Source organism: Papilio machaon, chromosome 25, assembly GCF_912999745.1.
Source record: "Papilio machaon chromosome 25, ilPapMach1.1, whole genome shotgun sequence".
In the NCBI taxonomy this organism is placed as follows: domain Eukaryota; kingdom Metazoa; phylum Arthropoda; class Insecta; order Lepidoptera; family Papilionidae; genus Papilio; species Papilio machaon.
In genome coordinates, this window is record NC_060010.1 from 472,976 (window position 1) to 617,154 (window position 144,179).

At 33.7% G+C, this 144,179-nt stretch overlaps 3 protein-coding genes and 8 non-coding genes across 12 annotated transcripts; 5 read left to right on the plus strand and 6 right to left on the minus strand.

The window, feature by feature from the left end:
* Positions 1-244: 244 nt before the first annotated feature.
* On the minus strand, positions 245-29,598 carry LOC106709631 (facilitated trehalose transporter Tret1). Its single transcript, XM_014501513.2, has 5 exons — positions 29,548-29,598; positions 16,087-17,050; positions 10,725-10,890; positions 8,534-8,721; positions 245-1,309 (listed from the first exon to the last, which is right to left on the minus strand). Exons 2-5 carry the CDS (start codon positions 17,026-17,028, stop codon positions 245-247), a joined length of 2,361 nt encoding a protein of 786 aa, XP_014356999.2. The 5' UTR covers positions 17,029-17,050; positions 29,548-29,598.
* Positions 9,935-10,006, minus strand: Trnag-ucc. Its single transcript has one exon. It is a non-coding gene; the product is annotated as a tRNA-Gly (tRNA).
* Positions 29,599-30,168: 570 nt separating the features above from the next.
* Trnag-ucc lies at positions 30,169-30,240 on the minus strand. The gene has a single exon. It is a non-coding gene; the product is annotated as a tRNA-Gly (tRNA).
* Positions 30,241-32,887: 2,647 nt separating this feature from the next.
* Trnag-ucc lies at positions 32,888-32,959 on the plus strand. The gene has a single exon. It is a non-coding gene; the product is annotated as a tRNA-Gly (tRNA).
* A 744-nt stretch (positions 32,960-33,703) lies between these two features.
* Positions 33,704-33,775, minus strand: Trnag-ucc. The gene has a single exon. It is a non-coding gene; the product is annotated as a tRNA-Gly (tRNA).
* A 1,385-nt stretch (positions 33,776-35,160) lies between these two features.
* Trnag-ucc lies at positions 35,161-35,232 on the plus strand. Its single transcript has one exon. It is a non-coding gene; the product is annotated as a tRNA-Gly (tRNA).
* Positions 35,233-36,478: 1,246 nt separating this feature from the next.
* On the plus strand, positions 36,479-36,550 carry Trnag-ucc. Its single transcript has one exon. It is a non-coding gene; the product is annotated as a tRNA-Gly (tRNA).
* Positions 36,551-40,115: 3,565 nt separating this feature from the next.
* On the minus strand, positions 40,116-102,221 carry LOC106709816 (facilitated trehalose transporter Tret1). Of its 2 annotated transcripts, none has more exons than XM_045684212.1 (5): positions 102,204-102,221; positions 60,974-61,180; positions 57,815-57,977; positions 45,809-45,996; positions 40,116-41,374 (listed from the first exon to the last, which is right to left on the minus strand). In XM_045684212.1, the coding sequence occupies exons 2-5, from the start codon at positions 61,076-61,078 to the stop codon at positions 40,343-40,345; spliced, it is 1,488 nt and encodes a 495-aa protein (XP_045540168.1). In that variant the 5' UTR covers positions 61,079-61,180; positions 102,204-102,221; the 3' UTR covers positions 40,116-40,342. The 2 variants fall into 2 exon arrangements, with proteins under 2 accessions (XP_045540168.1, XP_045540169.1); XM_045684213.1 differs by lacking the exon at positions 102,204-102,221 and adding an exon at positions 72,822-72,846.
* Trnag-ucc lies at positions 77,117-77,188 on the plus strand. Its single transcript has one exon. It is a non-coding gene; the product is annotated as a tRNA-Gly (tRNA).
* A 12,086-nt stretch (positions 102,222-114,307) lies between the features above and the next one.
* On the plus strand, positions 114,308-114,379 carry Trnag-ucc. The gene has a single exon. It is a non-coding gene; the product is annotated as a tRNA-Gly (tRNA).
* An 18,461-nt stretch (positions 114,380-132,840) lies between these two features.
* LOC123722407 lies at positions 132,841-138,373 on the minus strand. The gene is made up of 8 exons (XM_045684106.1): positions 138,277-138,373; positions 137,806-137,901; positions 137,181-137,266; positions 136,868-136,988; positions 135,763-135,906; positions 135,132-135,325; positions 134,739-134,840; positions 132,841-133,182 (listed from the first exon to the last, which is right to left on the minus strand). Exons 1-8 carry the CDS (start codon positions 138,371-138,373, stop codon positions 132,841-132,843), a joined length of 1,182 nt encoding a protein of 393 aa, XP_045540062.1.
* Positions 138,374-144,179: the final 5,806 nt, after the last annotated feature.

The following is a 144,179-nucleotide window of genomic DNA, read 5'->3' on the forward strand; positions in this document are numbered from 1 at the left end:
TAAGATCCCATTTCTAATAAGAAAAGGGTGGGAAGGGAAAGTGGCATTACTATTTGAATATTTAAATCTAGAACTGAATTACAGAAAGTAAAAATAAAGTTAAACTATTTTCTTTGCAAAGATTAATTATTACTGATATTGAATAAAAAAGTATACTAATTTCTACTTAATACATGAGGAGAGAATAACGAATAACAATAAAACATTTGAGACCCAAAACATGTTTCAGAGCACATTAACCAATTTACCTTTTAGGGGACAAACTTTGTACATAATTTGGATCCATCTCATCCAGATCTTTGCCTTTAGTCTCCGGAACACAACACACAACAAAACAAAGACCTCCCACACTTATAGAGGCGTACAACCAAAAAGCACCGTGTAAACCTAACGCTTGCTGGAAATCAACAAAAGTTTTAACACCAACAAATGCGCAGAGGTAACTAAAAGCAGTCGCCATAGCACTACCAAATGCTCTATACTCCAATGGAAATAATTCCCCAATCAATAACCATGATATAGGGCTCATGCCTAAAGAAAACGCAATCGTAAACACTAACACACAAAGCAAGGGAATCCAATCATTTTGACCAACAGTCTGATGAAACATCACATTCTGAATTCTCTGATTCCTATGGACTTCTTCGTAATAAGCATAGCTACCGAAACCAGCCAACGCCATAGACATTAAAACAGAACTAACGATCAATAAAGGCAATCTTCCAACAGTATCAATCAACAATCCAGACAGACAAGAAGCTAAAAGTTGCACAAAAGACACCGCGATAGCAGCACCGTGAGGGTTCATACCACCAAACGTCTTCCTAAATATTGGAACAGCGTAAAAAGAAAATGCATGAGCACCAGAAAATCTTTGAAATGTCATCAAGCCACAAGTCACTAGAATCGGTCCTAATAATCTATTCATAGTTCTAACATCAAGGGAGTTAATGAATTGGCTGCTAGACATTTGATTTTGTCGTTGACTGAAATTCTTAGATGCTAGAACATTAGTTCTTATTGTGGCTAATTCTTGGGCTACATCTGAATTTGGGCCTCGTAACCATAGCAAACTTTTATATGCTTCTTCGTCTTTACCTGTTAGTACGAGATAACTTGGTGTTTCTGGTATGTAGAGGATGGTGCAGAAGAGAAGTAGAGGTGCAGCAGATATGCAGAGCGCGAGCTGTTGCCAGTCTAGGTAGGCGCCAATGGTGAAACTGAAGAGAACTCCGAGATGACCAACTATTTTGAGCACGGCGCTCAAACAGCCTCGGATATCCGGTACTGATATTTCACTGATGTAGACCTGGAATTTAAAAAAAACTAGATGTTAATTGAAATAAGATTATTCGGTTTAGCTAGAGCGTAGCCACCCGATGATTAAGGGAAGGGCTAGCCGATGATCAAAGAGGGAAGTCTAGTATTGTTTTTTTTAAAAAAAGAATGGTTGAATGTCTATGTAGACACTTTATTACTTCGAAGTAGTTTGCATTATCTAACTACTTTAGATTTTTAGATACTAATCTAGGGGGCAACTGAATCCCTCCTCCGTCTCGGCCACTATTCCTTCTAGGCGACGCCCATGCCTTTTTGATACACTATTAAATCTTTAAAAATGTACGAGAAAATATTTGTAAGAAAAATAATTTTTTAAAAGATATGGGATGACAATGTGTTTGTAAACAAGTGTTTTGAAAATCGAAACCCACAGTCACACAGTTGCGAAAATATCGAAGTTACAGCAATCAAAGTTATTTACTTTATAAATTTCTTTTCATTAATTTTTTTATGATTCATTTGTTTCAAAATGTTAATGGCTTCAAGTTACCAAAAGTTTGTAAGAATAATTAAACGCTTAAAGCATTACAGCAACTGTTTTATTCATCGCTTATTACCGAAGTAATAAATAATAATTTAATAGCTAATATTAAACTTTTACTTCTAGACACTTTCTAAATTAGTGTCGTGACACATTGCTTGCAATATTTTATGTTATTTTTTACTTGGAATTTTTTTTTTACTTTACTCACTTATTGCTTACTAGCTGTCGCCCGCGACTCCGTCTGCGCGGAGTTTAAAAAAAACGTAATTAGTAGCCTATGTGTTCATCCAGACTATGTTCTACATATGTGCCAAATTTCATCAAGATTTGTTCAGCCGTTCCGGAGATATCTTAAAACATCCATCCATCCATCTATCCACCTATATATTCACATTTATAATATTAGTAAGATGCGAACATATTTTTGAAGTAATTGCATTCTAAAACCACATTCAGAACGGTAACAGAAAATTGCATGGACACACAGCTCTAAGTAAAGTTTATTAAAATTTTCTGTCTTTCATTTGGTTCATTGTGTATTTCTGTCAGCTGTAACTATTAAATTAACTACTTTCTTATTATATATATCCACGCAAAAAAATTTTAGTAACACTATTTTTTCAAAGTAATAATTATTTCATATAATTTCCCTTTCCTCGTAATGTGGCGCTACACGAAAACTTCATGGGCAGAATAAACTTAGCTAAAGTCGGGAGCTTTTCCCAAGTTGTGCAAAGTTAGGGACTTTATCAATTACTGTCGAGGTGAACATCAGCGCCGCGCGCGGACACTCCCGACAACTTGGGAATGACCACTTGATGGAAGAGATTAAAACTTATACCAACACTACGATGGTAGAACTACTAAGTAGATATAATCAAGAAATGTCCTAAGATAGACGTATTGATTTTGTCTTTAGGAATGTCCAGTGTTTTTTAGTGGGAGCGGTCACCTAAAATAACTAAAATAGCTACAATTGTAGAGAAATGGCCTATTATGGATTCGATCCAGATACGGTCAGTTGGTTCCAAAGCTTCCTCACTGGCCGTAGTCAGTGCGTCGAAATAGTGCAGGAAGAGGGTCGGACGCAGCGTTCTGCTTATAGTACCCTTGAAAGAGGTGCACCTCAGGGAACAATCCTCTCTCCTCTTCTTTTTACTTTATATACAACAGATATAGTTAAGTGCATACGAAACTGTAAATATCACCTATACGCTGACGATCTACAAATTTATATTTCATTTAAAGCCACCGAATGGGCCTCCACCATACGATCACTTAACGAAGACCTTGAGAGAATACAGAACTGGTCCCAAAACAACTGCCTCGTCCTCAATCCCGCTAAGACTAAATATATCGTTTTTGGATCTAAGTATCAGTTAAATAGTGTACCTACAGACTGTCAGGTTAAGTTAGGGTCCGAGAGCATCGAGCGTGTTTACGAAGCCAGAAGCTTAGGATTGTACCTTGATCCAAACCTGCGCTATGAAAAGTATATTTCCGGAGTCATTAGGAGCTGCTTCTATAGGTTAAAAGTGCTGTACAAAGTTCGGAAATACCTCAATGAACAACTTCGCATACAACTGGTTGAATCGCTGGTACTGTCTAAACTGAATTATGCTGATACAGTGTACGGCCCTTGTTTATACGCTAAGACCGGAAAGTTAATTCAGAGGGTACAAAATGCATGCGCCCGGTTTTGTTTTTCTATACCGCCTAGAAGTCACGTTACGCCCTTTTTAAATGAGCACAATATTCTAAAAATCGAATATCGCAGAAAACTACACTTGGCGTGTCTACTTTTTCAGGTTATAAAGTCGCAGGCCCCTAAATATCTGTTCTCTAAACTAAAGTGGTCAAAAGGTAGATGCGCTGAGCGAAAGCAGCGGTTCCTGCAGCTCAGCACGCAGCGACACAAATCTACGGCGTTCCGAGGTAGTTTCCGCTACGCTGCTACCCGGTGCTGGAATAACATTCCGCCGCCAGTCAAGAGCGCGCAAACAAAATTAACTTTTAAAAATAAATTTAAATGCTTTCTCATGGAGATACAAAAAAGTAAATAACAATAACTTATTAATTAAAATGCGGATAACTAAATTACGAGTACTTATTGTAGAACCTCCATCGAATCTCTTTTTTTATTTTTTTTTTTTGGTTCCAATTTTTATTATGATAAATGGAAATACATTTTTTTTTTATTTACGTTACTATATTATTATTTTTTTTTTTTTTTTTTTATTATTATTATTTTATTTAGCAGTATTAGCAGATGTACATACTATCATGATTATAGGTTGGTCTCGGAATTTATCCTAAAAACATTAGACTGCTCTTTAAATTGTAAAGGAATATTTATACTTCACTTATTTTATCACCTGCTGTAACTGACGTGCTGCGGAGTTCAAGGCTTTTGCAGAATATCAGTGTTTCTGCCCCATGGCAAAGAAACATACAGCTGAGCAAAGGCCCTATCTGTTCTGCATTGCAACGCTTAGTTATAATTTGTTTATTATTATTTTTAGTTTTTTTTTTTTTTTATGTACATTACTTTTCGTGTCCTTAGTTTTAATTATATTAGTGATCTTTAGGTTTTATTTTCTTTTAATGTTTTAATTGTATTATAAGTGTTGTAATGTCTTTGAACGGATTAAATGTCTTATTATTATTATTCCACATATTTATTTCTTGTTTAATTTTATATATTTTTCTTAATAAAATCTTAAACAATATTAAAAAAAATATAAAAAATCTGGATACGTCGGCAGCGGAGCCTTGGGCCCAAGCTACCGGCGGTTAGGCCTCCAGAGACAGAAACCTCCTCACGATGCGTGCCGTGCTCAGGAGTACCGCCTTCTGTGCCTGGCCCTTCACCCACTTACCGAGCGAGAGCCTCTCTAGGTGGTGATCGAGGCTCTTCGCGATTAATCCATTCACGGACAGCACTATCGGTACGATAATTGTTGACTCCATATGCCACATGGCTGTAATCTCGTGCGCGAGATCCAAATATTTTGACATCTTGTCTGTCTCTGCCTTCACGAGATTACAGTCATGGGGAATACTTACATCAACAATTATCGTATGTCTCGCAGATCGATCTATTATCACGATATCAGGCTTATTGGCTACAATAGTCCTGTCTGTGATAATAGATCGATCCCAGTAGAGCGTGATATGACCATCATCGAGAACTGGCTCCGGTGTGTATTTGTAGTACGGCACCTCTGAAGCGATTAGACCATACTTAAGAGCAAGTTGTTGATGGATTATTCTGGCTACTAGGTTGTGTCTGTGCAAGTACTCGGAGTTAGCAAGGCGAGAACAACCGGAAGTGACATGTCTGAGGGACTCGCCGGGGCAGTGGCACAAACGACAGACATCTAGCGTGCCGTCCCTCATAATGTACTTCCGGTAGTTGTTCGTCTTGATAACTTCGTCCATAATTGCACAGACAAAGCCCTCGGTCTCCCCAAAGAGGTCACCGAAACGTAGCCAGTTCACAGAGGCAGGCAGGTCTACATCAGGCCCATGCAGAGCCCGATAAAACCTGCCGTGTAACTCCTTGCTCTTCCATATATCTAAACGCTCGGAGGTGCTCAACACTGGGTGTTTACGCCAGTTCTCGTTATTAAGAGAGAGCGGGGTGAGCCCCTTATCTACTGACACCACATCTCGATGTATCCCCTCATCGATTTTCAGGAAATACTCCCGTAGATTGTATACCTCACGGTTATGCATGTCCTTAACATTGAGGAGGCCTCGGCCACCACATTTCCGTGGGATATACAATCTCATAACCGACGATCGTGGGTGATGCATCCGATGTGTGGTCAGCATGCAACGGACCTTTCGATCCAAGATATCCAGCTCTGTTTGAGTCCACCTTAGTATACCAAAGGAGTAAGTTAACGAGGGCATAACCCAGCTGTTAAAAGCGCGAAACTTGTTACCACCTGATAGAAGACTATTTAGGACTTTTCTCAGGCGGCCAATGAATCGTGCTTTTATCAGATGTTTTACATCCTCATCAACAATACCCAACGACTGTGATATACCAAGGTACTTGTAGGTCTCACCTTCGGAGAGGGATCTGAAGGACATACTTTCGGTGAGTTGTAGCCCATCAGAGCTTGCAACTCTCCCCCGCTGTACATACATGACCGCACACTTTTCGACACCAAACTCCATCCCGATGGAACTACTGAACTTTTCAGTTATTTTGAGCAGTTCCACTAGGTCGGTCTTTTTCGATGCGAAAAGCTTGAGGTCATCCATGTATAGAAGATGAGATATGACTTCACCCCCTCTACGAAGCTGAAAGCCCAGCCTTGATTCGTTTAGCAATGTGCTTAAAGGATTCAAGGCCAGGCAGAACCACAGCGGACTCAAGCTGTCACCCTGGAAAATCCCCCGCTCAATCTTTATAAGTCCGTTCGAAATAGGCGCTGCACTCCCAGGTAAAGAGAGTCTAGTAACCCACTGCCGCATACATGAACTGAGGAAAGTACATAGAGTTACATCAACTTTGTATAGCTCTAGTACTCTCCTCAACCACGAGTGCGGCACCGAGTCATAGGCCTTTTTATAATCGACCCAGGCAGTGCAGAGGTTTTTCCTATTTCGACGGACCTGTTGGTTGATGGTCATATCTATGAGGAGTAGTTCCTTCGTACCACGGGACCCAGGCCTACATCCATTTTGAGTTTTGGCCAAAAGATCTTTGAGATGCTTTGTTAATTTTGAGCTCAAAATGGATGTAAGCAACTTATATAATGTTGGTAAACAAGTAATGGGTCTATAGTTCTTAGCTTCCGTGGTACAACCGGACTTGAACAAAAGGTGGGTGACCCCTGTGGTCATAAAGGCTGGGAGACTACCCAGGTCGATGGCAGCCTGGAATTGAGCTGCCAGACAGAAATGTGAACTGTTGAACCATTTGATCCAGAAATTGGGCAATCCATCCGGCCCAGGACTTTTCCAGTTATGAGCCGAACGGATTGCACAACTCACGTCACAAGGTTCTATTGTAATAGGATCCATAACTGGTATCTGTTCACATCCCTGTCCGACAGCTTCAACCCAGTCTGATTCTGTATGATTGACAGACACCGACCAGATTCCACGCCAAAAATTGTTTAAATCGTCTGGATTTGGGAGTTGCCTGTCATTCACACCTTCACTAGGTTGCTCCCAGCCTCTATAAACACCCTTTTGATCACTTTGGAAGCGACGATTAAGAATAAATCTGTCCGCTCGTTTTTTGTACCTACGTATGCGGTTCGCCCAAGCGCAGATCTTCTGCTTATAAAAGTCTATGCGTTCCGTGACCCTAAGTATGTAATTATTGGGACTAATATTAGTCCCGGAAAATGCCTGGGTCACAAAACGCATAACTTTCGGCCGAGTATTCCCAGCACGGAAGTTTAGTAGTTTGGCTATTAAAGTTCGCGAGGTGTTAATGCGACGTTCAATTCTGGCTTGCCAGGCTGGTTTGCTATAGGTGTGTGGTACGGTTTGGGTATTTTTGATATTAAGTTTGACACCTACCATACGACACACTGCGACAGCCCCGCAATACAGAATAGAGTGTGTTTCTGCTAAGCTACTACTAGCATCAAAATACGGCGCTAGTAGTGCGTTCATTTGATTTACAATAGCCAAACTACCCGTATGAATAGGCAAACGCGGTAACCGCGATCTACTTAATGTAGGGACATCTTTAAATTCCTTAATGGCCTCCTCCAAAGTTCTCCTCATATGCTCATTATCCTGGCTACTTACGTTCTCAGCTATAGTATCACTTGCGCCTACGTTTAACGGTGCTATTGGCGTCGGTGGCCGACTGTCTACACAGTCAACGTTTAGCGGCGCCGTAGGTGCAGACTCCGTGTCCCTAAGGCTGGAACGTATTTCAGTGCGTAGACGGTCAAGAACGGAGTCATCCAGCCGACGCGACCGCAGTATGACCCGCACTTGATCCGATAAGCGCTGAGCCGTGACGGCGGTATTTGGTTGAAGGACCTGAAACAGAGACAACATCCTACCACGATACGCTGTGAGGTTTGTTTCCACCTCTGTTGCCTGGTAATACGCGCGCATGACACTCTCGTTTAGTTCTGAAGTCCATCTCATGCGGCGCACTACACCACCGGTAGCGGGGGCCGGGTGCGGGATGCGTCCCGCAGGCCCCAAGCGTGCCGACGGTGGCCGACCACGGCCCCGCACAGGTCTTCGTGGCGGGGTGGACGGCGCTGGCTCCTCCTCACTAGCGGTCGGGGACTCATCTTCTTCCGACGTTGATGGTGTTAGGCTCAGCGAGGTGAGCGCAGCAGGTCTTAGGCGTGCGCATCTCCGACGCGGCTCAATTTTGTCCTCTGAATTATGGTTCCTTATTATTATTATTATTATTCCACATATTTATTTCTTCTTTAATTTTATATATTTTTCTTAATAAAATATTAAAAATTCAGTGACATTTTTCGGTGACGGCCGCTGTCATTTTTTTATTATTATTATTATTATTATTATTATTATTAGAAAAATACATCCATTCTCCTGCCAAATCTCAGCCAATCCTTTCCTTATTAGAAAAGAGTATAGCGGGACCGAAAATATCTCCAGGAAACGCGTGTCTTCTCTGTGGTTTTCTAATGTAGAGCGGTCTATTCGGACCACTGTTATTTAATAAACTAAGGGATAATAACATACCTGAGACAACATAGTGAGTATAGAGCAACAGAAGCCGCCGAGGAAGGCAGTGACGCACATCATCCGAACAGATGTCGCTACCACCGTCAATAACCAGGAAATGCTGCAGGGTGCTGCCGCCAGTGACAGAACGCGGCGTCTACCGTGACGCATCGCGGCGCCCCCGGCCATACCACCGAACAACGCACCTGGTAACAGTTCAGTCACTTAGGAACTAGTTTTGTAGCTTATTGTCATAAACAGAAGTTTAAAAAGCAAGTAAAAATATGTTGGTGAAGTCAAGACAAATGATTTTTTGGTACAAAAAATATATTAGAGTCTCAAAACTTGTTGTTTTCAGTTTTTAGTTTTGTCTCATAGATTCTCTTTAATAATTTACAGTAAAAAGAGGTCTACCACTGTTAAAATATATTTTTTTACCATGAGTTTCCATTGTACAGTGCACTCGTAGAAAATGTATTATATTTGTTTTTTGAAGGGTATTAAAACCATGAGAATGTGTATACATATGCTGGAGCCGTGGAAACGAACGGTAAAGAGCCAGAGCTATTGTTATTTAGTGTCATTAAAACCACCGGGGTCAGTTAAGTTTGTCGCACTATAGTAAACACGCTGTATTGTATAGTGTGGCATTGACCTAATAAATTAGGTCTTGTTAACCCTGGATGTTGTCCTAGATATCTGGCAATAATCCATGAAATATTGTAGAATAACAATAGATTTAAGTCAAGAAGCGGCTAGAAGCAATTCGAGAGGTTTATTGGCACAGCACCAGGGTTATCATTGTAGATAATAAAAGAACACTAGCGTAGTTGTTAATGATCTTAATAACTTGACTACTGCACTAAATTTAGTATGAGAAATCATTTAGGTACTTTAAGGCTCTTCGTAGACATGTAAATCTCTGAGTGCAGAGCAATAAAATGTTATAGAGGTCCGTACATTCGTGTTTCGGCGCCAGTCGCTCGCTACATGTTAGTCACTGTTGTGACAAATGTCACAGCAATTTTCATGATGGCGAAGCAAACCTGTACAGTTGACATTTTGTAAATTCATGTCAGCTGGAGTAGGTATACCTGTATTGGCCTCAATGTTGTGTGTACGGACCTACGCAACGATACTGGCGACTCAAGATTCAAACAATAGTATCGAAGATTTACGTAGCCTTGTGTATGATAGGCCTAATTAATCATTAAGCGACTGAGTTCGACTGTGTGTCTTCTGTTTCTGATTGTATGTACTATGTTTAAATATTTCTTTGACTTATAAAATGTTTACGTGGTTAAGCAAAGTCGTTTCTACTGAAATAATGAGTAACATTAAGTTTTCAAATAGAAAAGGAAAATCTTTAATACCGTACGATTTAAAAAAAAACATTCAATTGTTTTTAATAAAAAAGCGTGCGTTGGCCGGGAATCGAACCCGGATCAACTGCTTGGAAGGCAACTATGCTGACCATTACACCACCAACGCCCGTGTAAATAACTTTGAATTATAAACTTTTATAACCAACCACAATAACTCAATTTTAATATAAAATATAAAAAATTATCCATTCAATAATGAATTTTACATCGTTTTAATTGAATTCATTTTTGAGCGATCATTTTACGTTTATCTTCATCCAATGTTACCGGATATAAAAGGTCATAGTTCACTCTACAGTGCAGTACATCAACATAACAGATTTTTAGTAAATTGAATTGAAGTACAATAGGTTTTAATGTTTTTTATAAATGCACTATTATGAAAATATTTACAATCATTTTGTAACTTAATCGTACGTACGTTAAACATTGTACTCTATCAGCCGTAGTTCTTACGGAGTCTTTCACACAATCTATCCATATTTTCTTCCTCTATCTTTGTAGTCATTCAAATTCAATCTCATTATACTTTCTTGATAATGTAATGTTTTTCTACTTTTATATGTGCATAAAACACTAACCTTTGACTTCTTTGCTCCGTCGCCGGCGCTACTTTCAGACTTAATTTAACATACTCACTATATATAGTATTAGGTAATATATTTAAAAAGCCTTAATTTTTCTAAAAGATACGAGCGAATCCTGTCACATGACAGATGAAGGGATGCGCTGGAACAGAACATTTTCTTATGTGTGCCCTTTACTTATAGAAAAAGGATAGGAAGTGAACAAAACTAGAATTTGATCTTATTAACACAACTTACCAAGAAACGATAGTGAGGCAAGCCATGATGCTTGTTGGTCTGTAAGCTGGAAGTCTCTTCGTGTGGCGTTGGCGGGGCCCTGCAGGGATGCGATGGCGGGCGAGCTGTAGCCCTTGCCGAGCCCCGCAGAGAAAGGGGCCAGGGATACCGCTAGGGCTGCCAACACCTGGTGAAAAATATATTTAAGTATAAGTACTAGGGATGTCAACAGTTATAATAAATAATTAGCTATGTTAAGGTTGTAAAAGTATTTCTTTTCCCTCTTTTATTTTACTGAAAAGCTTTTTCTTTTAATTTTAATTCTAGTAGTCATCTTCCTGCGCTTTTCCCAACGTATAGTTGGCACAGTATACTTTTCCATACATCTCTATCAGCTGTCATATCTGAATTCAATTCCTTCATACGCATAGCCCTTTCACACAATCCATCCATACTTTTTTCGCACTTCTTTTATTTAATTACTTTTTATTTATTCACTTTATTTCTAGTCCTTAACGCTTTACTTCTAGTTAATTATCGTCTTTGTAGTTACAGTGGAGTTCGTACAATACACACTTTAGTTTTAAAACTTTTCTTAAATTGAATTGTTCACGTTATCTTTTAATGGATTAGTTAATTGTTTTGCTTCAGTTCTCGCTATCTCTTATTCACATATACGGGCTTATTTATAACATTTCAGGTACTTACTACCATACTCATAGTTCTAAAATGATCTAAGGGTAGATTTATATGTGAAATCTACTTCTCGACATTCAAAATTACAGTTCTTCTCACATTTGATTCTTTCCTTATCTCTTTTGTTTTTAAATTCCGCTTGGACTTTATTGAATAATTCTAGGACTTGTCTATGAATAAAAGTTTCTAATGACTAGAGGAATATCTACTTACCCCTGTGAGTTAACAGCGTGTAAATCTCATTTATTTAATGGAGGGAAATACGTAACATTTTATTATTGTAACATTGTCATAGAAAATCAATACGTGAACCCTTTGTGATACGGAACGTATAACTCATAAGTGCGAAAATATTATCGATAGGTATTGTACTCTTCGTATGAAACCTGTATTATCGATAACTGGAGCATCACTAGATGTTTGAACAGTTGGCATTGACGTAGAATTTCACTGCCTCAATACATATTGTCATTGAAAACCAAACATTATACTCAAAGTCAGTAGGCTGAAATGGAAATGAGCCGGCCACTGTAGGGTTAGCGTCGCCAGATGGGGAACGAAAGCCTTAGAATGTAGGCCACGGAAGGGGACCAGGAGTGTGGGTCGTTCTTCGTCCAAGTGGGCCGACGATCTGGTGCGCGAGGCGGGAAGTCGTTGCATGTAGAAACCAGAGGACCGTGTACTATGGAAACCGTAAGGATATCTAGTCCGATGAGAAAGACGCTGCTGTTCTAGTAAGGTCTATTATAAAATAAATAAAAGCTACAAATGCATAGAAAATGGCAAATAAACAAAATTAATATTACAGCCAGCTCCAATACGAAAAGGAGTGACTTTTTTACCGTCAAGGTTACGGGAGTATCCTCGATGCGAGTTGCACAGAACCGATCATTGTGGCGATCTTTGGGGGAAGCCTATGCCCAGCAGTGGGCGTAACGAGGCTGAATGGATAAAATATGTATTGATACAAGTGTTACTAGATTCGAAACAATACGTTTAACAATCTTTTACTACAAATTATGTGATACTAGCTGTCACCTGCGACTCCGTCCGCACGGTATTAAAAAAACATAATAAGTAGCCTATGTGTTCTTCCAGATTATGTTCTACAACCGTGCCAAATGTCATCAAGATCTGTTGAGGCGTTCTGGAGATACCTACAAAGAAACATCCATCCATCCATCCATCTAAGCATTTATAATATTAGCAAGATTTGAATATCCATTTCTATGGAATGGAATATAAATATTTTAACTAAAATCTCTCGTAATCCCTGCGGCCTAATTTTGATTAAGGTTGACCTTATTTCGCTGACATCTTAATACAGTTCAGATAATATAGGTTATGTAGTTTATGTAGCTTATATTTTTACGGCCGAAATCAATATTAGATCCTTGAAAACGATCCGAAAAATATTTTAATAACTTTATATAGAACGGAGGAAACAAAATTATTCAATCTTAGATTAAAATAGTTAATAAAAATACTGCAGATAGAAAAAAATGGTTCGAAATCTCATTGTTTTCGTAAATCAAAATACAAGTGAAAACGGTTTCTATTTTTACGAGTATTTTGCTCAAACACTCAAGAAGTCTGAATAAATACAAGACCTCTTTGTTCTTCTAATGGAAGTATCAAATCGATGACCGTTTAAATATTTGTATACGTAATTGAGCACTCGAGAGAAACACTTGAATAAATTGATATTTATCCAAGTGTCTATTCGTATACTTAATATAGACATATATAAAATTCTCGAATCGCGGTGTTTGTGGTTAAACTCCTCCGAAACAGCTTGACCGATTCTCGTGAAATTTTGTGAGCATATTCAGTAGGTCTGAGAATCGGCCAACATCTATTTTTCATACCCCTATTAAGTTTTTTTAACTGCGCGCGGACGGAGTCGCGGGCGACAGCTAGTCTTATATATAAAATTTCCATGTCACAATGTTAGTTACCGTACTCCCCCAAAACGGCTTTACCGATTGTTATGAAATTTTATATTCATATTCAGTAGGTCTGAGAATCGGCTACTATCTATTTTACATACCACTATTAAGTTTTTTTTTTACTGCGCGCGGACGGAGTCGCGAGCGACAGCTAGTACACGTATAGAATTGCTATCATATTTTTCAAGGGAACAAACTGCTTTTATAGGATACTATGACAATATTGAACGAAGTATAGTACGGCAAATTTATCTGGTCCGGTGGACAAAAGTGGAACTAAATTACAATACCTCATTGTCAAAAAAATGCCCTAAAACCCTTGTCGTACTATAGCCTTGTCATGTCTTGTGTGCTATTCTATAACTAAGTAGCTCTTAAACATTTTTGACAGATGTAATCGTGGGGTGTCAAGGAGTTAAGTTTATGGGACCTTAGGAAATTAAGATATCAAAACGCGAACGCCACGTCAACAGAGAAATCGGGATTTAAAATAATAAGATTTATCAAGTTGAACATGCGCTGCTTACTACTTGTATAACTTAATACTAACTTGACAAGGCTTCAGTGAACGACCTGTATACAAGTACACAAGTAATGTTGTAACAACTTAACGTATTTACTTAACTTGAAATAAAATCGGAAGAGACAAAAATGTCTACAGATCGTATAAAGTTTATTGGCAATCTTTTCAAGAAAATAAATCACGTCTTAAAATTAAGAAGTATTTAGTAAAAAAAAAAAACATTTTAATACTTTTTTTTTCATATTACAAAGTGGTAAACGAGGAAGCGACGACATGAATTCGCCGTTTCCGACGGCAATGGCGAAGCGACCGCTGCCCATAGATATGCGCCATTGCAGATGCGTTACCCACCCCCAATTGACGAAGGAGGAGACGCACAAAAACAAATTTTCAACCTTCCTATGCATCTCCTCCTCCATCAAATCCAAGTCCCTTTCCCATACTTTCCTTATAAGAAAAAGAAGGAAGGAGAAAGAGGATTTAGATTAGGCCTTCGGCACCACACTCATCAGTCTGCACGCGGAATTACTTCCACTTGACGCCTGTCTTCTGTGTGGTCGTTGTATTTCACCGGGCTAGCCGGCCAATTCGTGCAACTGATGTTTCTAAAATGCTTTAAAAATAACATCTGAGAGTTCCAAAATATATTCTAAACAGAAATAAAAAAATAATTTATTATTTTGTCGTCTTTTATAAATTCAAAAACTATACCAACAAGTTGGAAAATTCTTCCGTTTATAAAAAAGAAAAACATATCTGTGTGTAAATATCAAATACGAATAAGGTTTCTTGATTTTTTTTTTAAATAAATAACACGTATTCAATCGTGGCATATATTAGTAATTAATAACCTGCCAGTAAGAGAGGATATTAATCAAAACGTTCTTGTTTCAGACATTTCGCTGAGTGATTCAGTCAAATTGTAACGCATTATTCAAACCTTTTTTGTTATGATAAATACAGAGTTTGTACAAAAAGAAAATTATGTTAAAATACTAATCACCTATACTAAGTAATCTGTTTCAAGCGTTAGTGGCTCAGGGATTAAGCACTTGACTTGCAATCAGCAGGTACTGGGTTCAAATCGCGCTATGTACCAATTTGTTTTTCTTTTTATGATTTATATATGTATATCTATCTGACGTTCTTACATTGAAAGAAAACATCGTAATACAAACCACACATATCTGGGGTGGGTAGGATGGATAGAGCCCATCCTTTCCTTATAAGAGAAGGGGTGGAAAGACAGAAATTAGACCTCCGGCACCACACTTATCAGACGAAACGCGGAATTACTTCCACTTCACGTCTGTCTTCTGTGTGGTCTTGGTATTTCACCGGGCGAGTCGGCCAATTCGTGCACCTGATGTTGTTGTTGATGGCGTCTACCACAAGGTATACTACATGCCTATATAGGTTTTATATTTAACAGAACTAATCGCTTCTTTGGCTATAATTTAGTTTCACTTATGTCTTATCGGGTCAGATAAGTGTGTCGGACTATATGATGCTAATAGCGGTATAACAAGATAATGTAAGACATTAGCAACGAATTAGGTAATCACTTGTTCTATACACTTCACAGTTTAAGGTAGGGTTTTCACTGTCGACATACTTGTCTTAAAACATGTTAAATGATATTTGGGAATTACAAAATTATAAGATAAAAATTAATGGCATAAAATTTCGTACACAAGTTATTGATAATTTTCCCTTTATCTCCTACAATTCCCTTCGTATTCTTGGCCACAATTTCCCATTCAAAGCAATTGTATAACAACTATAAGTATGCTTGATAAAGGTAAATAAGAAACTTGATAAAGTTGTATGAAAAATTATAACAACTAAGCGAGAACAATAACACGAGATCCAAAATGAAAACGAAACATGCCTGAGATATTTGTGTAGGTGAAATAAACTGGGTCAAGACATGATAACCTCGATCAGGGTCATACTGATGATTTGAGAACATAAATCTCAGTGTTGAGCTAACGCACTAGTAAATATTCCTAACCAATGATTTAATATACAATATTAAAACTGTATTTTGTATTTGAGATGGAAAGTGACTTAATGCTAAAATTGTTTATTTGTGGCATTTCATATTGCTTAATAAAACATGAACTACTGTATTTTAGGCAATCGAATAATTTTCGTCCTCGTTTCATAGATATGAGGAGCCAATGTCATTATTGTCTGTTGTGAGGTAGCTTACCTGTGGCAGATGCCTAGATTTTCTCGACGTCTGGGTCGCGCCTCCTGTTAAGCATTTCCCATTCGGCTCTGGTGCTGTTATCTGCTTTTGTTCAGGTCTTATTATAGGTATGTTATGCTTCTCGAAGTAACCATTCTGTATCATTTGATCCAAAGACACCTCCAACTCTCTAACAGCCACGACCTTGCGACCACAAACCGGATCATCAACCACCATTTTCCGGTTACAACCGGACACTTCAGAGAATTTCACGTTCTTTTTTGGTTCATCTTTCTTTGTTTTGGTTCTAGTTCCTTCTGGAAGATCAGTCGTCCAGTACCGCGCATTTTTTTCAGTTAAACGAAGTGGTTTGCATATTGCCACGTTCTTTGGAGTTCGTCTCATCGGATCATCGTTCTTGTTCAAATGAATAACCGGTTTAGGTCTATCTGTGTAATCCGGTTTCCTTTCGTGGATTTGCGGTTTTGTTCTTGCTTCTGCTCTGTAAGGTTCATAAGTTTCACGCTGTCGTCTTCGTTCGTCGATTCGAAAGTCATAATAATCTTTCTTATATCTACGAGCCCTGTCTTCGTAATAAGTATAGTTTCGAGGTAGAGTGCTATATTTGGATTCGTATGTTGTTGGCAGGTTTAAATATTCAGGTCTGATCGGTCTGAATAAAGATAGACGACCTTGAGCTTCGTCGAAATCTGAGTAGATATCTTCGTAGACGTAGCCGTTCTTGCGTTGCGGTCTATCGTAGCGTTCGAATCTTTCTCTATATCGGTTTGTGGTGTTTAGTTCGCGTCGGTTGGTATCGTAGCGTCGCGTTGCGTAGCGATTCTCGTAAACTGTGGTTTCGGTTCGTTCCGTTTTTCGCTCGGCTTCGTACCGTAGTCTATCATATTCGTGTTCGTAGTCCGAATGTCTGTCGTAAAGAAGCCGTTCCCTCGAGCCCGCCATTCTCCTTTTAGTAGTTTTCTGCCTGAAAGAAAAGATTTTATTTTAATGTAGGTAGTCGGGGAATCCTTGAAAGTCGGTATAACTGTGTAGGCGAAGTTATTACGGCCGCAATATCATTATGTTGAGTCGCTTCATGTACTTTCACTGAATATAATTTAAAATTTTCATTGTATTACTCGTATTTCGCGACACACTTTGAATATTTGAGTAAATTCAACTTAAATACTTAGAAATATTTATCGTTCACGATTTCTTTTTTTAATTCTAATACGAAATGCGTTGTGGAATACTCTGCCCTCAGCGGTATTTCCAAACAGTTACGACTTAGGGCCTTCAAGAAAAGAGCATACAATTTCCTTAAAGGCCAGCATCGCATCTGCGGTTCTGCTGCTCGTTTGTCCCCTTATGCTATAAAAAGTATCTTAAAACAGCCCAAATAATTTCAATAGCTATCGAAAAAAATATCTAACCATGTTAAGAACGCAATCAAATATTCAATTTTAATAAATACTAGCTTTTACCCGCAACTCCGTTCGCGCGGAATAAAAAATAGAAAACGGGGTAAAAATGATCCTATGTCCGTTTCCTGGTTCTAAGCTACCTGCCCACCAATTTTCAGTCAAATAGATTCAGCCGTTCTTGAGTTATAAATAGTGTAACTAACACGACTTTCTGACTATATATATAGATTTATTTTTTTTTTTTTTTCAGATGAAAAACCCTTTTCCTTCTACGGTAAATTTTAATTTGTATATTAGATTCGACGATTTGCATTCATTAAATTAAATATTAACTATACAACTAATTAAATGTAATCAACTATCTTAAATATAATATAAAAGCTAAAATATATCATTAAAAGGAGTCCCTTTAGGCAAGGTTCCGAAGATTTATTTGTATATTGATTTCGACAGTTAGAAGATTAATGTTTCCTACATTTAGACTTTTACTAAGATATTATCTAACTCTAAACTCTATCTAAGATCTTTATAAGATATCTCATGCATTCGCATACGTAATCCAATTAATGTGTAGCAAGCTACATGCATGCGAGATGAGATCTGTTCCTCTGAATATTAAACTCGTACATTTCACATGAAATGGATTGGATTAAATTTGTATCATGTTCAAGAAATTGTTTCTATTAAGTAAGAACGCAAGAAGCTGTTTCTAGAAATTAAAGAATTTTAGGTATAGAAACATTATCTATATATATAAAAGAAAGTCGTGTTAGTTACACTATTTATAACTCGAGAACGGCTGAATCGATTTGACTGAAAATTGGTGGGCAGGTAGCTTAGAACCAGGAAACGGACATAGGATAATTTTTACCCCGTTTTCTATTTTTTATTCCGCGCGGACGGAGTCGCGGGTAAAAGCTAGTTTAAATTAAAGAAACAAAGCTGGTTAGAATATAATGCAAAAATTTATGTAATATTTTATTTAATTAATAAACATTATTTCTAAAGAAGTTTCTGGATAAAACATCAAAATAGCATTTTTATATACGATTTTTTTTAATAAAAAAATAGACTTCAAATTAAACTTAACAAAGATTGATTCGTTATCAAGTAGCTAAAAATATCTGAATCAATACGAAGTAAAAATATTTGAGATTCCTTTCAATATTTTCTGTAAGGGAGGATTACGAAGGGGGTTCGATCTAAAAATATTGTAACAGAGAACAAAACTATGTTACGACAGAATTTCCACAAAGTTAACGAGTCGCTAGTGATGGGAAAAAGTATGTTTTATAATTTATCGATATTTTCTTAGTAACATGTCTTGAATCTTTAAATTAATATTTTGTTACAAGTGTTATTTGCAATATTAATGGGGGCACTGCCGCACCCTTAAATACTTATCGAATAATGACATAAGTTACTAAAGACGATATATTTATACTTAAGATAATCGATTTAGAAGCAAACGTGGTGAAAACCCCATCTACGTGAATGATTCTCACAAGATTATCGATTGCTACATCACTAGCAGTAGCGCAGTGCAGCCAGCCTTTAGCCGTCTGTCGATAAATCTCCGCCGTAGTTACGGCTGAACCGTCACATTAGTCACTGGCTAGTCTGGGAGTCGTTGACAGGCAACGAAGCCCTGTAATTGATGTTCCTGTGAGCATACTTCAGTCAGGTGGTCTAACAAATTGATTTTGCGGATAAGTAGACAATTTAATTTAAGACTATTGTATCGAAGTGTGGATACTAATAGCAGGTATATAATTTAAGTCCCTTTGTACACAAGACAACGTTTGTCTTCGAAACTACTATTGTATCTTAAAGTCTCGAGTATCGAGTTGCGCGCGCTTCGTACAGGCAATGTTGAATCGTTGATGCGAGACGTCTATTCAGTCAGTACAACAATAGAGACTTTTAACTATATAGATGTACTCTTCTATCTTGAAAACTATAGTTAACAATCCTGACAAAAAGGTTGCAACTAGTTTTAGCGAACGAAATGTCGGCGACACGTGATGTATACGAACCTCTATGGCATTGTGTTAAGTTTCGAAGATTTATTTTATCTTGTGTACGAATGTAATTTTAACAATGCTAGCTGTCACAATTTATGTTTATATTATATTACTAGTTGTAGCCCGCAGCTTCGTACTCGCGGAATTAAAAAAAAAACTTAATTAGTAACGTATGTGTTCTTCCAGACTGTGTTCTACATTTACAGAGTTACATTGTAACAAACATCCATCCATCCATACATCTAAACATTTGCATTTAAAATATTAGAAAGATAGACTGAACTGACTGTACAACATATTTTGAGGGTGTGTTCGTATCATAAAACTAGTCCCATTCTGTCGTGCCATAGAGTAAACTATACAGTACACAGACGTGTCATAGAGTAAGCTATACAGAGTAGACTATACAGCACAGAGTAATGTAACGTTCAATTTAATAAGGCAGGGGCTATGTTTGGCGCACTGCGGCGTCGGATGGCAGCCAACAGTAATGTCAAATTCTTTTTTTATTAACTCATGTTTGTGTATTTTTAGGATTTTTCGTGAAGCTTGCATTTATTAAAAACGTATGAAACGTAAAGAAAACAGAAGAGATTTATGAAATATTAAATGCTGAAAATGCTAAAACTAGCTGACGCCTCAGATTTAGTCCGCGCGGAATTAAAAAAAAAAATAATATGTAACCTATGTGTTCTTCCAGACTATGTTCTACATTTTTGCCAAATTTCATCAAGATCCGTGGAGTCATTGCGGAGATAAATTCAAACAAACATTCAATCATCTAAACTTTCGCATTTATAATATTAGTAGGATATAGTAAGATGTTCATACTAAATTATTTTTATGCTTTCCTGTTTTGGAAAGTCAAAGTATTGTTCTGTCAAAGAATAATTTTACAAAATTGAGTACATAGAGTATATGGACAATTATAAATTTAAAAACAAAATGTTTTGAGGTTAAGTAAATTCGCTGAATAAATAGAATAGATTTAAAATAAAATCAGAAGATATTCAATGTAATATTTTAATTTTTTTACGCTTATGTAAACATTTTTGGAGCTGCAAAGATTGTCCTTGACCGAGTTTCCCGCAATCGGCCATCTTGCAAAAATGCCGCATTTTTATAACCGATTTGTAAACAAACTTTGTAAAGAATAATGTAACTATTCGATGTTCAAGTTAATTAAACACTAGTTGTCGCCCGCGACTCTGTCTGCGCGGAATTAAAGATAAACGTAATAAGTAACCTATGTGTTCTTCCAGACTATATTCTACATCTGTATCATCAAGATCCGTTGAACCGTTCCGAAGATACCTTCAAACAAACATCCATCCATCTCAACATTAATGATGGTACTATTGCTTAGGAACTTTTTATTATACATACAGTTGCAATGAAATTAAAATATGTAGGAATTATATCTACCATTGCTAACTTTGCGCCATTTCCATACCAGTGCGTTCCAGTTTATTCCAGTTTGTAATAAAAAAAAAAATTGTCACAAATAAAACTTTGTAACTGGGTTTATTCCGTTTTATTTTATTATGTAATAGGAATTGTTAATACGAGAAGTGAAAAATTTATACAGTTTTAAACAATCAAAGTTAATGTGCCGGAGATGTTACAACTATTTTTTGTAAAAAAAATTGACTATTAATATAGTTGAATTTTCATCAGTAGGCGACTAATTTAAACAATTTAAAAACAAAATGTCTACGATTTACGAATTATCTATATTCGTTAATAAATAATATTCATTATGACGTTAAAAAGTAAACCCCAAAGAAAAATTCTTTAAATAAAAATAAAATAAAATATTATTTATTTAATTAAAAAACCATTTTTCCCACAAAATTGGTGGGGCTCTGTCTCCAGAACTAGTTGGACTGTGTTTCTAGAGGCAGCGCCTTCTCTTATCTATTACTTAAAGTTATTAAGATAGTTGCTATATTATATACTAGCTTTTAACCGCGACTCCGTCCGCGCGGAATAAAAAATAGAAACCGGAGTAAAAATTATCCTATGTCCGTTTCCTGGTTCTAAGCTACCTGCCCACCAATTTTCAGTCAAATCGATTCAGCCGTTCTTGAGTTATAAATAGTGTAACTAACACGACTTTCTTTTATATATATATAGATAAAGATAGATGCGAACGTTTAGATGGATGGATGTTAGACGGTATCTCCGAAACGGTACAACGGATCTTGATGAAATTTAGCATACACGTAGAACTTAATCTGGAAGAACACATAGGCTACTTATTAAGCTTTTTAATTACACACGGACGGTGTCGCAACGACATCTAGTTTCAAATAAATACAAATACAATGCACAGATGTGTCTACACATTTCACTTTGTCTGTTTACATTTTACCTTAAAACGAACTTGATAAATGATGTCCATTTCAACCTGTGTTTGCCTAATGCAGGTTCCTATTTTATGTGACGTGTGAATTTGTTGTTTACGTTGAACTAGTTGTTGCCTCGACTTTGTCTGAACAGTTATTTGTGTAAAAATATCTAATAATTATACCTAATGTTTGCTTTAAACGTATTTCAATGTTCAACCAGGGTGAAATAAACATATTTTTTTCATAACATAAAAAAAAATACTTTTTCTACACTAAATAGTGTAGATTTGTACTTCGTATGTTCGTATAGAATAAACTCAAAAACTACTGGACCGGACTTACTGGACTTGTTAGAAATTCTTTCACCGTTAGTATGCTACATTGGGCTTCGAAAATGAACTTCCACCCCTGTTAAGCCGTAACAGATAGCTAGCTTAGCTTATTAAATAGAACATACTGATTTATTGGAACGAAGTTCCTTATCGCGCGTTGTGAAAGTGGGCTAGACGGAAAAATTCTTACGAAAATTTGTCACGACACTTTTTGCTATATCACCATGGCAACGACGTGACAATATATAACGAAAATTCATAGAAATAAAATGTACTTCTTGTGAAGACTTAAGTTTTTTATTCATAGAATAAACATTGGTTCCTTCACTATAATCGAAAGGAACTTCGTTCCATCCGGGTGTCCCTTGACACCTCTCAAGTTTTTTTATTTCTTTTCATACTTAACATGAATACATTGCTAACAAAATCTAAATAATGTATCCAGTAAGGTAATATTATTTTGTATAACTTTTCTTTATTTGCTTGCTAACGCGACTGTACCTATTAGTAAAATTATCGAAGCATTGACAAAATATCTCCGCGACTGTCCACTCTACTTCACTAATACTACGTTAATATGTAAAGCAAACAAACAGACAATATTTGATTATTAACGTTGTTCAAATGTATAATAATTGCATAAAATATGCTAACTTTAAATATAGTTAAGTATTATAATAAGTACATTTATATTTAGAAAGTAAATAAAAGAAATAACCTCAAAATTTGCGCAATTTCTTTTAAAAATTGATTATATTGTTATAATTTCGTAACTGTCGCCCGCGACTCTGTCCGCGCGGAATTAAAAATAAACATAAATTAACATAAGTAAGTAGCCTATGTGTTCTTCCAGATTATGATCTACATCTGTGCGAAATTTCATCGAGATCTCTTGAACCTTTCTGGAGATATATTCAAACAAACATTCGCATTTATAATCTTATTAAGATGGACGAATTAAGACCAATTATTGGTTTCATTAAAGTCGTAATATTATTACACATAAATGTTAATTTTCTCAAGTCCTATTAAAAAAAACAACTTAATTATTGGCCTATGTGTTCTTCTAGACTATGTTCTACATCTATGCCAAATTTCATCAAGATCCGTTGAGCTGTTCTGTAGATACCTAGTAACAAACATCCATCCATCCAAACATTCGCATTTATAATATTAATAACATTTCACTAAGGTTATATAATTGCATATTCTTGATGAGTCTTTAATTTCATTATCAACTCAATGGAAAGATCGTTAATAAACTGAAAATGGAGCTGCAAAAAATCGTATTCAATCAGGCCGTAGTTAAAGCCCTTAGCACATAGCCGCGAAAGCAGAGCTTGAGCGAAGCGAAGCACTAGGCTTGTAGCATTCTAGTAGCCGAACTTAGTGTTGCTATTGTACACTACAGAGCTGATTAATATAACACTGACTGAATCCAAGTAAGGCCGATATGATACTAAATGAAAATTTAACGCAGAGTTTTCTTCAAACTATACCTTTTTTCACTAAGTCTCATCTCCGCGCAACTACTATAATTTTTATTTTAGTCTCTCTTGCATTTTTGTAGATAGTACATAATTGCATATAACCATTTGTTATCATATTTTTTGTATTATTAATGCATGAAATATTTTTGTTCCGTTCCTTATGATGACATTAAAGAAGTTTTAAGTTAAATTAGTTAGTAAGTTAATAGAAGCAGCAATGCTGTTAATCGCTTTAGTAAAAAAAATTGCCTTAGAATCACTTTCGCTCAGCGAGCCTGTCAGTAAGGTACTTTTACAGGAACGCATCAAATCCCTGTTGCATAATATTCGTCTCGCTTTAACTCGATTCGCTTTTTCGACTGTGTGTTACAGACTTAACCCTGGTATAGTGCTGCAGCACAACCGTCATTTGATTATCCGGTGCCGGATATAACTGGATCGATCCGGATATTACTCGATTAGCAGCGTGCTAATGTTGTTAGGTTAGTTTAACGCCTGTCACTATAACGCGTAGGTGTACTGTTTTTAGACATATAAATCAAGTAAACAAATTCAATTTATAAATATACATAATATGTAGCACTTATATTTGTGACAATCTTTTTTCGTATCGTCATTGTCAATTATGTCAAAATTAGTGAGACTTCTGGTGAAGTGATAGTTTAGGATACGTTGCACAAAACAACACAACTAACGCCTGTAACTCAGAGAGGTAGGCAGAGATCACGGACCTCCATTTGGCGTAGTCAAACGAACCTCCGCAATCCACTTTCCGCCATTTTCGGAGACGGAACGTGACGGGCGAGCCGCATCGCCGTCTTTACCTCCCGTGAATTCACACATATCTTTGAAATTTCTTTTCGCCGACGCGTGCTGGTTGCATCACGATGTTTTTCCTTCACCGTAAGAACATCGAATATATGTACATATGTAAATCGAAAAACATTGCATGTCGGGATTCGAACCCAGGACCTGCAGATTGCAAGTCAAGTGCTTAACAAATTTTTACGATTGTCACAAATGTTGGTGCTAGACTTTATTCATTTGTCACATATATGTTACTTGTAAGTCAATAAAATAAAAGAAAAGCGTTGTAAAAATTTACGACAGTACAGTGCTGAATAAAAACGATATATGTTTTTTATACAGAATTTTTCCAGTAGTTCAGCAGATCATGTAAAATATATCTACGAATATATTATTTGAACTTTAAATACATGTTTGTACTCGTATTATATGTCCGTTCCATCATGACCAAAAAAAGCGACTTGAGTAATTGAGTTGTAAGTCGTGAGTTTTGTGAGTATAAGAAATTAACTGTCGATAGTTTCGTTTTCACGCCAAAACAACTGAACTGATTTAAACGAAATTTGGTACAAAAATAGTCTAGAACTCGAGAAATGACATAGGGTACTTTAACGCGAAAAAAGGGTAGTAAGGGATTGAAATTGGGGGTGGAAATTAGTATGGAAGTTAAGTCATTTTTACATTTAGAAGCTTGAAACTTATTTTTTAGGCTGTTGATAGGGAATGGGGGATGAAATTTTTTATGAAAGTTTAATGTGATTTTTTTGTAATATTTTATAAGTTTAAGTAAAATAAATAGCCTAAATAATTAAAAATGCTACCCGAAGACGGCATTTCCATGGACAAAGTCGCGGGCATAGCTAGTTTTAAATAATTACTATACTTTTTCTGACCACTATATGACCCAGTTAGCTAAATGCTACGTCAAATAATAATAACACAAAACTCATTCAAATAAAAGTCAGCTTATTGCGACTGCGAATGTGGAGCGGAGCGCATTGCACGTTACAATCCAGCAACAGAGTTGCCGGAAGTTGCTACGAGTTGCTGACAATTGCCAGAAGTTGCCAGAAGTGGCAAACAGCTGCCAGCATTTGCCTGCAGTTGGCGACAATTGCCAGTAGTCAGTCAAAATGAAAAACAAAAACTCAACTTTTTGAAGTCCCGTTTTACTGATAGTCTAAAGAGGTTATAAAAAGTACTAATTATAAAAAGCAAGACTCAAACTTTTAATATTTCAGACCATAGAAAAAGGCTTGAGCTAAAATCTTCGATAAAAAAAATATTACAGAAGTAATCTCTGGTGGTTCGAAGTTCAAAAAAACAGTGCAAAACTGCCATTTCTTTCGTTCTCTTATAAAAACATAAGTGTAACATAGAATTGTGGTACAAAAAATTGAGAAAATAATAAGCAATGGAAGCCCACATTAAGAAAAAAGTGTTCAATAAAAAATATTAGAAACAAAACGGTATACCTTCATGTCATCCCCTTATGTTATAATGCTGATACGAAAATACGAAGCGTGTAAAAATTACATGGAATAATGTATTGCGTGATATATAAAGCTAGCAAAATTTACATCACATCGGAATAATAAATGTGTTCCAGATCATTCGATTTGCATTGAGAAATACAAGTAAAAAAACAAGGTAAAAGCTAAGTTTATTTTGTACAACTTAACTTAACTTTTTTTTTTGTAAATTAATTAAACTTTTTTTGTACGAGAAGGGGTCAAATTAGCGCCGGCAATACCAGTGGAACTGTAGATGAAAGAAACCCGGATTAAAAAGTATCTGGCCACTAATAAAAAATTCTCTGACCGAAAAAAACTCTATTAAAAAAAAGGCTTCACCAAAAACATCAAGTATCTGACCCTTGTGTTATGTTCTTTAGGTCGAGTAACATCAAATTTAATATCATCCGGCCGGGTGAACGCATTGAACCGGTTATAAAGCTATTACTATGTAATTGCCGGATAAAGACTTTAATGATAATTACCGTGTTTGTCGTAAACATAAAGAGATACATGTATATTGAGGAAATAAAATGAAATTGCTCTTTTAGTGCGTAAAATTGTTTTGAATTCAGTAACTTCTGACTTTATATCGATTGCTAGATGTTTTGGATACTTTTTAAGCTTATAGTCTGACATAATACAATAATGTACTTCTTAATAAGTTCATATTTTCATTTCTTTCTTTCTTTCTTTCTTTCTTTCTTTCTTTCTTTCTTTCTTTCTTTCTTTCTTCCTTTCTTTCTTTCTTTCTTTCTTTCTTTCTTTCTTTCTTTCTTTCTTTCTTTCTTTCAATTTTAATGATAAATGATTAGTCACTAATCTTTACGTAATGCGCTACAATTTAATTATTTTTTATTTGACAGTTAAAAATGTTAAAAAGTATGTAACTAAAAAAGTTTCTAATCAAAGAAGCAAATGTCATATTTAAAATCGGAACTTGATAATAAATTTGATGTCGGATAAAACGTAGCAGGCGAGGTACTGTCATTTCATTATCCGGTATACGGTTGTAACCGGATTTAACCGGATTAAATCGGATCTAGCACGACGTATGTCTAATCGGTTAAAAATCATTGGAAAATTTAATAATAATTTATTGCTCAATGGTAATACAATAATCGGTATATCTATATCTATCTATATATATAAAAGAAAGTCGTGTTATTTACACCATTTATAACTCAAGATCGGCTGAATCGATTTGACTGAAAATTGGTGGGCAGGTAGCTTAGAACCAGGAAAAGGACATAGGATAATTTTTACCCCGTTTTCTATTTTTTATTCCGCGCAGACGGAGTAGCGGGAAAAAGCTAGTATATATATAAAAGAAACTCGTGTTAGTTACACTATTTATAACTCAAGAACGGCTGAATCGATTTGACTGAAAATTGGTGGGCAGGAAGCTTAGAACCAGGAAACGGACATAGGATAATTTTTACCCAGTTTTCTATTTTTTATTCCGCTCGGACGGAGTCGTGGGTAAAAGCTAGTACGCAATAAAAAATATGACAAATTCTTGTAAAGGTTAATATAATTTTTTTTTAAATAATTTATCACACATTTTAAGCTTCTTTTGAAAACGATTTTCTTTTCAAATTGTATTGAATAGACGCTCTAAGGACACATTTCACGCCTCTTTCCGTCGGACAAATTTCGGGAATTCCTTTTTTCAACGTTCTTCTTCCCACTATATCAAATTCCTTCACAGTGAAAATGTTTGGTTAAAATTAATTTTATATTATAAATATAACATATTCAAAAATAAAATACACAGAAATTTAAACCGATTTTTAATACCGAAAAAAAAATTAAAAAATATTGTGATCCGTTTCTTTATATAAAAAAAAAATTAGAGATATGAATAAAGTTTTCGTTCAGACTTCGGCAGTCGAAACACACGTATATTTCTATTTTTATTAAGTTCTTATTAACATCTATAAAAATAATTAAATTGGAGTTTCTATGTAATATAGAAAAAAAAAAAACATATTTCGCGTACATGTTGTTTTTACGTTCCTTAAAAAGAAAATACATTATATAAAATTTTTATCTATCTGTCTATCAGCTAATTCGCGCTTTTATGCGCTACTAACATTTTTTTTAATTTTAGCCGCTAATCTTACTTCTATTATAAACGCGAAAGTTTAGATGGATGGATGGTTGTTGAAATTTGACATAGATGTAGAACATACTCCGGAAGAACACATAGGCTACAATTTTTTTTTTTAATTCCACACAGACTAATGAAGCACACTTTGCCATCAATAAAGAAAATATTTCATAATAGAGTCAGTGTATTCTTCAATGTAAATATAAAAATGTAGATGTGACCCATTTGCCTATATCTGGCGCTACGGGACTCATTTGTACTGTTTGTAAAGATTTTCAATTCTTGTTATTTATATGCATTTATAGGAAGATTGCTGTAGCTCGCGATTCCGTCCCCGAAAAAAAACTTAATTAGAAGCCTATGTGTTCTTCCAGACTATGTTCTACATCTGTACTAAATTTCAGCCATATCTGCTAAGTCGTTTTGAAGATAAATTCAAACGAACATCCATTCATCATTAGTAACATATGAAGGTTTAAGATAGTAATAAGATTGAATGTGGTTACAAAGGTGGAGAAAGACAGAAACAAGTATGTATGAATTGGGTGAAAGAGGATATACCTAAGAAGTGAATTCAAGTATAAGAGCTGATAGAGATGTATAGAGAAGTACATAATGTGCCAACACTTAGTAGGGAAAAGGGCATATGCTGTGATAAAAGTCGTAAAAAATACGGCTCGCCCGTGAAACTATTGTGACGTCACAGAAGTGACGTATACTTCTGTTTTATTAAAACTTAATACATTATTGGATAATCCTTCGATAAAATGCTGATGTTAAATATAGACTTATAGGCACTTCAAATATTATGAATTTTTAATCCTCTTTCTGTTCATTTGCAATTATATGCGTTGCAAAAATGTACGAAGAACGAATAATATAGACAAATAAAATTTGTCGCATTTTAATAATGTAAAAAATAATAATACGATTTTATTTATTTCTAATTCCAAATTTAACTGATATAGTAATTAATATTATTTATCTAAATCTACAATATTAGTTTATCTATATTACAGAATAAAAAAATTGTTTGTTTGTTCACGATAAACTCGAAAACAGTTGAAATAATCTTAGTAATACACTAACTATTAGAAAGGTCTGTTATCAGCGAATAACTTAGGCTATTTATTTTACTAATATTATTAATGTAGAAGTTTAAATGAATGGATGTATGTTAAAAGGTATCTTTAGTACAGCTCAACGGATCTCACTGAAACTTGGCATACATGTAGAAATTCTGAAAGAACACATAGGCTATTAATTAAATCTTTTTTTTTTGTCTCACGGATGAAGTCGCGGGCTATAACTAGTTTGTATACACGAGGGAAGCTGTGACGGGTTGCTAGAATTATGCGGACGGAATGCGTCAGTTATATGATGTTAATACAACTAAATCTGACAAAATCAATAATCTTTTAACTTACTTCAATCCACAAAGACATCACAAATTGAGTATGTAACAGTTAATAAATTACCATCGCTACCTGAAATAGTATCACTGAAAATAAAATCATGAAAATTAAAATTATATACTTGTTATAAAAACTGAAAAGCATTAAGTGTGTTCGCAAACAGCTTAGAAGCTAAGCAAATAAAATTGAAAAAACAAAGGGGTAAAAAAAATGGTGGTTTTAATACTTTTTTTCTATCGGCGACAGTAGCGCCCTCGCGTCCGTTCAGCGACGCGGTGCCGCGACTACTGCGTGAAAAGCACACCCCAGCTACCCCCTGTTATACTTATGTTTACATCTTAAATGGGGGTGTGCACAGAGTAATAAGGTTACAGAGAGTTTAGGCTTTACGACCCTGTGCTTTTATTAGAGCAAACAGTTTGCTAATTTATTTTATGTGCTTTAAGGTACTAATAATTTCTCTTTTTATATATTACATTATGTTTTATATTCGTACTACAGTAATATGTGATATAAATTACGAACACGTAACAAACATTATGAAAGACATATTATCTACTAAATTCTCGGTAACGATCACATAAGAAATATGTTTAAAATAATTATAAAAAATGGTAACAACAACAAAAAGTGTGCGTTGGCCGGGAATCGAACCCGGATCAACTGCTTGGAAGGCAACTATGCTGACCATTACACCACCAACGCCGTTGAAGTTAGATAAATAAACAATAAATCATATCATTTTAATTCCGTTTTTATCATAAGACGTAATTTGTTTAAACAAGTGAATTCATTAAATAATTCAAATAACTCAATGTACGTAATTGCCATATAATTATAAATAACTTAATCTTTACTGATCTAAGAATTCACTCTGCAGATACATTGTTAGTTCCGAGAACAGAGATGAACAAATCGATAACTGAACTGGAGGAAGTCTTACTACTCGTAATATAATAAATTATAAGCTGGATGTTTATTATCATGTACCTCCAGAACAGCTATATGAATCTCGACGAAATTACATACAGATATAGAATATGGTCTAGAAGAACACATAGGATACAATTTTTTTTAATTCCGGGCGCATGGTGTCGCTGCCGGATTTAAGTACCTATCCACCCGTTCGTGTTTGTTGTTTGGTGTTTGCTATTTGCCATTGTTTGCTTAGCGGGCTTGCCAGCTGGACTTGTGACACACCACGAGCACAGAGAAGACAAGCTTGAAGTGGAAGCCAGATGATAGTGTTGTTAGTGCTCTTCATTTTCGTAACCTTTTCTTGCAACGAACGGATGGGATGGGTAGTTGGATTTGACAGAAGATCTTTCTGTGCATCCCCTCCTCTGTCAATGAAAGGTAGGCAATGCATCTGCAGATTTCTATTGGCAACAGTCACTTTGCTACGACGACGTTATACGTGCTCGTTTGCCACCTATAGTTATAAAAAAACTTATCTACACAATCTAATCTAATCTAATCTAGTCGTGATACAAAACTATTACCTACTATAACCTACACATGACCACTATTTTAGGACTCTATAAACCGTCTTCTACGAGCTATCATCATCATCATTATCATATCCCTGACCTTGTCCCAGTTACGTAGGGTCGGTGCACCAGGTTTCCGCCCTATAAATGAATCTGTCTGCCTTCATCTCCATTGTCACCCCCTTCTTGATCATGTCACCTTTCACTCAATCGATCTATCTCTTCCTAGGCCTACCTCTATCGGTGTACACTCTTACTTAACTTTCTCTTTGCCACATGCGATTCTTCCCTTCTCATAACATGACCATACCACGTTAACCTTTTACTTCTATATCTGATCTGTTGTCTACCCGTGATCGGCAAATGTTTAGGCAATCTTTGTTCTCCGTATTTTAACTGCGGAAGACAATTTATAAAACGAATTCAAATGTCTATCTATCTATCTTATTTATATAAAAGAAAGTCGTGTTAGTTACACCATTTATAACTCAAGAACGGCTGAATCGATTTGACTGAAAATTGGTGGGCAGGTAGCTTAGAACCAGGAAAAGGACATAGGATAATTTTTACCCCGTTTTCTATTTTTTATTCCGCGCGGACGGAGTCGCGGGTAAAAGCTAGTATATATATAAGAAAGTCGTGTTAGTTACACTATTTATAACTCAAGAACGGCTGAATCGATTTGGCTGAAAATTGGTGGGCAGGTAGCTTAGAACCAGGAAAAGGACATAGGATAATTTTTACCCCGTTTTCTATTTTTTATTCCGCGCGGACGGAGTCGCGGGTAAAAGCTAGTATCGTTTATAATAATTGAATTGTAGTCTCTATGTGTACAATACACTGTGCAGTCAGTTTGGGCAACATAAGTACGGCACTGTTTCGGGTCGGATGTTATTATTACTCTGTGCACGATTCATTGCGATATAAATATACAAAATTGTCTCATAACAACATTTCGATGGTCCCATACGAAAATAATGTAACCTCGAAATGATGACGAAAACTTGAATAAGTTAAAGAACATTTGAAATAGCTTAGCACAAATGTTTGTGACAATGTTCATAGACAAAATTTGTATTAAAGTTTGTACAAATATTGGGCGTAAAGTACAACAAAAATCTCACATTAATTTTGACATAATTGACAATAACGATACGAAGGTGATTGTCACAAATCTTCTTGTTAGGCCAACTGAACTTCGTGATTAATTATTCCGTTTTTTTAAGCAAAAATCATCGATGATTTTTTTTTATATTATTCTATTCATGAATTCAAAGACAGTCTAAGTTTGTAGAGTTCAGGGTTTACTTTCTATAGCATAGTAAATCCACATAATACTTGACTTGTAGCCGCGCTTCTTTTGTCTTTTCAACAATTGTTCTTGACAATCCCTTCCTTATCATTCAATGCAGGTTTGTGAAACAATTGCTGAATTAAAAAAACTACATTCCAAGTTTTAAGTTTACACTAAAACCAGTTACACACCTTCAGTTTTAACATATTTAATTAAACAGTCTAACTGTTCAATTAAAAGTGAAGGTGTGTAGCAGATTTAAGAGACTTGTACAAAATAGTGTTTCAACAGTGGCACGATTGGGTCGTTTCGCCTAGTGAAATACCACGATCACAAAGAAGACAGGCATGAATTTTAGTCCTCTTTCCTTTACACCCTACTTTTATAAGGAAAGGATAGGAATGGGAAGTGGATTTGACGGAGGAGTGGACGCATAAGAAATGGAAATATCCCTATTCTGTGCGTCCCCTCTCCCGTCGATAAAAGGCAACTTAGGTAAGTTTTTATCTAGAATTTTTACATAAAACAATTTTCTCTACTAAAATTTATTTCAATATCAATAATAGAGGCGTTGGTGGTGTAATGGTCAGCATAGTTGCCTTCCAAGCAGTTGATCCGGGTTCGATTCCCGGCCAACGCAATATACTTTTTACTACCTGATAATTTTTAAAGATGAAAATGGTAAAGATACGATGTATCTATGAAGCTCTGAGGTTGGTTTGTTTGTCGAAAAAAAATAAAGTCACTCCTCATTCTAACAGCATACTTCGCTATATAGGCGGATTTTAATGACTGCTTGTTTGTTTGAAACTTTCTAATATATAAAATTCTCGTGTCATAGTTTTCGTCACCGTACTCCTCCGAAACGGCTTGACCGATTCTCATGAAATTTTGTGAGCATATTCAGTAGGTCTGAGAATCGGCCAACATCTATTTTTCATTTTTTTTTTTAACTGCGCACGGACGTAGTCGCGGGCGACAGCTAGTATGATATAAAAATACCTTTAAAAACTGTCTTACAATAATTTGAACGTTATAGTATTCTTAAACTAAACAATATAACCTTAATACTTAACCTGTCCTTGTGCGAAAACGGCATAATTCAGGTTAAAGCCCTGATTCAGGCAAAGGTAAGGGAAGCCGACAAATGACAATATAATGCGTTTAAATTTAATTTAAACCTTTTATACACTAGATTGGTAACACTAAAATAGAGCATACAGCGAAATAACAAGACATAGATAAAAACTCTTAGTGTGTTACTAACCTTATTCACTTGGTTTTTTTTTTATTAAAACACAGAACGAACATTGATAGACTTAAAAGTGCAATTTTTTACCTATTTGTATCATAATATTTTATTCTTATATGTACAAAAAAATCATGCGTTGGCCGGGAATCGAACCCGGATCAACTGCTTGGAAGGCAACTATGCTGACCATTACACCACCAACGCACACGAAAGAGGTTTTCAAAAGGAAAAAATGAACATTAAATAAAAGAAAATGAACATAATCTGAACCAGACGTGACTTAATAACATCACGTAATGCTACATAACTCAACTTTGGTTTCTAAAACCAAATATGTATAAAATATATCATCATTCCTGTCATTATCTTAGACAAAATAGAGACAACATTATCTTTGAAAACTAGGGTTTCGGTCCCAGAAACCAACGATTAATCTTACTAATATAAATGCAAATTTAAACGGATGGATGTTTTTAGAAGTTAATTCGAAAGAAACAGAGAGATTTATAATATTGTGTTTGGAATATCGCATAGGCTACTTTATAATTTCTTAATTCCTCGCAGACGAAGTCGCGGGCAGTATAAGTTTCATTTAATTATTAGACTATAGCAGGGGTGTCAAACTCAATTTTGCAGAGGGTCGCATTTTAAATTTTTAATTCGTAGGTGAAAATATGAAAAAAAAAACTTAATTATTATAACATTATATTTATTAACTTAGAATCAAAAAGGTCTAAAAAACATGATTTTTTTCTGTGACACGTTGCGATCGCGGGCCGTATCTTTGACATGATTGGACTATAGCATATCTTACTAATATTATAAACTAGCTTTTACCCGCGACTCCGTCCGCGCGGAATAAAAAAAGCACACAAGATAAAAAAGTTCCTATGTCCGTCTCCTAGTTCTAAGCTACCTCCCCATCAATTTTCAGCTAAATCAGTTCGACCGGTCTTGAGTTATAAATAGTGTAACTAACACGACTTTCTTTTATATATATACCTATAGATGTGAATGTATAGATGGATGGATCTTTGTTACAAAATATCTCCAGAACCGCTGCATGGATCTCGATGAAATTCGGTATAGATTTAGAACACAGTCTGGAAGAACACATAGGCTACTAATTACAGTTTTTTTTTTAATTCCGTTGCTGGCGTCAGCTAGTGTAGAAATAGTTCATGCACTGCATATTAATATACATACAAACAGAAATCATCACCTACATTGCTTTATTCCGCTCCATGTGGAGGCTTACCATGCTTTTGTCCTCAAGGTTAATCTTTCAATCGGTATTAATCTCTCTATTCGATTAAAAACGTAACCTTTCGAGTTATATTGTAAATTGTATTACGTTTTTTACCTTACGAAGTTTGTTCAGGTGCTTTGTACAATGCTATTTGATAATGTTGTTAAGGTGAAAGGCGATGACGTCACATCTGACGGTGAATCTCCACTGTCACACCTGTGTTACAACTATATTACCATCTCTATCATTCTCTTTGATAGTGATATACAAGTATCACGTTATTTGAAAACCAAATATGTAGATAGTTTTGTGTGGTAATTCTTCAGTAGACTGAATATCGGCGTTGGTGGTGTAATGGTCAGCATAGTTGCCTTCCAAGCAGTTGATCCGGGTTCGATTCCCGGCCAACGCATGATTTTTTTTTATTTTAGAAAAACTTCAATTGGAATCTAGAATAAACAAATCTTACTAGTCTTACCATCTTACTAATGTTATAAATGCGAATGTTTAGATGGATAGAGGGACGTTTGTTCGAAGGTATCTCCGAAACGGCTCAACGGATCTTGATGAAATTTGGCACATATGTAGAACATATTCTGGAAGAACACATAGGCTACTATTTAAGTTTTTATTTTAATTCCGCGCGGACGGAGTCGCGGGCGACAGCTAGTCCATAATAAAGACATTAGTGCTTGTTTTTGCTTATGCCTGGATGTCTCCCGCGACTTCGTATTATTACAATAAAAAAATCCCAATTTCATCCAGATCAGTTTAGTCGTTGTAGAATCACGGTGTAATATATCCATACATACAAACTTTCTCATTTATAACATAAGTAAAAAGTAAAATTATATACATTAAATATATGAAATATTTGAGATACATTCACATTTCATTATATTTACTATATATTTATTTAAATTTATCCTTTCAAGTTGTATTCAAACAAAATCTTGGTCGTGATCTATACAAATAGTAAAAGGAATTCCTATGAATTAAATTCAAGATCGTGATCAAACTTTTCTGCGTAAGCGGTACTTATAAATGTATATTATTCATAATTTAATATTCCACGACTAAACATCTGTTTATTTGTCTAAAGCCTAAAGCTCTTAGTACACAAGACGTAAATCATCGAAACTAATATTGTATAGTTGCGTCGCGAGAATTACGTTGCGCGCTCCGTACAAACAACGTTGAATCGTCGACGCGCGTCGTCTATTCGGTCAGTATAAAACCGAATACATGTCAACTGTATTGATTTGCTGCGCCATCTTTAAAATTGTAGATATTTCTCATGACGATCTTGATATATACGTTGCGAGTGAATCTTTAGCGATGACATATAGTAATGTCAGCGACGCGCGCTGTGTACGAAGTCGCGATACTGTCGCTTAGCGATTGTAATCATTGCGCAACTGCGATTTGGAAGTTTTCTTGTGTACGAAGGTCCTTACACTAGTCTATTACTTTGACTGACATCTAATCTTTAGATTTACATTGGCAAAAACTTGTATAAACATCCTCTCATTTTCTATGATGAAATACAGATAAATAAATGTTTTAGTACTTTATGTTATGTTTTAATTATTCTATTGTGTAATTTTAATGCAAAATGCAATAATTTCTATGATGTATCTTTGGTGTATTAAATACCGGCGTTGGTGGTGTAATGGTCAGCATAGTTGCCTTCCAAGCAGTTGATCCGGGTTCGATTCCCGGCCAACGCACACTTTTTTTTACTGCATACAAACGAATTGTAATTTATTCAAACATTACATGGGCGAATCATACTACTTTTTTTTGCCAGATTGCTTTTTTTTTTAACCTGCGATGTTAAATGCGTGATAAATTTTGAAGGAGAGAGGTCATACAACACGTATACTTACAGAATATCGTCTTTCTCTTCTTATCCTTTTATAAGGTGGGGATGGGAAGGGGACGTGAATTTTGACGACCGAAGGGACGCATAGGAAGGGGATATATCCTCTTTCTGTGCGTCCTATGTCGGTTAAAGGTAGGCAACTCATCTGCAATTACGAATGTCTATGGGCAGAAGTTGCTTTGCTATTTAGGCGTGTTCAAGTGGCCGCTGCCGTTTGCCACCTTATGATATAAAGAAAAATAAATTAATGTCTCCCGACGGTTTATTATTATAAAAAAATTAACAACTTTCTTTTACCTTTAATAGAGTTAAGCAGTTAAAATCAATATGCATTGGAAATAAATCTCACTCCAAACGAAACGGTAATTGGACAGAAAAAGCAAAAAACCCTCCTTTTACCCCCTCTATTTGCCTTCCTCCCTGTAATGGTTGCATCCCGAGGTAAATATTGTACGTTACATTTTATATTCCATCTCATTCGCACTTATTGCGAATACATCTATTTGTCGCTTCACAGTACCAATCTATTGATTGGTACGCACATGAGAGTTATTATCTGAAGATATATTTAGAGATATGTTTTATAACAAATAGGATTTAGGAGAGCATTAAATTAAAGTATTAAAGTTCTTCGTAACAAAATACTGATTACTATTCTAGTGTACGAAAATTGGGGTTGAAAGTATAAAAATATCGGAATGTTAAAAAAAAATATTCTCTAAGTAGTTTTTCCTGACTCTACGAGTAAACGATTGTGATTTGTAGCTTCGCAGGGTATGTGTTACAATGTTATTAATTTCGTTTTTTAATTTGGCGCACAATTCTGAACGTATACGTCTATTCAAATATCTTGGCAGCTCTAGGTAATATGGGCAGTGTGCAGTGCCTTCCCCACGTATTACCCCCTACACCAAATATTCTGCGCAGCGACTCTTACAATGTTTCGAGTCGCCAAGACATGACATTGTCTATTGATATGATATTTGTGTAGACTAACATATCACTGTGTGTTGAACAGATTTTTCAGTACATTCTTTTTCTTGAGGTGCCTTTCCGACTAGCGAAGGTTAGCGGCCAGTTCTTCATATACATTAATATAGGTATATTATGTTGCTGTTATGATTAAAATGAAATCGTTGTTTTTTGGAAACTTATTCACCATTAACATATTTTTAATTCTTATTTATTAAAAGAAAATTAGATGCCATATTTTTGTGAAGATATTTGGTAGTGGAAAGTCACAGTTAAATGAACAATGTCCAGATTTATCTTCAAATATATCATCTCGTGTGCAGCACGTGTTGTAGGTGCCTCGGGCGATGCACACTGCTCGTTAGTAGAGCGGAACAACTTGCGATGTCATTTTACTCCTGCTAAGCTTTAAAGCTTCAATGGATGTAAAGATTTTTATTCACAAATTGTATTTATATATTACGATTGTTTATGGTTTTGTATTAATGAAATTTTTTTATTCATGTTTTAAGAATCCACAGTTAAAAGATTTTTCAAAAATATTAAAACGCCAAAAAAAAATATTCTATGACACAAAAAAATGTTTGCTATTATAAATAGCAAGGCGCTTCAATTGAAACAAATGTTTTTAAAATCTCTTAAACTCTCATAACACATTGAACAGGAATAAAATCAGGCTGATTGCTTAAAATATTCTACTTTGGATGATATGTAAAAATATTCGGACTCTTAATGCTTGCCGTTTTTTAGGGACAAAAATTCATTTTCTGCACATATTTTCCCAAATGTTTACGACTTTTTTTGTTCCTTTATCGAGGTACATTACTCAATCATACAAAGACCATATTGCGCGTGCGCATGGTCTGTGGAACATTGACAATGGAGTGAACAAAGAGTAAGTCGCTTCCTGGTTCTATTGTGTGACATATATGAACATCACTAATTGTGTGAACTTGGTCATGGATGAGTTTTTATACAAATTAATCTTTGCTTTGATCAGATAGTTATTATCTATCTCTTTTATGGAGAGGTTTCAAAACTTAGAATGTCATTATTGCTTTGATAATATTTTCTCTACTATTCTTCTCTAGAATTAAAAGATATATGTGAAGTCAAACAACTCGCGCTAGGCCAGCATGGTTGACTATGCCCTAGTCACCTTTAACTTAGTGTAGGCTCCGAGCCCCTCAGTGGGGACTTATAGTGCGCTGAAGATGATTTTCTTTTAATGTCTATATTAGACCTAGTATAATAATGAATGACTTGTCCCATTTTGAATAGGTATTGTATACGTATTCTTACCTAGACTGACTGTGGTATAGTTTTCTGATATCTTGGCAGCTGTTAACGTCGTGCGAGCAGCTGCGGAAGGCAAGCACTGCGCAGCGCTACTTTGAGCCGCTAAGATATTTGAAAAGAACTATACTGTCGGTTTATTGATTTCTTAAGTAATTATTTCTTATATATTTCATAGGAATTGGTTTAAAAAATACATGTTACGTTCAAAAAAATTTTTTATTAAGACTTAAAATCACCATTTTTTAAGTACAGCAATAAAATACATATATCAGTTGTTGTTAGATTAACTTATGGCAACATTCATGTTATTACTACATAAATACATAATATTATTTACACTAATATATATACAATTATATATATTTATCAGCCTGCACTTTTTCCTCCACAGTGTCAGCAAAGATTACCCTTCCGTACATCTCTATCAGCCGTCATAGCTGAATTCACTCTTCAGGTTCCTTTACTGTGGGTTTCTAAGACCAAAGTCATCGTTTAAAATATCTTATCTCTGTTTTATCAAAAGATATTTTGACCTAGATATGTTTTATACATAGCTAATGGTCTCAGAAACCCACGGTTAGACATAAGCAGGGATTTAATCTTATAAACTAAGTTTGACACTTATAAATATATTTATTTACAACATTCACTAGGTAATTCTTTATATAAAAATCTAGACAGATAAGGCACCATTTAGCACCAGAAATAATTTTATTCGTTTATTTACAAATATTTAAATAATTTTGGTCTATTATAGGCAAACAGAAAAATACTTAACAAAGTATATTATATAAAAAGATTTTTGTATATATAATCTGCAGTTGCAAGCCACGATATAATTTTTTTGTATACAAATACATATGTATTTTTTTGTAATTTATATAAATTCTATTTATTTATTTACTATTATAAATGAATAATTAGCACCTTTTAGATTATTTGTGATGTATATAATTAATTTTATAGCCGTCATAAAACCTTAAACTTGACAAACAATACTGTTAACAATTATCTACAATACTAGATTATATTTACATTTAATAAATATTTATTAGCTAAATATTAAGATGTTAAAAATATCCTTTTCACAATATTGATAGATAAATCGAAAGAAACAAAATTTCATTTTTCATCTCCTTATAATTATTTAGCAGCAAATTTTCTTTTATTAATTTTTGATATTAATTATAACAAGGAACTTTTCAACATTAATATAAGGCACTGAAATCTCGAAACATCTACGCTTAACAAATAATACTGTAAAAAAACGCTCCCACTTCCTACTGCCATACAAAGTGTGTTTAATTAACTCGTCTTCCACGTAAAAGAAAATCAGTCTATACCTTTAAAAAACCAGCTAAATCTACTATCGATTGATGCACAAAGATTCAACATATTTAGGATCCATTTCGTCAATCTCTCTACCTTTAGTCTCTGGTACAAAAAGAACTACGAAGAGTAGACAAAGAACAGATATGCCAGCATACAACCAGAAAAGACCATACAATCCTATATGATCTTGTATATCAGCTGCTGTTTTAACATTAACAAAGCCACATAAATGGCTAAAACTAGTCGCTAAAGCACTGCCTGTACTTCTATATTCCAAAGGAAATAATTCTCCAATCAATAAAGAAGATATTGGACTTATACCCAATGAAAATGCAATGGTAAAAGTTAACACACAGATTAAAGGAATCCAATCGTACGCACCTGGTTCTGTTTGTGTAAGATCAGTTGAATTCATAAAGATTGTCATATAATACGCGTAAGAACCATAACCAGCTAAAGCTATAGACATCATTACTCCACTTATCATTAGTAAAGGCAATCTTCCAACATTATCTATAAGCATTCCTGATAAACAGGAAGCTAAAAGTTGGACCGCACTAGTAGCGATTGCTCCTCCATGAGGATTCATCATTCTAAAGGTCTTTTTAAACATAGGCACAGCGTAGAAACTAAAAACATGAGCACCAGTAAATCTTTGAAAGAACATCAATCCGCATGTTATCAGAACAGGTCTAGTCAACCTTTTTGATAGCAGTACTTTCAACTTTCCTGCCCTACCATTATGGTACTGCTTACTTGCTAGTATATTTGTTCTGATCGTAGCTAACTCCTGTCTAATATCGGAGTCAGGTCCTCGTAGCCATTGTAAAGAATCTGCCGCTTCTTCCTCTTTCCCTCTGAGGAAAAGAGAAGAAGGAGTTTCAGGGATGAAGAGGAGAGCTAGGAAGAGAAGTATCGGCGCTGTTGCTACCACAAATGCCAGCTGTTGCCAATTCAGGTATGCTCCGAGTGAATAAGAGATGAGAATTCCTATTTGGCTCAATATTTTTGACACTGAGCTGAGACATCCTCTTATTTCTGGTACGGCTATCTCTGTGATATATACCTGAGGACAATAAAAAACATAATATAAGTTAAGTTATATAGTAAATAGGAAAACAGGAAACATAGTAAATAGGTAAATAGAAAAACTTTAATATTAATACGACAGTGACGCTTATTGTGTACTGATATTTTTCAAGTTTGTGACCTTCAATTCAAGATGTAGCATATTAATGCTCAATTTATAATTGACAACAGCGCCATCTAGTTTAAACATTTTGCAAGAAAAGTTAACTTTGCCTGCATTTTTAACATAATTTTATGTATTGTTTGGTTAAAAATATATTATTCAGAGCTTTCAATACAAGATTTTGATTTATAAATAAGTGTTCCGTGAAAAATACGCGCTGTGTATGTTTTTACCAAATTATTTTCGCTGTACGCTGATTATATTAATTTAGAATTTTATTGTTTGCAAGTCTGTTTGTCAAATTTAAATAAAAGACATTCTTAAAATGGATTCGTTTCATTCTCCTATACAACTAAATAATACAAAAGAAGTTGTTATTTCTGTTTTAAATATACTATAGTTCATAAAAACAATGTTATTATTTTACAAACAAATGAATAAAGAAAATGATGACGTCATAGCGTCGTAGTATTTCTTAATCGTATAGGAACTCTGCAAAGAACTTGATATTTTTCATAGTATTATTTTAAAAAAATTAACTAAGTACACACTATAACAATATAGCTTTATTTCTGACTATCTTTTGGCCACGACTCCCAAACTATGTTCTACGTCTATGTCAAATTTCATCGAGATCCGTTGAGCCGTTCCGAAGATACCTTCAAATAAACATCCATCAAAACATTCACATTTATAAAATTAGTAATATATTTTACAATTAATATGAAAAGCATTTCATAAAAGAAGTTAGAAATATTACTTTAAAGATGCTCTTTCAATGTAAAGGCAATTCTTTTTATTTAGATAGGTTTATTATTCTATTTTATTGGACCGTGGTCTTTGTTATCGAACCGTGGTCTTTGTTATTGAACCGCGGTCTTTGTTTCACATTTCCTCTCTCATTTACTCATTCGCTTTCTGAATGTTTTCTGCGGACATTTTCATTGTAACATGTACAGGCCAAGGCTGTGTACGTAGATATCATAGATATAGAAATCTATTAGACATGTCTTATATAAATTTAATTTTCTTAAAGATTGCAGAAGTGACAGACAAAGTTAAAATATATAGCCATGTCCCAACAAATACTAATTTTTCAAATGAATTGCTAAAGTCCTAGAGCTATTAATTAAATAGACAGATCTTGTTCTTAATCTTCTTCGTATTTTTGTTTCATATCTCAAAAAATAGATGGCAGTAACACTCATTGATCGCTATAAATGGATAGGAGGTTGCTTGGAAACGACAGCTTTTGCTTTATTCCGATTTAAACACGCCTCTTGATATTACCTGACACTTAATTTTAACTGTATTATTATTCGGATCCACATCACCGCTACAAACCGGTACCGTCAGTGCCAAAATGGCGAAAATCAAATAAGCACAAAATACAACGTTTTATAGCCAGTCTATTTAATAAAGGGTAACACTATACTCATCGGATGAGACGCAGAACAATTACTCTGTCTTCTGTGAGTTCGTAATATTGCACCGATTGTTGCGGCCTATCATTTCTACCATTTAAAACAAAACAAAATATTCAACGATAAAGCTATTGTAACTACTTCTTACATCCTAAGCAACGTTTTAACTTCTCATAAGACCGTTGTACTCTGTATTGTGTAAGGAGCTAAGGCTCTGTATACGCTTTCACGTTTTTGTGTCGCCGTGAGAATGCAAGAGGGACTACAAAACAACCTCTTAAGATTCAACCGTAACCATTTGTTCATAGTTCACTGTTATGACTCCCATACGATTGTCAACTTTACTGAAATAAGTGAGTGAGGATTTTTTCCACAGATATTGTAAACCGTGTGATCGATTGAAATTAATGTGTACATCTTATTTTTTTATTTATGATACTAATTATAAACAATACGCAATTAACAATGAACAAGTTAACAGTTTTTATTAGACACTAGCTGTCGACCGCAAACTCCGTCCGCGCAAAAAAAAAACTTAGTAAGCCTATATGTTCTTCCAGACTATGTTCTACATCTGTGCCAAATTTCATCAAGATCCGTTGAGCCATTCCGAAGATATCTTCAAACATCCATCCATCCATAAATCTAAACATTCACAATTATAATATTAGTAAGATTACTGTATTTGTAGCAAGAACTACATAGATTAAAATAGTTATAAACTTGTTAGTCTTTATTTTAGGTATTAATTAACTAAATACGTCACTTAGTTTATACAAAAAAAACCATTTTCTATTAAATAGTTGTATTGCTTATTTACAAAGTAAACCATTAATAAAGTCATTATAACTTGGATGGAGTAAAATATAGTCATAAAATACAAATAATAAAGTACAATTTAAAATTAGTGTACAAATTATTTTGTCCTGTCTATGAATTTATAACTCTATGAAAATAGTACTAAAAGCATTCATGCAGATACTGGACGCAGCAGCCGAGCCGCACAATTAATTACATTGTTTTTTAATAAATATTTAAACATGGCAAGTATTTTAGTTGATTACGTTAAAAAAAATTTAAACACATGGAAAAATATGCCTAATAAAACTGACGAAAGGAAACCCACACTAAATCTGTTTATTTTTTTATATAAGATAAGGTGGCCAACGATCACCAGGAACACCAAGGTGATCATCGACACCCATAGACATCTATTATACTAGAGGAACTGCAAATGCTTTGCGGGTCTTTGGGAAGGTGATACGTTCGCTTCTTAAAAAAAGCCTAAGTCGCAACGGAAAGAAAATAGCGCCAAAATATTATTACTATTATGTCCAAATACAATGTCTGAACGAGTATCTTCTAATATTAGGTCCTTACATATGAAATTGGCGTTTTGTATGGGAGGAACATAAAGTCGAATATTTTTTAATATAATATATTTAATTAATCAAAGTATGAACCATTATTTTCTATGCACTTTTGCCATCTCATAGGTAGTTCATTGATCCCTTTACTAAAAAAATCAGTCGGACGGGAATCAATAAAATCTTTGAAGGCGATTTGGACTGCCCCATCGGAGTTGAATTTTTTCCCTTGCAAGAAGTTATCCAGATTTCGAAAAAAATGGTAATCTGTTGGAGCAAGGTCCGGGGAGTAAGGAGGATGTCTTAGACTTTCCAATTGAAGCTCTTCTAATTTAGTAGCCGTCTGTTGCGCAGTGTGTGGTCTAGCGTTGTCGTGAAGCAGCAGTGGCGTGGAGCGATTGACCAGCCTAGGTTGTTTAGCCGCTAGCTTTTCCATCATGGTTTGCAATTGCTGACAATAGACATCAGCCGTAATAGTCTGGCCAGATTTGAGAAAACTGTAATGAACAATACCGGCACTAGTCCACCAAACGCTTACAAGTAACTTTTTTGGGGTTAATTTTCGCTTGGGGCAGGATTTGGCTGGCTGGCCAGGATCCAACCATTGCGCTGAGCGCTTTCGATTATCGTAAAGAACCCATTTTTCATCACAGGTAATGATTCGGTTTAAAATACCTTCATTATTGTGCCGGTTTAGTAATGTAACGCAACAGTCGACGCGCGTTTGCCGGTTTGCTTCAGTCAATTCGTGAGGTACCCACCTTTCAAGCTTTTTAATCTTCCCAATTTGCTTCAAGTGAATTAAAACAGTTTTATCACTAACATCGCAGCCTGCAGCTAACTCGGACGTGGTTTGCGATGGATCCGCTTCCACAATAGCCTTCAACTCTTCATTATCAACTTGAGTCTCAGGCCGTCCACGGGGCTTGTTCTGCAGATCGAAATTTCCAGAACGAAAACGTTGGAACCAAAAACAAACTGTGTTTTCTTTTGCAACACGACCGCCATACACATCATTCACCCTTCGAGTCGTTTCCGCAGCACTAGTGCCACGGCGGAACTCGTACTCGTAAATAATGCGATATTTTAAGTTTTCCATTTTGTAAAATGAGTGACGCAAACAGAAAAAAACAGAAGAAAAAAAACAAATGAATGACGGTCATCCAACCACAAATACATGAGTCTATAGCTGTACAAATTTGAATTTGGAATTCCTTACCAAAGAGGAGAAATTCGTGATTAAAGTGGCCAGTACGAAAAACGCCAATTTCATATGTAAGGACCTAATATATAAAATTCTCGTGTCACAGTTTTCGTTGCCATACTCCTCCGAAACGGCTTGACCGATTCTCATGAAATTTTGTGAGCATATTCAGTAGGTCTGAGAATCGGCCAACATCTATTTTTCATTTTGCTTTTTTTTTTAACTGCGCGCGGACGGAGTCGCGAGCGACAGCTAGTAGTAATATAAATCAGTACCTAATCATGGTAATATCGAGTGATACAGTAATACCGACCTGAGTGATCATAGTTATACAGCAGACGAGCATACCGCCGCAGAAGGACGTCGCGGAGATCATATCAACGCTGGTAGAAAAAGCAGTAGCTACCCAAGCGAGAGTATACGGTAGAGCAGCTGCTAGGAGTATACTACGGCGACCGTATCTCATCACCACACCGCCCAGTATACCGCCTATTAGAGCACCTGGAGACAAAAGAAAACACATAAGTAATTCATAATCTTTGGAAAGAAAACAAAACGTGAACACTCCAGTTCCTAAGGTACGGAAAAATGGATGTTTTGGCATGATCTTAGACAGAAGACGATCAGTTTAAATTGTATTTGTTAAAGGGACAAAGGAATTAAAACTACTCAAGTGTTTTTGCAATCGTCTGTGGTGTCTTGTGTGGGAAGAAAACAAATATTATATTAAATTTCGATATTGGTAGTATGTTGTACCGATGTTTAAAGTTAACATTATTTTTATAAATGAATATTTTAACTTTATCTGGCCGAGACGGAGATCATTTAGAACGGAACGCACAGACACAAAAATAAACAGACAGTCAGCTATATTTATAGTCGCTGCGAATAACACCAACAGATCTGTTATTTGTTTTTTTTAATTAACTAAAATACAGTGTTATATGAAACGATAGTGAAGTTTTAACAGAAACAATTAGTTGCATATTTTTAAGTCTGTAGAATAAATCAGAGATATTATAGAGTTTGTTTTTTTTAAAAGACAAAGGGCCAATTAGCAGCGGGAAAACTTTGAGCGTCGTTGTCCATGGATTTACAAAGCCTATGAGAAAGAGGTACGCTTGCTTCTTGAAGCAGTGGTCGTATTAATTTGAAATTATCTCCGAGACCAAATTCGTCGTTTTTCGTACTACTTGGCATAAGTTCGAAGAATTCAGCTCAGACAATTTTGAAGTTCATTGAACTTATCATGGGACTTTAATATATTTGTTTATATCTATAATTAATTTAAAATAGATTAAACTGTAAAACAAATTACTTTTTACTGTAAAACAAATCATCGACATGTTCTTCAAGTATTTATATAATGAGTAGCTTTTGCTTGGAATTCATCCGCGGAGAATTAAAAAAAAAACTTCCTTAGTAGCCTACGTTATATTTCAGACTATGTTTTATATCCATACAAAATTACAACGAGAACCATTGAGCCGTTACCTTCTAACAAACATCCATCCATTCATCTAAACATTCCCATCTACATATATAAAAGAAAGTCGTGTTAGTTACACTATTTATAACTCAAGAACGGCTGAATCGATTTGACTGAAAATTGGTGGGCAAGTAGCTTAGAACCAGGAAACGGACAAAGGATAATTTTTACCCCGTTTTCTATTTTTTATTCCGCGCGGACGGAGTCGCGGGTAAAAGCTAGTTTAAAATATTAGTAAGATTTACGCGATTAAGTTTTCTACATGTATATAACTTGAGTGTTAAGCAAAATAAATTACTTTAAGTTAACCGTTAGACATAAAATAACTTTCCAAAGAATTTATTGACGATTAAGTTGTAAATCTCAATTTTAATTACATATCCAATATCATTCCCGTTATACCTTTGTTAGGTTATAAAATTAAATCTTATAGAAATAGCCTTTAGATCATAGTTAGTGGTATAAATATGTTCGTTAAATTATAATTAGCAGTTAGACGTAACTAAATGTAATAGAAAATGGTCTACAATAAAGTAAATTTAATAGTTAAATATTAGTTTTTAACAATTTAAACAAGTCTTAGAGAGAAAAATCATTTTATTAGAGAAGGGAACAAGTTTCTTGCCTCAAAGCGCTATCATGCATTTTCGTAAAAGTAATTTTGATGATTCAAAATTAAATGAAGTTGTTCAATATGTTTACTCGTATATATGTGTATTAATTTTCTTATACTATTTTGTACTAGCTTTTACCCGCGAATCCATCCGCGCGGAATAAAAAATAGAAAACGGGGTAAAAATTATCCTATGTCCGTTTCCTGGTTCTAAGCTACCTGCCTACCAATTTTCAGTCAAATCGATTCAGCCGTTGTTGAGTTATAAATAGTGTAACTAACACGACTTTCTTTTATATATATAGACTAGCTTTTACCCGCGACTCCGTCCGCGCGGAATAAAAAATAGAAAACGGGGTAAAAATTATCCTATGTCCGTTTCCTGGTTCTAAGCTACCTGCCTACCAATTTTCAGTCAAATCGATTCAGCCGTTGTTGAGTTATAAATAGTGTAACTAACACGACTTTCTTTTATATATATAGACTAGCTTTTACCCGCGACTCCGTCCGCGCGGAATAAAAAATAGAAAACGGGGTAAAAATTATCCTATGTCCGTTTCCTGGTTCTAAGCTACCCGCCTACCAATTTTCAGTCAAATCGATTCAGCCGTTGTTGAGTTATAAATAGTGTAACTAACACGACTTTCTTTTATATATATAGACTAGCTTTTACCCGCGACTCCGTCCGCGCGGAATAAAAAATAGAAAACGGGGTAAAAATTATCCTATGTCCGTTTCCTGGTTCTAAGCTACCTGCCTACCAATTTTCAGTCAAATCGATTCAGCCGTTGTTGAGTTATAAATAGTGTAACTAACACGACTTTCTTTTATATATATAGACTAGCTTTTACCCGCGACTCCGTCCGCGCGGAATAAAAAATAGAAAACGGGGTAAAAATTATCCTATGTCCGTTTCCTGGTTCTAAGCTACCTGCCCACCAATTTTCAGTCAAATCAATTCAGCCGTTCTTGAGTTATACATAGTGTAACTAACACGACTTTCTTTTATATATATAGATATATATAGATAAAGAAATTATAAAGTTACTAGCTGTCGCCCTTTGATGTTAATATTTTAATTTTTGTATTTATTTTAATAACGCCATCTGTTGATAAAAACAAACATAATAAAATAATAAAAGAACTGTTTTTAATTCTCAACTTAAAAAATTATGTATATTCCTTGAACTACACTTATTAAAAGCTATTACTTCTACAAACAACCTTTTATTAAATCCTATTAAAGTCAACTGAACCCATGAATATAATACTAATAATTTTATTCACCATTTACTGTACAATACGTCATAAACACTGTTTAGATCCGTGTTAGTTTTGCATACAAAGAGTCTATGAAATGCCAGTTTTCATAGACTGTATAAAATAACAAGCAAAATTAAACTTTAATTCATATAGCACAAGATTCAAAATAATATTAAAAGTTTTCAATGCAAAATGCTATAATGTACTGATTTTTGATTGAAAACAAAATGTTCAGAACATCCAGGTGTTTAACATTGAAAGGCAAATTACATACCGTAGGTTAGAAGCTGAAATATAACTATAGTTTACTGAAATTACAAATTAAAATCACATATTTTGTATTTAAAAGTCCGTCCATATTTTCCATTTACCCTTCTTTATGATCTGGATAACCGAGAGTCCAAGAGAACGCGATAATTTTTCTCGCTTATGGTATCTCTTTAACCCGAATTTCTCGCTTATGGAGGTATCTCTCTAACCCGAATTTCTCGCTTATAGAGGTCGTCCGTCGGGATTGAACAATGACTCTCGCTTATAAATATTTCTCGCTTTTCCAGTTCTGAGAAGTTCAAAAGACAATTAACCTACCTGATATAAACATTATTTTCCGCTTAAATTTAATGTCCAACGTCGATCTAATGGAAAATAGACATATTTTGCCAAAATGACTCTCGTTTACAAACAATTTAATAGTAATTATTACACTATATGTTTTTCGATCTACATATATGTACATTTAACCGACATTCTTACGGTGAAGGAAAACAACGTGATACAACCTGCACATAGCGAAAAAGAAATTTCAAAGATATGTGTGAATTCACGGGAGAAAAAGACGGTGCCGCGACTCGCCACACGTCACGTTCCGTTTCACGAAAAGGCGAAAAGTGGATTGCGGAGGTTCATTTGGCCACATTAAATGTGATCTCTGCCTACCCCTCTGGGTTACAAGCGTGAGTTGTGTACACTATAAACAGTAAAAAAAATTAATTAACCAAAACAGATACATAATTCTGAAATAAATTCTAAGAATATCTGAAGAGTAAGCTCGTATTCAATTCAATTTACGACGCTACAATTCTCATACTTGATTATGTTTCTCATTTCAAATGACGTCAGGAATTCAAATCTGATGTTTTAGTAAAGCTTAATATATACTGAAAGTCTTGAGATTTGCTGTAAACTGTAAAATGGTTTCGAGTTTTAATGTAAACCAACCTTTATATGGCCAGTTATCATTTTTAGGGACTTAAAAAATATTAAGAAATTAAAAATTATTTTACACCACGTTTTTAGTTTAATTATTGTTTTTTTGAGTTTTAATTGTTAGATGGCGCTGTTATTAATTTTAAACGTACTTAATAAATACCAAATATTGCTTAGGACTTATCTTCAAAGTCAGATGAAACAAGCATGAACGAATTAATAGTAAAAATGTTTTGCATTCTTTGATAATGATAAATAAATTTCGTCCGTCTATCTGTCCGTGGTCGCGTTTGTTCCTGGTAATCTCCAGAACGACTGAATCGATTTTGACAGAACTTTAACGAGAAGGTAGCTGATGCATACATATTATAGGCAACTTTTTTTTTAATTCTGCGCTGAAGAAGTCACGAGCGACCGCTATTTTTAAATAAAAAACATTGCAATTTAAAACCACGCTTAGTATCAAATACCACGTAACTTAACAAAAACAAAGAACCCACATCAAAGTACTTTGGATCGACCACAAAACATAACATTGCGAAGTGATCGTAAAATTCACCACTTTACTAACTTCCAAGTGGTTACTCATTGCGCGAATCCGTCAAATCCAAACATAAACACGATAAGGATTAAAATCCTTTGAATCTTTCACATCTTTAGACGAGTTCCTGGACGTTTTTAGGTTAATAGTTTATTTGCATGATTTAGCACGGAAGCGATTTCGGCCCTTATGAAACAAGTGATTTTTTTAATGTGACATCAATCTCGCTTTGATTGATCCGTTCCTTGTTTTTAGGGTTGCCTGTTTAAAAAATGTTTTCAAAAATTCTTTTGTCATTTGAAAGCTATTTTGTATGTTAATTAGTAGAATATATATTTTTTTCAATTTTCGAAGACGAAGGCGCCGGCAAAAGCTTGTATATCATGACATTGTGAGGTTTACTCTCTTAACTTATGTATTTTGTTCTTGACTATGTACTTATACAGTACCATCCAAACTTTACGTCAGATAGCAATTTCGCACAGCACATAATTTTAGGTATCGGGGACATGTAAAAGAATGCAGGGGGCGAGGGTCAACCCTACGTCCTTTCTCACGCAGTAGGTCCAGCTGCGAAATTGCAAATAACATCGAGCGTTCATAAATTTTGAATCTTAAAGTTCCTAGTCATTCACCTATGACCCTTGTACTTGAGATGGTCAAGTCTCCTCATAGTTTAGAAGATTTCCTTCTCTTTTAAGTAAACTCGCTTTAAAATTGTTTACCCAGACTGTCTCCTAAACTTTTTGTAACCAATTATAAATGTTAATTTATTCTTGTCAATTAAGACACGTATCTATAGGATGCTAAGTTTCAGTTAAGTTGCGAGCACAACTGCTGCACAAACAGACGGACAATGTTGATGATTGTTACTTTGCCACACTTGTAGGGTCAGCAAAATAATTATTTGAGTCTCATGGTATTAACACAAATGTACAATAAACTCTATTTTTAAAAAACTAAGGTTTATTATAGAATTGAAAAATATTTTTATATGATTTCCATGTTATAGCTGTGGTCCATTGATTGTGTAGGTGGGCTTCTACAAATTAAGGTTCTCGGACTTGCGATGCCTATTTAAGGCCTACCATATTAACATAGCCTAAGGGCGTTTTATTAGTCATTGGCGCCCACATACGAGGACCATTTTCATTAATCATTAGGGCCCGCATGCGTTGGGCAGTTCTTTCTTCGCAAGAGTCGTGCAGGGACTTGGTCGATGAGTATAATGAAAATAGCTTAAATATCTTATTGTTAGTTGATTTTTTTGCTAACCGTACCCGAGTATGAATATCAAACAAAGCGTCGAGAAACGTAGCGTTTGTTTGTCTGTCTGCCGACAGCGCACGAACTCGGGTGGCGAAACTATGTTTATGTTTACTATTGCCTTCTGAATCTGATTCTTATTAAGGATTACTATTTAAGCGCCAAGTGATATAATGCTACGAACGTAGGAAACGAAATGACGATGGAACGAATAAATTATACATTTTTCGTACATCGTATGCATTTTTATTTATTATAAAACAGAGAAATAAGCAGCGAAAACATCTTTTTTAAAAACCACATCATCGTAGAGTACTGATCAATTGCTTTTTTTATATCAAAAGGTGGCAAACGAGCAAACGGGCACCTAAATTCGCCGAAATAGCGAGGCGACCGTTGCCCATAGACATCGGCAAATGCAGACGCGTTGCCTACCTTTAATCAACGGAGAAGGGGACGTACAGAAAGAGAATATAATATCCTCTTCCTTTGCGTTCCTCTTCCGCCAAATCCACTTTCCCTTCCCATCCTTTCCTAATAGGTAAAGGGTGGGAAGGGAAAGAGGACTAAAATTAGGCTTGATTTTCTAAATTTTCCTACAAAATAAAACTATAATCTGTTATTTTAAACGTTTTAAATCTTTTAAAAATGGTTGATACAAACTGGATAACAAATTGCTTTGCTTGAACATTAATATACACAAATAATTCGTCTGTCTGTACCTGGTTAGTATCAGCTTCATACGTGGGATGTAATTTTGCTGCGCGCACTGTGTTATTTGAGGAGCATTAAAAATAATTTTGCACTCTTATTTTATGTTGCATTTTCTTAGAAAGATTTATAAGTTTAAAAATACAGATATGTGTACCGATTTATCAAAGGTTTTTGTTTTATTGAGTATTTGAAATATAACCATACAAGGTGTTGCCCGCGACTCCGTCTGCGCGGAACTAAAAAATAACATAATAAGTTCCGTTCCGTAGATACCTTCAAACAAACATCCATCGATCTAAAAATTCGCATTTATTATATTAGTAAAATTTGACTGATGTAATTTGTTTTGCTTTATATTTGACTAGCTGTAGCATGCGAATTAAAAAAAAATTGTGTTCTTCCAGACTAAGTTCTACATTTATGCCAAATTTCATCAAGATTCGTTGAGTCGTTTTGTAGATACATTATAAAAAACATCCATCCATCCATCCAAACATTCGCATTTATAAAGTAAATAAGGTTGCTCTTTATTGCATAAATACTGATCTTTTTATTAATCTAATATATCAAATTCTCGTGTCACAGTTTTCGTTCCCGTACTCCTCCGAAACGACTTGACCGATTCTCATGAAATTTTGTGAGCATATTCAGTAGGTCTGAGAATCGGCCAACATCTATTTTTCATAACCCCCCCCCCCCCCCCAATTTAGTTCTTTTTTTTAACTGCGCGCGGACGGAGTCGCAGGCGACAGCTAGTTTTCATATAAAATTCTTAACACTTGATTTACGGTTAAATTTTATTCAAAAATTAAAACCGTAATCTCAAATAGAGATTACGAATTGCACAGAGATGTTTTACATTTAATAACGCGTGATAAACAAAACAGCACATGTTTCGTCGGTATATCAAAGACGTAACAAGATTAATTTGCAAATGTCCAATGTTTTATTGATCCCTTTACTAACGATATGTAAAATACGGGATGTTTTTGACCTGAATACCATCTCTTCCTATAGAGGGCAATGACCACTTATTGCTTGTCGTGATATAGTGTGATGGAAGACTGTACTGCTTTATAACAAGTCACGATCGTAAACAAAATCCGTAGAAAAATAATGATTTGTTTTTTTTTTTTGTATCGGAGATTTCCATGTCCGCGATCTTTATGCCTCTCGCACACTGAATGCGAATAGAAAGCTAAACGAAGTCAGATTTATATCGATTTAGAAGTGATATTTTGCTTTTCATTTTAGTTACTTTCGACTCTATTTCGCTTTCGTGACAATGTGTTATGGTCCTTAATACAGCGAGCTTTACTAGCATGAAAATATATCGCGACATTGAACCTTAACTAAACTAAAGATGTAAAATGTAGTATTTGTTTAACTTGTAACAAGTAAAACATAGTGTGTATATGTTGTAATGCTTACGTAATTGTTAAAAATTTTGTCACCACCTACGCTGATCTAACATCTTAGGCGGCATATCTTTAGGTGTGAATTACTTATGGCCAATAAACCAGTGTTAGCAGAGCGATAAATATACTGTACGATGAAGGATACAAGGTTTAAAGCTTAATGTAAATAGAAATTACAATACTAATGAAATAAGAAATTCATTATTAACTAAAAAAAAAAGATGGCTCTTACGTAAATTGTCGTAAGTAACAATTATGATATTTGCGTTATATGTAACTAGCTGTCGCCCGCGACTCCGTCCGCGCGCAGTTAAAAAAAAAAAGTGAAAAATAGATGTTGGCCGATTCTCAGACCTACTGAATATGCTCACAAAATTTCATGAGAATTGGTCAAGCCGTTTCGGAGGAGTACGGGAACGAAAACTGTGACACGAGAATTTTATATATTAGATGTTCATTCTTTTCAATTTTTCAATTACTGTTGTTAGACTTAATTTGTTAATATTGTAAATGCGAAAATTTAGACGGCTTAATGGATCTTGATGATATTCAGCTCAGATGTAGAACATAATGTGGAAGAACACATAAGCTACGTACCTATTACGTTTTTTTTTATTACCGCGCGGGCGGATTCGCGGGCGACAACTAGTAAACTATTATATTAAAGATTAGTTTATCAAGTGTGCATCGTAGTTTATAAAATAAACCCATAGATCTGATCGATTGATCAATGGTTGCAACATACACGTTTATTTCGTCAGCACAACGATAGTTTTAACATTCGTAGCCGTATGCGTTCCACTTTACCAATGTACTCTTCTATATAGTATCTTTGTAACGAAATGTTTTCTTTATTTATTGCCGATATCGATATTCTATCTAACTATTATTTCAAAATTTATATATCTAAAGATCGCAATCGAAAAACATTAATAAATTGTTTAAACTTTCGTCAGACATCTATATATATAAAAGAAAGTTGTGTTAGTTATCTATTACTATTATAACTCAAGAACGGCTGAATCGATTTGACTGAAAATTGGTGAGCAGGTAGCTTAGAACCAGGAAATGGACATAGGATAATTTTTACCCCGTTTTCTATTTTTTATTCCGCGCGGACGGAGTCGCGAGTAAAAGCTAGTAAATTAAAAAAGAACGACTTAATTCACGTATGATTGTCTTACGAGTTCGAGACGCGACGTGAATGCGAAGTTCTCAAACACTCGCCCTAAAGATGGACCCCCGAAGGGTCCGAAACCGAAACTAGTCTGTGACGTCACCGGACAATTATACATGAAAAACATTAACTATTATTTAGAGAGAGATAGTAACATACTGTTAGGTATGGGTGCGAAAGGAAACACGGTATAGATGCGATTCATTTTTAATGATATAACATGCCGCAGTTAGCGGCGCCCGGTACAATTAATATTTTCTAATTGCGGGTACATAACACATACCTTTATATTTGTCACTTATTTTAATGATTAAAGGATGTTTACTGTATGAAAAAACATTAACCATAAAGTTTCATTATAAAAACCCTTGTACAAAAACAAATTACTGAAACTACTCTAATTAAAAAAAACTGTGAATACAAAATGTATATGAACAGGTGTCAGTGGAGGCCCACTCTAAGAAGGTACATGACGATACAAAACCGAACGGAAGCATTATAATACAATTGGAATACCAATATCTTCCGGGTTTACACGCGGCTTAGGGAAATATAGTACACGAAAGTCACTTGTAACAGCCGAGTTCAAACAAACCATGTTTTATTAAAACTCGGGTGTGCGGTATGCATATAGCATTAAATGCTACGAACAATAGCTTTGTGCACAGAGTAAGTTAACTACAGACACTACTAAATTCAAAATGAATCCTTAAAGAGTACTTAAAATAGAGTACACTTTTAAGTGTTTTATAACTTTTTAATTTAATATAATAACATTTGACTTGCAATCTCCAGGTTCTGGGTTCGAATCCCGTTTTGTACCAATGTGTTTTTAGATTTACATATGTATATTTATCCGACGTTCTTACATTGAAGGAAAACATCGTGATGCTGCACATATCTGAGAAGAAATTCAAAGATATGTGTGAAGTCAACTAATCCGCACTATGCCAGCTTGCTCGACTATTGCCTAGTCACCCTTAACTTAGGGTAGGCTCCGAACCCTTCAATTGGAGACGTATAGTGATCAGATGATGACAGAATAACAGCATTCAAAATAATGTCATACGTAATGCAATGAAAAAGTTTCTTTTAAAACATAAAACATTTTTATATAGGGAACAAATACTGTCCAATGGATTAGAGATGTGACCATATTAACTACATTATCGATATCGACTAGAAAGTTTTTATTCCAATTATATTAAATGTTTTGTCCGTAATCCTAGTCGGTGTCTATAGTTTCTGTAACCTATACACTGGTATGTGCCACCTGGTACTGAACTGCGCGGGTTTTGAATCCGTAATCAGTACATTGATTACGCGTGAGCGGTGCTAAGTGATGTTTTAACTGCTATAAATCAACATACGTTTTCTGTGTAATCTTAGATTAGTATCGACTGTGAGTGGAATTGTTTTTTTCTGTCATATTTAAAAAACATTTTTGTGTAACGATGTTACAATATTTTATTCTGTTAGTCGATAAAATCTAGGATTTGGTAATTTTGAGAAATAATTCATAAAAAGTTTCCTAAAAATGGAGTAAATTATTGATACAAATTGGTTTAAAAGTGAAAATTTCTTATTACTATGTATAATCTAAAAAAAAAAAAAAAACTTCTGAACCGTTTTAAAGAATCTTATAATAGTACAAAACTTCGTAGATCAACGAGTAGTTTAAACTACATCGTTTTCTTTAATCCAGGGAAAGCAGAGACACTTTACTAACATTATAAATCTCAACAAACACAACGTAAAATTATTATAATATACTAGCTGTCGCCCGCAATTCTGTCCGCGCGAAATTTAAAAAAACTTAACAAGTAACCTATGTGTTCTTCCAGACTATGTTCTACATTTGTGGCAAATTTCATCAAGATCCGTTGAGTCGTTCAGGAGATACCTTCAAAGAAACATCCATCCATCCATCTAAACATTAATTTCGAGCCCTCTAGTAATAAATACTCTGTGCACTTGCAATTACTTGATGCATACGCAAAGGAAGTAGCCGACACTGGATATCAGGGAGGCTTTATTGCTAAGATTACGCCCGCATACAGCCTGCGAAGTTAATCAACGTTACTGTAGCATGGCGTAATACAATGGCCACTAAAACCCTTTATTACGAGCCTCGTTTGCTAATCTTAACTTATAACTTACATAAGGTCACAAGAACATGCTTGTAAAGAAAATAGAATGGATAACACGGGTTCTATTAGAACGGAACTTATATTTTCATAAAAAATTCATTCTGAAATGAAATTTGAATACTTTATCACATCATGTAATAAAAGAACACTTCCAAATTATTAAGGTATAAGAAAAAGTGTTTCCTGAAAAATTGCATTTTTTTGAGTTATGACTATATCCGTAGGAGCCATCAATTGTTCTGTTAATGTTTTTGTAGGAGAGATACGGTGAAACAGTGGATTTGGCGAAGAAAGTGACTCATAGCAAGAGGTTTCCCTTTCTATGGATAGTCTCTGTCGTGTTCATAAGCAATGCATATGTAGTACGTTTGATTATTTATTTCTATGGATTGCTTCCCTTATTATTTTTGCAATATCAGGTAACCGCTTGCATTATTAACTTCTGCTATAAAAATTATTAAAATAGAAATAATAAAACTTACCTAACAAACTAAGACTGGCTATCCAACTGGCCTGTTGATCACTGACTGTGAAGGAGGCGTTCTTATGATGAGGGTCCTGCATAGAAGCAATGGCGGGTGACATGTACCCTTTGCTGAGACCCGCCGCAAATGGTCCCAGGGACACCGCTAGGGCTGCCAAGATCTGTGGAATAGTGAGAGGTAAATATATATTTTTTGTAAGATAAAGTGCACAACATGGATATGACATTTGTTAATATAATGAGGACACATATATCATTTATGTATACTACCTGTATACTAGCATTTATGTATACTAGCTGTCGCCCGCGACTTCGTCCGCGCAATTGAAAAAAACTTAAAAAGTAGCCTATATGTACTTCCAGGATATATTCTACATCTGTGCCAAAATCATAAAGATCCATTGAGCCGTTTCGGAGATACCTTCAAACAAACATTCATCCATCCACCCATCTAAACAATCCCATTTATAATATTAGTAAGAAGTAAAGATAAAGACGCCGAGAAAGAGACGAAAGTGTCGGCGACATCGGTCACACGTGACAGCCACAAGAAGCGAGCAGCGGCGATTTGTGGCGGCCACCAGCGCTAACTGTGTGCAGGAGTCCATATAAAATTTACGAAATAGTTGAAGAAAATGGCGACGACGATTTGTGGCTGTCAAGTGTGACAATGTGTGGCAACCTTAAAGGTGACTGTAATTTCCTACGAGTACTTATTTATAGAGGAGAGTATGTAAAGTGAGTAAAAAAATATAACAAACATGGACATATTACAAATAGAAGTAATTTGTGCCTATTTCATTTTCGCCATTTTGGAGCTAACGGTTGCGGTTGATAGCGGTAATGAGGGATCGAACTAATATTACAGATAGTTAACTGTCAAGAATCAAAAGACGCGTTTAAGTTGGAAGGAAACCAAAGCTTTCACTACCAAACAAAATCCATCCATAGAAATCAGTGTCAATACAAGACACAAATAGATTAAGCAAAAGGGATAAAGTTAGCAATTTTCTTTAACCTAGTTTTTTCAAACACGAGTACCAATAATTTTTACACTTTCTTACTATGATACAAAAAAAGTTAAAGGTCATAGCCCCCGACCGCGTGTGTACCAGGCGGACATAAATCTGAAGGAGACGTCCGGAATCCGGAAACTCAACTAACAATATCAATAGCTATAAAAAGGCCGAAAACATCTCAACCGTTTGTATGTATGCACTTTACTTCTATGGACTCTTAGTAAACAAAATTATATGAAATCGATCAATGTTTCAAGAGCGGTGTATATTGTGATAGGGTTGTTATTTTATCGACATCGATGAAATAGTTACCTTAATAATATTATAAATGCGAATGTTTAGATGGATGGATGGATGTTTATTTGAAGGTATCTCCGGAACTGCTCAACGGATCTTGATGGAATTTGACACAGATATAGAACATAATCTAGAAGAACACATATGCTACTTATTGCGTTATTTTTAATTCCGCGCGGACGGAGTCGCGGGCGACAGCTAGTTCATAATAAAATAGAAAAATTCTAGTTAAATGTTTTTAATTATTCTAACCTTACGTAATAACAGATAATCAACTAAATTTAAAGTATTTTTGTTTGGATAACAAATCGGGTTTGTCACAAAATTGTAACTTGTTAACTTGATCTAAACCTTTTAACGTTTAATTATTAGGTAATTTTCGGTTTCGGTTCCGGATTTAACCAGACATAAAATTAACGACCTTCCGTAAACTGATTTAACTTGCTAATTAATACAGACTTCGTAATTCAAGATGCAGTAAAACTAATTTTACTATCAATTAATGTCTAAATATATTGCCGATCTCATTCATATAAAATAGATAAAAAAATGTTTAATTCATATAATGAATAAATTATCGATAAATATGTTTATTGAAATATGAACATCACTAATCACTTTATTAAAAACGTCAGAACATTTGGGAGGTCAACGACCGGCACACTGCCATACATTTTATCCCCCTTTACAAATTTAATTGTGCAATTAAAACAAGCTATTTTCAACACTATTTCTTAGAAATTAAAGTTCACACTAACTATCTAAATGAATGGTATTTAGACGACAGTTAAAATTATCGAGTCATTTGTTACGCTGAAATGACGGAAGATATTGTAATATATTGCATAATAGACTTAATGAATAAGTAACAATAGATTCTAAATTGTTTGTACTCGTTTTTATTTCAATTGACAATTACATCAAAGAAGTTCACAGTTTTAAATTAGTGAAGAGACGTGAGACGTCCGAAGATATTAAATAAAGTAACTAAACCGTTGTAAATTAATAAATAAGCAAATATTTGGATTTCAATTTCCAATACCGCAAAATGGTCTATTATTTAGTTGTAATAATTCGTCACTAGATGGCGTGCTACATTTAAAAATAGCAAATAAACGACCTAAATCAATTCTTGTACGAAGAAGTCTAACAAGAATTCTATATCTATATATTAATCAAATTGTTATTGTTTATTATAATTTACTACGTCACATAAAATAATATTACGGTTGTTATTTTGACAAACATAACCTATAAATTAGTTTTAATTGATTACTTGTCTGTTTGACCACAGATTATTAAGATGGACGATACAGATTTTCCCAACATAAACTAAAATATTTCGGTCATATGAATTTATGTCGTAGCGTAATTCAACCGTCGACTTTCACTGTTGATATATTTTTGTCCAAGAATATTGAATTATTAACAATAGAATACAGACTATGTTTACAATTACTTCAACTGCAATGTACCAAGAACGAGTTAAGTGCAGGCATTTACTGGAAGTTTTGTTTCTTTTTTTTAAACAAGAAAAAGGCCTAAGTAAAGATAGATTTCTAGAAAGATGACTTTTAAGAAAGAAGTTAGTGTATTAAATGCGACGAGTAATAAAACTACTCAGCAAAAATCTCATTTTAAATTTAGTAAGTACGTATTATCTTACTTCTTTCTAAAATTATAAATTGAGAAAGTTTGGATGTATGGATATTTGGATCTGGATGAAATTTGAAATAGGCACAGATTAAAATCTGAAAAAAAAAAATAGAGACTATATCAGAAAAATAGTTCCGGTGTTATGTTTATTTAGAGAGGAAAATATTGTTTAAATTCCACGTTACCTGTCTCCGATATCCGTGTCTTCCGTCAGTAGACCTCATCATCATGATCCTTGTCTCCGGCGTGATGTTCGTCATCTTCCCACCGAGTACTATCTTCTCACACATATACACTTATTTGCAAAATTATTGCCACAAATTACACTCGATGTCACTATCTCAACAATTCGTATCATTCGACTTCACTTCTCATTTTATTTCGTTTCGGATCTGTAACAAAAGATATTCGTAAATAAAAAATATACAAGGCTATTGGAGAAGTTAATTGAATGCTAACTAAAGGTAATTTTGTACTGAATTTCAAACATACTATGGTTATATACCAACAGACATGAAAATATATTTTAATACAAATATTTCCACATTAACTTTCACAACAGAACAATCAAGAATTTAAAAAGATATGCTATAGTTAAAGGAATTCATAGAATACTTAATTTCAAAACAGTAGCCCGTACAATAAGAATACAGGCAGAGTACTGAGATGTCGTACAAACGCAAGAACATTGATTGACCATCAAAACAATCAATTGTGTGATAGACAATTACGTACCAGGCAAAAGACATACGTAAAAACGCGTATAGAATGCGACCACAGAGTAGTTAATTACAGAAGTTTCATTTATAAAAAAAAATATTTAAAACGACAGTTTTTTTGCCTATTCAATATGAAATTTTTCTCATTTTTCTATTTTGTTGTTTATGATAAATAAAAAAAATTAATATTAAACGGATTTTCTTATGTTTTTTTTAATAAAATTTTGTAAATTGAGTAAACTATTACGATAATCTATCTATATCTATCTATATATATAAAAGAAAGTCGTGTTAGTTACACTATTTATAACTCAAGAATGGCTGAATCGATTTGACTGAAAATTGGCGGGCAGGTAGCTTAGAACCAGGAAACGGACATAGGATAATTTTTACCCCGTTTTCTATTTTTTATTCCGCGCGGACGGAGTCACGGGTAAAAGTTAGTTTCAAATAAAACGTAGCCTCGTATTAGTATTAAAAAAATTACTTTCGCTTTATAGTTAGTCTGTTATAAAATATTTTAGAGAATGTATTCATACTAATATTATAAATGCGAATGTTTGGATGGATGGATGTTTGTTAGAAGGTATCTCCAGAACGACTCAATAGATCTTGATGAAATTTGGCACAGATGTAGAACATAGTTTGGAACAACACATAGGCTACATGTTAAGTTTTTTTTAATTTCACGCGGAAGGGGTCGCGGGCGACAGCTAGTTCTTAAATAATTTCGTAATTAGTAATAAAATAAAACATGTAATAAAATCTCATATTTGTGTATAGAATAATTATAAACTTCCAAAACTATTTTAGTTCATTGCGCTGTTGACGCACAACATAAGGCATGCGCTTCACTGTTATGCTATGCTATGTTTGTTTTGTATCGCAAAGCATTCTTTATTGTTTAGATTTCAATGGAACGTTTACAAACAACTACAAGTTTTTGTTTACCTGTTTAAGTAGAAAACAATTTTTTAATGTTTATAAAGATAGGAAGGGGAAAATATTATCTTTCCTTTTCTTCCTCTCCCCTTCGTTGATTAAAGGTAGGCAACATATCTGCAATTGCGGATGTCTATGGGTAGCGGTCACTTCGCTTGCTCACTTGTCATCTTATTAATATTATAAACTAGCTTTTACCCGCGACTCCGTCCGCGCGGAATAAAAAAATAGAAAACGGGGTAAAAATTATCCTATGTCCGTTTCCTGGTTCTAAGCTACCTGCCCACCAATTTTCAGTCAAATCGATTCAGCCGTTCTTGAGTTATAAATGGTGTAACTAACACAACTTTCTTTTATATATATAGATATATATAGATAGATGCGAAAGTTTAGATGGATGGATGTTTGTAAGAAGGTATCTCCAGATCAGCTCAAAGGATCTGGATGAAATTTCGCATGAATATCAAACATAGTCAGGAAGAACACATATACTTATATTAAGTTTTGTTTCTAATTCCGCGCGGACGTAGTCGCGGGAGACAGCCTGTCTAATAAAAAAAAGTGTATCAGAGATTAGACTATACGGTATTGCTTTTAAATATGAAAAACATTAATGACAAACCAATTTTTAATTTCTTTTTATCTGTCTGTCTGTCTGTCCGAATCGTCACGTCTTTGGATATAATTTTATTAACGTGAAGAGAAACTTTGTACCCTTTTAAAGGAATTATTACGATTATGAATTACATTCTATTTAAGACCAATAGGTAACTAAAAAATAAAACAACGCTTTTATTGTTGATAAGATTTTTGATATTGTTTACTCATTATAAAGTTACGGTTAGATTATGTTACGTAAATTTGTTGTTGTAAGCAAACTGCTGTTTATAGCGACCGGCACGGCTAACGTAACGTAAATCCTACCAGTATAAGCTAAAGTCATATAAATTATGAACATAACAATCAGTATGTAATTACGTCTGATACATTTATACTTGATGCAATAGACATGAGTTTTAGAGATAACAAAATATAGCGCCTGCAAAAATATTACCAAATTTGACGTCACAAACGTACAAGCGTCAGATTTCTTTACTAGTCTTACTAGATTACTAATATTATAAATGCGAAAGTGTGGATGGATGGATGGATGTTTGTTTGAAGGTATCTCCGGAGCAGCTCAACGGATCTTGATGAAATTTGGCACAGATGTAGAGCATAGTCTGGAAGAACACATGGGCTACTTATTAAGTATGTATTTTATTTATTTCCGTCCGAGTCGCAGGCGATAGCTAGTGAAACGTAAATGAACCAAATTGTAGTTTATTTAAAAACTTTATAAAATACTAGTCTTGTATGACATTAATTAATTAATTCAGTGCGAGACGCGACGCGACCGCGAAGTCCTCGGAATAAACACTCGCCCTGAAGATGGACCCCCGATGGGTCCGAAACTAGTCGGTGCCGTAAACGTGAGTTAAGCCGTTTCTTAATTAATTAATTATGATGTCTCACGAAAGTTTAAACAATTTAATTGTATGACATTGTGGGAAAGAAGAGATATCAAATATTACCTTACGATTTTAAATCACTCAAGCCTGCACAAAAGATTATGAAACTGAAACAATATACAATTCAAGGAGATTTATAATATTTTAATGAAAATATTATTTGACGTAATGCACTTAGGTCAAAAATCATAGTAACATACGAGTACATTCGTGTTAAATTACAGTCGAATTTAGAACTTAGTCGAAGCGAGAGTTCAAAGGATCACGATATTCTTCTCGCATGTAGAGGTTTCTTTCTTACCCGAGTTACTTGCTTATCCAGGTTCGACTATGTCTTATGGTTATGAAGCAAATTTAATTCTCGGACTTTAAATACACACTCACAACTTAACCCATATCTTAGTTTTGTAATACGTAAGCTATATCAAAAAATATCGCATCAATTGGTATACATTCCTTACGTATAAAGACCTTAAATTAAAGTGGTCAATGGTGCGTCTTGGATTATTTTAAAATCATACAAATGCGTCAGGTCCGCATATAATCACCTACACCTCGGTGGCTATTCTCAAGTGCAACTGGTAAGAGTCTCAGGATCTTTAAAGGAACGCACCGGAACTCTGCACAAGACTTAGTAGTTAAGTTATTAAGTCATCACTTCCAAGATTCGACGATAACCTTAAAATTACTTTATTTACAAAACAAATTCGTCAGAAATCTATAGCATACGATCTTCCTTTGTTTAAACAAGCTGGAACAAGAGCATCTATCAAAGTATCGGCTTACGGATGTCTTGAGATCTTGTTCACACGTCATACGTCACTTTCAGACATTTACGAGATTAATGTTGGACATAACATTTATTTAAGACAAACTACAAACTATCACTAATATTTTGCTTTACGTTATTACATCATAATAATATTATAAATGCGAATGTTTAGATGGATGGATGTTTGTTTGAAGGTACAGAATGGCTCAACAGATCTCAATGAAATTAGGTATACATGTAGAACAATGTCTAGAAGAAGACATAGGCTACTTAATAAGTTTATTTTTAATTCCGCGTGAACGTGCGGGCAGCAAGTACTTATATAATTTTGAGACTAACATCAACAGCACTAAGTGTAGATTAAGTAGACATACATTATTCAAACAATTCGTATAATAAAATAATTTCAAATCCAACGTCTTCATAGGTCATCCAGTCTCGTATTAGACGATAATTATAACCATCAAAGTAATTCACGAGCCTGTCCGCTAGGTGGCGACTGACAGCTAGAATCCGAAACATCCGCGTTCCATACAATACAATTAGACCAATACGTTTAAAATACCACAGATACTGTGAATTTCTACTGCAGAAACATGTTATAAAAACATATCATTTCTCACATCGTATTAGATAAAAAAAAAAACAAAATCAACAATTACTGTAAATTGTTTAGCACACTTATTTGTAGGATTTCTATAAACTTTGTGTTTGTGTGGATTTTCATATACTAGTGAAGAAAAAGTATTTAAAAACCTTTGGAATCTTTAAAAGCCTAGTGACTTATGAACTAAACTGAATGCTCGCCTAAACATTCGAAATTTCATATCCAAATTTCAACAATAGAATTAATCATACTAATATTATAAATGCGAATATTAAGATGGATGGATGGATGAATGTTTGTTAAAAAGTATCACCAGAACGGCTGCATGTATCTCGCTGAAATTTGACAGATGTAGAACATAGTCTGGAAGAACACATAGACTATTAAGTTTTTATTCCCGCGCGGACAAAATCGCGGGCGACAACTAGTTAAGTTACTTAAGATAATAATAGAACTAAATAATGTAATGGAAAAACTTACCAATGTATATAACTGTATGGAAAATAGAGCAAGGTATATACAACAGTAATGGACCAGTAACCAGTCTTAGAAACTAAATCAAAACATTATGCACCAATAAGCTTACGTAAGATGTGGAATTATCAGAGTTATAACTAAAACCATAAACTATATTGAACGTAAAACGTATACAACTTACGTAAAACCTCATTCAAATTAAATAAGGAAACTGTTTATTCATATTAGCTAAACAATCTGATGTCTGTACTAATATTATAAAATGGAAAAATGTGGTTGTTTGTTTCCATTAAATAGAGTCCGAAACTACTGAACTTATTTGAAAAATTCTTTCAATATTCAAAAGCTAGAGGTAGACATAGGACAAGAGATGGATGGATTGCGTGAAAGATGACATGATCAAGAAAGGGGTGACAATGGAGATGACGGCAGACAGATTTCTTTGGAGGACGGAAACCTGGTGCATCAACCCTACGTAGGTGGGACAAGGTCAAGGAGATGATGATGTTCAAAAGCTAGACTATCCCCCAATGACATAGGCTATATTTATAACTAGATTTTTTTAACTAAAATAGCAAACGAGTAAAACACTCACGTATATATATCCGGTGTCGGCACTAGTTTCGAGCCCATCGGTGACCCTTCATCAGGGTGAGTGGGACTGGTATAATTTCGCGGACGTGACCCGTCGCTCAATTTTTTTTTAAGACTCATGCTACTAGTTGTTGTAACAAACTAAATTTTAAAATATATCGCTAGACCACTAAAGTTTTAGTATGAGTGTTACCATCTATTTAAGATTGGTAATAAATTAAGACCATTAGTCCAGCTGTTATAATATTCTATGATTTACGTCGCCTCGTATTATTTCTACGTTAATTGCCCATTTCTTATGATTATTTATGTTATTTGTTCCATGTTTAGATATTAAATACACGATGAAGTAATATAATTTTATTAATATTTTCCATATTATTTTTAGCAATATCTTCCGGTAGTAAATTTCGGTCTTATAGTTGCATTCTATCTACCAATAAATGTTCTCTTAAACAGTATTCAATTAAGTAATATTACTTTTACTTATGTAGATAATATTGTAGACTAACTCTCGCCCGCGATTTCGTCCGCGCGGAATTATAAAAAGGTTAATAAGTAGCCTATGTGTTCTTCCAGACTATGTTCTACATCTGTGCCAAATTTCATCGACATCTGTTGAATCGTTCCGGGGATAACTTCAAACAAACTTCCATCCAAACTTTCGCATTTATAATATTAGTAAGAAAGTTCTTAGCTTTACGAAACATCCTGTTTGTTGAAAGCTATTTTAAATATATCGTTTGAATAAGTTTTAGTGACTAAACCAGGGGTTCCCAAAGGGGTCATTAAGTTAAAGTTAAAGCATTGCTAATTCTCACTCTGTCTTCTTCTATTGACCTAAGTCAGAATGAAAAATAATAATAATAACAAGAATTAATCTTAAAAGTAGATAATTTGGCCATGGGGGTCTGTGGTAACGATTCATTTTGGAAAAGGGGGTCACTTGTCCAAAATAGTTTGGGGATCCCCGGACTAAACAATGCCTACTCTTGATTCCTTACACTTTTTAATAAGTTATAAATTATTAAAAGACTATAATATGTCAATAAAGTATGATCGGAGATAATAAAAAAGCAACATTAACGTGCAAAAATTCTTCTTAAACGACAGCCGCCTCGGGCAAGTAATTAAACGCTGAATAAAAATGCCTTGTATGCCTGCCTGTACCTTGTTGTCGTATATGGATTTTCTTCCACAATTTCAACTAAACCAAAATATTGAATGATGTGAAGTTTGCAGATCCTTTTGGCTTATGACCGGATTGATAATTTGATTAAAATTAATACGTTTTTGATTTTAATAAATCCCTTGAAGAAAACCACAATAACTTGTTTAGGTATTTTAAATAGAAAAAAAAATTACGAAGATAAAAACATAGGACTTTAATGCTTTCTTGAAATCAAACGATTATGGAATAGTGGTAGAAAAATAATTTAAAAAAATGCATTTATAAAAGCTAATTCCACCAAAAAATCAGATAGTATTAAGAGAAGACAAATAAAAACGCAATAGTATATAATTAAATAAGTAAATAAAGTACTAATAAGTAATGTTGATACAAAAAACATTTTCTTTGAATCCCTATCTCATTACTGCTCAGACTGGTCATAAGAAGTCACGCCCCCTGGCGGTCGCGATGGAACTAACGATATGAATAATTATGAGGCGGTACAATATAAAGAAGCTACCAAAATAACAACTAACATTTTGTTAATGTTTTGACGACCCAAAGTTTTGTACGACGTGTTACAACAGAAAGGGGAAAGCAGTTAAGAATCATTTATTATGTACTAGCTTTTACCCTCGACTTCGTGCGTGTTGAATTCAAAAATATACTTAATAAGTACCCTATGTATTCTTCTAGACTATGTGTTTTATATGTCAGCTTTCACAGAGTGAATAAATTAAAAAAAAAATTGCTATGCGAGAAAGGGACATTGCAAGCAAATAGCAGCAAAGATTAATGGTTGCCATGGTAACGGTAATTCTCAGCCAATGACGAAGGTCTTCGTTATCATTTGAGCATTTAAATTTTAGCATTCGCAAAAATGTAAGGAATTTCATGCGGGAGAAGCCGCAACGAAACGGCTATCTTATAGTCAAACATTTTTCAAGGTCTAATAAAAATTGATGAAGAAAATACCACCCAGAGTTCTGCAACTGTAATTTTCCCATCTCTATATCCATCTGAAAGGATCGGTCGCTATTCAAAGCATTTTATGAGCAATAATTCTAATAACTTTCAGCTAACAATGAACTTTATTGCACGTCAATTGAATGAAGATCGTACACTCAATTCGAAAGTCATAACGTGCAATATCAAAGAAATATACATAAACATCTTATCATAGAAGCATAAGGAAATAACGCTAGAAACTGAGAAGAAGAAATTGACTCAAGAAAATAGAAAGCACATTTTTGTCTAGCCATAAAAATACTATGTAAACTGACGTTTCAACAAAGCTTTATGTCTGATGTTTGTTGGTCAAGTTTTGACTGATTATAAGTACTAACTATTATCAAAATTTTCTTTACTTTCAACTTCAAATAACAGCATAAAATACTGTTTATGACACAGTTAACTAGTTCAAATATAAATAGATTCTGCAAGGACTATAGCCCCTAGAGGTCATGTCGATCGTATAGGCGAAGTCAATTGGCGCGCATAACACCTCTGACACACTTGTCTATTACCTTGGCTTCAAATCACGGCTCGCAGATTTCCTGGTGTTATGATGGATGAGTTGAAAGGAAGGACTTGCGAATTAAATATAAATCTGTTGATTCTTTTGTCATTGTACTTTTTAAAATTATTTCTTGTACGTACATTATTTGTAATATTAAAGCATAAAGCAATTGAATAAAGTGCTAAACACAACAATATAAATTAAATCCTATATCAAGGAATCGAGTTGTCGAAGTGAACTTTACATTTTAGGTTAAAGCCGTTGTCACAACTTGATTGCTAGCATTAGATCATCTAAGTTTTTAGCAAAACTTTCTTTGTAAGAACATAGACTGCAGATTTCTTCAACCAAAAAGAAACTACCTACTTCTATCCTATTCCAGTACGTGGAGTACTAAGTTCAGCAGTATCCTATTGGTGGTTAAGTCTATGTTTTGAGTTAATCAAATTCTAGAAGAAAACGTGACTTTGAAAAGAGTTAGGGGCACCCTGAACACCAACACTTATTCAATAAGTGGTCACCTGCTCGGGCCACACGTGACAGTTAGTAGGTTCGTAACTGCTATAACAATTGAGAGATCCGTGAAACATGAACCTAGGACGCACGTGCGCGCATCTTTGTTAAGATTACTGGGAGAAATTGAATAATACTAGAACACAAGAATGACCGATCTAACTAATACCTTGTTCTACATTTATATCCAAGGTACTAGTTAGGAGTCTTAATGTTTTACTATTTATTGTGCGACTGTTTCTCTGAAATAGTATACCTACGTTTTAAATATTGTAAAGATGTTAATAGAAATCAGGCTCATATCCTAAGTGGTGTATAATTTCTCTAACTCTCTTAACCTCATATTAAACTAGCTTTTACCCGCGACTCGCGCGGAATAAAAAAATGCACACAAGATTAAAAAAGTTCCTATGTCAGTCTCCTAGTTCTAAGCTACCTTCCCATCAATTTCTCAGCTAAATCAGTTCAACCGATCTTTAGTTATAAATAGTGTAACTTACTTTCTTTTACGTACTTTCTTTTGTGAAATTTTAGATATATCCGGTTCAACGGATCATGATGAAATTTGGCATGGATATAGAACATAGTCTGAAAGAACACATATGCGACTAATTAAGTTTTTTTTTTAATTCCGCGCGGAAGGAATCGCGGATGACAGCTAATATATATGGGAAAGACATACAAACAGAAAAGATGACTTCGCATCTATGTCACGTGGCAAAATCCAGCGAACAGGAATAGACAAGCTGAATGTAACAGCAATATCTTCTATTAAGACAATAGTCTACAATCAAATTACCGCCGGCTTGAGAGGTCCTGTCATAACTACACCGGTATACCAATATGATTGATGTACGAGACGTTCGACTGAGACAGATGCAATATAAAGAGTAAGAACACCATGGAAAGTACAAGACTGGCCTTTGATTTAAACGTTCTGTCTAAATAACTAAATTCTTTCTTGAAAGTCAATCGTCATAAAAAGTTAATGTTGAATTTGTTTGCTTTGTTTGCGGATTACTTTAATCTGTACGATGTGTTTGGTTAATATTCATGTTAAACCAATCAAAATGCTTCTTTTAAGTCTTACAAATAAGCTAAGCTTGGCCACGATCCCATCTGATTTTGTGATGTGGATGCCTACTCTTTGAAGCACCCATAATGTGCTACATAACTGGAAAATAATATTAGCAACTTATTCCAATCCTTAGTTTAGATAGTCTGGAATAAAAGTTATGCAGGTACTTGTTAGTAACCAGTTAAACATCTGTCTGCCCATATCTAAAGTTACAGCTTGTACGTATCACGATAGACAGAACAATTAGGTGTACGCTGTTATTTGAACTCGAGGTAGCGGTGAAAGTAGAAAGTTAGGCAATCTGAAATCTAGACATGTTCGTAAAATAATATTATTTATTGATACTTATACGTTTTAGTCTGTTAGGTTCCTTATGGCGTATGATTGCTTCAAGGTTCGTTACTTTGTATAATATATCAACTTTTAATATAAATACAGTCCAACCTGTAGAAGCGAGAATCCAAAAGACCGCGATTTTTTTCTCACTTATAAAATTTCTCTCTAACCTGAGATTTTCGTGTATGAAGGACATCTATCGGGAGCGAACAATGACTTTAGCTTGTAGAGGATTCGCGCTTATCCAGGTTCGACTGTATATTGCAAAAAATATAGTTTGTTAAGTTGTTGTTATTGCATGAATATGTGAAACTTACACAAAGAAACTAAATTTTTATAAAAAAAAATCCGACATTTATATACGTCAATTTTATAAGTTATCTAGCTGTCACCCGCGAAGCTGTCGGCATTAAAAAAAACTTCGTAAGTAGCCTGTGTTCTTCCAGACTATGTTCTACAACAGTGCCAAATTTCATCAAGATCTGTTGAGCTGTTCTAGAGATACATTCAAACAAACATCCATCCATTCATCTAAACATTCGCATTTATAATATTAGTAAGATGTCTTAATGAAACTAACTTTGTATAGCTTAAAAGCAGCGAAAGAAATATTTGATATTACCAATTCTACTGGGTCATTGGTTTAAAACATTTAATTGTCGTCCGCATTGCTATTATTGGGGTCATTGACAGGACACGAGCACAGCGCATCCAGGGCTGCCAATTCATAAACTTTAACCAGAATTGTCGTCACATGTCCCTACCGAGGGACCTACCCTATGGGGTTGACTAGGCTTTAGTTAACCACGCTAGCCCTGTGTACTATGTACAAAATGCATAACGATATTTTTGTTCACCGTAACTATCTATTTTTGGGGTTTGTATAATGCGTTTGACATCGATGTATTCAGGAAAGATACTAGTGTAATATAAAGCATTACTTATCGTTCATCAGCAGTTAATCTTAACCAGTGATTCCCAAAGATCAGATGGACCCCTTAAGGTATACACACCCAGGAGGAGAATACTATGGCTAGATAAAGTTGAATAAGAATGGTATATCGTTGAAATTAGTAAAACTTTGAAATGGGTTTACAAGAAATTTAGAGGGTCGTAGAAATTTGTTTTTTGTTAAGAAAAAGTTAGCAACCCTGAGCACATCCCATGCTACAAGGCAACTAAACCATCGTAAGTTTTTACATTGCGGTATTTGTGGCTTGGACAAGCGGGAAACAAGATCTTAGCCATCTTTTATCGTTTGCATTTTTTTAAATCAAGAATTTTGAGGGCAGTGACAATTATATCACACGACGATTTGGATCTTATATTTTTACAAGGTATCCGTTAATCCTGATTTAGGATAAGAAATCTATACTTAACGACTGTTTATTTAATAATCCAAAATTATTATTATTAAGTCATACATAATAACTGCGTTCCCAACCCTAGTAGAGTTATATAAATCCTACCTACCACATTTAGAGCTATAGTTATTTCACAATCACATATAAGATCGTAAAAAATAAGATTTATCGTCGAACCGAAGGAAAAGTGATTTGATCGTAATATTATTATTTTTATTGTATCGCAATGCGTTCCAGCGCATGCGCACGCACCGTTTTATTGCCAATACTTTTATTGAAAATTCATAGCAGTAGGAGTTATTAGGAATTGAACTCTTTTGTAAAACCTTCACGGGTCCTTGGTAAAGTCTGTATAATAAAGCTATAGCAACAAGTAAAACTCCATTTCCACTAGTTAAAAGCAACATAATTATATAAAATTCAGACTTACTGAAAATATCACGAACTATACGTACCTGTAAAATTAGAAAGAAAATAAATTTTTGAATACATTCCTTAAAAAAAGTCAAATAAAATTAAAACATTATTAACCACTAATTAAATATCTCTATGGTTCATAGGCCATTGGCATCTTACTTTAATATTTATGATGTCATTCAAATGAAATATGATATTTAAGTGAATTTAATTTACATAATCAAAGCATAGAACAATGCTAGCGCTACAAATATAATCTGTGCAAAGGTCGACATTACAATAAATCTTTTGTGGCTGTAAAATACATTGACTTTTGACTTTTACTAATAAAAAAAAATCTGAAATGAAAATGCATTTTTAAATTTAGAACGACACGCATCAAATTCCAGCGCGAACGCTAAATCAAACATGGCGTCGTGCATACTGTCACGTCATTACTTAACAGAATAAAAATTAATGTTTAAATAAATCCTCTCGCTGAGACAAAGGACTTTCGTCGAATGATGGCATCTGTACAATCCTATTTCGTATTTCAAAGAAGCGACATCTTAAATCTTTCGTCGAAACTTTTGTTCCAGTTTTTCTTTTTTTAATCTGTTTGAAATAGTTCATCGGTGTGACAAAGGAATGCGTTTTATCGAGCCACAACATCTTTATTGTTTTTATATTCCATACGGTCTTATAATTGATTTAATTGTTAAGTGAAATTATTTAATAACAGAATTTTCTTTATAATTATGTTATATCTAAACGAGACACATGACAAGAACAAGACAGATTACATTTCTTTGACACGAGCTGTCACATAAATTAGCTTGTCAAAAGAACAGACAAAAATCGATTAAAACGTACTTTAAAGATGCAATTTTAGTATTTTTATTTATGTATGAAATTAAAATAATCGAGATTGGTTTTAAAAAAAAATCATCTAATTAACTCGACAAAAATAAAACATGAAATACAAATTTTTAGCAAGTTCAAATCACACGTTCATGTGTATTTTGTTGGTTAATATTGACTTACTTTCCATACATTTTAATATCACATTACTAATATGCACAGATAAATAACTCTTGCTAAGTAATAAAAAAAACTACACATAAAAATTTCGTTCAATATCCTACCACCTGTGTGACTATATTGCCATCCTGCTCGTTCTCTTTGAGAAAAACAGAGATAACAATAGTGTTCAGTTCAAAGCAAAACAGTATCTCAACACTATCCAAGGCACCGACATCAACACGTAATGTCAATATTTTGATATTCATTAGCTTGAGCGATCGTCGCGCCTCCCGTGATAAGATGGGTAAACTAAAACTCCGTGACATAACGCATGGCTTAGCACCGTTTGAATAACAAAAACTCCATATACGTAAATTTTAAAACATTTTTACTTTCCTTACAGAATGAAAAACGAAGTCAATTAGTCTAAGACTAAGTTTAAGACGCGGTTAATGCTATTTATGTCATGTAAGTTATCAAATAAATTAAAAGCGCGCCAAATTCTTCGCGCTTTAAAAACATAACAGTTTAACACTAGTCAGAACAACCATTAACACTGGCAGGTCAACAACTAATTTACAAAAAACAGGTCATAAAAAATAAAATGCACTATTGACAAGTTTGACACTGGCAGGTTACCTTACAAAAAAAACTTTGAAGGACGCTCATAAATTAGAAAGTAATTATTCAGCCATAGAGTATACTGTGACCACTGATTCCTCGTAATACGTTATCTGTTAGATAAAAATGTCATCGCTTACTTATCTGTGTTCAATGGCGTTTACTGATAAATACGTCTAAGCTGGTAATTAAATAATTACTTTTATCAAAGGCCATCCATTTTATTAGTAGGCATGTTAATAACTGATTTTAAATATTTTTTTATTTACAAAAGAATGTAGAAAAGACGACTTTCAAAATGCAAACGTTTTCTATTTATATAATTTGTTTTTAATTTTAATTTATTTAATTAATCGAAATCATTAATTACCAGAGGATTTTTTAAAATTTTGAAAATTAAAAAAAACACAAACATTTCTTATCTCAATAATTTTTAAGTGCACGAAAAGGATAGCAATATGTTCTTTTAGAATAATGTAAACAAAACATCTGTGCGTTTCCTCACGTACGCTAAAACTGGTCCAAGGTTTGTGTTTTGTTTATTAAACGTTTTTAATTATGTTATTTATAAAACGCCCAGTTCCGGTAAATATAAAAATTGTAATATTTAAGTTTTTCTAACCTTTGATTTTTAAGAGACAGGACCTGTAAAGCGCGAAATTTCTATAAAATAACAGTAAGTTATATTTACTTGCTTGCTTATTCCTTTTACGTGTCTGTAAAGTGGCAGAATTTATAAATACAACGAAGTACAGCGGCTGATTTTTACTTAGTCCGTTTTTATATAGTCAAAGCTAAACGTACTTCAGTATAGTAACGGGTGCAAAGGTACGAACCTTCAATTAAAGTTATGACTAACACTTTTATATACAGTTATTACTTGTTTTGTCATAATTATTTATAACTAGGGTCTATTAAAACGTATGTTAAGTAACCATTTATCTGAGTTCTCTGAGTGTGAAAATCGCTAATGTAATATTAAATAAAATAAAAAAATTATCATACTGGTTTGTAGTCTAATCGAGTTTCAATTAATTAAGAACGGCTTAACTCACGTTTGATCGTCCGGTGACACCTACTAGTTTCGGATCCGTCTGGGGTCCATCTTCAGGGCGAGTGTTTATTTTAAGAACTTCGCGGTCGCGTCGCGTCTCGCACTGAATTAAGCCATTCTTAATTAATTCAACTTCGATTAGACTACAAATTAATCGAAAGTTTAAATAATTTAATCGAGCGTCGATTTTCCAAATGTCATTTTTATATTGCAAAGACAATACTGAGGGAATTTACCCCAACAAAAAGTCTCCGGAGGCTTGTTTTTGCCTAACTTTTGCGCTGCAGACTAATCTGCTGCTAGATACCTAAGTATCTATCTTACTAATATTATATATACGAATGTTTGGATGGATCGATAGAAGTTTGTTACAAGTATCTCCAGAACGGAACAACGCTCATTGAAATTTGGCATATATATATATATATATATATATAGAACGCAAGAACACATAGGCTACTTATTAATTTTTTTTTTTAATTTTGCGCGTTAGGAATCACGGGCCTGTTGCCCTAGTAAGTTATATACAAAATTGTGGGATACGATTATTTATGTAGGAGCCATAGAGTAAAGTGATTTTAAATTTAAATAAGAATTAAACATAAAATCATAGTCTCTGCCTATCCCTAGGCATTATTGTCATTAATACTTGTAATGTTGTGATATAAGCACTATGTTAATTCGTGATAACATGTGCGTAATGACGCATGCACTACACGATCGGTTCCGTCCGTCACTGAGCCAATAGCCCGCTTAATTAGATCTAGTATTTAGGTTAGGTTATTATTATACTACTAGATTAGCTATGCCTAAAGTCTTATGACCTTTTTAATACATCTGTTTTAATATATAGCTATTCTTGTTTATCTAAAATTAGCTATCGCCCGCGACTCCGTCCGCGCGGAATTAAAAAAAAACTAATAAGTAGCCTATGTGCTCTTCTGAGAGTATGTAGAACATAGTCTGGAAATCTGTAGCAAATTTCAGCGAGATCCGTTGAGCCGTTTTGGAGATACCTTCACACAAACTTCCATCCATCCATCCATCTACAATTTCGCGTTTATAATATTAATAAGATTTATGTATAATTAATAATTCTAGAAACATCTTTCGTCTACTTCTTCTAGCTCTGCAAACCTTCGTGAACATTGGCTAGGTCTTAACCAACATTTTTGCTAACTGCATTATTACTGTTTAAGAAAAAAAACATCTCCCTATGTCACATATGTACGTTGGGTCGACGCACCAGGTATCTGTCCTCCATATCAATATATCTGCCATCATCTCCATCGTCACCCCCTTCTTAATCATGTCACCTTTCACGCAAACCATTCATCTCTTCCTATGTGTACCGGTGTACCTCCACACTCATAATTAACGTTCTCCTTGCCACATCCGCTTCTTCCTTCTCATAACATGCCCATACCACGCTAACCTTTTGCTTCTCAATTTTTCTACTACTGGTAATGCTTTCAGACTTCCTCTAATATAACATTAATTGAAACATTGTATTACGTTCTAGTTCTATTCTGATCTAAGCGTTTTGGTTTTTTAAAACTGATTGGAATTTTCATCTCTTCATACGAAAAGCATTTGGTTTATAATTTGGATTTCTTTTTCATTGCATAGATGCGTTGGTGGTGTAATGGTCAGCATAGTTGCCTTCCAAGCAGTTGATCCGGGTTCGATTCCCGGCCAACGCATGATTTTTTACAATTACATTTTAGAATAAAAACGGTTTGATTTTTTACATATAATATACTGACTCAGATCTTCCTAATTTCTTTACCGTTCTTTTAGATTGAGTCGAAAGCAGATAGAAAAACTGAAAGCAGATAGAAAGACTGCAAAAGTCTGTAATTTCTGTATTTCTTAGTAAAATGAATATTTCTTTTCACTTTAAAAATTGTAAATGGATAAATACTTTAACTTGATAAATATTAAGTAACTAACTTATTTTACTACGTATTTATATAACATTCTTATCAGTAACCTTATCAATGCATTTTATCAGAACATTAAACAAATCTCTCAGCAGTGGGAAACAGGAAATGTATGAGTCATAAACTACTTTATAACTTAACAACCACTGATAACAGATATGAAATACATTTTTACTAAATATAACTCGTTTCAATCCGATTCCAAAAAAAAATAAACGAACGTCAAATACCTTACATGGCGGCCATTATTTTGTTACTTTTTCACTTATTTTCTATAGTTACTAATATTTAGAAGATAGATTTGTTTAGAAGAGTGTCGGTGGCTCAGAGGTTAAGCACTTGACTTGCAATCTACAGATTCCTGGGTTCAAATCCCGCCATGTACCAATGTGTTTTTCGATTCTCGATTTTCATATGCATTTATCCGACGTTCTTACGGTGAAGGAAAACATCGTGATGCTGCACATATCTGAGAAGAAATTCAATGATATGTGTGAAGTCAACCCGCACTGAGCCAGTGTGGTTGACTACGGCCTAGTCACCCCTAACTTTTAGGGTAAGCTCCGAACCCCTCGGTGGGGACATATGCTGATGATGAAGATTTGTTTTTTTATTTGCATTGAATATGTTCCGATACTACTGATTGAAGTAGCGGATATAAAGGGGCGCCCCATAAGATACCCTATCTTAAGAAGATTTCCTCCGACACCAAAAAAAGAGGGCGCCGGAAGAATTACGCCCAGGGTGCAACGACACAACTTTTGCGTAGACATAGATCGTTAACCTTTCATCCCATTGGAACTATTATCAACTTTTTTAGTTCATCATAGTGAAGAGTGTGATTATTTTTATGTGTATAATCCAATGCCTCTTTGCTAATTATATAATAAAACAAGGTATAAATAAACAGAAATGGAGAGTTTACTAGCCCGGATGAACGTTATTGAACGCATAATTGGTGCTATCGTCTTTTATGGTTATTATTTTAAATGTTTAATTAGACTGTAAGAATTGAAACTTAACGTTTAGGGAACGGTGTTAATCTTACTTAATATTATAAATTATGCGAATGTTTGGATGGATGTTTGTTTGAAGGTATCTTCAGAACGGCTCAACAGTACTCAATGAAATTTGGCATAGATGTGTAGAACAAAGTCTGGAAGAACATATAGGCTACTAATTAAGTTATTTTAGTTCCTCGCGGACGAAGTCGCGGGCCACAGCTAGTTGTAAAATAAACGACGATAATAAAAATAAGTTAAAAATTAAAGAAAAAGAAATTGGTTTTACACATTTTGTTTGTCTTTTTGTTCTTAAACTAGCTTTTGTCCGCGACTCTGTCCGCGCGTCATTAAAAAAACTTAATAAATAGCCTATGTGTTCTTCCACACTATGTTCTACATCTGTGCCAAATTACATCAAGATCCGTTAAGCCGTTACCGAGATACCTTCAAACATCCATCCATCTAAACATTCGCATTTATAATATTAGTAAGATAAATAATATTTGATAACAGACATTAGTTGGTTGATAACAATACGAGTATAACATTCCTAACAAGATTAAGATAAACCATGTCTTAATTAAGAGATTAACGTTTAAATAATTTCGTAAATTCAAGCGTTTAGAGGTCAACGAACTTGTCTTCAGAGACACACTACAAAAAACCTTATTTACTATATAACAAAAATTATGAAATAAAAAAAGCTAATTATGAAGAAAATATTTCCATCACCATTTTTAATGTATAAGAAAATCCAGGGAATTTAAATCGTCTATACTTTTTAATATAGAAGGTTAAACAATGCCCCACCAATACCTATAGACTTCCGCAAATGCAGCTACATTGCCTACCTTTAATAAACAGAGAAGGGAATACACAGAAAGAGGATATTTTTCTATTCCGATGCATCCCCTCTTCCGTCAAATCCATTTCCCCTGCCCATCCTTTCGTAATAAGGAAAGGGTGAGAAGGGAAGGAGTACTAAAATTAGGCCTCTGGCACCACACTCATCAGACGAAACACGGAATAGCTTCCACTTGACGCCTGTCTTCTGTGTGGTCGTGGTATTTCACCGGTCAAATATTGTTGTAGCGGGATCTACCACAGTTAAGTCTTTCTTCCACCATCTTCCAAGATTAAACTTCCGTTGTTTATATCAAGTTCAAAGTTATTAAAAAAAAAAACTTGAGAGGTGTCAAGGTACACCCGGATGGAACGAAGTTCGTTTCAATTAATTAGTGAAGGAGCCAATGTTTATTCTATGAATAAAAAACTTAAGTCTTAACAAGAAGTACAATTTATTTCTATGAATTTTCGTTATATATTGTCACGTCGTTGCCATGGTGAAGTAGCGCTCATTCGTCGTTAACATACTTACTATAGCAAAAAGTGTCGTGACAACTTTTCGTAAGAATTTTGTCCGTCTAGCCCCCTTTCACAACGCGCGATAAGGAACTTCGTTCCAAAAAGTTTATTCTGTAATCTACCTATTATTTACTACATATGTATATTTATGTAGAATATATAATATGTATGCACCGTTACACTAGTGAATTACCGTCGGAACGCAGCGCCAGCCTGCCACTTGAAATTATGCACGTATCCATTGTCATACGGTTGACGGACGATCACTTTCACTGTTACGACGTCAGATTATGTTCAACAAAATAAGGTCTATTAGTGTTCCTATGGATATTTGTTGGTTTTTAATTGTATTGTAGTGATTTAAAAAAAAACTATTTTTGTCTGATGGAAGTGACCGCGATGTCAGCATCCATCATACCAAATTATAAGCTATTTTTTTTTTGAACTAAAAATAAAATGGTTTATTTAAAATGTAAAATTTATCTTATTTTCTTCTACAAGATTTATGGTATAAGAGAAGTGAAATAATACCTTTACTAATATTTCTATTTTCATCACGGATTAGAAACTTCTTTTCAACAGATTTCTTTTTTTTATACACACACCACATAAATTTCATTCGACAACAAAGAAATTAAAGAAGTCTGATTATTATATTGTGATAAATAAAATATCGTGACGTCCAACAATGGAAACGAATACCGTGTCAAGTGTCGGTAACAAGGAGAGCTTTCTTTGGAGCATAGTCTGCATTATGCTCTGAAACGAATGCATATAAATTCCTTACAAATGATAATGAACTCTAAAACATTATGATAAGAGGTATTATCGTTTGACGTACAACTGACGGACACCTTTAATTTCGAGGCACTCGTAAACGCTTGAGTTGTGTATTTTTAAAACCCGGCGACTCTCAGACACGGCTCGAGTAAAGGGTTCCGAGCTATTATAATATGAAAAAGATATTTTAGTTCATTTATTACGGGACAAAAAAAAGTCTGACACTTTTTTTTTTAAATTTGATAATCGTGTTTAAAATTTCTTTTCCGATGTTCTTAATTTTACGTGAAAAAGTGTAAAATGAAATGTTTCGTTGAACAATTTGCCAACGTCTTTCTAGCTGTATGTGATAAGAAGGGACTTATTACGGAAATAATCGAGAAATTATTTGAAGTTATCAACAAAAGTACTAGATTTGTACCCTTATTAGGTGTAAAGTACAACGACAAATCTCATACAAATTTTCATGTTAGGACCCAATCTCTCATTACCTTAATAATATTATAAATGCAAATTTTTGTATAGATGGATGGATGGATATTTGTTAGAAGGTGTCTCCATAACGTCTCTACATATAATGGGGAAAAAACAACAGATAATTTTTTTTTTAATTACTCACGCATGGAGGTTTAATTTGATTTACAAAAATTAATGTACCAGGCTATCATAAACCTATGGATACCATTCGATACTCTTTCATAGTCAACCTTAAATACAAAATCACGATCTATTTAAACCAGTACATGTATTAAGACATTACATTGATAAACCCTTCAACACTAAGATCACGAATGTTCGTTATCTGAGATACCGACAATATAATATAAAAGTGACGTCATCACAACCAGATATCAATCTATTGATACCGTATAATACGCAATGACTATCTTACTAATATTATAAACTAGCTTTTATCCGCGACACCGCCCGCGCGGAATAAAAAAAAAAGCACACAAAATAAAAAAGTTCCTATGTTCGTCTCCTAGTTCTAAGCTACCTCCCCATCAATTTTCAGCTAAATCAGTTCGACCGATCTTGAGTTATAAATAGTGTAACTAACACGACTTTCTTTTATATATATAGATGTGAATGTTTAGATGGATGTTTGTTAGAAGGTGTCTCTGGAACGTCTGAACGAATCTCGATGAAATTTGGCACAGATGTAGAACATAATCTGGAAGAACACATAGGCTTCTTATTACGTTTTTTTTAATACTGCGCAGACGGGGTCGCGGGCGACAGCTAGTTTTACACTAATCTGATCTGATTTCAACACAAAAGAATTAAAAAAAAAACACTACATTAGCAACAGGCATTTCAGTTGGCACGTCAGAAACAAGAGTGCTAGTCTGCCTGAAGTGCCAATTCCTCTAATTCCTAGTATATTTCAAAGTTCATTCGTTGAATTGTTTTAAACAACTTTGCTCTAATAAATAGTTCAAAGTAGGACTTAAACACAAGGCCTAGAATATAAGCTGACCTCTAGACCATGTGGTTTCACCATAAACAGAACTTGCTTATCAAGTTCTAGTACATATCTAGTCCCGGTACTATGTTCTTCACGGAATAGAAAATGGAAGTTCTAGGCTGCTAACTTTGTCGGATATATGTCTTTAAGGATATAGCTAATTATAAAATATTTATAACATGGGTTACCAATTCCAAATCTAATATATAAAATTCTCTGGTCACAGTTTTCGTCACCGTACTCCTCCGAAACGGCTTGACCGATTCTCATGAAATTTTGTGAGCATATTCAGTAGGTCTGAGAATCGGACAACATCTATTTTTCATTTTTTTTTAACTGCGCGCAGAAGGAGTCGCGGGCGACAGCTAGTTACGTATAAAAATAATGTTATCTTCAAAACCATTAATGACATCGACAGAATCACAAGTCGTGAAAATTCGTCTTAAAATACAGTTTGGAACCAAGACCAGTAGATTGTAGTTTCTACTAAAATAAATACAAAAATATAGAGAAAAAAAATTTAGTCCACGTTATCTTCTCACCCTTTTCTTATTAGGAAAGGATGGGAAGGGGAAGAGGATTTGATGGAGGAGGGGACGCATACGATATATCCACTTTCTATGCGTCCGCTCCTCTGTCTTCGATTATTATGCGTATTTAATTTTTAAAAAAAGCCAGGCTGTTAAAAATTAAGAAAAATCTTTAAGGTTTTTAAAACCTAGTGCGCAGACCCCACGAGAGTGGTATAAGGCCAGGAAGATGATAAAGAGGAAAAAAAAACAAAGTTGTTTAATTATACGAGTAATTACCTTATATAGGTACAGTGAATTGTGCGCAAAATCTCCGACATGAAACAATACCAAACGATACATTATTTGTTTAACGCATGCGCGCAAATCATTGAATCATTACGTTGATTAATAAGATGATTGCATTCCTAAATCATTCAATCATTATGACTTTCATTACTTTCATTCTATAATTAATGATTCGTATGTGATAAGTGAAAGTGTTTTTTGTTTAATCAGATGTTTATTAGTGTAATAATAAATCGTAAGACATATTTCCATTGATTTACGTTTTAAGTGTCAATGTTAACTGGAAATTAATACGTTATAGTAAGATGGGAAATTTTTAAAGACCTCTACTTACAGAGTATTGCATCTTAGTAGTGTTTTTAAAATTAAAATTTAGCAAATGAGCAAACGGTCACCTGAATTTGTTGAAATAGTAAAGCGACCTCTGTCAATGGTCACCTGCAAATGCAGATGCGTTTTCAACATTTAATCGATGTACGAGGAGACACAGAGAAAGATAATATTTTTCTTTCCTATCCGTCCCCTCTTCCATCATATCGACTTCATCTACACAACCTTACCTTGTTAAAAAAAAAGGTAGGAAGGGAATTTGGTATGATAAATATTGTGCCGGAGGCCAAAAACATTTCCCATACTGAATTTTTATTTCTTTGGCAGGGCGAGGATGTATAGGTAAGGGGAATATTCTTTTTCTGTACATAGTCTCCTCTGGCTATAAAGATAGGCAACGCATCTTCACTCTTTCGACATGTTGCAGGTTGCAGATATCTATGGGCAACGGTTTCTTTGCTATTTTACTCATACCAAGTGACCACTCGTTTGCCAACTTCCAAAAAATATTCCCTCGATCCTGGATAAGCGAGAATCATTGTCCAGTTCCGACGAACTACCTCCACAAGCGAGAACCTCAGGTATGCTTGTATCTTCTACAAAATAAGCAAAAATAATGCTTTTATATTGAATTTTATATTGAAGGAATCAAACGGTAAGAAAATTTAGCAAAACTGTGTACTTTCTCTGTAGTTAATTTTCAATCTAATAGTCATAAAACACGTCTGTCTGTACGCACATAAATCAACGGATAACATTCATTTTGCAATCGGCTTCTATCGAAATGTTGGGGGTTATAGTTTATAGCTTCGTAACTAACAATACCACGCCCGCACACATTATACCAATGATTTATAGCTATTAGATGAGGCATGAGCGTACTACGTATATAATAATTAATTTCTATTTCTTCAATTTTAAATAAAACCACAATTAATACAAATAATAAATGCATTTTGACATAAAATATAGGAAAATTAAAAAAAACTATTGATAACATATTTGTTTTTTTTTAAAGCATAGAAGCCGCTGAATATAAAAAGTGAGTTACAATTTTAAGAAACAAGTAATGTATTTTAAAATTTTTACTGTCAAGCTTATGAAAGACAGAGACAGAAGCAGAACAGAGAACAATTTCTTCTTTAATTTAAACATTAATTTTTCTAAGTTTAAAATTTTTTAAGTTGCAATAAGTACAAGGTTTTCCAATAATTCATTGATACATTAGGTATATAGACCATCTACATCACTCTACTTTCTACTATACAGATGGGCATTGAACATTACTTAGGAATAAAAAACTAATTAACTTCCAGGTATTGGCTTTATATGTAAAGAAAGTTCGATGCGGCGGCGCGGCGTGAGAAAACTAGTAGTTAAACCACTTTACGTTGTTAGAGTGCTGGCAAAATTCGCTATTAGTTAAGACTAGCAATCCCCTTGTACACAGTCTTTTTTGGAAGCAAGGACTCGGACGTAAGTGTGATATTATAAAGAAATATACTAGCGGTCGCTCGCGACTTCGTCACCGCAAAAATAAAAAAAAGTAGCGTAGATTATACCCGCGTGCATCAGTTACCTTCAAGTCAAAGTACTGTTAAAATGGGTTCATTTGTTCCGGAACAAACGTGGCTTTGCGGACGTAGAGAAAGACAGACAAAAATTTTAAAAATTGGTTTTTCTTCATCCGCTCCGCAAATACATCACGTGTACGAAATATGATTTTTTTTTACGATGTTACATACAAACGCTCCAATTTTATTATTTAAAACTAGCTTTTACCCGCGACTCCGTCCGCGCGGAATAAAAAATAGAAAACGGGGTAAAAGTTATCCTATGTCCGTTTCCTGGTTCTAAGCTACCTGCCCACCAATTTTCAGTCAAATCGATTCAGCCGTTCTTGAGTTATAAATGGTGTAACTAACACAACTTTATTTTATATATATAGATAGATAACAATATATACAATATTATATAATCTATTAATTAAAATATATTATTTTTAAATTATATTCTACAAATTATGACAAAGTAGTAAGCCTCGCGAGTCCTCCTAAAGTCTCGCTTTTGCTAGTGGCGTGTGGTTTTACATTTTATTTATTTGTGTCTAATACACAAGTTATTTTCTTGATAAAATTGACTTATATTTAAGACAGATAATTACATCAATATTTCGAATTCAACTGGTTTCAGTGGCAACAGGTTTGTGAAATACTCGGCGAGAAATAATAAGGTTAAACTGGTTTCGTAAACCCACAAAAGTGATCATCAAAATTTCTGTACCTTCTAAAGTAGAATTCTGAAATATTTATTTTTAAAAAGACAAAGCCGAAAGTGTCTAATTAAAGGTCTAAATTAAAGGTGCGTCAGAATCCATACATGGCTACCTTTACGCGTCTCTTTTTTTGATCCTGTGAAAGAGTTGCGTAAGAAGGGAATGAATTCCAATATAACAAGCTGAGAAAGCTGTATTGAAGAGTTACGCTGTACATTATTTGCAGGAGCACGAAGAGTTATTTTCATTATATCAGGAGTTTGTGTTCAGGATTTTTCATAACATTTGAGTTATTATATTGCTCATAGAAATTAATCTGTCGACTAGTGGAAAAGAGATCTTATAAGCATGGCGCCAAAATGACTCATATCAATCCGCTAGATGTCGTGCAAATCATTTTGACACTATTAATGGTTAACATTTATCAAGTAATATTTATTATATAAACGTGGGCGGAGCAGGGATAATAAACTAGTGCTTTGAAGTGACTAGGCGAACATAAATCTATAAGCAATCATTGTTTCAACCTATTTAGTATACTTATCCCATAGTTCATGTAAAATACAATACCGCTGTTTCAACCATGTTTGTCGAAATCTGAATAAAAAAAATTACGTTGAAAAATTACGATATAGAAGCGAAATAAATTCAAAGTATAATTTTCACCAATTTTATTAACCAGCACACGGCTAGGGCAATCTTAAACTTATATTAGAATATTTCTAGGTAACTGTTTCGCAAGTCTTCAGACAAGAAAGGCGAGGCTTGACCACATTGTTTCTGTATCCTAGCATTGAACAGACCTGATTTTGTACGCGACAGCGAACACTTTGCTACTGTGCAATACAATGTTTCTCAAACTGTTAGAAAAAGTAACATTATTAACGTTTTAACAATGGTAGTCGCCAGCAACATCTGTTGCACGAATGGGCCGGATCGTCCTGTGAAATACCACGACCACACGGAAGATAAGCGTGAAGTGGAAGCAATGATGCGTTTCGTCTAATGAGTGTGCGCACCGGAGACTTAATTTTAGTCTTCTTTCTCTTCTCATCCTTTTCTTATAAGGAAGGGGTAGGGGAAGTGGATATGACTATCAAGGAGACGCATAAGAAGGGTATGTATCTTTCTATGCGTCTCCTATTCCGTCGATTTAAGGTCGGTAAGGCATCTGCAATTAAAGATGTCTATAGACAATTAAATTAATTAAGAACGACTTAACTGTGATCGTCCGGTGACGGCACCGACTAGTTTCGGACCCGTCGTGGGTCCATCTTCAGGGTGTTTATTTTGAGGACTTCGCGGTCGCGTCGCGTTTCGCATTGTGAGTTAAGCCGTTCTTAATTAATTTATTATTATGTCTCATGAAAGTTTAAACAATTTAAAAATATCATAGTTGTAAGTTTGAATACCACTGTATTCGTTCATGCGTCCGTCACTCGCCAGGCTGTACTTTCCGCGCCGCTTTCGAAGGACAGATCAGCCACGCTTTCTCGATCAGAATAATATAAAATTACTAATACTACTTTGGGTTCTATGTCATGCTGTCAACTGATAGTGACCAATAGTTTGCTGTGGACTGATATAAAATTAAATGCACGGGAATAAACCTAGCTTTTGATATAATAGAATGTAGTCAATGTACCGCTATTATTTCTATGGGAAGAAAAACTGAACGCTCTAAGTAGGTGGAGACAGTGCCAAGAGTCAACTGTCATCTGTCAAATCTTTTTTACGTTATTCACACAATTTGTTTTTCATTCTTGTGAGATTAGATATATTTTTGTATGTTTTTAACTTATGAAAATAATTATTTTGAGTCGTATTAAGGATTGTAACACACCATAGAGACACGAGGTCGTGTTTATCACAGAAGCGTCAAAGTTCAACATTACAATTTCATTGAGGAAAATAAAGTCCACAAGGTCTTATGTCCAGGAAATCTGTCTCGTATGTTGAGGTCGAGCACTGACCTTTGCTTACTAGTAAATCTGTTTATCTCATACTAAATGAGGTTGGATTTCGAAATACATGTATTTCTCGTTAAAGATACATGCCCCAATTTTAATATACTAGCTGTCGACCGGGACTCCGTCCGCGCTATATCTATCCAAACATTCGAATTTTATATATATAAAAGAAAGTCGTGTTAGTTACACCATTTATAACTCAAGAACGGCTGAATCGATTTGACTGAAAATTGGTGGGCAGGTAGCTTAGAACCAGGAATAGGGCATAGGATAATTTTTACCCGTTTTTCTTTTTTTTTTTATTCCGCGCGGACGGAGTCACGGGTAAAAGCTAGTTTATAATATTAGTAAGATTACTAAGTTTAAAACATCACTAAACATCTGTTGCCGAAGTGATTTAACTACATTTGTTGCTTTAGTAATAAACGAGGTTCAGCGAAAAATGTTTCGTTTGCATGTTGAAAACATTTTGAGTGTGGATTGTAACGAAATATAGTACACGATACGGACTTGTTGAAGTTTATTTAAGTCAGTTTAGTACGATTTATTTATTATTATAAATTTATTTAAGAGCACAGTGAGTAATTGCTACATATATTCAGTTTGTCTTACGCAAGACTTGGATGCGCAGACATCTGGCGGTGTCTATTTAAAACTCAAAAGTAAACCTGTTCTCTGTTTGATACCGTACTGATATAAGTGTAACATTTAGTTTGCATGTTACCACTACTAAAATATTAAATAACACTAGCTTTTACCCGCGACTCCTTCCGCGCGGAATAAAAAATAGAAAACGGCGTAAAAATTATCCTATGTCCTTTTCCTGCTTCTAAGCTACCTGCCCACCAATTTTCAGTCAAATCGATTCAGTCGTTCTTGAGTTATAAATGGTATAACTAACACGACTTTCTTTTATATATATACTAGCTTTTACCCGCGACTCCGTCCGCGCAGAATAAAAAATAGAAAACGGGGTAAAAATTATCCTATGTCCGTTTCCTGGTTCTAAGCTACCTGCCCACCAATTTTCAGTCAAATCGATTCAGCCGTTCTTGAGTTATAAATGGTGTAACTAATACAACTTTCTTTTATATATATAGATATAGATACATAGATTTAATTTAAATTGAGTAAACAAACTCATGACTCTTAGTTTATAGTGGTTAGATACAGTTGTTAGTATTCTATTGTTTTAAATTAAAATATTTATTTTCTATGGTTTTATTTTATTCGAAACAGAAAGAATACGTTTTATCTCAAATATCTTTATAATTGACTAGCTGTCGCTTACGAATCCGTTCCCGCGGTATTAAAAAAAACTGTACTAGTACCTACTGTATTAGTAAGATTAATAAAGTAAAATGAGATTTAATCTGCATCTAAAGTTAAATGTACAAATTCAGGGACGTATTCAACTATAAAATTTATAACTGAATACGGTCCTGATCGGATGCGGTGTCCGCAAATTACTGCCTTAATGCCGTCCGTAGGCGAAGGCCTATTTTTAATGCAAAGTTTTATAGCAGACGAGCTACGCACTTCGTTACTTATGCTTCAATAAAACCGTTTTATGAAAATTAACCTCAGCGAAACTGGAAATTAAATTAAAGAGATTATCAAGAATAAAATACTGAGATACGATTATTATCTTGGTTAATATTTTATTAAAATACGTAGATACAATAATTCTAAGTACCTATTTCTAAAGGGTTAGCCGCGCAAATTCTTGTGCAGCTGTCGTATTACTGTGCAGTAGTTGCAGTCGCGTCAGTAGAAAATAGACGCACGACTGTAAAAAAGGCAAGCAGAGTCGGATGTGGGAATTGGTTCTAAGAAGTAAGTGTCAATATTATAAACAGAGCTTTCTACGCTAGAAGCAATAAATATATTTTTTTATATGTTGGCAAACGGGCAAGCGGCAACTTCATATTCTATATAATCCGCAATTGAATATGCTTTGCCTACCTTTAATCGACGGAGGAGAGCAAGCAGAGAAAGAACTGATTCCCCCTTCTTATGCCCCCCTCCTCCGTCAAATCCACTTCCCCTTCCATTCCTTAGAAGGAAAGGATGGGAAAGAGGACTAAAATTAGGCCTCCGGAACACAAGCTAATTCGACGAAACGCGTAAGAGAGGAAACCTGTTTCTATTATAATACATTGTTCTATATAACTGTACACAAATGTCTAAACAATTCATTAAACAGCTTTTCCGCATGACTGTAATATATAAATAATTCATACTAAAATATACTGTACATTTTATTTTCAATCACTATCCGTGTTAAAAGAGTAGGTTAACATAAAAAGCGAAGCAACAAAACATATCTAATAATAAAACTCAATCGGTTTGGCAATCGGTCAGTCTATTTTAAAACGCTCCCGTAAATTCGCGATGTAGAAATCCGTCTATACAAATAAATCAAAATCTTTCAAAATGGCCGCCCAGGTTAATGAACTTAGTTGTTCTTTATAAAATGACATTATTGTAAACAAAAAACTACAATTCAATTTGATATTAATTGCATTTCGATATTTTACTAATGAGTTTGAAACTTCAAAAAAAAATTACTACGAAACAACACACACTTTCTTTGGTAACTTTTGTATATTAGTAAATTGTGTATAACTTTTTAAAATAGTACTAAAGTTTTAAGCTGCCGCTACTTTTCTTTTTAGCCAAAATTTAGCCACATGTTGTCTGTAATTTTAAATTATTACCAATTAGGTAGGATTAGGTTTAAAAATATATTTATTGTTCACTGTGGTTAATAGGCTATTAAATATTTTTATATATCTAGCCCACCCCGTAATCAAGCCATCAAACAGACAATAGCCCACTTGTCTATTTAATTTTTAGCTTCTGAATTCTTTTCCTTTATAGATCGTTAATATATTTTGAGATTTAAAAGCGAGTTCATCTATTTCTATATCTTACTAATATTATAAATTCGTATGTTTAGATGGATGGATGTTTGTTTGAAGGTATCTCCTGAACCACTCAACGGATCTTGATGAAATTTGGCAAGGATGTAGAACATAGTCTGGAAGAACACATAGTCTACTTATTATGTTTTTTTTAATTCGCGCGGACGATATATCTATTTATATTTAGGCACAATATTATAATTGTTTTAAATGACATTTATAAATCATTTGTTGTGAAAAAAGTAGACAGAAAAGGCATATAACAAATATTTCTAGTTTTTCTCAACATTTTCATGATCCTATTATTTTAACTCGCATAAATTATGAAAGTTGACATTTTATTATTAATGCTATTTGTTAACAGATAATATTATTAATAAATATGTCATCAAGATTAAATATTTTAAAAAATTTATATCTTTTTAATGACCTTGTCTTAACATTGGACCACCCTCGAAGTTTACTATTTCTATCTCTGTCTACAACTTCGAAATTAATAATTTTGAACTTTATTGTCTACGAAATAGAGTCGTTATTTACTATATTGTTTATAATTGGATGTGTCAAAGGTATTACCGTGACATATTTATAATAATGTTTAATAATTCTGCCGAAAGTCTTTAACTTTCATAGATTTAAAAAATAACTTTTATTCGTGTTAGAAAATGTTTAGAATTGTAAAATAACCTTTATTCTTCTAGTGATAGAGTTGAATTTAATATTTTAAAATGAGCAGTAGTAATAAATAAAGATTTGTTTTTTTAATCTTCATGTTGTGTGGTCTCGTGTTGTTTTATTTGATTATATTGTAACACACGTTAATCTATTTGTTACTCTGCTTTTCACCTGTTATAATACAGTGAAAACTCGAAACTTGTTAAGTCGAAAGAGATGCCACAATGAAAATTAGGCGCGAAAATAACGAGTTAACAATAATTAAAAAATATACTAACCTCCTTTTAAAAACCTCTTTTAAAGTCGGTTAAAAGTCGTCAATTGTTTTTTATTTAAAAAACATTTTACCTAATTATATAGTAGAATAACCGTTGGTTTCCGAGACCAAAATCTGTATGAAACATATCGTCATCCTTGTCATTATTTTTACAAAACAGAGATAATAATTATGTTTTTAACGGAGATTTTGGTTTCAGAAACCTACGGTAATATAACAAGAAAGTTATGAGATTGAATGTGGAGGAAGACAGAAGAAAATATGTATGGATTGTGTGAAAGAGGACAGACAGAGATGTATGAAAGAGGACGTAGTGAAGAGGTTTAGATGATAATGTTTAGTAGAAAGAAAACATGTAGAGTTGTAATTTCTTTAACATAGCTTGAGTGATGTAGGATAACATAATTCCTTTACAATATTACAAACCTGTCGCTTACAGATTAATTATTAGTCACAGTGTACGAATGTAGTATGACCATTTCACACAATAGTTTAATCCCCAATTGATTTGATTTGTTTTAAATAGTTGGAACGAAGTTCCTTATCGCGCGTTGTGAAAGGGGGGCTAGAAGGAAAAAATTCTTACGAAAAGTTGTCACGACACTTTTTTGCTATAGTAACCATGGCAACGACGTGACAATAAATAACAAAAAATCATAGAAATAAAATGTACTTCTTGTGAAGACTTAAGTATTTTATTCATAGAATAAACATTGGTTCCTTCACTAATTATTCGAAAGGAACTTCGTTCCATCCGGGTGTCCCAACACACCTCTCAAGTTTTTTTTTTTTTTTAATTATGACCTAATTAAAATATTCCGAGATGTTTAAGCTTTGTTCAAAACGTCTTCGAATACCGATAAGAGCGAGAGATGAGGTTTTTAATTTTTTTTTACCAATCAAAAAAAATAATTATAACTAGCTGTTGTAATTATTCATTAAGTTAAGATTTAATTTGGAACTTTGACTTAACTTTTGTATAACATCTGTGATATACTGTGGCAGAGACCCTCGTGTCAGCTACTAATTTCAAGCTTGTCACGTCACCAACGAGCGCAGCGTGACAGCGGCATAACGGCGGCGTGACAGATCAGGCCTTTGCCTTTTTGTCCCGTCGGCGTGAAGCAAAGCGCGAAATGAACTATCCACTTTAGCTCTAGGTACTTGAGCTTACTTGGGTCTGAGAGATTGGATTCTAGTTAATTTAAAATATGTCCACCTGTATTTTAAAGTACTACTGAACTAGCTAAAATAGTAAAATGTCTATCTGTACCACATCTACAACAAGTTATAACAGTGATTGTCAAACTTATTTCTTTCACCGCCCCCTTTGAAAATCAATTATATTTCAGAGCCCCCTAATTTTTATTCAGCCCTAAAACTTAAAAACCATAATTTCATTACTTTAATTAATTTCAATGCCCCCCATTTTTTGGGCCCCCTATCGCCCCCTCCTAGGCTTCAAACGCCCCCAAGGAGGCGTTATCGCCCACTTTGGGAAACACTGAGTTATAATGTTGCAAAAGATTTGCCTTCCTTTAAAGATAGGGTTACGTACGTAGAGAAAAAGTAACACCCTGTACCATATGCTATTTGAATAGACATTTTACATTGATTTTGTATAACAATTCATAATCTTTTCATTGATTTGATCGTTTTAAAAATAAATATTAATTAATAATAGCTTTATACTGTCTATCGTCAAACTCATTAACCTAGTGAGTTCACATTACGTTATAAGTTTGTTTCTTTAATCGTTAATAAACATTTAGTTAGACAAATATATTAAATAGTGATTAAGCTAAGAAGTTAATCTATCAAGGCTATTATCAAAAAGATGCAAAACAAGCGGAGTTTATATTACTCGAGTTTATAACCATGGTTAATTTTTTCATGGCAATCACCATTTTTAATTAAATTTTATTTATATTCTTAACCTAAAATTATTAAATATTATTAACAGCTTTTGACTGCGATTCCGACCGCGTGGAATTAAAAAAACGAAATAAGTAGCTTATGTGTTCTTCCGGATTAAGTTCTATATCTGTGCCAAATTTCATCACGATCTGTTCAGCAGTTCCGGAGATGCCTGCAAACAAACATCCATCCATCTAAATATTCGTATTTATAATATTAGTAAAATTACTAAAATGTTTTATGAAAGGTTACATGTTTTATTCAAACTGTTAATTAAATCAATTCGTATGCAATGTCTTTTAATGTATGGACCTACGAATTGTGACGTCATAGCCCTCAAAGCGAAAAATTAGCGATTGTAAATAAAACAAAGATTCAAAGATCAAGATCGAGCGCAAAATAATTTTAACGCTAATCATGTATTTATTTTGTATAATCTATAAATATTTTTCAGTAACATTTTGACAGATATAAATCGTGGACATTATATATAACACTATTTATTATGAATACTATTAAATTATTAATATTAACTTAACAAATTATTTTGTTTACATTCAATTTAGAAGTTTACATTGTAAACAAATTGGTTAACCAAATTTGGCGCTGTGCCATTTGCGATTCCGTGTCCGTTTAATGGCCGATTTAAGTTTCGATTGTTTACTTCGTAAATAGAACGTACTTCTAGGGTATTTTTCCGTAAGAGGATTGGCAAATATTTGCTTCAAAGCCTAATTTGTATAAATGTTTACATAACAAACTTTAATGGAGGAAATTAACGTAAGATGTTGGGCGCCATTTTAACTAACAAACGTCTCACTTTTTTTACAATAGTCAGAACATAAGTAACTAAGAAAAACTTACATAAATATTTATCATTTTTATAACATGTCATTATAAAGTAATTTGTAACTTCTATGAGTATAAATAAAATACTTTGAATCCGGAAGCAAAACAAAAGATCACGAAACACAACTGAAAAACTATTTAAAAAACAAGAAACAAAGACATTTTGGAACAAAAAAAAGTAAACCCGTCGTGTCCCACGCATTGTCTAGACACAAAAAAAGTTTAAAAGGATTCTTTTTAAAAACAATATCAATATCTACTTTACTATTCGGAATTATTTAACAAAAAGACCTTGCCTAATGACATTCTTTCTAGTCATCGGTAGATTTGTCCGTTTCATGTTGTTTAATTATTTCTTTTAAAAATCATTTGTCACTCGACGATGTAAAAATTTCAAGGTATCTCAAAGCTTACAGCTGGGCTATTATAATAGACCACATTTGACACTTCATCAAAATTCAAAACAAGGTAACCTTGTAACGGCGGGCATAAAATATTACTTACCTTTTTTCAAATTTCGATTACATATTTATTGTAATAATGTCAATCGAACGTCGTTACAATGTTACGTCAGGAAACTCTTTTACTCACACACTAAGGTGTTACAAAAAATCAAACAAAAAACATTATACAACTGAATTTGATTCACTTAAAGTCGTCCTGCTATGAAATTATAGGAAAAATAATGTCTTCGACTAAAAATAATAAACAAGAGACGTGCATTTCTATCGCTAAATTTAATCTCGCTGTATACGTCAGAAAAACATTTTAATCTTGCTTTATGAACTAAGATTGAGATACTTGACTATATTATAAAGCCATTGCTGTCATTTACGTTATGGCTTAATGTCATAATTAACCATAGAGTCCGTATTACTGTGTTGTTTATGATAAAGGCGATTGTGTGCTTGTCTATGTGGCTGAATCTACAAGTGCCTTTGTCCGTAAGGTCTGATATAAATGCATAGTGAGATTTGTAATTTAATACTTTGGTGTTTTGTAAGACAATATGCTTCGATTTATGTTTATAAAGCAAGTTTTTTTTTATCTGTATTCCAACACTTCTTAGAATAAAACGTAGTATATTATAGTGAAAATAAAAAATGAACCGTATTTACTTTAGGGAAAAAAAAATCAACGTCGATAAAAATATCTTACATACATTTTTATTCATCTTAAATTAATAACAGTAATAACATATGTTAAATACAGTTATTCTTAACATAAAAAGTTAAATAAAAAAAACCATAGTAATAGATTCCCGCATTTTCATTTTCAATCAAATTCCAATATGGCGGCCAAACAATAAAAAGTTCACATGCCATCACACCCGAATATGTTTTAGGGTCATGATGGCCATAGAACATGTTGTGCTATTGTTTTTATATTACTTCGGACCCAATGAATTCATTTTAAATTGATTTCGATTCGCATTGTTAAATTTATTAGTGCCTTTGTCTTAGTGTTTTTTTTAAACATGGCGATTGACATTTCTGTTAAAATAACCTAAAATCTAAATTTACAAAAGTAAGAGACATTACTTCGTTGCTTAATATTTCGGGACCAAAAGCATAGAAATCTTTTCTATTCTATTATAAATGTTTTCAGAAATGTTGCAGTCTCCAACTCTGCGCCAGTCACTGCGCAGAACACAATTTTAGGTATAACGGGGCGAAGCGGCATGCGCGGGGAGGGCGCTGCGTAACCTGCCGATGACCTTGAACCACCAAAATATGTAAAAAGACTGGTCCTAATTATTTAGAAATAAGTCATGAATGTGTCGGCAAATTTTGTACTTACTAAAGTACACTTACCAAGAATTTCAAAGCTTTAAAGCCTTGTATGTATTAAATAAAAGTCGCCTACAGCGTTAGTGGCGCCTGGTTTGAGTCATAGTAAATTAACAGTTGCTAGTGGCTCGTTTATCTCTCGGTAATTACTACCTAACTGCCCCAAATTGTTTTTAAACTGGACGCCGATATGTTATCGTTTATTCGTTAATAGATGGCGACACATTTGATCCGATGAAAAAAAGGTTTGTCTAGCTCTTTATTGTTTTGATTTAAATAATAGTTTTTATTGTTCGCAAACTTTATCTTTATGATATAAATCTAAAGAATGGTTAAATAAAAATTAATATTCCTTTTAATTAGTGATTAATATTGTTTTATAGTTAATATTTTAAATTTATTTTAACTACGATTTATTGGATCGTAACAAATTATGAGTATAATTTTACCTTAACAGAATGCTATTTATATGCATAATAAATAATTGTGTAGTAATCGAAAAACTTAAAGTTGAAACAAATAGGCGCATCTAAAAAGTTTGTTAGGCATAAAGGTTAAAACAATAATGTAACAAAAAAGTGTAGATAAAAATTCCAATCGTAACTATAGTATTACAGTTTAAAAACAGAAACAAAAAGCGAATCCGTTTGTATGAATCTGTTATTACAAATGGGATATTTTTTACATTTTTTCAACAGTTTAAATGCACGTTAATAAAAAATACATACAAACAAATAAAGTGACAAAACACAATCAGACCAAATACAGAACACAAACAGGAAAGTCCCAAAATAGAAACAGAACTTTCAAAGAGAGAACTATCTAATTGATGAAATTGTTACCAAAAAAGTCATTGTAAATTAAGTTTTACGTTGAAAGATAGAATTTTTAGATAAATACATTTCTAGTGAAAGAAACACGTAATAAAATTTAAGTAACAAATGAAGAATGGAGTCGAAAAATAACAGGAATTGAGATGAAAGGAAAATCAAGAAATATTTGATTTTACATTTAATTAAATGTATAAGAAAAGGACGGGAAGATGAAGTAGATTTGTCGGAGGAGGGGACGCCTAAGAAGGGGTAATATTCACTGTCTATGCATCCCTTTCTCCATCGATTAAAGGTAGACGCTGTAATAACGGATGTCCATGGCTGTCGTTTCGCCATTTCGACGAATTCAGGTAGTCGTTTGCTCATATGCCACCTTTTAAAATTAAAAAGAGACTTTAACATTGCAAAATACTATACTTTGTGCCTTGTATGTGTGTTTTTTTTTCTTTTTTTTTGTGTGGCAATAAATGTTTTTTCTTTCTTTCTTCTTTCAAAATACAACAATTGAATTATACATGTACGAAAAAACTGTGACTACTGTACTACTACATTTTCCGTAACAAATAGCAACATGTCAATGACTTAATTTAAAATGTATTAAAATATAAATAGTTCGATTATAAACCGACCAATTTCACAATTGATTTGCGACATTAAGAAAAATTAATTTGTAGATACCAAATGTCAAAATGTATTAACAAACATTCAAGTAAGAAATATGGTTATTCAATATTAACAGCTGGTCAATGATTAGAAAGAGTTTCTCGAGAGCTTAAACGCGTGTTCTCGGCCAGTTAGCGCGTGTTATTTTATTGGACGAAATTGTCTCGAATGTCTTTGATAAAAAGCCAGTCATTCACTATGTTGATTCAAAATGGAATACATATTTAAATAAATACTCGTAATAAAATTTATTCCAAACAATTTTGGTCTATATGTTGTTATGGTAACTTAGTTTCTACAATATGAACATATTTTTAACTAGGGTTGCCAGGTCGCTAAACCTAATAGCCGGACAGACCAGCCAGTTTGGCCGGACATTTGGGTAGAAAGGCCGGACACGACAGTCGACTCGTCGCCGGCGCTCGGCCACTCTCGTTTGCGAAATGTAAAAATCTTAACAAAAGCCGGACAACCCGGACACCGTTTATTTTAGCCGGACACGCAATCAAAAAGCCTACCTATGTTCGGCTTTATCCGGACGCCTGACAACGCTATTTTTAACTATACAAAAAGCTGTTGAGAATAACGCGTATTCGTGCCCAAGTTTATAATTTAATGGTATTTTAAATAAACAAATACCAACCTTAAAATGACTTGGTTACTCTAAAATGAGTGCAGTATAAACTTACTAATATTATAAATGCAATTTTTTTAATGGATGGATGGATGTTTGTTTAAAGATATCTCCTGAACAGCTCAACGGATCTTGATGAAATTTGGCACAGATGTAGAATATAGTCTGGAAAAACACATAGGCTACTTATTAAATTTTTTTAGCTCTCCGAGGATGGATTCGGTATGTGATAACTCTTTAATAAAATCTTGTTACTTAATTGTAAAGATTAATTGCCTTCAGATCTTAAATTATGTCCGCAACAAGGTGCTGAGAGTCTATCCAAAAATCCAAAGGGGACAGACCATAGTTAAACAAATGCAGTGTGATTTGATTGAATTAATACATATCTTTGAATTTCTTCGTCGATATGTGCAGGTAACAGGATAAATGGAGATATGAAAATTGAAAAACACTATGAGACATTTCGGGGAACGAACTTAGACGTATAGATTTCGGTCCAGCCCGGTCAAGCGCTTAAGAACTACGCCACTGACGCTCATAGATTCATTAAAAAAAATTATTAGATGATTGATAAAATACTCAAGAAGAGCACTATTAAGAGCACAAGAAACTCACATGTATTTATACCAGTGATTGTCAAACTTATTTCTTTCATCGCCCCCTTTGAAAATCAATTATATTTCAGAGCCCCCCTAATTTTTATTTTTATCCCTAAAACTAAAAAAAACACAATTTCATTACTTTAATTAATTTCAATGCCCACCATTTTTTTGGGCCTCTTATCGCCCCCTCCTAGGTTTCAAACGGCCCCAAGGGGGCGTTATCGCCCACTTTAGGAAACATTGATTTATACGTAGGTAGATGTATGAATGTAGAAGAAGCTAGAGAGGCGTGTCAAAACCAAGCCAAATGGAAGTCCGTAGTCTCTATCTACCCCTGTAGGTTAAGGTCGTGAGTTATGTTATTCTTACATAATACATCAAACTTTGACAAAACATTTAACAGTTTACAAAGAACTTTACGAAGATATCCGTAAGTTAACTGGAAAATTTATAAGAGCCGTTGTAGCATTTGTTATCGTATTATAATCATCAAAGCATTAGTTTAATCGACTCGCTGTCAGAATGATGGATGTATGTATGGATGTAACAAATTGTACACTGCATTGGTAGAGGCGTTTTTGCATATTGCAGTTACCTTACAATGAACGCAAGAAGATTTATCAAAGAAATTATGTACCAATATTTGAGATATTAAATTAGAAATTAAAGCTTCTTAAGAAGTTAAATAGAAATAAACATGTTACGATTAAATTATATTTTTACTTCTATTATATAAAATTTTCGTGTCACGGGGTTCGAACTTGAACTCCTCCGAAACGTCTTGACCGATTCTCATGAAATTTTGTGAGCATATTCAGTAAGTCTGAGAATCGGCCAACATCTATTTTTCATAACCTCCCCCCATTTAGTTTTTTTTTTAACTGCGCGCGGACGGAGTCGCGGGCGACAGCTAGTTTTAATATATTAATCGTTTACACTTCACTACCAAAAAAAAAAAATAAGAGGTGAAAAATTGATAAGCTATTTTATTAGAAGAAAAATTGACGTAAATATTTTAATATAAATATTATTTTACTTTAAAAATACTGATCAAATATTTGACAAGAAGTTTCAAACACAACGAATAATGAAATTTCCATCTATATATCCTTCAACCACATTATCCGTTATTAAATAACGTAATAATGTTACAAAACAGAACATAAAATACATTACAGAGACAAACAAAATTAACCTATTTAGATTTGCAAAAACAAAAGAGTACAAGCTAAAGAGTCAAGAGTAAAAATATAGTCATCCTGCTTATTCACTTTGGAAAAATAGAGAACAATATGTTTTGATATTTTTTGGGCAACGAAATTACACATAACACTAACAAAATCACGCAACGAATATTGTTTAAACTAGTCAAGTTAATGTGTTTGAATTTATTAGAGTAGTAGATGTAGCCCGCGACTCCGTCTTATGTGTACTTAATAAATAGCTTATGTGTTCTTCCAGACTATGTTCTACATTTGTGCCAAATTTCAGCGACATCTGTTGAGCAGTTTTGGAGATACCTTCAAACAAACGTCCATCCATACATCTAAAAATTCGCATTTATAGTATTAGAAGAGTAAGATTTATCAAGTTTATTATAAATTTTTCAAGATTAACGATAATTTTTGGAGGAATTTCTCAACTAATATTTTAATCCATACACGTCATTTTGGGATCAAAAAAATTATATGTTGACCAAAGGATATTTTCATATCACATTAAAACATAACTACATATTATAGGTAACTAATTGCATAACACCGGTCACTTTGACGCTATTATAACTAGACGGTGACTCGAATAACAGTTAAACTGGTACCAGTTAAATATTTGAACCGTTCCCTCGCCTCGGCGCAATGACATTGTTTTATAAAAACCTTCCATAACTCAGTAGATGAAAATGATAATATTTATACAGAGCAATGTTAACGTTATAAATCATATACTTTAAACATATCTGTAATAATTCCTTTTTATTATAACAAAACACAAAACATAAAAACATTTATTTTATAAAAAAAATACGTTAAAACATATCCAATTGAAAAAGTGAAATCGAAAATAGTGGTTTATCAAAGTAAATATTTGACAAGTTTAACGACTTTCTGTGACATTTAGCAAAACGAAATCAATCCACTTGTAAACGTTTTCACGAATTTGCACCGTATTATTTTCGTTTTTCTTCAATAAAAACTAGTACAAAGCATAATAATAAATGTATTACAGCCTAGCAGTTTTATATATTTCTATTGACTAAATTAAGAAATTATTGGTCGAGGCAACATATAACATAACTAGCTATCCCTTGAGACTCCGTTTGAGCGGAAATAAAAAAAAACTTAATTAGTAGCCTATGTGTTCTTCCAAACTATGTTTTACATCTAAACCAAAGTTCATATTTCGTTGATTCATTCTGGAGATACCTTCAAACATTCGTACATCTAAACTTTCTCATTTATAATAGATATGTTTTGTTTATTTTATGAGTAACAAAGATACATTTTGTTTTTCATCGGAAATAACAATTGAATTGATAAAACAATTGCGCATCGCCTATTTTAATAAAAAAACAAAACAATTTTTAGCTAAAATAAATATGTAACGCATCTGCATTTGCGGATGTCTATGGGCAACGGTCATCTCGCTATTGCGGCGAATCCAGGTGGCCCTTTGCTCGTTTGCCACCTTATAATATAAAAAAAATGTTCTATATTGTCAACATTCATAATTAAATCTTTATTTGCAATATTGTTGTAAATTTATATTTAATAATTTATAGCCACTGTGTGTACAATCGGACAACAAAGTAGCTAAGAAACGGCAAAAATAAAAAAGTACTTTATCAATGATAAATTATAAATTAATTTCTAACAACATATTATCTTATATGATACGATAACAGCACGATAAAAAATAACATTGTAAATTTTCACACGAACCAAACAAAAGGGAAGATAAACGATCACCAAAATTAAGACAGAAAGTGATGTTCCACTGATGTTTTTAAAAGCGGATTTTTAATTTACATTAACAAATAATTATAATAGTAGATACTCTGATCTAGAATTGATTTTGATTGACATGCAACCATAATCAAACAGACAAGCAGTCAAACATTATATGAGTTATTTGAAAAATAGCGACCATGTATTTTGCTTCAAACGAAAATCGAAAACTAATGAACGCCTACGTACAAACTCTAAAAGTTTCTAGTCTAAAATATGTTGAAAAAACTTGGAAATTGTACAAGAATTTCCTACACAAACTAATTAAAAACCTACCCAGTTATCTTACAACTATCTAGATAATAAACGGCTACGTAAACAAAACACCGGCGAGCATAAGTTCAAGTACATTACGCACTAACCGTTCTACCATCTCAGACGATAAAATTTACATTTCAAGCGAAAACTCGTAAAACTTTACAGCGGCCATTAACACGTATACTGCTCTTTAATTAGAACTTGATAAACTTGTAAATAAAATAAAACAAGCAGAGATGAAAGTCCCATTGATACCGGCTAAGAAAAAAAGACCTCCCGCTTTAAAACAATAGACCATTCAAACAGTAAAGAAACATTACAAAATCACTCACCACGAACAGCATCTGCATAACCATTGTACCACTACTGACATGACCACGTATCACTACTGAAATCACTCTTAACACCAATAATCTTCCGTATATTTTGGATACAAAAAAAATTAAACACCGGTCCTAGGATGCACCCCTGTGGGACTCCCGAAAAATTTTTGTATTGTATTTTTTATTCGGCGCGTGCGCGTGTTTGGACGCGTGCTGCACAATAGCGAATGCGTTCAGCTGAGCTCTCTGCGACCGACTGGCTAACATGCGCCGGCGTCTCTCTCCTCTGTTTACTATACCCCATGTGCGACTGTATCAAATGCTTCCGTTGTAACTAAATCCTTGTTGACACGTAATAAAGTTGAAATTATCTTGTTTAGTTGACATATTTCCCTTATCTGTGTTAGTAAGTCGGACACTTGTGTTTGTCGTTTGTATGAATGAAAAATAAACTCAAATTCATAGAGCTTTCTGATGGCCGCCGTTCGTTTATGTTGTAACCTTAATTAATATTTTCAACCGCTTGATATGTAAGTCCTCGTGTGTTTAAAGTGTTTGTATCGTTTAACAAGTGTGATTCATTCAACAACTCTTTTGTTTTGTAAACTTGTTCTGTTTTAATATCTATTACTTTAGGGATAACTGGATGAACAAACGCTGCACATTTTTTTCCACATAGAAGTCATTTGGTAAAAAAAAATCTATTGATATTGTCAGTTATTTAAACTCATATTGTAGTATTTAATCGTAGCTTATTCGTTTGGATTATAATACGAAGCAATTTGTTAAATTTCAAAGTTGGATTTCAAACTTAAAGATCTAGTAGGAATAACTTCATTTCCGTCGTTTTCCTTAATGCGGTAATCTCACCAATAGTAATAAACTAATTAAAATTCACATTTTCCTCATTAATACCACACAATTTACGTTGAATAACAATTTATTTATATAATTCTACTAACTGTCGGCCGCGACTCCGTCCGCGCGCAGTTAAAAAAAAACTAAATGGGGGGGGGGTTATGAAAAATAGATGTTGGCCGATTCTCAGACCTACTGAATATGCTCACAAAATTTCATGAGAATCGGTCAAGCCGTTTCGGAGGAGTTCAAGTTCGAACCCCGTGACAAGAGAATTTTATATATAAGATGTCCGTTATACGAATTGAATTAGAAAAGCATAAATAAAATGTCTTTGTAATGTGAAGTTATTCACACCACATCATATGAAAATCTATTTAGAATTTCTTCTTCCAATATAATTTTTAAACATAAATATACAGTTTATTGCATGAATCATATCTTAGCCAATGAAATCGTCGGATCTTCTTAATAGAACCTTTTTCCAGTATGTCTGCGATGAACGACTTGAATATAATACGTCTAATACTGAATTAAATTGCATTTTACACTGGTGAAAATAAGCAAGATATTTATAAGATTATCTATGTCTAGATAAAAAATATTATGAAACAATAAAAATGAAAGTAGCGGAAAATTTCTATTCTCTGTGTAGAACCATTGATGTAAGTTATTTTTTTATTATAAGGCTGTAGAGTAAAGGCATCTGTGACGTCATAAAATGTACCAATGACGGTCAAGAACCGTAAAAAATATTACAATAGTATTAATACAAAAACTGTTAGGTATTTATTGTGCGTGTTGTTTTTTTATTAACTGTTAACTTGATAAAAATAGCTATGAACATTTGTCTTTGGTCTCTGTAATCTATTTTGTCTACTCTCAACTATTATTGTCGAAAATAAATTAATATTGTTGTCAATTAATTAAAAAATTTTAAACTATTTTAAATAGGTACTGGTACAGATTAATTAGCTGCATAAAACGAAATTATTTGATCGAAATTCAATCATAATTCTTTTTTTTTATGCACTTCGCCAAATTAACTGCTGTAGTGTGGCAACACCTAGACATAAAACCTATAGCTTTCTTCTAGCGGCTTATAAATTATAAAAATAATTTTGACATAGAAGGGACAAGAGAAAATAGGATATGGGGACGTTCATAAAATACGTGAAATGTTTAAGGGGGGGAGGGGTCGAGTCAAATCTCACCTAATCTTACGTTTGAGGGAGGGGGTCTCGACAAATATCACGTAATTTTTTTTCTGAATGAAGCAACAAAAAATTATACTATTTTGGTCCATTTAATCCAGATTGTACATGCTTAAGATTTAACTAGCGCTAGTCGTAAATAAAAACACGAAGCAAATTTTCTTTTCTTTTTACAATAATAATCTAACGCGTTTAGTAAGAAATCCACATTTTGAAAAATCTCACGTGAGATTGGGGGATGGGGGGCCCTCCCAAGATTTTATCCAACCCCCTGGTTGAATAAAATCTCACGACATCTCACCAAGGGGGGGAGGTTCTGAAATTAAAAAAAAAACACCTCACGTTATTTATGAACGCCCCCTATCATGTTTGTGTGGTTACTCTATAAATATTTTCTTTATGCTTATTTTTGGTAATGTTTTGTGTCTTTAAAAATCTTTTATTTAATTTTTGTACAATAAAATGTTCCGCCAACAAATCTACATCACATCTAACCCGCCATACTGTTTTCGTTGTTATTCGTTTCCTCGATTTAATTGAATAGAGGTACAAAGTTTTATTTAGATAATTAATTATTTACTTCTGATATTTTTTTGTGACTGAGTAGTCACTGTTTGCCTTGAGGAGGCACAGTTTCGTTTAGCCTAAACCTCGTTTAAGAGTAACTAGTCTCGAGGGCTCCCTCAGGAGCCTCGGCTCGGGCTGTTACTTCATTATTATTACCGGATTGGGGTTAACTTCTGAACGAAACTAATCGTACCTTGAACTCACGTAGGTTACCGTTCGTTTACAAAATGTACGCCTACCGTTACAATGCCGTACAATGGTAGAGCAGTAATGTCTAAGCTGGTTACTGGTAACTATGGGGAATTTATCGACCAAATTTCAGTGAGATATATTTAGCAGTTCTGGAGATAACTTCTTACATCTATGCATTCATTCACATTTATAATATTAGTAAAATTATCATAGTTTAATAGAAAGTAACCGTGAATTTCTGAGACAAAAATATCATTCTTGTCATTAATTTAGACAAAAGAGATATAACAATATGTTTCAAACGAAAATTTCGTTCTCAGAAACACATTAATTTCGAAACTATATGGTTTGTATAGTTGAAATTATTTTACAAAGTTTGTTTTAGTGAACATGAAAAAAAACAAACTCATTTAAATATAATTTTTTAGACCAACGAAATAATTCATTAAGAAGGAATATTAATTAATTGAAAAACATCTGCAAGAAAATAATAAACACACAAAAGAACACAAATTAATTAAATGAGAATAATAAATTACTTTAAATGCGTTTACAAAACAAAAACACATAAAAAAGAACAACAAAATTAAAAAAAAACAAATAATTAAAACTCAAACATTAAAATGACCTAATTATAACAGACATAAAAACAATTCTAGCATTGGATAACAAATGACTTAATACTGAATTTACATACAATAATGATCCATTGTCCAATGTAATAGAGTTCAAAGTCCTTGACACGACTAACCCTTGTATATGGAAGAATGCATAAAGATCTGCATAGACATCGGAAGTTGTTTCATTTACATTGCAATTTAGACTTTATCATCTAGTGCTAAAGTATAATATTGCTTGTAGTTCTATGGTAGTTATTATCTTTTTTATTAAAAATACAGTTAATATGAACTTTGCTAGACGGTGATTATAATTTTTTAAACAAAACATTTCTACCTTAATACGATATTTGTACTGTTTTTTCCAAAAGACTTTTATAATTTTACTAAAAAAGAGTAACCATTTGGAACCATAAAATAAATAATAGAGAAGACAAAACAAACATCAATTCAGGAAAAATAAATTAATTATAATTTTAATTATTTTATTTATAGAACGTTGAAAAAAGTCGAATCAAATTAACGGAGTTAAACCATTTATAGAGATTAATAGGTTGTAATAAGCGTTTCTAAAACACGAAGTTATAAAGATAAGTAGACGATCAGTGGGAGAGTGGGAGGGCGCTGCAGACGCTTCCTACCAACAGATTAATAAGCCAAGTTCACCGAACAAGTTTGATGTACGCACGGCAATCTAAATTACGTTTAACGCCTTGAGAAGATATTATCAGAATTTAACGTTTTATAACAGTACAGCTGTCGCCCGCGACTCCGTCCGCTCAGATCAAAACTTAATTAGAAGCTTATGTGTTCTTCAAGATCCTTTGATCCGTTCCATAGATACCTTCTAACAAACATTCATCCATCCAACTAAACTTACAACTTCTCATTTATAACACTAAAACTACGATCTGTAAGAGTGCCAAATTTCATCAAGATCCGTTCAGCTGTACCGGTGATTCCTTCATACAAACATCCATCTATCCATACATCTAAACATTCGCATTTATAATATTAGTATGATTAAGGTAAGGTGATTTAAAAAAAAACTGAGACAAAAACATTGTTCTGTACCATCTACAGTGGTAACTCAAGGAATAACGTAACCATTGCAACAAGTTCCGTAAGTCTATTTAAAAAGTATGTAATCCCTGCCTATTCTCCTGGGTTATAGGCGTTAACTTATATTATAAGTATCAAGTTAATATCTAAATCCATGTAACGACAGTATATTGCTATGTTCTAGATATTTTTAGTGTCAACAATCAATATGCATCGCCGGAACACTTGATACCAAAAAGTTCAAGGGCCCATTACAGGCAAATCTTTCTCATAACACAATATCCATGTCAAGATACAATTTGGATTTAGTATAACAATTCGAAATCGTTCTCAGTAATGCGTCATATATCCTTGTAACCTAGATATGGGTAATTTTTTGATCTAATCTAGATAACTCCGTCGGGATAAATAACACTCTTAGGACACCTTTTTTTGCATGGATATATCAAATCTTACTATCTATCTTGCTACTAATATTATAAATAGAAATGTTTAGATGGATGGATGGATCGATTTATGTTTTTTAGAAGGTATCTCCAGATGTAGAAAAAAAGTCTGTTGCGTGCGATAGCTAGTATGTACACATGTACATAAGTGTGAAGTCAACTAACCCGCTTTGGGCCTGCGTGGTTCACTATGGCCTAGTCACCCCTAACTTAGGGTTGGCTTCAAACCCCTCAGTGGGGACGTATACCTAGTGAGCTGATGATGATCGTAGTAACTAAAGATAGTAATTGAATCAACTACACACAGAAGTAATGAACTTATACACAAGTAATTAATTGAGTATAACATATTGAATAGAGCGTCGGTGGCTCAGGAGAGCGTCGGTGGCTCAGGGGTTAAGCACTTGAATTGCAATCTGCAGGTCCTGGGTTCGAAGCTCGCCATGTACCAATGTGTTTTTTTAGTTTCGATTTACATATGTACATTTCACGTTCTTACGGTGAAGGAAAACATCGTGATGCTGCACATATCTGAGAAGAAATTCAATGATATGTGTGAAGTCAACCCGCACTGGGCCAGCGTAGTTCACTACGGCCTAGTCACCCTTAAATTATGGTAGGCTCCTAGCCTAGTGGGGCCGTATAGTGAGCTGATGATTATGAATATATTAAATGGTGACATAAATATTATAAGCAAAGAGCTATCTTTGTGTTATTATTTACGTAGGATAATAAGTAATGAAAGACATATAATAAAGTAAAAATTACATATATTTAAGGTAACTGACGTATATTTTTTTTCATAAAACAAAACAAACACTCATACGTTTTCTATGAAAGTCATTTATTATAGAATACAAGTTGAACTTATCAAATAATTTAAAAAAAACAGAATTAAATATGTTTACAATAGCAGTTTATTTTTGTAACGTAAGCCGGAATACTTTCCTGTTTGCTTTATTAACGGAAATGTTTCAGTACGAATGAAAATACTGTATCGTTTCAACTGAAACGATAACTATCAGGATGTTAGAAACAAGAATTGATTTAGTTTATATTGTAATATTGTTTCCGGAGTAAAACATTTTAACTAGGGCTGTCAGTTTTTGAGCCTTAACTCGACCTGTTTTTTTTTTGTTTGATTATTTATTCAGTCTACGGATTTTATGTCCTAGTTTTTGGGTTAGAGTCGTCGGTGTCAACTCATAGCCTACCCAAGATAAAGGTGACTAGGCCATAGTCAACCACGCTGATCTAGCGAAGGTTGACTTCATTTTATTTGTAACCTCAAAAACTAATAAACCGATGTCCAAAATTCGTTTATCTTTTGGAATTTTATGGTTATAAAATAAAAAAATTAGATAGTTCGCTATACAGAATTGAACATAACATTATATGAGAGTGCAAAACAGTTAACACCGCGTCCCCGTTATATTGTAACCGCGAAATGCGTTCGTGTTATGAATCTGGCCTCCGGACGATATTTACGATCTCCTTAACCTTCTATAGTACATCTTCCTCATACAATTGTAACATTAGTTTTAGAAATATCAAACGAACTTTCAAGAGTTGTTGAAAAAGTAAAAGATTGACAACACAAGCGTAACAGTAATTCAAACCTTTAGTTAATGGTACATTATTTAATTGAAGTCCTTTTAAATTCTATTTATAACTTCATATCTATACAATAAAATTGATGTGTCTATATGTTATACCAAATAAAAAATACATAATATGATTGACATGTTCATGATGAACGTCTAATTTTTTTTTTTAGTCTGTACCTCACGGCCGAGTTTGTTCCGAATAATCTCTGAAACGGGATTGATTTTGAAGGGACTATAACTGGAAAGTAGCTGATCAACTCGAGCATACTTTTACATTTATAGGCAGTCTTCTGCGGGCGACCGCTTTTTTAGTAACTTACAGTCGCGACTTCTTATAACATGTAATAATGATTTGTAAATTATAGCCTTTTCATTAACTGTAGCCCTACATTCAGGAGGAAATTACGAATCTAATACCTCACTCGTCAAAATCGGTTCTTTGGTTTCTTACAGCTCACAAAGGAATAGACATTATACTATTAAAAGAATGGATAATGCTAAAGCAATAAGCAAAAAAAACATCACAATATCTAATTACAACGTGTTGTAATGCTGAACACACAATGTTTTTTGTCCAGCATTGTGCTGACTTCAGATTGTTCAGCAAAAACTAGGCCATTCTTCAGTAGCAACGGAAAATTATCTGACAGTTATACATCGCTAATAACTGTTGAGAAGTGATACTTCTTTGTTTATTGTTTTACTAGCTGTCGCCCGAGACTTCGTTGGCGCGGAATTAAAAAAAAATTAATAAATAGGCTATATGTTCTGCCAGACTATCTATATCTGTGCCAAATTTCATCAAGATACGTTCAGCTTTTTGGAGATACCTTCAAACAAACATCCATCCTAACATTCACATTTATAATATTAGTAAGATTGTATTTTTAATTCTGAACTAAAAGAAAAACGAAAAGACAAACGAAAAGTTAAAACGCTAACACTTTGACTATTGTACTTTAGTAATTTGACCTTTTTTCGAGTGAAATTATCCGATGGATACTAGTATAACTCTACACTTGAATTTCCAGCTACGTATAAAAGATTAAAGAGTCGTTAAATGACCACTAAAGATGTACCTTAGTGCAGATATAGTACGAGATCTTTACACTAAGGGATCGCTTAACTATTTAACGACAATTTTAACAAAAACATTTTAAACATGTGAAGAAAAGGCCAAAAACCTTTTAAAATATACTATGCTAATAAATCCATGCTAGTAAAATATGTCAACCCTTTTTTACCCTTTTACAAAAACCCTTTTTCGTAAAATCCTGAAAATGTTAATGACAAATACTTCGCAACTTATTTTTGTATCGTTCTCTAAAACAACAGAATACCGGAACACATTCCCAATGAAAGGAACACAAAAAGTTTTTATTAAAACAGTATAAAAAGCTTTAGTATTCTTTATTTTAGAATTAATAAAAAGTTCGTAGAATAGACTATAGAAATGAGAAAGTTTTATTATGAACTAGCTGTCGCACCCGACTCGGATCGCGAATTTAAAAAACTTAATAAGTAGCCTTTGTGTTCTAGACTATGTTCTACATCTATGCCAAATTTCAGTGAGATCCATGCAACCTTTCTGGAGATACCTTTTAATAAACATCCATCCATCCAAACATTCGCAATTATAATTGTGTGCCAGCTGTTAGGTTAGGTTAGTTATGCAAAAAAGACAGCGTATTAATCATGCTGACGATAATTTTTATTACTTTGTCACAATACAGTCACTCGAATTTTATTTATTGCATATATTGTTTATTATGATATAATGAAATATTTAGATTAACAACTGTAAACAACATTGCTTGACTGTGGGAGTTGTCTCATGAAATTTATGTGAGAAATATCCATGATCCGTCACACAAATACCTATTGTCACCACCATGTTCTTATTATATTCTATGTGAAGTAGATGCACGATGTTTTTGTCACAGATCAACCTGTCTTCCATCATCTTAGTCGCCATTCAGTAATCTCACATTTCACGCAGTCACTCTTCTCTCCTCAAAGTCAAGTGCTTTAAAATATTAATTTACATTCATTCTAAAATTATGTACTAAAATATATAGACTCTGCCTAATCATATGTGTCTAACACGCGCCGAAACATGCCTTATCACCTCTTAAGACTTTATCTAAAGCATAGAGTGTCTACCGACAGAGAGTTTCGCTTATTTATACCAGATACATTAACAGAGACAAGTTATCTATGTTCCTACGCAATCAGGAACAAACTCTAATATTTATTACACTGTAAATTAATTTAGCAAAGCTTTAATTTTGATTTTAATATTTAATGAAATTGAAAATGGATTGCAAGCTTAAATTAATTAAACTGAGGCACGTCATGTTCCATACGTGGCGGCCATATTGAAATTGATTCGACTTTTTAATTATGTTGTGAAAATTGTGAGATAATTTGATTATGTCACTAATAAAATGAGAAAAGCTAATATTATATTATTGTCAGGAAAATTATTTATTTAGTATAAACTAGCTGCCATCCGTGACTCTGTCCGCGAGGCATTAAAAAAAATCTTTATAAGTAGCCTATGTGTTCTTCCAGACTATGTTCGACCACCGTGACAAATTTCATAAAGGTCCGTTGAGGCGTTCTGGAGATACCTTCAAACAAAGATTCATCCATCCATCTAAACGTAGTTGTAGTTTTGTATTGTATTTTGTCTTTAGTATGGAGTTTTAGTTGGAATATCTGTATTATTAACCTGACCTTTATCAGAAACTTTTAACTGCCTCTATAGGTTAGATATACTGTGTCAAAATATAAAATTAGCCGTTTATTTTTAAAGGGTCTCTTGCTTTCAACATTCCCGTGTTATCAGTACACTGGGAGAGACACGACTAGCTTTGATGCCCCGGCCTCGCCCGATACATCCTACAACCGTATCCTAGATAAAGTAACCACGAGATAACTTTTTTTTATATTTTTTTATATCAAGACGAGCCACTACAACTATGTTTTTTTTTAAATAATGGAGGCAGATGTCATCGTGTTTTTATACAAGTGTATGGATTGTGAAAATTCACATAATGTCTTTGCTTTTTAAAATGATTCTAGCAGCTTTTACGAAGTTATCAGTTGCAATAAAAATTGCATTGAATTCCAGAATTTTTTGGTTGTAATTTCGTTTTATCTTTTACTAAATCGTAATTCTTTGTCTTAAATTAATTAATGATCAACTAATTAATTATCTTTTAATTAAAGCGAAATTTTGAGATGAAATTAAAAAAAAAACTAAAACTCAAAGTAATTAATTAAGGATTCTGCAATTACTCGTATTAGTGGAAGAACATGAAAGTGTTTTTTGCATTCTTTAAAAAAATAAATCCAAATCTTTTACATATCGTAACATGATGGTCACCGTATTTAAAAGGATTTATCCGCTAACGATTAGACGAAGTTCGAATGTTTGAAACATACAGATAACAAAACTTTTTTGACACAAGGCGCCACTTTATCAATTTTGGCGGGACTATTATTTTTTATCTGTTGAGATTAACACATTATTGTTTTTCCTAATGTCTTCTTGGAAGGTTAAAATACAACAAATATGTATATGGTGCATCGTCATAAGAAAAATTATTAAAAAAATCTACTGAACGGAACTTTACAAGCTTTTATTTTCAGTTTCACTTGTCCCGATGTTTGTCGACAGATTTTGCAAATTAAATTTGATCCACTTCCCGGTTACTTATTTAATTTGAATAAAGAACATGGATTTAATTTAAATATCTATAATATATAAAATTCTCGTGTCACAGTTTTCGTTGCCATACTCCTCCGAAACGGCTTGACCGATTCTTATGAAATTTTGTGAGCATATTCAGTAGGTCTGAGAATCGGCCAACATCTATTTTTCATACCCCCCCCCCTATTTTTTTTCTGCGCGCGGACGGAGTCGCGGGCGACAGCTAGTACTACATAAAAACTAAAATATGTCATTAAAAGGTGTAAGGTCTTTAGGCAAGGTTCCGAAGATACTGGCAGCGTTCACCCTTTGAATGGCTAGACTAATTCTTTGTCCGAGGTAGCTGCCAGCTCTTCAGTCTCCTGTGATGTCGACTAACCTACATACATTTAAATACATGTGTAAATCGCGTGACAATTCATTAATTATGTGCTGATCTGACGATGAAGCTGGAAAGTGGCTATAGGAACTTCGCAATGCAACAACGCAACTTCATCGAGTTTGGACTCATTTGAAATGTCTTGACAAGAAGTTTGCGTTCCTTTAATATTTAAAAATTGTTTTTTTATTAACATGGCTTATTTATTAATGTGTAATATAGGTTATAATTTTGTCTATACATTCAAAAGAAGCCAGAGCGAGTTATTACTGATTTGAATAATGAACACATGTTACTGCCAAATTGACTTTAGGCTTTTACTATAACAACCTACTGCAATAAAATCAATGTCTTTTTAAAGAAAAAAATTCCAAACTTTCTAACGAAGATTTTACGATTTAATTTTTATAATATTTAGTAAACCTTTTGACTAACAGAATGACTCGTGTAAATAAAACCATTAGGCATCTCATAAAATGTTAAAAATTTGTCTGAAAAATAGTAATAAAATAATATTATAAATGATTGTCAGTCTGTTTGAACGTTAGCTTTCTTTGACAATTCTTTAGAAATGTAAACAGGTGGTCAACATCTGACGTCTAAAAAAGGTTATGTATAATTTAACCTCCTTTCCCAAGACTAATTTCTTACCCCTAACTTCATTCTTGTTTTACCTTGTAAAAATTCTCGTAACCAACCAAGTGAAACAAATAATGAAAGCATTTTTTTATAATTCCTACAAAATAACCCATCCTTGACAAATATCTTCCGTTTATAAACTTTACAAAAATTCCCACACAAATCTTTGGCGCGAAACGATTACTTTAAAGAATAAGGAAATTTCAACTTTAACACAAAGGAATAGAATACATTATAATTTGTGTATTTTTAATTCAAATACAGAATTTAATTTGATGAAATAATAAGCTCAAGCTATAGCAAAATATAACACGGGAAAGGTATTTCGATTTTCGACTTTATCACAAGAGTTTAAGGTTTAAATTCGCTATAATGTCTATCGTCACACTTGGCCGACTTGCTCACACCTGTCTTTCTGCCAAGATGGCAACAAAATGTTATAAACCGGAACAAAACGTTTTCATGTTTTACATTGTTCTTTTAATATTAATTAATTTAGTCAATGTTTTAATTTTTAATTTGTGCGGGTGTAATGTTTTTTCCTAAAATTAATGTAATATTTTTTATTTTTTCCAATATGTTTTGCCAATGTTGCACGAAATAAATAAATAAATAAAATAAATTGTGTTTATCTTTTTTTTATTCTCAAAGAAATTTTCAATATAGCCGAATGACAAATTCGAACCCATGCTTATGCCTTTTTCGTATCGATGACTTCATCGTTAATATATTTATTTATATAATAAAAAAACAATTTGGATGATCAAGATTTTATATAGTAACCAAAACAAAAATTTAAACTCGCAAAGCATCGGCGTTGGTGGTGTAATGGTCAGCATAGTTGCCTTCCAAGCAGTTGATCCGGGTTCGATTCCCGGCCAACGCACGCTTTTTGTTTTTCCATCTTTTTTCTAGTAAACGATAATATTTTTATTACTCAATATTTAATAATTATAATAATAACTTTTAAAATTATCCATTTATCTTACTAATATGACACGCATAAATGCGAATGCTTAGATGGATGGATGGATGTTTGTTTGCAGATATCTTTGATCCTCTATGGATCTTGATGAAATTTTGCGCAGATGTAGAACATAGTCTGAAAGGACACATAGGCTACTAAGTTTTTTTTTTTTAATTCCGTGCAGACGAAGTTACGTGTGAAAGCTAATAATATATTACCAGCTATTATTTAATGTCATTATTTTGGGGCAATCTTTAAATAAAATGTAGTTATAGGATTAAAATAAATAATACGATATGAATTCCGAGGTTTAAATATCATTCGAAAGTTACAGATTAAGATAAAATCCTATAAAATTTCATAAATAAGTATTTCCAATATAGATGACCAACTTTTACAATTCTCAATTTTTTTTTAATGTCCAGTATTTTGAATGAACGCTTGACTCGTCGTTATCGACTCAGTATCTTTAATCGATTAATTCTCTTATCGATTCTAAATTCGAATGTTATCGGTTCCCACAAGGGTTGTGTTACAATCTGACCTACCGCAAAACAACACCGCTCTACAATTACGGATGTTGCGAACTGGCTTACATTTCCTGTCATATAGACAACACTGGCAACATTATTCAATAAGAGTACTCAATTGATGTTGAAATCTCGTCATTTGATCTGATAATTATTACTAATGGTAGTAATTCATTTAACAAACAGAAAAAGTCGACTGTGTTACCCTTATTATGATAAACCTTCGAAAATTATTAATTAACTAGCTTTTACCCGCGATTCCGTCCGCGCGGAACAAAAAAATGCACACAAGATAAAAAAGTTCCTATGTCCGTCTCCTAGTTCTAAGCTACTTCCCCATCAATTTTCAGCTAAATCAGTTCGACCTATCTTGAGTTATAAATAGTGTAACTAACACCACTTTCTTTCATATACACAGATTATTTGATGGACCTCTTATTTCAATGCGCGTAATGAAATGGACATGCATGATATACTCGTAAAATAATAACCTAAAAATATCAACTAAAAAAATCAAAATGACCATTGAAAAACACGTCCTATAGTTTCGGATCAATTAAATTTTGTACTCAGTTACATACAAAGTAGATAATTATCATAATTTTCGGATCAATCTCAAGCAAAAATTATAACACTACTAGCTGTCGCCTGTGACTCCGTGCGGAATTTAAATAAAACATAATAAGTAGCTTTTGTGTTTTTCCAGACTATGATCAACATCTATGTCAAATTTCATCAAGATCCGTTGAACCGTTCTGGAGATACCTTCAAACAAACATCCATCCGTCCGTCCATCCAAGCATTTATATTAGTAAGACTGATTCAAATAGTAAAAGAGTGTCTTAATAAAATATTGAAAAAAAAATCATATACATATTTATATATAACGAAAAACTGATTTTAAAATTTTTTGTCTATCAGTTTATCAGCAAGACCACATATTTGTCCTTGGTAATCTCCGAAACGGCTGGACTAATTATATTTTTTATCACTGGATGGTAGTTGATGTACGCGGGTATATTACAAGCTATTTGTTTTAAATTTTGCGTTGACGAAGTCGCGGCCTATGGCTAGTCATAACTATTTGGCAACATTCAAAGCACGTTACAATTGTTACATACCGTGCTAACAAGAGCGGGTCGGGATTCCATCCTCAGTAATCTCAGTCATCTATGACGCTACCGGGAATGCCTCACTTACATAAATATGTACATCCCTAATTGAAACTGCAATGCACATAATTGATGCAGTGAATCATTGAATCGAATCTATCTATATTTATCTATATATATAAAAGAAAGTTGTGTTAGTTACACCATTTATAACTCAAGAACGGCTGAATCGATTTGACTGAAAATTGGTGGGCAGGTAGCTTAGAACCAGGAAACGGACATAGGATAATTTTTACCCCGTTTTCTATTTTTTATTCCGCGCGGACGGAGTCGTGGGTAAAAGCTAGTTTGTAATGTTACTCTCTAAATAATAGAATTATTATAAGTTTGATTTAAAAATATTATTTGCGATTAAAATTAAGAAATACCCAAAAAAAACAAGCATGGTGTGCCAGATGTGTGCTGCAAGTGTGCCAGAAGTACGACAGAATAGTGCGTTATAATTGCAGTTTAAAATTTGTATGTCATACTAGTTTCAATATTCATAATTCTCTGATTACCTACTGATTTTTAAATATGTATGTGAAAATCAATAATTATTATTATAATAATATGCTATATGTGTTCAGTGAAGAATTACATATCCGTACTCTTTGGTGGACATAGATTAAACATTCTGCCAAATATGTGGCATACCGGCAGAACCTTTGCCTTTTAGGTTAAGAAAAAGATAGGTTAGAAAGACAGAATAGCGCGGGAAGTCGAGAAGTGAACAACCGTGAACAAGCTCATAAATTATTATAGTAAGTCAACAAGTATTTAGACTGCCTTTTGACATTGTATATGAGTAATTTTAACATACATTTATTTACTATATCTAATTAAAATTCAGTGCTAGTATGCCATTGTTGAGCGGCAGGCTTTATACTACTATAAAACTTCTTGTAAAGTATGTCATATTGTTGTCAGAAATGGTGACTGTATACACCAACCTTTTCGGAGTTCTTAGTATACTGAGAATGGTTTTTGTATGACTTAATGTCATGATGAAATTTATGTTCTTTTCCTCTAAATTATTAATGTTTGATAAAAAGTAATATTAGACGGCTCAAAGTCACAGAAAGGGCAATGGAGAGGGCAATGCTCTGAATTTCTCTGCGTGATCGCATCAGAAATGATGTAATCCGCAGCAGAACCAAAGTAACCGACATTGTCCGAAGAATTGTAAACCTTAAGTGGCGATGGGCCGGCCATATTACCCGCAGAACGGACGTCCGATGGGACCGCAAAGTACTGGAATGACGGCCACGTACAGGTCAACGCAGCATGGGCAGGCCGCAAGATGGACCGATGATCTGGTCAAGGTTGCGGGAGCATCCTGGATCCAGGTTGCACAGGACCGATCAATGTGGCGATCTTTGGGGGAGGCCTATGCCCAGCAGTGGGCGTTACGAGGCTGAATGGAAAAAGCAAAGGAATGTAGTTGCAAGATTCATAATTACCTTGAATATAAAAAAAAACTAAAAAGCGTCAAAAATTAAATAGAAAAATGAAAACGTCATAACTTTTGCCAAGTTTTTTAATGACGTCCCAGGAAAATGCTAGTTTATTCTAGAATATAATAATCATTATATTAAACAGGTCAACGGCAAGTTAAAATGATCCTAGACATGTCTGGGGTTAGTTAAAGAAGACTAATGATTGTATGACAGATTCCCGTCCCGGTTATAGAAATAACACAGACCCATTGGTAGTAACCGTAGAACTTCACTGCAGTGACACTTTTATCAATAAACTAGCAGGCGCCCGCGACTTCATCACCGTAGAAAAAATATATAATATGCTCGCGTGCTTCAGCTACCTTTCTGTCAAAGTGCCGTAAAAAAAGGTCCAGCCGTTCCGGAGATTACCCAGAACTAATGCCTTACGAACAGAAATACAGACAGACAAAAATTGGTTTTTCGTTATTAGAAATATTTTTTTTTTTCGATTTTACATACAGACATTCCAATTTTATTTATATGTACAGTAAACAACAATATCTATCTACTAGATATTGTTGTCTCTTTTTGTCAAAACAAACGAAAGGGATGACAAATAATACAAATGTAACTGCAGTGAAATTCTTCGGTTACGGTTTGTCTATCATAGTCAATTTAGACTAGATCATATCTGATTTGTTTGATTTGCTTAAAAAATATTTGATACCTGCTTTTGATATAGTATAAAACCTAGCTGTCGACCGCGACTCCGTCCACGCACAATTAAAATAATCTTAACTAGTAGACTACTAGCCTATGTGTTCTTCCAGACTATGTTCTACATCTATTCCAAATTTCAGCGAGATACATGCGGCCGTTCTGGAGATATCTTCTACTTCTAACAAACATCCATCCATCTATACATTCGCATTTATAAAATTGGTAAGAAGTAAGATTGAATATTATTTTTAAAGCTTTGTAGGACCACACAAGACCACGTATATAGCCCCGGAGCTATACTCAACCTAATTTACAAGTAATGGACACATGTTCGTGTTAAAACATCGGTTGCAGCGTGGTCTTAAATTGGACCACCATAGGTTTGAAGAGTTTTTATTTTATTTTCATAATATGTGGCTTTAGACGGATTGTTTTACTTAATGGGTTTTTATAATATTTAAACTAAATATTGATTTAAAAAATATGATACGTAATTTTATAGAAACGATTAAAAAAAATATTTGTCTAAAATGATGAGGTCCATCAAATGAAGGTCTGTGATCTCTGCCTACCCCTCTAAGTTGGAGTGAGTTATGTTTATGATGAACTAAAGTGATGCAATTAAATACAAGTTATTCTTCTTATAAATGAATTAGAAATTCCTAGAACTTAAGATTGCAAAAAAAATCGACGATAAAAATGTTTTCAACTTTTATAAATGTGTATATATAAATGTTATTGTTATGTTATGTTGAAATAAACAGAACAATATAATATTTAAACCTTCATTTGAATAATTAAAGGGAAAAGTGCCATTTTTTAATTAAAGTAAGCTTAGTCAGCAAAATATTCAATAACGAACTAAAACCTGTTCCATCAGTTCTCAACCAGAAGTAGCGCAAGGCTCAAAGATCCCAAGTACTCTCCTGATTTCCTGCTCCATTTTAATTAATTACAAATTGACCTGAATATTTTCCTTACTTTTATTTTCTTACACATTTAATGGTTTCCCTTTTTACTGTACTATTTTAGTGACTTATTTACTTTGAAGAACTATTAAGTTTTTTACTACTCACAGCAGCCACTATTGTATTGACACACGAATTAATTTTTAAAAGTTTAAAAAATCAACGGATTACAAAAAAAATCAAAAGAAAATGAATAAAGATGGAACCCAATAATCGATCTGTTATTTAATTTTTGTCTTTGAAAGACAGTACGAAAACGTATAAATCGCTTTTTAAATGAAGGATTTTGATTTCTAATGCAATCTTTGTATTATCTCTCTCTTTAAAATAAACTAAAACACACCTAAATCACCTAAGTAAAGCAAAAATGAATTAAAATCGACTAACTTTTACCCGCAACTCCGTCCGCGCGGAATAAAAAAAATGCACACAAGATAAAAAAGTTCCTATGTCCATCTCCTAGTTCTAAGCTACCTCCCCATCAATTTTCAGCTAAATCAGTTCGATTTTGAGTTATAAATAGTGTAACTAACACGACTTTCTTTTATATATTTAGATTATTGGTTTCGCAATAAGACATATGACTATCAAAATTTAAATTTACGTGACAATGTATAGAAAAATTCTTATGTCACAACAATTGGGTCAATAAAAAATTAAAATGTGCAAGCCATAAACAGCGCAATCGTACACTGATAAGGACTATAATTGTATGCACGATTAGTCACGCAATAAACACGTTTGTAAGTAGGTTCACGTTAGTTCCAGTGAATGAGGAAGCAAACTTGCATCGTAAAAACTAACGCACCATTCCGTTGGTATGAGAATTCACAGAAATAAATTGTCTCTACGGGACATACGTCATTAGAACGTGACAAGTCAGGATGGAATTCGCCGAATTTTTATCTCACTTTTGGTTTCGAATTGCGCATATGTAGGCTTTTGTTTCACGGACATTAGCTTTTGTTATAACTTATAGTCGCCTATTGCTCGAAAATCGATTATAATTCGTAATTTTTTTACTTTTTCACGTTCACCATAAATATGTCACATTGTAACTGCTTCTACAATTTCCTTTTAAATTGGTTTTAAGAAAGTTTTCGCTTTCGATAATAATTTTTTCCCCAATTCAATACATGCTTTGGTATTAGAAGGTATTAGATAGTCTCGCTACAGATGTTTCTGTTAGTCTATTATTATTTGAAAGAAACGTAAAAGTAACAGAAAAACGTTCATAATCCTTAGCCAAATCCACATGTAAAAGGTACACAGTACTAAACAAAATCTTAGCTAAGCAAAACAAACATTGTCACAGACTAAAAACAGAGTTAATCGTAAACAAACCGTATTTCACCAGCTATCGCTGCGACACATCACTAGTGACAGATTAGCGTCTATTTGAAAATTTCTTATTTCAAGTTTTTGTGCAGTCACTTGCCACATGTGTTAACTAGTGATGGGACATTTGAAAATATCGACATCTCTTAATACATGCAGCACTAATTTTACCTATTGTTAATAGTGTGAAGCGTCGGTTGCTCAGTGGTTAAGCACTCGACTTGTAATCTGCAGGTCCTAGGTTCGAATCCCGTCATGTATCAATGTGTTATTTATTGTATAATTTATCCAACGTTCTTACGATGAAGGAAAACATCGTGAGACAACCCGCACATATCTGAGAAGAAATTCAAAGATATGTGTGAAGTCAACCTAGTTACCTAGTACCCCTAACTTGGGGTACGTTCCGAGCCCCTCATAATATTAATTCCACACGCTAGCATTAATTAATTCTGCTAATATCTAATTCCGCTAATATCTGAGAAGAAATGAATTCAAGATATCGAAACTAAATTTATTTAAGAGAATTTATTAAAAATTTATTAGCAATTTTATTGAGCAAGGATCGTAATAAAGAAAAAAAAGGAAAATTAATTAAACTCTCGTTCGATCGATTAAATTTCAAGACGAACAAAACGTCTCGTAACCAGACTTTTGTTAGTTTTGTTCCCTTTTGATATTCAACGTTTAAAGATTATATTTTTTAACACTCTTAAATTAAGACCACACATCTTGACATGCGTGTCTGAATTTGATGTAGGCAGAAAATTATCCTGTGAAATAACCCGGCGAGCCTAATTTGCTTAACAAATTACGAAGCCTTAAGAAACACCTTTATTAAAAATATTCACGCTTTCTTTTTTTAACTCACGTTCGTCCATCAGATTATTGTGGATTTACTTCACATGATAATTTAATTTATTTTAACAGATATGTGTTTACAACAGAATTACATGTTATGTGTGGTCTTTATAAAATAATTAAATAACGAAAGTAACAAATTTTAATAAACAATAATTCATATTTTTTACATATTACCCGGAAAAAGTATAAATTAAACTGATTTATAGAGCGTTTAATTGAAAGACAAAGTGATATTGGCTATTAAGGTAGAGGAAGACTCAAATATGTGAAACAAAAAACAGTTTAGTTCAACTTTACAAGTTAAAGCTTTGGCTTATTTTTTGCTACTCTAGACAGAATTAAATATTTAATTATTAATAATCTATATGGCGTTCTTAGTAACATATATTTATAACATATCGATATTGCCGCGCATCACTAGATGTAACTGGATGTCACATGCTCCCGCGCACGTCTACACGCCATAGACAATATTGACAATGGTGGCAAAAGCAAAAAGCCCGCCAACAAACACAATGTCACTTGACTTATTCCTACGTCTTGTTTGATATTTATTTTTACACGTAACCTTTTCGTGGTTTGTTTCGTTTCATAGTTTGCCAAGATTTATAACATAGTTTAATTCATTAAATCCTTTTTAAATGTATTATTTTATCAATCATTTGATAACATCTATTCATTCACGAACTCTTAAATCGGTTTTCAATTGATTCGTTCCATATAATTTGTATTCAGTAGCGTTTCAATTCAGATTTGCATTGATTTTGACCTTGAGAGACAATTATTATTAGCAAATTTATTACAACTCAATAGAATAACCTTCAAGCGAAAAGGTAACAATAAATGAATAATCAAATATATTTAAAAAGATATTGTACTACTTAAACAAAACGACCACACAGAAGACAGGCGAGAAGTGGAAGCAATTCCGCGTTTCGTCTGATGAGTTTGTTCCCGGAGGCCTAATTTCAGTCGTCTTTCCCTTCCCACCCTTTTCCTATTAAAAAAGGATGAGAAGGGGAAGTGGATTTGGCGGATGAGGGGACGCATAGGAAGGGGAAATATACTCTTTCTGGGTGTCCCCTTCTCCATTGATTAAAGGTAGGCAACGCATCTGCATTTGCGGATGTCTATGGGCAACGGTTGCCTCGCTATTTCAGCGAATTCAGGTGACCGTTTGCTCCTTTGCCACCTTTTGACATAATAAAAAAAAAAACATCCTCTTGTATAAATACTTTAACATTATCAATAGACGGAACATTACGAACCAAACAGTACGTTATAAAAACTCTACTACTGGTATAGTGTCGGTAGTCTAATTTAACAATTGGGACAGATAGCAGTACTTACGATTATTTACAACTAGCTATCGCCCTCGACTCTGTCCGCGAGGTATTAAAAAAAATAGTAGACAATTTGTTCTTCCAGACTATGCTTCTACATCTATGCCAAACATCCATTTATCCATCCAAACATACGCTTTTATATCTAATATATAAAATTCTCGTGTCACAGTTTTCGTCACCGTACTCCTCCGAAACGGCTTGACCGATTCTCATGAAATTTTGTGAGCATATTCAGTAGGTCTGAGAATCGGCCAACATCTATTTTTCATAACCCCCCCCCCCCCCCCCCCCATTTTTCGCGGACAGGGTCGCGGGCGACAGCTAGTATTGTATATTAGTAAGATTATGCTAAAATTATTTAAAGGAAAGTGCTCTTTATATCCATTTTATAACTAGTATTATATGTGAATCTCTTTGGCAATTCAATACGACGTACTTTGTTACTAATATATGAGTATAATCTAGTCTTAACATTTTCCACTGAAATCTTAATTACTCAGATTATATGAGTTTATCTCGAAAAATTCTGTCAAATGTATAAACAATGATGTCACACGTAAATGATATCATGTTTAATTAATGACGATCTTTCTTCATCTTAAAGGAAAATGGTCCTGTTATTACAATGTTACACGTCATCTTTGACTAACGATTGTGTTGTCGAAGATTCGAATCCTGATATTCGACTGTTGTCCTTAACCATATAATATAAACTTTGTGCATATTTGGAATGGTTACAAAAATATAATAGTATAAATTAAATTTGCAAATTTTTTATCTATACTATACTAGCTTTTACACGCGACTCCGTCCGCGCGGAATAAAAAAAATGCACACAAGATAAAAAAGTTCCTATGTCCGTCTCCTAGTTCTAAGCTGCCTCCCCATTAATTTTCAGCTAAATCAGTTCAACCGATCTTGAGTTGTAAATCGTGTAACTAACACGACTTTCTTTTACATATATAGATAACAGAGAAAAGATTTGATTGTCTGTTTGCATTGAATAGTTCGAAAGTACTGAATCAATTTGAAAAATTTGTTCACTGTTGGAAACTACACTAAACCCTGGTGACATCATACTAATATTATAAATACGAATGTTTGGATGGATGGATGGATGTTTGTTGGAACATATCTCCAGAACGGCTCAACGGATATGAAAGTTGGCACAGATGTAGATCATAGTCTGGAAGAACACAGAGGCTACTTATTATGATTTTATTAAATTCCGCGCGGACAGAGTCACGGGCAACAGTTAGTAGGCTTTTGTTACTAGATTTTTTCAACTACGCGCAGACAAAATCGCCGGCAACTTATAGTCTTAACTATACAAATAAGATCTCATCAGAATTTTGAATGTTGCCAAAACAAAAAATATGGAACCAAATAGCTCTTTATAATGTTACTAAGTAGTAGTTTTGCAGCGTTATTTTAAATAAAAATCACAGTTTTCTTTAACATTTCGTTTTGTTATTCCCAGACATTTCTAATTAAGTCGCACGCGTTGACCGCACGTTCTGTGGTTTGTTCATTACATGTCGATCATTAGAACTCTACACATTAACTTGAACGATACGAGGAAGCTCGTGTGTTTATATCTTAATTTACGTGTGTTGCAATTTCTTTTTTAACCTAATCATCAACCGGCCCTTATCCCTATGGAGGGTCGGCACAGTATGTACTACTCCTCCATACATCTCTATCAGCCGTCATATCTGAATTAACCCCCTTCTGACGCATATCTTCTTTCATACTTTCTTTGGTCTTCATCTACCTTTATAGCCATCCACATTCAATCTCATTACTTTTTTGTTTCTGTAATTTCTTTTTTAATCTATATAAACTTAAATTTGATTGTTAATTTTTTGTACATAAATGAAATAATATCAAAAAATGTACACATTAATAAATGAAAACAGCATTTATAAATGATTAAGTATTCAGTAATAAATAATATTTATAATGTTTTTAAAACAAAAAGTTATAGTCTTATGATAGTTTTTACAAAGCTGTTTCAGTTTACGTCTCAAGTAGTTAAAATAAGAACACATAAGTACAGTAAACGCGCCAAAGGTCAAACATAATTTGGCGCCAACAACTCTTTAAAATGGCGGCCGACTATAGACAAAAGTGTCCATTGAATTGAGCCAACCATAATATTTACTTTCACGGCACAGCTAGAAAGTTGATTTGTTTTTAAAACTCATAAACAAATATGTAGATATAGATTAATTGTTTGGTTTAAAATAAGAAAGGAAAGCGTGATGTTCTTATTACTTCATAATTCTAAAATGCTTTATTTTTCATTTTGTTTTGGATGTTCTGGAAATAAGAGTGGAAGAAAAGAACTAACTAGTCTTTAGTTAGTTGAATATTTAATGGACTAATATATTTTATAACATATTTTTTATATAAAGGCAGACTCTAATTTCTTTGACAGTTTTGGTGCAAAAAGCAATAAGTACAGACCGCAGTACAGTTTGTCAAAACGTGACCTCCCATGTAGACACTGCAACAGCTGCTGAAGTAATTAATTTTACTTTTAAAATACACCCATATGTAGCAAGTACTGGCAGAATTTTAATTTCGCCGTAAAACCTCAAAAAAAAAGTAATTCTCCGCTCTATGGTTTTCATTTAGGCCGATTACATGCCTGTTTGTTTAGGCCACGACATGACAAATTGCTCTCCCGCGGAGTCACGCTGTTTATTGTTTGTGTTGACGCCATTTTTTTCTCTTCTTAATTTTCCCGCCAACGATATTGAAGACTTTATTAGATGATGTCCTACTGAGCTGTATGTTTATAAAATGTTGTAAATTAGATAATAAACAAAGTATTATAGTTGTGTCTTGTCAATTTAAATTCTAATTTAATCGATTAGAGAACATTAAAATGGAATATTATCTACATTAATATGTTATCTATATTTACAGGTATAATTTGCTTTGTAATAACGTGTCGTATTGTAAAGAAAATTTGAAAGTTTTTTTTTATTTAGTTGTTTAAAAGTTTAAAAGACACATTAACGAGTAAAATGTGTTCTTAATTCAAAACATTTTTACCAGGATTTAACGTAAATTTGTCCGTGCGGTAAATTAAATCGTATTAAGGCTTAAAGAAGTCTTTTAAGTGGTTGGAATTACTGAAAGGTTTATCATGTTACTTACCGACCAAAAGATTTTCGAACAATCGCAATAATCTGCCCTCTTATTAAACAAAATTTCAGTCATCAAGCAACATTTGTTGCTATAAAATACAATATTGCCTAGACTAGATAACTGTGCCTCAATGATTGAAAATTGGCAACTTTTTACATGCCGGAGGCTTAATTTTAGTCCATCCCCTTCCCACCCTTTCTTAAAGGGAAATGGTGGGAAGGAGATGTGACTCGTAAGAAGGGGAAATATTATATTCCTCTGCGTCCATGGACAGCGGTCGCTTCACTTCGACGAAGTCAGGTGGCTTGCTCCTTTGCCACCTTATGATAACTTTAAAAAAACTAAGTGAGTTGTGTTGTGGTTGGAGAATACACTTGAATTATATTATTGTTCCAGTTCAAGTCTCCATGCTTTAAACCATATCATGACATATAACAGCCGTGTTTATTGTTATATCACGGTTGAGTCTCACGTAACATATCAATCGAGGAATTTGTAAGCAGACAATTGCACCGAATTCGGTGCAATCATTTCGGTCAAAACATTTCGGGTTACCTCATGCCACGGAAATAATTCCTGAAACGATACGCTTACGATTTTTAATCTTATCACATTGTTTTAAGGTTTAAGTTTGTTGTGAGGTTGACGTGGAGGGGCCCATGACAATGTCCCGGATAGCCCGCGGCCCACTTTCGCCGAACATCCGTTCGGAATGGGAGCGATCGCTCGTTAATATTCGCCTAATGCGATTTTCGGTAACGACTACAACAATGTCACATATGGCATGATCCATTCGGAGATATATCTTCAGATAGATGAACTAAATGTTTATTTCCACTACGCTAAAACATATTGTTATCTTTACTTATTTTAATGACAAGATATATTTTTGAACCGAATTAAAGTAGTGAAAACGTCAGTAAGTTTTCGCTTTTAAGCAAATATATTATACTCGCTTATAGATGATGTGCTTTATAACTTTAGTTATATAATAGATATTACGAACATATAAATAAACTGTGAGCAGCAAGATAAATTTTAAAAAGTTCTCCAAATCGAGGCGAACTAATTTCCAAGCCGCAGGTTCAAAACTTTTGTAAAGTCCATGATTAAAAATGCTGGGAAAAGTTACCTTTTGTAATTTTCTGATTAACTTTATTCAATTCGTTTCTAAATCCAGCTCTTGGTTTATCCAAAGCTTTATTTTGTGATGAATATTGTCAGCTAATATATACACACCTATCAAGGGGCTTGATTTTACGCATATTTCTTCGCAATTATGTGCATTGCGTCACGACGTTTCCATTCCTAAGAATGTTTGTTGTTATTTTGCGATGTATCTTATGTTCTTTCGTTCAATTTACATCAGTTCCAATGCAGCGATGCTGGAGGCCGTGAAATATGGGTCAAGTCGGAAGTCGGGCGACGCATCGAATGTGCCAAATTGTCAGCAACGTTCGCGCCAAAACAAATTCATATTTATTTTTGACTTTGACGTTTATATTTAATTTTTATTATGGCTTCACGAATTTGTACATTCAGCCAGGATTGGATGCAAGTAATTTTAGCATATTATTCCATATACATTAAATCAATCTAATATAATATATAAAATTCTCGTGTCACAGTTTTCGTTCCCGTACTCCTCCGACACGGCTTGACCGATTCTCATGAAATTTTGTGAGCATATTCAGTAGGTCTGAGAATCGGCCAACATCTATTTTTCATTTTGTTTCTTTGGACGGAGTCGCGGGCGACAGCTAGTTATTTTATATATTTAATTGAATTGGCATACTATAAAATACAAAATAGAAGTATTGTAAATAAAAGATATTTCGATTTGTAAACTGTTATTAGAATAAAATAAATTTTAATAAAAAAAGGCAAATGCTCTATCCCTCAGCAAATAAATAACAAAGCAACAATTAGCAAAATGCCCTTCAAGGGTCGACCACAATGCGTACTGAAGTAATATAACGACCTACCCTAATTCAAATAGGGTGACCAAATTAGTGCAGTCTAATTGTTTAGTTTATTAAATAGAAGTACTTTTTAATAAATAACAAAAAAAATCAGTCACAGTAAAATGAGTTTGTCATTTTTTTAACAAGAAAACCGTAATATATCAACAAATGGGATTTCATTTAAAAATGTTTTGTAATCGTAAGGGTCTATGGTACAGTTCCAAACAATCTCAATTCATGTATATGTGTAGTTAAAACACTAAATTCATCATTTTTGTATATCCAGACATTTCGCTAAACCAATAAAAAACCATGAGCCACATCTTCTTCCTCGAGTATAATTTAGAAAAAAAAATTGTTGATATTTCATGACATAAGATCACTAGTAATTTATTTACAAAAAAAACACAACACTGTTTTTTTTTTTAAATTATTTATGAACTAAATAGGTATTCATGGTCACAGTACAAAAATTCAGTGAACAGACCTTACAATGAGAGTACTGCACCTGGCACTCGCGTGCCCTTTATTTGTTCCCTTTTTATAATCTCTGAAAGCGTATTTATTTAGTAACTACGAAATAGAATTTAAAAATAGATATTTTTGTAATTTACATATTGGTAAACTTTATTCGTTTTCGTTCTTAAATGATGATAAATTCTTAGATGAAAAAAAATCTAAAATTACTAAAATCTAGCTAATATTTGGAAGTTCAGAAACATTTTCATCAATTTTTTTTATTCAAAAGAGTACTGAATAAATTACAATATTCATATGTTATTAAACGTATATATACATTGATTATTTCTCAACATCGCGGGGACAACCCATCTCATGTTCGTGTCTTGTCACACAAAATAAACATGTCGGATTATCCATGTGGAAGACACGACAAACGAAACACGATTTAAAAAATTCATTTTAACATTTCACAATAAGAGAAATTATACTTTTAAAATTCAAATAAATACGACTTAATTTTATTGTTTCGAAAGAAAGTCTTATGTGATAATTTAAATTTAGTTAATAAATACAATAAATACAATAAATATTACTTTTTCAATATTATTTGAAATACTAACTAATGTAAGCTGACTACTCTGGAAATAAGTACCTATATATTAGATGAATTAATTTTTAATGTTTTACAAAAGAAACTTTCGTTGAAAAGAGTCTACGAAGGGAGTATAAATTTAGAATCTCTCGAGTCTAAATAAAGCTAATTCCCTCCAAATGGACAAATATTATCTTAACTCAGAGTAATTCGATTCTGTTAATTTAAATATCGAATTACGCGCGCAATCTGATCCCTGTTGTCTTTGACTTCTGGCTGAATTGTGAAAGTGCCTTTGTTTTAAAAAAACAGACCTGTCAAAGATTACTTTTTTAATTAAAAAAGAGTAAAGGACAAGTTTCGTTGTGGACAGGAATAAATGACAAGCTTGAAAGATGTTAAGAAAAAATCTCGGTAATGTTTTCTCAGATGCGAGAATTTTTACTAATCGAATTTAAAATGTAACATATTGTTAATGATTGTGAAAGGTTTTGAGAAATATATTTTTAGGGGTAACATTCATTTATTAAAAAATCTCAACTTTTTTTTTATTTAATTACTTAAAGGAATAAATGAAACGCACACAATTCCCAAGTCAGTCGATCAAGTTCTGAATAACTCTTAAATACTGAACCGTTCATAATAAAGAGGTATTTCTGTGCAACTGTTACAATTTTATTGCTTTTTCAATAAAATGCAGCAATTAAAAGTAAAATACAGTTTAATAAATATGCAAATCGCATTCTCATATTTCAATAAATATTCTCTCATTTTAATTAATGTCATATTTTATTTATCTTCTTTTGATTAACATATTTTTTTTTTTATTTCGGATACTCGACAAAACAAGTGCTATTGGAATACCAATATTTTAGCATTGTAATTGTACAATATTCGCATTGTACGTGTCACTGTACACTGCTATTGTAACTATCTACAACACCATCTATCGACTATAACTTGAAACGATAGTACAGTCGAGCACACATAATATTTACAGTTTTAAAATCGAATTAATTATCTACCAGCTTTTCTTTTTTTAGTTAATCTTTCTAATGTTATTTAACCCAGTAATATTTATTTATTAGTTAACATAATATACTTTTTTATACTATGTTTAATTACGTAGAAAGCGCTACTCACGAGTAATTATAACAACATAATTAATAATTAATTAAAGGTTACATTGTTAAGATGTATCAAAAAGGGTGTAGAAAATGTACATTTTTGCCTACAAGTCTCCTCCATCTTTAACCAGAATAATTCCACTTGTTACTTCTAAGAAAAGCCACTCAGGCAACAAAATTAGTCGTTGCAGATAAACTCATCATGATAAAATCTTTCAGCTATTGAGTTGTTTCAGTATATCTGACTCAATGTTTCTATTGAATTTTCTTAAATATCGTGTTGGGAATCCCATCTTGTGAACTATGACGTCGAAACGCAAATTGATAATTCACGCGAAGTAATTGAAAGAAGCAGATGAAAACACGATACTAAGAAATAATGTTACGAATACGCATTTGTTTGGGTTTTTCCAATTATATGGTATGTGAAATTGGAAACAACGCTGGCTCAAAAATTTAGCTTAAAAACAACGCTTGATTTTAGTAACATTGATGTGTTTAGAAGATATATATTTAGTGCATTTCCTCCACTTGACAAAACACTATCTTAATAAACAGAGACATCATTATGTATTACTAGCTTTTACCCGCGACTTCGTCCGCGCGGAATAAAAAAAAATAGAAAACGGGGTAAAAATTATCCTATGTCCGTTTCCTGGTTCTAAGCTACCTGCCCACCAATTTTCAGTCAAATCGATTCAGCCGTTCTTGAGTTATAAATAGTGTAACTAACACGACTTTCTTTTATATATATATAGATTAAATTTTAATAGTACGTTTGTACACATAGGCTAGTATTTTTTTTAATTCCGCACAGACGCAGTCGCGGGCGACAACTAGTATGTAAGTAAATAGTTAGTATTATTTAATTTAGAACGTAAAAGAAAATAGTAATGTTGTTAACAATTATTCAGTGATTAGAAAAATATGTTAGCGTAATAAAGAGACTTTTCCTCCCACCTGTACTGAATTACATTTAGCATTTATTAACTTGTATCTTTGCAGCCCACCTTTAAAACATTACATCTTGATGTTACAGAAATACAAGCATTTTTGAACTCTATCCAATTAAAAATAGAGTTGGAATTGTATTAAATATTTGAAGATACCTTTTAGTCTTGTTAGCTCATACTTTACGATCTCCGCCCAATTGTTTTAATCGACGTACTCTTACAAGAGTAATTAATGACTTTATTATACGCTTTTAAACAGATATGGTTGAACTTATCAATTTATTCTACAGTAAAAGAATTATATTCGCTTCCCACTTACGAAAATCTTACAGTAAATTATAATCGTGTATTTTTGAGACTACGATATCCATTTAAAACATATTATCACTGTTATGTCAAAGATAATGACAGCGATGATAGTTTTATACAAAGATTTTGGTCTCAGAAATGGTAAGAGCTAGAATTTAACACGTATGCACAAATAATCGTCTTTATTACATTATGAGTTTTAAATGAAATTTCTCAAAAATGGACAGGTAATAAATGTCCTCGACGGTATTTATTTTTAAAATAAATTTAGACGGCACAGATAAAGGACAAAAGTCTGCGAATAGACGCCAGATTTTCCATCAGTTTTCTTTCAAAAAAAAAATAGATTCATTCATCATTCACATTCTTTATAAAATTCATTTTATATTAGATATTTTGGGAAAAAGTAAAAAAACACGTATTTATTTACACGTCATAATTTTATTTCTCAATATATTCTATGTCTAGGATTGCTTTAGACCGACAAAATTATCTGACCCGGTGGACATAAGTCAAAGTAAATTATGATAGTTTACTAGCGCCTCCCTGTTAATGTCAAAGAAACGTTACAAGATTGTCTTACATTACAATAGCTGTCTTGTGTTTTTTCATTTTATGTAATTTTCATTGCGTATGTAGGCTTTTTTCTGACAGAACTAACAGCAGTAGCAGCGTCTCTTACCAGCCCAAATAAAATCACACTAGATTTTCAAATCTATGGAACAAATTTACAACCAATCTATTAGAAAAGACATCGCGATGTATAACGTATCACTTATTATTACTTGTGGAGCCTCAATTATATTTTGTAACTATTCAATGCGTAGTAATACAGTTTTATGATTATAAACACACACAGTACAGTCACCTGCATAAATTTGTATATATATATATATATATATAAAAGTTTCAAAAACTGGTATACGCCGTCGGTTTCAAAAAGGTTTCAAAATCTTCCAACAATAATAACATGTTATTGACGAATTAGTGCATATGTATTTTTTGAAACTGAACACCTGTACAAGTTGCTAAATGGTTTGTAAGTATTGGCGCCGTTTCCGCTACATCACAATAGATGGCGCTGTCTTTTAAATTACGATAGTTAAAAATTTATCTTGCCAGTTATATACTTCCCAAGTACTGCGGATTCTTTGGTATATGTTCTGTGGTTTTCGTTGCGTTCTTGAGGTCGTTTGAGTTCTTTAATATTCGTTCGTTCCTGTATCGGTTGTTGGGTCGTCCGAATTCCGGACACACGTATCGTAGGAGTGTAAACAAGTGGTCCTTCGAGCCGGATTCGTAGAGTGTAAACAGTAAGTTTTTTACATATTTACAGCTGACTGTACAAGAGTATAATTTACACACTCTGGATAGTAGATAGTTGAGACAAAAGTAGCGGAAAGTGAGGCTCATGCAACGTAATCTCTTGTAGTTACATGCACTCAATTTGACAATCTAATTCTCAGGTTCATTCCAGGTTACTTTAGGTGGTTTCAGACTTTCTTCATCAGTCTCTGAATCAGTTGCGTTACCCTTACCTTTCCCTTTACCTTTACCTTTACCTTTACCACCTCCAATACTTCCTAAAGGTGGCTCAGTCACATTAATCCAGATACCTCTGGTCTCTGTCAAATCATATACATATTCCTGTTCCAAGTCACTTTCGCTAGAGTACAATGATGGGTCAAGAGTTTCTTCATATTCGTCTTCATCGTCTATAATTTCTGTACCATTGTTGCACCACGCTGTTACAATTATTCTATAATAACTTGTAAATGTTAATAATGGGATACGAACCTGTAAAATGAAGTTGTTTTTTTCCAGTTAAAAAACAATACTGACGCGTATAGAAATCGGTGGATATTTTACTGCTTAGAAATGACAGATTCTACTTAAAATAAATTTTGTATCAATTATTAGTTAAACTCCTCACTGCTGACGATCAGCGCCAAAATTACGAAAATCAAATTGTCACAAAATATCACTAGTTATAGCCTGTCCATGTATAAGATGAGCGATGTACCTCTAAAACATTCCTGGACAGATCACATTGGAAGGTATGTCTTTTTAGCCGACTTCAAAAAGAAGGAGGTTATCAATTCGACTGTATTTTTTTTTAAGTGTGTTACTGCGAATCTCCGCCCCCTGGTGTTTATATGTAATTTGATAAAAATTATTTTAATCGAAAGGAAGTGCTTGCAGATGGGTCCCATTTTTTTTTTTCAGTCATAAAAATATTGATAAACGATATCTCATAGAACATTTCTAGTAATTATTTGCTTTGCCAAAGAACTTCTAATCATTGTATTAACGCGCATTGAAAACTTTGTACACTGTTTAAGGAAATTGCGTAAACTGAAGAACGTGAAAAACACAGTAGAAGTGGTAAAGAAGTGCACAAAGCTTAAAGGTAAAAAAACTGTGATTCTGTACTATGGTGGCAATTAGAAATGTTATATACTAATGAAAGAGAAGCATTTGTTTGTTTGTTTGCATTGAATTGGCTCCGAAACTATTGATGCGATTTGAAAAATTTCTTCTCTGTTAGTAACTATGTATTATATACTAGATACTACTAGATTATTTTAAATTCCGTGCAGACAAATTCGCTGGTAACAGCTAGTATTAATTTCATTGTCAAGATCTACCTGAACGAATTGTTGGTTTGTGTTTAAATTATACACAAGGAAACTAACACAAGTAAGCCACATGGTCAACGTTTCAATTTAATTAGTATTACATCCAGCAGATTATAATTGAAGAAATAATGAAATTGCCGCATAAAATATTAAGGTTTTTAAACACAGAAATGCGAGAAGAAAGCTATTACTTCCTAATCTAATTTTTCACCTACTCGACCTTCATTTTGCCTATCCGTTCCCTTTACACGGACGGAAAAAATGAATTCATGTATGGAGAAATTGTTGGAATGAGACAACTATAGTGTCGTAACATGCGCCATGCCTGCTAGTATTTACTATTAAGCTGGTAACTGACAGAATAAAGTGAAAAAGATCACAAATTAGGAAGTGCTGGACAGAGAAAAAAAGAAAGAACAATAAACAATATTAAAATTGATAGAAAATAGAAGGGGCAAAATGTTAGGACATTAATACGACACTGCGACCTTATAACCACAATAATAGAAAAAGAAACAGAAAGAAAGAGAAATAGGGGAAGACTAAGAATAACATATATTCAACAGGTAAAGCTGAAAGTGAACGTTGCATCGTATCAGGAGATTAAGAAGATGACGTAATAGAGGGAGGACTGAAAATTGCTCCATCGACAAGAATACTACAGTTCTTAAGTTCGAACAATAGACAACTCTCTTTTATCTTAATATTACCCACCTTGACTTCAATAGTATTGATGCCCCATACCATTGGATTCTCGAATTGATAAGGCATCGCAACTTTCACGCACACTATATACTTTTGATACGGAGAATGAATCTGCAAATAAAATGTCAATAGCGTTAACCATACTAACCGCAATCAGAGTATTTAAAAACCACTAAAGACTCTTTTATTGGTCAATTAACTAAATTAAAAAAAACAGCTTTTATGTAGGAAGTGTGTGAGTAATGAAAAACAAGGACAAACAAGGAAATAACTAAGCCAAAGAGAAAAAACACAATGTACATTTTTTTATAAACATATCAAAGAAAAGGTAAATGAATAGCTTAACGTAAAATGTTCACTTAAACGAGAATAGAAAATAAAAAGAGAAATAATTGTGTATACCTCAAGATAATACGTGAACATGGTAGGGGTCATGGTATCGGGGTAGATGTCGAAGAGTTCGTGGTAGAAGCGGTAAATATCTGCGCCGCCGTCGCCGCGGTCGTAGCAACGAATGCCGCCCAACCACCAGTGGCCCAGCCAACCTGGTGCACGCTTCGGCAGCGGGTATGCTGCACGTGGTACTGGACCGAAACCTTCACAAACACCAACATATTTTTATAGAAGAACAAAGCAAGCGGCCACCTGAATTTGCCGAAACAGCAGAGCGACCGTTGCTCATATACATCTGAAACTGCAGATGCGGTGCCTAACTTTGGGATGGGAACGCACAGAAATTCGATATTATTCCTGTGCGTCCTGTCTTCTGTATCTGTCCATTCGTACACCCAACTAATATTGTTGTTGCGGGATCAACCAATGTCAATACTGCACAAACACCATCTTTCTATACGAGAAGAGAACAAACGATGCATTATCGGTCTTTAAAAGAGTCTTTTCTTGAAGAATCTTATGTCGTAAACTGTATTAAATCCCGTATTAAAAGCACTATCATAAACTCCAAAAGCAAGTGTGCCAGAATTACAAAATGAATACTTGAAAACTATCCCTATCTTGTAAAGGGCATATTTACCAAATGGATCATCCTTGGAAAATGAACCGATCGCTTGTCCGGATATGGCGGTGGTGATCCAGGGTACGTAGGGGTTCAGGAGGATGTGGCGGGAGGGAGTGCCGGGGCTGCGGGACCTCAGCGGGTCGGGGCATGGCGCCCCACCTGATAATATACGTTACATTTAAACAATTATTCTTAACATAACGACTATCAGCAACTATAGGGTTTTTCAACAAGAACTTTGTTTTTCAGTTGGGGCCACACCAACAACATGACAGTTTTGACATTTAGTTTTTTAACCTATTCGTAGTAGATGCTTTGGCAATTGCTACAATGAATTCAATTTTGCTCGAAAATCGCATTAAAATAATTAAAATCCACTATGAAAATGGTGCAATTTATTGCAAACTAAATTTCTCGATCGTATAATTTCACGAAATTCAGCTGCTAAATGACCAGCCAGATCGTGTGATTTAACACCACTGGATTATTTTTTGTGGGGCTATGTTAAGGTCTATATCGAATCGATCGCGGCCTTAAAACTCAAAATCCGTGAAGTGATCAAGATCCGAAATAAACCCGCCATTTTGCCAAAAAGTGATTAAAAACTTTGATGAAAGAATCGACATCTGTCAGGGTGGTTGTGGTGGACATTTGCCAGATATCATTTTTCATTCATAATTGCCAAACTTTTCTCTTCGTAATACAATAAAATCTGAATCATCTTCATCTAAACTATTAGTTTTATTTTGTTTTAGAAAACAAAGATCTTCTTGAAAAATCCTATATTTTACACACTAGCATACGGAAATTGAACAACGAATAAAGTAAACCAATATTTTACACCAAGATTAAGTGTGGAATCTTATCATGCGAATTGATTATCTTTTGAAGCAAACTTATAACTTAAATGTCTTCTCTCGTCTATCGTCACATTTTTTTCCAATTCGCAGAAGGATATGGAACTTTACTTTTCTTATAAAAATCGAACAGAGAGAAAGATTGGGAGTTAACTTCTAAACTAATACGAGAGAGATATGTCAGAAGCGCGCCAAATGGAGGTCCAAGTTCTCTACCTTACGGGCGTGTTACATTGTTATTGTTGCTATATTTTCCATCTTACCTTCAGCCATGGCGAATAAGTTCCAATGCCCGGTGTGTTCGTGTACCAAAATCGGTGCGCCCGACTGCAGGTCGCAGCCCGTCGTGCAAACGTGGCGGTCGGGTAACAGACCGGTCTCATTCTATAGCAAAACAACCAATATCTATAGAAGAACAGTCAGTAGACCAACAGTTGTCTAAAAATGTCGACTCTATGAATCACATTAGAAATGTCTATCATAGAGTCAAAGGACCATAGAGTCCATAGAGTCATAATGTCATCTAAATGTGATTTTCTTGGTACATGAAGCAACCAAAAATTGTTTAGTACTTACAATGTCGTGTTTGATACAACGTTCTCTGGGCACCATTCGAAGGTAAACCAATTCTTTTTCTTCCTCTACAAAATCTCGAGGTACTTCTGCAAAAGCAAAGCGAGATTAAAAATGAAGCAGATAGTAATCAGACGTTCTCACTCTGAAGGAAAACCTCTTGTTGCAACTTGCATATATCTGCGAAGAAATTCAAAAATACATGTCTAGTCAACCAACTCGTACTGGGAAAGGTGATTGACTAATCCCTAACTTAGGGTAGTCTCCGAGCCTCTCAGTGGAACCATGTAGTGAGCTGATGACGATTATGATGATTAGATAGTGATACTATATTTTATTTTATTTATTTAGCCTTTTTATTCCAATATTTGGACCCCTTTTTGAGTATAGGCCTCCTCCAACCTTTTCCACCTGTCCCTATCTCTTCCCTGTTTGATCCCACCTCTTACCACCTCTTGAACTATATCATCTTCCCAACGTTGTTTTGGTCTGCCGACTTTCTTGCGCCTAATGTACCTTTCCATTTGGTGGTTTCTACTGTCCACCTTCTGTCTTTGCAACGTACTATGTGACCAGCCCAGTGATACTATATCATAATTAAGTTAAAAACCAATTAATACAAACTCACCACTAATAAAATCAACATAAATCAGTTTTTCTATATATTCTTTAAAAGGTCTTAGCATAAAATTCCTGAATGGCAAACAAACTGGCACCATATAATCTGAAACAGTTGACAGATGATAATAAAATTAAAATGTCTGTGTGTAATTTTGAAAAAAATATATTTCGTACACATGATGTATTTGCGTTGCTGAACGTGTTGTCGCGGGCAACCGAGTAATATATTTGGCTTGTTGCTTTAAATTAATCTGGTAAATTCAAAATTTATTCCGTCGCATAGGCTACAAAGAGGTCACAATGAAATTTACATACAAACATACAAACAAACTTACATACATAAAAATATACATACAACATGAATAATTTGTTGAAGGCGAGCGAGATGAACAGCTTGATTAAGTCCACGAGACCCTAAAGAATAGAGTAGAAGAGAGCATATATCCAGCAGTAGATAAAGGCTAATATGATAACTTACTAGATGCTAACGGTGTGAGCAATTTAAGTAAAGCTACACTACTCTTGACCCCAAAGTGTTTGTACTCCGGATGCAGCAATACATCAGCTATGGGCATCAGCAGAACCGCCGGGTCACAGCTCGCACCCGCCGCTAACTGCTTGATGGTCAACCCGCACTCTTTCTCGTCTCTCTCGTACTCAGGGAATACTACGTTACCACTGTTAACAACATTGAATTAGTCATTGTTTCGCTTGAGATGTAGAAAATTATATCGTAACTAGCTGTCGCCCGCGACTCCGTCCGCGCGCAGTTAAATAATGGGGGGGGGGGGGTTATGAAAAATAGATGTTGTCCGATTTTCAGACCTACTTAATATGCTCACAAAATTTCATGAGAATCGGTGAAGCCGTTTCGGCGGAGTACGGGAACGAAAACTGTGACACAAGAATTTTATATATTAGATTAGATTGTTTTGGAATCAGTAAAGTTTACGCCATTCATTCTCTTTTTAGATTTCTACGCGGTACGTCTACGTCCTATATTTTAAATCATGTAATTTTTTTTCTCAATTCGGTTAACCAAATCTAAACATCAAACAAGCAATGTAAAACATGGATTTTTGTTTAGGAAGCGATCCGATAATTTTTATTAACGATTTCATGTCAAGCAATTCAAATAATTTTTCGATCGATCTCAAGAATCAAATATTTATTCTAGCCGAGACAACTCACAGAGCATAACCGTTAGGCACTTCTGCAGCATCCTTAGATGTGGAGAGCACAAACTGGCGAGTGATGAGACTGACCCGTGGCACTCTGAAGTAATGAGGGTTGCCATTCTTCACTGCAAATATACTAGATTATAATTTATAATCATAAGAAGTTATTTCAATGGTCTTTACAATACTAGTAACATGGTTAAATATAGATTGTTAGTCATAGATGCCAAAAGGGGAAGTATTTTAAAAATGAAAGAATTAAGTTATAGGCCGGCAACCATCTGCAGTTCCTCTGGTGTTTACGGATGTCCATGGGTGTCGATGGTCAACTCGGTGTTCCCGCCACTAGTTTGCCCCCTTCTCTTATAAAAAAAATTTCTTTGACGAATTATTTGGTGAAAGCAGACTTCTGGTTTCTTTCCTCTCCAATGGACGAGAAAGATTTAACGGAAATAAGAGAGGATAGGTTTTTTTTTCTGTTTATTTCCTCAGTTGCAGTTTAGCTAATCACACTTAGCTGGTTACTACAAATATCAGTTGAATCGCTTGCTGTCTTTTGCGATAAAGAACTCACCATGTATATACTGTAATGCTCCGAGCCATGTGAACTGAAGATCAGATATTGGCCCTTCGGTAGGCTCGTAAGCGGAATCATCGTGACATTCGAAACTTCCACATTTAATGTAAGAGACACCTAAAAATCATAATTATTAATCGCTACTACATATCGGTTAATTAATTTTTGACTAAATCTCTCTTTCCACTAGCGACTAATAAATCTGGTGCCAATTCAGACAGATCTATTTCCGGACGCGGCCGCACCAATGAAAAAATTTCTTATTACAGCAATATTGCCATCTTTATCATTATTTTATACTAAGAGACAGAAATAATCTATGATACAAGATTATTTTATTTCACAGTTACTTGTCCATTTAAAAAAAAAGATAAACTTGCCATAAAATATTCCAAAACAGAAGAGAAACGTTTTAAACATTGGCTCACGCAAGTATCAAGACTACTTGATGCGGTTAATCAAATCAAACTGCACGAAATTTTGTCTTTACGAAAGAAAAAGAATGCGTTATTTGTCAGCTAGTTGTGTTTGCGGTAAATGTCGGTAAACATTTACCAATGCATAGAAATTTCAGGACGTAAACATTTTTTTTTCATTGGTCAACTACAATTCAAATCAAGTATTTCAAAAATCTAATGAATTCGTTGAAAAAAAATTAACTCATTTACTGCTGTAACTGACGCACTGACGTGTGCTTTTGCAGAATATCAACACTTATTTCTGAAAATTAATAAGCATAATGCTGAGTAAAGGCCTTGTCCATTCAGCATTGCAAATCTAGTAGGAACTTTCATTTTTTATACTTGTTAATATAATATGTACATGCCCGTTGCTTTTTTTTTATATATAGTTTTTTGGGTTTTTTCCCTCCTTTCAGCATGTTTGTTCTTTTTTTTCTTTTTTTTACATTATTATTGTTTACTTTCTAATTACTTTTTGCTTTCTGAATGGATTAAATGAATTTATTATTATTATTATTTTTATATACTATTGTAACTTGTTATTGACGAAAGTAAATTATCAAATTTCATATCCAAAAATCTAGTTGATCTAATTTTAATTAGATTTAAATCCAATTAAAGAAGCAAGTTTTTTTATAAGAGAAAGGGTCAAACGAGCGGCATGAACAACGAGGCGATCCATGTACATTGAGGAGAGTACCCTGGGTCGTTAAATAAAACAGTTTAATAAAAAAAAGATAAAAACAAAACCAATTAGTAAATATTAAAGTGGGATAGAAACGGCCTACGCCGTTTCTATCTACGTTAAGCGTAGGCTTACATTGAATATTAAAATATTCTATAAACGTTGTAATCTATGAATTATTCAATTGAAAGCAGTTTCTTAATAAATAACTTACCTTCAATATCAACTTCAATCAATTGCAATTTTATTGCCAGGAATAAAATTTGTCACTACAATGTCAAATATTATGGCCAATACAAGCCCTTGGTGTTCTACAAACAGCCACATTCATCAAACATGTGCCAAACAGCGAACACACACAAAACAAACAGGCATCTCCATGTTTGTCGAACATTTTTTTAATTTGTGTAGAACAGGTATTCCTAAACTATTTTGGACAAGTGACCCCTTTTCCAAAATGAACTTCAGACCCCCATGGCCAAATTAGGTCAATAGAAGAAGACAGAGTGAGAATTAGCAATGTTTTAAGTTCGATATCGACCCAATCGCTGGTGTAGAAAAACCGCAAAAAACCGCACAAATAGTGAACACCGAACAAAAACAAGCAAACACTAATCCACACTCATGTTAGTTGTTTGGTGTACGCTGTTCGCCATTATTTGGCAAGCGTGCGAAGCGAGCTTTACATTTAATAGTTTTACTTGAAATTCAAAGCACTGATAACGTACTGTCTTCGCCCGACTGATGGAATAGTAATAATTTTTCCGTGTAAAAAAGATTTTTAGATATATAACATTGTAGTACCCTAAAGGATTTGATCAACTTTGTCTTTCGATTCGTATTATTTTTCGAATGTAGTTAGTCTTATGTTTTTTTTTAAATTATTTAAAAGTCAATGATTAAGTAAAAAAGCAATTTTTTACTTTATACTTAACGGAGGTTAACTTTTTAAAATTCAAATCACAGACAATGTCAAAGCGGACATAGTAGCTGTCACTTTTCCCGCCAATAACTGTAACCGTTCATGAACTGTTATGCTCGTAACAGATAAATAAAATATTTTAGCATAGATATAGATAATAAAATGCATTCCATATGCAATCAAATTGTTATTGTTGGCGCCAGAAAATTACATCGTATTTCAATGTAGACTTAGAAATCGTGAAGCAATGATTATTTGGAGAAGGCATTAGATGTAGAGCTATTAATTTACGAAATGTTATCATCTATTCTCTACTGGATAGACCTTCAAAGCGTAAAATACGTAGATTTCAGTACGTCTACACCAAAGTGCTCGAGCCTACCCTATGTCAGGATGACTAGGTCATAGTCAACCTGTCCCAGTGCGGGTTGATTTCACACATTTTTGAATTTATTCGCAGATATGTGCAGCACGATCTTTTCCTTCACCGTATGAATATAAGTTTTTAAAACTTCGCCTTTCAACCAAATCAGCACAAAGAACCTTTAATAATCTTTATGCCTGTGTCTAAGCAGTATTAATATTAAAAAATAACTTATCAAAACCTTGAGCATTTCATTCGTAAATCTTTGTAAAAATTGTACATGTAAATGATCACCGCTTGCGCGACGTAATCGCTGGCAAATTGTCCGCATCCTTCCTGCAACACAACCTGCATTGGAAAGTAGGCTTTTGTTTGCATTCGAGGCTTACAAACTACATGTCACGTATTCTTGATAATACAATGAAATAATTGCAGAGAAATAGCTAAGTTAAATCTATATCTATCTCTATATATATAGTCAGAAAGTCGTGTTAGTTATACTATTTATAACTCAAGAACGGCTGAATAGATTTGACTGAAAATTGGTGGGCAGGTAGCTTAGAACCAGGAAACGGACATAGGATAATTTTTAGCCCGTTTTCTATTTTTTATTCCGCGCGGACGGAGTCGCGGGTAAAAGCTAGTAATATATATTTAAAATTCTCGTGTCACAATATTAGTTACCATACTCCTCCAAAACGGCTGGACCGATATTTATGAAATTTTATATGCATATTCAGTAGGTCCGAGAATCGGTTACCTACTATATATTTTTCATACCCCTTTTAATTATTTTTAAATGCGCGCAGACGGAGTCGCGTACGACAGCTAGTTTAATTATATGAAAAGTAATTTTAGTTCATATTTGTAGTCTTTTTCCATTACCACACTTTCTTAGGATAGGAAGGAGAAATATCCTCTTTCTGTGCATCCCCTTTTCCGTTGATTAAAAGTAGGCAACGCATCAGCATTTGCGGATGTCTATGGGCAACGGTCGCCTCGCTATTTCGTCGTCGGTCATTTGCTCGTTTGCCACCTTTTGATATAAAAAAAAAAGTTTTTTAAAAGTAGCAATTTATACTGCTATCGGATCCTATTAATAAAACATAATCATTTGAAATACTATTACGTTACCACAATGAAAACCACAACTGAACCGTGCTTTAGTGGTTAGTAAGTTGAACGCGTAATTACTAATGACCACTGAAAGTTAGAAAACGTCTAGTCCACAGATTATTAGTGATAACAATCCGTGTTCGTTCAATGATTGTTACTCTAAATCTAGGTACTAACGTTTAGTACTGGAGTATCATAATCGCTATATATTTGTCTATACTAATATTAAAAGAGGAAATATTTGATTGTTGATTGGTTTTCATTGAATTGATTTGAAAAATTCTTTCACTTTTGCGAAGCTATATTATCCCTGGGTGATATAGGCTATTTTTATTACTAGATTTTTATTTTTATTTCGCGCTAGCAACTGCTACCTAAATATCTTACTAATTTTATAAATGTGTATCTCCGGTACGGCTCAACGGATCTCAATGAAATTTGGCATAGATATAGATAATAGTCTAGATCATAGATAAATTGTAATTCCGCGAGGAAAGAGTCGCGGACGACAACTAGGATAAGATAAAATAGATATTTGTATCTTGTATCTTGGTATTTAAATTGGATTGTAATGAAAGGTAAGTTGATAGTGTTTTTAAAAAATAAAACACGCGCTACTTATTTTAAAATGTTATATAAAAAAAACATATCCTGATTTATATTTTTTTCGATGACACAGCTCTATAACTGGGTCAGCAGACGTAATAAAATTACGTTTCACTCCAGTGAGGTCGAGGAGCGAGGTTTATTCATTTCCTCTGAGACTTGGCCTGCTGGTTAGAAGGCTTGATTGTTACAATTGACTTTGGTTAAAGTCAATTGTTATAAAATTATCAATAACTTATAACACTTATGATATAACTTTCAAGGAATTTAAATAGTTATTTAAATCGCTTTTTATAAAATCTTTTAACCATTTTGACAAACAATGGTAGGTCCAGTAATAACATCAGGTGCACGAATTGGCCAGTTCGCCCGGTGCAATACGACAGCTACACAGAAGACAGGCGTGAAGTGGAAGTAATTCCGAGTTTCATCTCCGGAGGCCTAATTTTAGTGAATTTGATGGAAGACGCAT

What these genes read in the sequence shown, in the direction of transcription:
- LOC106709631 (XM_014501513.2), bottom strand. Translation starts at nt 17,028, where the DNA reads ATGGCGGGCTCGAGGGAACGGCTTCTTTACGACAGACATTCGGACTAC. An exon ending in TGCCTCACTATCGTTTCTTG is followed by an intron (nt 8,722 to 10,724) that starts GTAAGTTGTGTT and finishes AACTGTTACCAG; the next exon opens with GTGCGTTGTTCGGTGGTATG. An exon ending in TACTCACTATGTTGTCTCAG is followed by an intron (nt 1,310 to 8,533) that starts GTATGTTATTAT and finishes TTTAAATTCCAG; the next exon opens with GTCTACATCAGTGAAATATC.
- LOC106709816 (XM_045684212.1), bottom strand. Translation starts at nt 61,078, where the DNA reads ATGTGTGAGAAGATAGTACTCGGTGGGAAGATGACGAACATCACGCCG. An exon ending in AGCCAGTCTTAGTTTGTTAG is followed by an intron (nt 45,997 to 57,814) that starts GTAAGTTTTATT and finishes TTTTGTCTCCAG; the next exon opens with GTGCTCTAATAGGCGGTATA. An exon ending in GTATAACTATGATCACTCAG is followed by an intron (nt 41,375 to 45,808) that starts GTCGGTATTACT and finishes TATTGTCCTCAG; the next exon opens with GTATATATCACAGAGATAGC.
- LOC123722407 (XM_045684106.1), bottom strand. Translation starts at nt 138,373, where the DNA reads ATGCCCATAGCTGATGTATTGCTGCATCCGGAGTACAAACACTTTGGG. An exon ending in TGTTCACGTATTATCTTGAG is followed by an intron (nt 134,841 to 135,131) that starts GTATACACAATT and finishes TTTTATTTGCAG; the next exon opens with ATTCATTCTCCGTATCAAAA. An exon ending in TCAATACTATTGAAGTCAAG is followed by an intron (nt 133,183 to 134,738) that starts GTGGGTAATATT and finishes TTCATTTTACAG; the next exon opens with GTTCGTATCCCATTATTAAC.